The 143,583-nt window shown below is 40.7% G+C and overlaps 7 protein-coding genes across 12 annotated transcripts in view; 5 read left to right on the top strand and 2 right to left on the bottom strand.

The window, feature by feature from the left end:
• The window catches only part of LOC116780110 (transmembrane emp24 domain-containing protein 7), a 7,763-nt gene extending 5,170 nt beyond the window's left edge, over window positions 1-2,593 (top strand). Inside the window, exon 3 of the mRNA XM_032674581.1 lies at window positions 1-2,593. This exon is cut by the window's left edge and continues 309 nt beyond it. The gene's annotated coding sequence lies outside the window, so the exon portion shown is untranslated.
• Window positions 2,594-6,620: 4,027 nt separating this feature from the next.
• LSM5 (LSM5 homolog, U6 small nuclear RNA and mRNA degradation associated) lies at window positions 6,621-11,285 on the top strand. The gene is made up of 5 exons (XM_032676240.1): window positions 6,621-6,728; window positions 7,141-7,236; window positions 7,469-7,496; window positions 8,082-8,154; window positions 9,898-11,285. The coding sequence occupies exons 1-5, from the start codon at window positions 6,683-6,685 to the stop codon at window positions 9,928-9,930; spliced, it is 276 nt and encodes a 91-aa protein (XP_032532131.1). The 5' UTR covers window positions 6,621-6,682; the 3' UTR covers window positions 9,931-11,285.
• Window positions 11,286-12,249: 964 nt separating this feature from the next.
• On the bottom strand, window positions 12,250-17,909 carry LOC116780877 (AT-rich interactive domain-containing protein 4B-like). The gene is made up of 7 exons (XM_032676239.1): window positions 17,738-17,909; window positions 17,304-17,595; window positions 16,083-16,193; window positions 15,247-15,336; window positions 14,634-14,774; window positions 13,154-13,205; window positions 12,250-12,443 (listed from the first exon to the last, which is right to left on the bottom strand). Exons 1-7 carry the CDS (start codon window positions 17,750-17,752, stop codon window positions 12,434-12,436), a joined length of 711 nt encoding a protein of 236 aa, XP_032532130.1. The 5' UTR covers window positions 17,753-17,909; the 3' UTR covers window positions 12,250-12,433.
• A 1,979-nt stretch (window positions 17,910-19,888) lies between these two features.
• LOC116780605 (E3 ubiquitin-protein ligase Topors-like) lies at window positions 19,889-22,920 on the top strand. Its single transcript, XM_032675806.1, has 2 exons — window positions 19,889-21,049; window positions 22,359-22,920. Exons 1-2 carry the CDS (start codon window positions 20,347-20,349, stop codon window positions 22,388-22,390), a joined length of 735 nt encoding a protein of 244 aa, XP_032531697.1. The 5' UTR covers window positions 19,889-20,346; the 3' UTR covers window positions 22,391-22,920.
• Window positions 22,921-28,687: 5,767 nt separating this feature from the next.
• LOC116780585 (E3 ubiquitin-protein ligase Topors-like) lies at window positions 28,688-30,476 on the top strand. 4 transcript variants are annotated; one of them, XM_032675779.1, is made up of 3 exons: window positions 28,688-28,912; window positions 29,018-29,939; window positions 29,985-30,476. In XM_032675779.1, the coding sequence occupies exons 2-3, from the start codon at window positions 29,052-29,054 to the stop codon at window positions 30,429-30,431; spliced, it is 1,335 nt and encodes a 444-aa protein (XP_032531670.1). In that variant the 5' UTR covers window positions 28,688-28,912; window positions 29,018-29,051; the 3' UTR covers window positions 30,432-30,476. The 4 variants fall into 4 exon arrangements, with proteins under 4 accessions (XP_032531670.1, XP_032531672.1, XP_032531669.1 ...); XM_032675781.1 differs by having other exon boundaries at window positions 28,688-29,360; window positions 29,652-29,939; XM_032675780.1 differs by having other exon boundaries at window positions 28,700-28,751.
• An 8,322-nt stretch (window positions 30,477-38,798) lies between these two features.
• FAM189A2 (family with sequence similarity 189 member A2) lies at window positions 38,799-55,994 on the top strand. Its single transcript, XM_032676701.1, has 6 exons — window positions 38,799-38,820; window positions 39,679-39,752; window positions 39,862-39,950; window positions 47,681-47,801; window positions 48,398-48,470; window positions 55,421-55,994. The coding sequence occupies exons 1-6, from the start codon at window positions 38,799-38,801 to the stop codon at window positions 55,504-55,506; spliced, it is 465 nt and encodes a 154-aa protein (XP_032532592.1). The 3' UTR covers window positions 55,507-55,994.
• A 2,045-nt stretch (window positions 55,995-58,039) lies between these two features.
• APBA1 (amyloid beta precursor protein binding family A member 1) lies at window positions 58,040-137,641 on the bottom strand. 3 transcript variants are annotated; one of them, XM_032675170.1, is made up of 14 exons: window positions 137,484-137,586; window positions 131,944-131,999; window positions 95,570-96,774; window positions 86,803-86,904; window positions 83,410-83,449; window positions 81,716-81,861; window positions 77,007-77,039; window positions 75,793-75,879; window positions 75,004-75,189; window positions 71,757-71,936; window positions 70,743-70,955; window positions 63,667-63,786; window positions 62,935-63,075; window positions 58,040-61,572 (listed from the first exon to the last, which is right to left on the bottom strand). In XM_032675170.1, the coding sequence occupies exons 3-14, from the start codon at window positions 96,719-96,721 to the stop codon at window positions 61,501-61,503; spliced, it is 2,472 nt and encodes an 823-aa protein (XP_032531061.1). In that variant the 5' UTR covers window positions 96,722-96,774; window positions 131,944-131,999; window positions 137,484-137,586; the 3' UTR covers window positions 58,040-61,500. The 3 variants fall into 3 exon arrangements, with proteins under 3 accessions (XP_032531061.1, XP_032531060.1, XP_032531062.1); XM_032675169.1 differs by lacking the exon at window positions 131,944-131,999 and having other exon boundaries at window positions 137,484-137,641; XM_032675171.1 differs by lacking the exons at window positions 77,007-77,039; window positions 131,944-131,999 and having other exon boundaries at window positions 137,484-137,594.
• Between the last annotated feature and the right edge of the window lie 5,942 nt (window positions 137,642-143,583).

Raw genomic sequence — 143,583 nt, 5'->3', positions numbered from 1 at the left:
ATCTGAATATATGCAACATTCAAATGTGTATACCCCTCATCTCTTAAAAATCACAAACAGCCCCAAAAAGTTATGAAAGGGACACAAGATTTGAAATATTTTTAAAGATACTTTGGAACTTCAGTGTTTTTTGATTCCTATACTAAAATATCTGGCAATGTTCAGCTTCTCTTTATTTCTACTGATATTAATCCAGACCAAGTTTGATTTTTACCAGTAAGATTAACCATCAGCAGTATAACATTTATAAGTAACCCAACAGTCTAGTGTCTGAGAGATGATACATGTGAAAATTTGATTTGATTTTAATTTTCAGGATGAATGTCTTGGATTTTAAAGAAGAAAATATGATGAACTGTAGTGCACTGTTCTGATTTGCTGTTAAAAAAATAATGCAGTGGTACCCCTTGCTTTTTTGTAAAATTGTCAAAAGATTGGCACTGCATTGTGATGCAAATTCTTCATCAGCCTGGAAAGTCTCCATCTTCAGAATTTGCTCCATGTTATACTTGATTATGATTGCTTAAACGTACATTCTTCTGTAATAAAATAAATGCATTTTCTCTTTTACAGTGTTTTACTGAAGAAATTTTAAGCTGAGACTACTCAGGAAATCAGTTCTGTATACAAAAAAAAAATCCAAATTTCCAAGTTTATCTAAACAACATGCAATAGAGTAGGGAGTCTTGTAACTTTGTCACTGAAACTGTACAGTTTCTGTACTCAAATATACGGCTGCTGCTTTTCAGATTAAAGACCAGTAGTAGTTTAGTCTGTTAAGCAGCACAGCATGAGCACTGGATGAGGCTGTATTCTGTTAGGCACATAAAAAGCTTTTTACTAAATTTTTTTCCTGTTAAGAGGGCAATTTGATATTGATTCTGCATAGTGCAAGTGCTGTAAATTTTCCTCTGTGTAGTGTACAGAGACATGATAGTCTCATGTGTCTAATTGCCACTCCTTTTTGCTAATGGTCAGGAAATATTCTAAATATTTCAGGTGATTTGTAGAGTTAGAGTTACATTGTTTCCACTGCTCATGTCTTCAGTATCTTAGGTACTGTAAAGTCCTGTTTTATTTGGTCGTGGAAGGTAGTAAATGTATGTTTGTATTCATAGTTTAAATTGAGCTGGTCATAGTAAGGCTAAACTCCTTCAAATGGTTCTGGAGGAATAAGTAGACCAATCAATTCTTAAATGCACACAAACTAAACTAAAGTAAAAAATCTGTCATAAATTACTAGCTAAATCAAAAGATGCTTCTTGAACAAGTTCTCAGCAAGCAGAGAAAGAGTGCTAAACCCTTATTAGTTACCTGTATTATTGCTAGCAGAAATTTGAAATAACATATTCAGGTAACACTTGAACAGTCTGAAAAAATGATCTAAGATGACTTGATTTTAAAATCTTGTCATGGCTGAAGAAAATAAAAGTGGCCGTACTCTGTTATGAACTGAATGACTGCTCTTTTAGAAACAGAAGGAAAACCTCAAACAGCTCAAGAGATATTCAGAAGTTAATGTATGTAAAATTCAGGATTACACGTGAAGTTTTGCTCTCCTGTACTGAATTTTAAATACTGCAGTCCCATTTGGGGATTCAGGTTTCCCAGAAATAGACTCACTAACATGAGAAAACAAGAGTCTGCTCTTGTCTTGTGATACAAGTCTGTGCCTGCACACAACATTCTTGGTTGTACCTGTATGCTTTATTCTTGTGTTTCAGCAGCTGATGTTCAGTACTTCTTGTTTTGCATTGCACACAGTAATGAAGCAAGTGGTACACTCTGGGTGCAAGTGTCAAATGAAAACATGATTTAGTTTTGATGGTGTTCACTGTTATCTTCTGGAGTTTGAATATTAGTTATGTAGCTTTAACCACAACAAAAGCATTTGTATTAAAGCTTGAAACGTGTTGGGTTTTTTTTTCCACTGAGTTGTTCTGTGTGCTGGCAAAATTGGTAAACAATGGTATAGAACTGATGATGGTCAGCCATCGCATACATGTCTTTTTATTCTTTCACAATGTTTGAATGTGTGAAGTGGGACTGTTCAACTCAATATTACTCCCACTGCAGAGGTTTAGTGGACTTGACTTTTGCATTGAAGTTAGGTGTGTGAACCAATGCTCTGGTATCCTGCTGCATGATATGCAGCAATAGCTTAAAAATGCCTTTATTTTTGTGTTGTTAAAAACATGGCACAAATACACATTTAAACATAGCTGTATATAGTTTTTAAAATAACTGACTGAATAGGATATAATAAAACACACATGCTAACACGCAGTGGGTGAGGAAGTGCATTGTGACTTTTGGTTAAAGCTGCACCTTTTTAATATATGAACACTTCGGTTAATGGTGTGATACTCAAGTAAACACCTTGCATTAAAGGGGATATAACTGTGTTTTTAATTGCTAAAGCCTCTGGGTTTCAGCTATGCGTTGGATGTTTTCTGTTTACAAAACTTTTTTTCATGTCCTGAAATGTCAGTTCTTTAGTTTGGGGGTGGGGAAAAAAAGTTTAGTTTGAATAAGAGAAAAAGCAGACCCTGTGAATGTTGTATGGGGAAATAAAAATTAATATATGAATGTGGTCTGATTGTTTTGTTTGCATAGGGGATTGGGCAACATTATTCGTCAAAAAAGCTTTGAATCATGATTTGAGTAGTCAACTTGTATTTTAACCTATTACAGTTAATCTACCACCTGAGACTTGATCATCACTTCTATTGCTGAACATCTCGAAGTGTACAGGTTCACTGTTGTTCATAATCAGCTGTGCTTAGCAAGGTAGTGTGGTTCCTGGCTCTTTGCTTGCCACATTAGTAATGCAGGCAGCAATATTCATAAATTTGTTCCTGTTGAAGCAGAATTCATAGTATTTGCCTACAGATGCCAGGAATTATTTGGGACCTGCTGCATCTTTTCACAATTCTCTGGATACAAAGTTATGGGGTGAGCTAGAAAGGTGCATGCAATTAGTGTTACCCAATGATGGGATATAAAATTCAAATATGTAGTAACTAAATGTGTGATTGAAGGTACTTTATATTGTGTTGCTTAGTTAGGTTTTAAAAAACAGATATGGTAAGCATCACTGCATTGTGTGGGAACCTTCCAAAATGACTCTTTTCTTGCTGTTTATGTTTCTCCTATGTCAGTTGCTGTACAACCAAAAAATTTTAAGACTATTTATACAGTACTTTGATTAAAAAAGGCTTTTGTCTAGAAATATGGGTAAGTTCTCTTTCAGTGATGTGTTATTTTGGTCAAGGAGTTGTCTGGGGCTTTTTTTGGGTGCACAGCACACAGGATTTTAAAGTGGCTTAAGATAAGTTGTAGTCCGCAGTTCTTTTCCTACTGAAAACTAATAATCCTACAAAAAAGAAAAGTAGACGAAGTGAAAAGATTAGTCAGTGGATCAGCTGACACACAGGATGATGATGAAAGCTTTTATCAAGGAGGAAGTAGAAATGTACTCTGGACAGCCGCAAATCTAAACAATTTCCTGGACCACCAGGCTGTGCGAGGGCACAACTGCAGCAGGGACACCACAACCTGGGTTTTGGATGACTTCTGCAACAGCAGCAGTTACCGAAAGCAATTTTTAAAGCCTGACCCTGCAGTTCAGCAGGTTATAACACATTTTTGTGTAGAGAACTGGCATACTGCACCAGCTTGCTCTAGGAGAGGTTCTGTGCTCCATCTGTGAGTGAAGTTCATGATTGAGATGGATCCAGTTTCCTAAGTCTTCACAGCTGATACTCTGCATCTCTAAGGGAAAGCCATCTTACTGCATATTAACAAGAACTCAGATTTACACTGTCTAATGCTATTCTGGAGTCATTGCTAGTGACTTCAGAGGATTTTGTGTGGATTGACTGTCAAGTGCTATCAAAGTGTGTCTCCTAATCCTTATTCTTGATGTGTAAATAATTTGTGCTCTTTTGTTTCTGCCTAACTGGGCTCACCACAGGAATGCTCATACTAAATCCCATACACCAGTAAGGGAAGCATCATCTAATGTCAACGATTATTTTAAACTAAGTCTTAGCAATCCTCATTACCTTAATTGAATTATTTCCCTCAGCCACTGAGGTACGCACTCTGCATTTGCAGCTGATGAGTGCTAATCCTGCTTGACAGTGAGACCATGGAGATGTTTTTTGAAGTGATTGAAATCTTCCAACATCACCTGATTTCTTGCTATTAAAAAAAAAAAAAAGATCAAAGTCCTTTTTCTGAATAGCTCAGTGGAGGAGCCATTCTCCAAGGGTGAGATGAAACCAAGAGTTTAAGATGAGCCCTAAATAAGATGGTTGTAAAGTCTTTCTTTCACATTCCTCCCCTTGACTTCCAGAATCAAGCTCCAGAAAAGCAAGGTTATGCTGTGTGCATACTGAGAGCACTACTGATTTTGACTAAGTGTTGTGAGACAAAGGGAAGTGGTGACTCATCTCAGCTTAGGAAACACTCTAGTTACCCGACAGTAGCAGCGCATAAAAGGTTCATTATTTGTATTAAAAAGTCCATGCTGCACACCAGAGGACAAGATCTTACGGAAGCATAAAGTAGTTTTACTTTGCAACACTCCTAAGCAGATCAATTTGACTCGTGCCTTCTCTCCTACTTGCTTACAAGAACCAGGACATGTGTAAGTGGTCTAGGCAGCATCACTCATAGGCAACACTTGATTTTAAGCAAGTGAACTGCCTTGTGTCAATGTTTTATGTTTCTTATTGCTACAGGCTCTTTTGCTGGTGAACTAACAGGAAAGGGAGAAACACAGAGTATGCTGCAGCTTTGTTGCCAGCCTCCTGTTTTCAGGATAGAGAGTCCTCTGCTGATGAGCCATCTGCACTGTGGTTTTACCAGAGTGCAGAAATAGATCTTGACAGGAACACCACATTCCTTAATTTCAGTGCTGATAATTGTGTGTTGGGTTGTCAGTAGAAGCCACTGAACAGAACTTCCTAAAGATTTCTGTGATCTGAATCTCTCAGTGTGGGTTGCTGTCCAGCTTGGAATGCAGCACATGAAAGGCAGTACAGCAGGATGTATCCCTTCAACACCTTGCATTGTTCAGGCACACATTTCATAGCTGAATCTATTTTGTTGATGTGTTCCTACAAGAAGGATGCCTCCTGCCAGACCGGGCATGATTAGTCATCAGCTGCATATCTGAGAGGTCTCCACTTGATGGGAGTATTCCTGATTTAAGCAGTAACCTTTTTGTTAGGGATAAAATTGGTTCCTATCTGTGTCTTGGACATTCTTTCTGAAATTTATGTACAGGGATTTTCCTGGCACCAAGATTTGTTCAGACCTGCTTGCTGTAAATGAATATTCTTTATAAATTGCCAAAAAGAAAGTATATTGATATATTTGATGTGCAGAATATGAAGAATTGAGAAGCAGCATTCTCTTTCTGGAAGAAATCAAACATGAGGAAGAAAGGTTTGGGAACGTTAATGTATTGGTACGAGACCAGCTTTTTTGACACAGCACTGTTTTTTGCTCTGGTGTTGGAAGAACAAAATACGACTGGATGTTAAAGAATTATCTCAACAGGGACAGAAAAAGGTGGTAAGAGAGACAGAAGAGAAGGGGGAAAGGAGGAAGACTGAGGGAGGAAGAAAGGGAAGGAAGGAAAGGAGAGAACAAAGCGGAGAAAGGAGCCTATATGCTGGGTTTGGGAGGCTTGAGGTGTGCCCAGCTTGCTCCCTCTGACCAAGAGGTGCTCTCTCTCCTGCGATACGGTGGCCTTTGCTCACTGCTACTCCCAGCGAAGGTTCACAGCACAATCTGCAAAGAGCAGCTGTTGATTCACACCAGAATCAGCTCTTTCTAATGCATATTGGCATTCCGGTGTTAGGAATTCAATGAAAAATTCCCCGAGGGAAGTTGGAAGGAACAAGTGTCAAAGGAACATGTGTCAAAGGTACAAACTGGAAGAACAGTCGGCTGCTACAGGAAGGGAATGTGAAGAGTAGAGAAAGGTAACAATCAGGAGGTTCTGTAACCTGTGAAATGCTCTGCCTCCCACAAAACCAGTCAGTGTTACAAACCCTCCTCTCAGACACAGCTGCATGACTCTGCAGCTGTGTCTGAGAGGAGACAGACTCAAGCTGCACCAGGGGAGATTTAGGTGGGACATTAGTAGGAATTTCTTCACAGAAAGGGTGACGAGACATAGGAATGGGCTGCCCAGGGAGGTGGTGGAGTCACCATCCCTGGAAGTGTTTGAGGGAAGACTGGATGTGGCACTTGGTGGTTGACATGGTGATGTTCGGTCACAGGTTGGACTCGATGAACCCAGAGGTCTCTTCCAACCTGACTGATCCCGTGATTCTGTAATAGCTGTGACACACAGCGCACAAAACGCTCCCCGCATTCTGCACAGCCCGCTGTCGCCATAGCTCCCTGGGGACACCCCGGCACCGGCGGGGCCAGCAGGAGGAGAAAGAACGGGGGAAAAGGCGGTTTCCCTCCAAGTCGCTACACAGAGGAACAGCAAGAGCGACCGTCGGGACACGCACGTGTCGCGACTGGCCAGCGGCGGGCGGAGCGGAGCGGGGGGCGGAGCGATCGCTCTGCCATCCGCTCGCCGGGGCTGCTGAGCTGGCGAGCAGCCCGTCACGTGTGTGGGCGGTGGCAGCGATTGGTCAGGCCTGGCTCCGACATGGCGGCGGGCGCGGTGTCTAACCCGTCTCAGCTCCTGCCGCTCGGTACCACGGGGCCCGGCGGGTTCCGCCCGGGGCTAGGGTCCCTCTGCGGGCGGGGACGGGAGGCTGCGGGCCCTCTGCGTGTCCTGAGCGGCGCTGCCGCCTGGCGGGAAGCGGGAGGGCGGGAGCGCGCCCCACGTCGGGCGGCGGGTCCCGCGCGCGCCCCGGCGGCATTTTGGAGGGGTGTGGGAGGGCGGGCGGAGTAGAGAGGGAGCGAGGGTGTTGGGGGGCGTGTTGGGCGTCTGTGAGTGTGGGGCTGAGGGAGGGGGTGTGTGGTGGGCGTGGGTGTGAGGGTGTGGGGGGGCTCACGTGTAGGGGGATGTGTCCGTGTCCGTGTGTCTGTAAATAACCACAAACAAGTTGTAAGCCGCAAGAGGGTGCTTTGTACAACAAACATTTCCCCGTGTGCTTACAGAGCTTGTGGACAAGTGCATAGGGTCACGCATTCACATCGTGATGAAGAGCGACAAAGAAATTGTCGGGACACTTCTAGGATTCGATGACTTCGTCAGTATCCTTCGATGGGAGTTCAAGGCTGCCCACTTCGGTCCTTTGGCTCAATTCGTTTATTGCTTGTGAGAGTTTTGAGTTCACTGGGTAGAACCTTTTTATATGGATCAGTTGTATTATTCCGATATTTTCAACTTTCAGGTAAAATCACAGTATGGTATAAACTGAAAATAGCATTAAATGTTCTTGATATAAAACTTTGAGCCTTGTTTTCCTTGAAACTGGATTTTCAGATATGGTGTTGGAAGATGTTACAGAATTGTAAGTATTCCTCTTTTTGCTATTGTTTGGTTTGCTGAGGCAAAATACAGTATAAGATCTGTAAGCAAAATGTTATATTTTTGGAATACTTGCCAGCTAACCAGTTTTTCCTTGGACTGAAACTAGAGTAGGGTGATCTGTTCAGGACAACCACGTCATAGAGCAGCTATTGCACGGTTTATAGTTGTAATGGGGTTCCTGATTTGTGATCTTAATTTTGATTGTGTTGAACTTTCCATTTCCGTCTCCTTAAGGCCTAGGCAGAGATTAAAAAAAGTAGGAAACTAAAGGATAAGTGTTTATTACTTTGTTATGCCATGCTGATATGTGATATTCAAGAAATTGGCAAGCTTTAGAGGGTGAACACACATCTTCATGTACTGAGTAGAAGAGATCGTTTTTAGATGGCAGGTAGCTTTCTTTACCCAGGCAGTCCATTTATTAAGATCATGCTGCAGTGTGGCTGATTTATATGTTAGTTCCCATAAGGAACTAACACAGAGATTTCTGTCAGTTCTGTGGTCAAAACTGGAGCTGTTGTCCCTGGTTCTGTGTTCTCACTTGCTATTTCTAATCCTCCTTCAGTGAGATTACACCTGAGGGCAGAAGAATCACCAAGCTAGACCAGATTCTGCTAAATGGAAATAACATAACAATGGTAAGTAATCATTGCTCATGTGTTGATTTTCTGTGCCTGTAAATCAGCAGTTGAGTTTCACTACTCTAAACTGAGCTTTCTAGACAGCTCCATTGCATCAGGAATTTTCAAGTACCTTCTGGGGCATCTTTGTTTATGAATTATGTTGGAAAACTGACCTTACTGCCTTACTTGTTACATGCTGTGGTTTACAAAAGAATAATGCAAAGACCATGGCTCTAGTTTTGTTTTTGTGAATGTTTTTCTGGTGTTCATGCAGGGAGTCACTGATTTTATTAGAACTATGGAATTTTTAAGGTTCGAAAAGATCTCCAAGATTGTAAACTCCAACCTTTGACCGAACACCACCATGCCAACTAAAGTGTCATGTCCAGTTGTTTCTTGCACACTTGCAGGGATAGTGTCTCCACCACTTCCCTGGGCAGTACATTCCAATGCCTGACAACCTTTCCAATAAAGAAATTCTTCCTGATATCCATCCCGAGCCTCCTCTGATGCAGCTTGTCCTGTCACTAGTTGCCTAGGAGAAGAGGCTAACCCCCACCTGGCTGCAGCCTCCTTTTAAGTAGTTATAGGCCAGCTCTTCCAGGGGCTTTTAGCTCTGGAGTGTTTGCTTGTGCACATGGGTCAGACGTTCCTGTGTGTACTTGTGTGTTTGCAGCAGTTTGGATGCTGACAAGCTCATTGAGTCATTTGGTGATCATGATACCATGTGGTGCCCTGAGAGCTACACCTTTATGTGCTCTGCCAAAAAATCTGGAGGTGTGTTGGATTATACCAGATCAAAAGCACTAGGATTTTTAGTTTGTCACGTGCTGATGTGTGTAGATTAGTACTGAAACAGCAATTAAGTGTTGTGATTATGTATCCCTGAGTTGAATTCTGCAGCTTCTTAGATGCGCACAAGCAGACCCTAGCAGCTCTTTTGCTTGTCTGCATAGATGGCCACAAAGCCCAGACTTTGGACACGAGTGTATTCCTAATTTCGTAGGAAGAGGAAGGCTCACTTGAGTCTAAGTTGGTTCTGTAGGAGTGAGAAATTATCTCCATTTTATTGTTTTACCTGCCTTGCACCTCTGCACTTTGTATCTGAGCAAATGTCATTCTTGACTTAATTTTGAAGCCTTTTTCTGCTTTGGTTTTTGTTCTGCATCCTTACAGGACAGCACATGTTCTGACTCCTCATATGGGGTGAAATTCCTACCATCCATTTAAGCTGGTGGTGTACTGCCTGTGAAGCAGAAGCTGGTGATTCTTAGAGTGCAACTTTTCAGCAAGACATAGATAAATTTCTGCATTAGATCTTGGGTCTCTTTTGGGGACACATCTTCCCATATCAGAAAGTCTGTGCTTTGGAATCTTTCTTATTTTGGTCCCAAAAACAGTGAAGCTCTTTCTCTTTAGAAATGCTCAGCTGATTATGACGAAGATAAGGAATGGTTATTTTTTTTCCCGTGTTTTTCCTTTTATATTTCTTCTTCTGTTGTTCAGTTCTTTGCTTCTTTCACAAGAAAATGCTCTGCTGACTTACTCCTTGCTACCTTTTTGGTATGTATGTCTCTTGCCATAACTGACTTCCTCTGTTGTGAGAGGAAGGTAATACTGAGTCTAAAAAACACTTTTGTGGTCTGCCATGAAGTCTCCATCTACTGAAATGCTTGTTGTAAAGCAAGAGCTGTCATGTATGGCTTTGTAAAGCTCAACTCTGTGGCACTAATACAAAAATGTCCTGTTCTTTTATAGCTGGTTCCTGGAGGAGAAGGACCTGAAGTATAAAGTGATGCAGTTGTCATCTGTGAAGACATGTTATTCATATATATTTTATATGTGTATGTGTAAAATCTAAATAGAGATTTTGGGATAGAGGTGTGTTTTGGTGTGGATTGTCTGCTGTGTTTATACACTTAACATTTTACAATAGACAAGGATTTTCTCTTCAGGAAAGGTGCTGATGGCAATGTTGACTTTGTAAGTTGAAATCATGACTTTCTTGTAAAGATACATGAACCTCTTTTGAATAAAAGGCTTTCTTTTTGTTAGTTACTGTGTTCTCTTATGTAAGTGCACAAGTTGGATAATTTTATAACTGGTTGATGGAACAGAAAAATTACTGTTAGATTTCAGTTGCCATCAGTCTTCAGTTTTTTTACATCTGTCACATTTGTTTTTGGCCCAAGTCTATATAATACACAAGTCATGAGCCAGAAGTTGCTGTTCTTTGGCACACAGGCAGACACTGAGCTGGATGTTCTGTTTAAAGGCTGCTTTGGGCTATGTCACTGGAAACTATGTGGCAGCTGCTGTAGAATTCTGAAAGCCCTTCAAACAGTGCATCCCTTTGATGCTCACCAGCTGGCCTTGGGGTTCAGCTCTCTTGGACTTCTTTTACTTGGTGGATACACTTCCCTATAGTAAAGGCACTGTAATGGCAGTTGGCAAGTGAGAACAGACAGACCAGACCTAGTTCGTGTTCAGGGGGTAAAAAACCCAAAGGCTGGTGCTAAAACTTCTCATTGATATCAGTGGTGACTCTGATTTCACCACTCACTGATGCCCTGTATACTCAAATTGGGAGCTGCCTGTGCCTGCTTGCATAGTTCAGAGCACTCTTTTTAAAATAAATGGGGTTTTTTGGCTGCATCTGTTCTCCTGTGAGGTAAAAACTTGACAGATATTGTGAGCTACTGTTTTAGGACAATTTCTATAAAGTGAGGAACTGCTGTTTTGTCACAATGCCATGCTGCCACTGCAGCTTATGCTTTCATACTACACCTCTCAACTGGCTTCCATGTGTAAATGTCTTTGGAGAGTAGTCACAGGTCTTACTGTAGACAAGGAGGGGCACTGTGTGGGCTCACACAGACAGGATGTACTTTACTTTCCCATCAGCAGAAGGAAGAAGAGTTGAAGAAGGGGGCTCATGAGCAAGAGACAGCAAGGAAGCTGCTGGAGATCTTTCTGCCTTGCTTCGGCTGACAGAAACGCTGCCTTCTGCTAACTGGGCCTGAGCTCACAAAGCAGTGAGAACTTCTCGCTGTAGCCTGTTAAAGGGGAGAGAGAGTCCCTCCCCTATCCCAGGGAGTGTGTGACTTCTGGCTCACGTGTTCTGAATAAATGATCTGCAATTGCAATGTTTAGATTGTGTGGTGACAATCTCTACCATTTACTCCCTGAACTGTTTTTTCTTTCTGTTGCCATTTCATCCTCCAGCCTTTTTTAAATACATGTATTAAAAAAATGTATATTTTAAACTTACATTTAGTTGAAACATCATCTGCTAGTGTTTGCCTCAAACACTTTCTTTCCTAGAAACAAGTTGAGTCTTCTCATTAGAAAACCGGAAAGATTTCTAGCCAGTGCAGCACTATGGTGTTGGGATTTTGTTGAATAAGATTCTGTGTATGTTCCAGTGTGTGCAGATCTTCGCTGGTTTGCTTGGCATTCATTATTCCTGTAGCCTTTTGCTTTGGAAGTGTGGTAGTAAGCTTGTCAATTCAGTAAGTGAGTGCTGGTGCTTTTTGTTCTTCCTCCGTTAGAAATCAAGTGCTTATTCAAACTGCACTGTCCTATAGAAGTTGTGACACTGGTATTCTCCAGAATGCTATTGAGGGTGCAACTACAAGTAGGTAATTTGAAAGAAGAACCTTAGGCTTTAAAAAGATAGAAAAGTTAATGATGCTTAAAGTTTAGAGCAGGGTAGTCATCAAGTTAAAATAACTTAATGGTTGTCCCACACATGGTGCTGTTTTTTTTGGTTTTTGTTTGTTTTGTTTTCTGTTTTTCTTTAGGATGGCACTGGCTGCAGTGGTCTTTAGTTCTACTACCTGGCTATCTGTCTCAGTAGGCAGAAGGTTCCTTTCTGCCTACTGTTTCAGTTTACTTGCTGTTCAGTCTGGGTGTAAATATCCTCTCTTTTTCCTGTAACCTCACTGAAATTATTAAAACGGCTCCCACCAGCCCTGGATCACTGGTATTTCTTAACACAGTCAGCACTTCCAAAGCTTATCATCATTTGTGATTTACCAGTCTCATCAGTAATGTGTCATTTTTCAGGTATAACAGTATTTTGGTTAAGAACTACAGTCAGACACGATGTAGGCAGAGAACACAAGTTTTATTCCAGTTTCAGTTGCACTGAATCTGAACTTGAGGCAGTTGATGTAAGGAGTCAGTGAATATCTTCAGGAGCTTGCTTTGAAATTTTCAAACTACCATAAGGAAAAAGAATCAAAATTCAGCTTTGTTTTGACTGGTGCTACATTAATGATGGTCTACATTTTTACTTCTTGCTGAAAGAGAGAATGGGTTTGAATTAATCACTTACCAACCGATTCTGCAGCTTGATGTCATTTTCATGAGGATACTACTGTTGCTTAATCAAACTGTTAAAGTCAGGGATTCACAAACTGTGACATTTTGGTTTAGAGGCCTTGGCTTACATTTGTACAATATGTTGCATAACACCATTTTCTGCAGAACCTAATATATATTTTAGAGCTTTTTTCTATAAGCTTTTATGAGCTCACACCTCTCTCTTGAAGCCTTCTCCTTGAAACTCATCATAAAGTAAGCATTACAAATGAAGTATTTGTTGCTTTAACAGGAAGAGAAACAGTTACAAGAAAACACAAAAATATACCTGTTTAGTCCATTATGAAGAAATACACATTTTAATCAGGCTGAATGCAATCCTCATATGTTAAAACTTAATAGTTTCTTAGCCATTTTCTTTATTTTTTTAATCATGTCATTTATAAAAATTAGAAAGACCCCTGTTTTATTGAAAAATGGCAAAGTATTGTAGTTTCATTCCAATTAATGGATTCTTAAAACCCAGAGTATCCTTTTTAAATCTAATTCAAATTCATAAACATTAGTATTTGTTTGTTTGTTTGTTTGCTTGATTTTTTTAATGAATATTTGGTTTTCAGGACGGATTAAAAAGAGTGGCCCTCAGCAGCCATTGAGTGTGAAGTGCTTTGTCAAGTCCTGCTGTCACCTGCATTCCCCTGACATTCCATCTGGTGAGGAACTTGACGTGGCAGCAGCCCCTGCAAACGAAGAAGAAAACGCAGGTTATAAGCATTTATAAATAAGCAATTAGAATCTTTTCCTATTCAACAAGCATTGGTATATTTTTATGGTGTAGGAAAGGTACTCCCCATTTCGGTGCCCCCACTAAGATTCTCCCAAACCATGGAACACTCTCTCACGCTCCCCCTCCTTCTCCCTGCTGCAGCAGATTGGAGAGGAGAATTGGAGGCAAAAAAATCAAGGATCACGGGTTGAGATAAGAAAAAATTACTGGAAACAGCAATAAGATAAGAAAACGAATGGTAATAGCAACAATACTAGTGACAGAGGGTATAAGAAAATAAACGACTCACATGGGAAAAAAACTCAATAATATGCAATCCTAGACAGCTCCCTTTGCTGCGTTTTCTTAAGTGGACTGAACCACTTCTCCCTGGAAGAGAAACCCTTTCCCTCCCCCAGCAATGACATGAGGTGGTATAGCATAACCCGGCCATGCCCCCTCCTGGCTACTGCAAAAATTAACGCTGTCCTGGTAGAACCAGGGCATATATACTGACTCCAGCATCTAACGCCTAGTGATGGAAAAGCAAAAAGTCTTTTTTCCCTAATTTTGCTGTCGATTGCCCTTGCAGCCCTGGTTCATCAGCCATGCAGATGAAGGGCCCAGCCAGATGACAGCAGAGCTTATTCCTGGCCCACCAGCATGTCAGCTGTTCTTTTTCTTTCCTCAGGGAGTCGGCATAGGTCGGGCCTTGTCTCAGCATTGAATCTGCACATACACAGTACTCTGGCAAGCAAGCAGCAACTGCAGTTCCTGTGTGATGGTTGCAGCCATAAAATCTTACTACACATGGCATTTCAGTCCTTCTTCCTATTCTCAGTGAACTCTTAAAACACACATGTGAACAAGACATGGAGAAAATTATCCTTTTAGCACTCCTAGCAGTAGGTACACTAGAACATTCCCTACAGCAATAGGTGTGGCAGCTTCAGAGAAATGAGACATTTAATTTATTGTCTCCCTTAAACTCATGAAATAAATCCCTTATCCTAGGGGGAAAGCACTAACTAAGCACACAGGCAATACTACAGTAAACTAATCTGTAACTTGAAGAAAATTTAGAAGTTATTAATAATGTTAGTTACTTTGTTCACTGCTTAGAAAAGTTTATTTCCTGTATATTGTTTCCTATATAAAGTAGCTCTGCCTTAACAGTACTAACTAGATTGACTGCTTTTAAATGTTTTTCTCCTTACATTATCACTGAGTATCTGACCCAGACTTTCTAAAGGTCATAAAATGACTGTATACAGTGTTTTCAGAAAAAAAACAAACATAAATACACTCATCTCCCAAAAGATTATACAACCCTTGTTAACACCTTAATAACATGACTTGCAATTTAGCCCTCTAAAAGTAAATTTTAGTTCCCAGTACTTACTTTCCTGCTGTTTCTTTAGGCGCTTTCTCCGGTCAATGGCAGCCACCTCAGCTTTCAACAACAGGTAACGTTTCCGAATTTCCTGCATTTTTGCTTGGAGAAGTGCTATGCGCTCATCACTGGTCAAATTTTCCAAGTCATCTGAAAGTTAAACAGTCTCTGTTAATTATTGCATTGCAGCATTTCTCAAACCTTCTGAATTTTGGTGAAATGGGAAGTACTCAAATCCTAGTGATCTGCTTTCAGGTAGCAGGCAGCAAAGCTGAGAAACACAGCAACAGCTACTGTTTTTTATCACAAGCTTGTGTACCCGTAGCTGACTGACACAAACACACTGAAAGTTCTTCTTACGAGAAGGAGGAAACATGTCCAAGTTCACTAAGGCAAAATGGAAAGGGAAAAAGTTACAAATCAATCAGCTAAGAGTCTAAACAAGAACTAGAGAAGGAGAAGTAAAGCAGCAAGAAAACCACCCAGGATTTATCACAGAACTAAGCAAACTGAGGATGGAATAATTTTAGTGGGAAAAAAAAACCCAAACAAGAAAATTCAAAAAGCCTTGTTATGTTATGTCACAAGGCCACACTAGCCATGTTTTGAAAATGATACTTACACAGTTGAAAACTCCATTTGCAAACTTTGGGCAAACAATTATCCTGTTCTTTAAGATCAGACTCCCTCTCTCTATTTTGTCCACATTTGCCTGTGGGAAGATAGATCGTTACAAAAACAAAGCAACTTTCCCACCCAACCCAAAGCTTACCAGGAGCTGTCTCACTCTAAAATGACAGAATCCATCCTGGTCTGGCAGCTTGGCACACAGCTCTCTGCACCACTGGTGCCCAAGTACAGCACCACAAACCAGGTCTGTGATGGGGCCCCTCTAATTCTGGAATGCTGGGAAAGGGAAACCTTTCACTGGAAGTACTGCCTGGTTAGTTGCTGTGCAGGTAGACTCAGAGCTGTTCTGTGAATCTATGGGAACCAAAATCCTACAGAGCTAGAGAGTGGATGAAAGTACCTGACTGTGTCTCCACAATCCATCCTGAAAACTGTATATTGCTGAAAGCATGTGTGCAAGAACATAAGGACATGGGGTAAGGACACACTTCTTGGAAGGAGACTCTTGAATACAATCCAACTGCTCAAGGTTCATATAGACAGAGTGCACTCTACTCTCCAAATGTATCATGGCAGAAGCACACTTTCTGCCTTAGAACCACTGCTATAAATAAATTGCCTGCATCAGAAAAAGCAAAGACACAGTGCAATGTGTTCCATGTGGGTGCCAAATTTATCCACATCTTCTTGCTTATGGGGCTATACTTTTATAAAAGGCTTTGAACAACTGATTACTACATCCTCTGATTCACTTTTTTTACTATTAATTTCAAAGAAATGGCACAGTACTTTTACACATTTCATTTCACACTGAGCTGCTGTACTTACTACTTTTACTCTTCTTTTGGTTGCTCACAGATGTTTTGAGGCTTGTTTTCTGCTTTTTTGAGGAGCTGTCTCTTTCCTGAGCATCTTGAAGGATTTTTTGGTCTCTAAACACTATAATGATGGGCAAAAAAAACCCACAAAAACCCCACAAAAAGTAGAAAGAAACAGAAATAATAAAAAAAATGCTTGCAGTTCTGTGTGTTTTTCTCCAAGTCTATACATCTATAATTAACAAAACAATAGAGATATATTTATTGAGGGCTACCTACTGACCTCTTTTAAACTCTTGCCTTTGTTTAAGGAAATGCATTTTGTTGCATTTTTTCAAAAGAATGGTTCCAACAGAATGACGAAGATAACACACCTTAAGAGCATTTTGAGAAAATTCAGTTAATGTTAACTGAAATTTGTTGCAATGAAGAAACCACTTCTGTCATCTCAGGATTATAGTCAGACATGTACTTTTTTCCTTAGTATTAATAAATTTTTAGGCACTACAACACAGTGAAAGTAGCTGTACTTTTGATGGTACTGCAAAAGAGCCAGTCACTTTCACAAAGAAAAGTTTTGTATCCAACCTTGCCAACAGTTAAAAAGCAGGCAACAGTACACTGACATCATGTGCACAACTGTTGGCTGTATTTATTATCCCCTGTTCTCTAGTTGTCTCAGGATCGATCTGAAAAATCACATCTGATTGTGAAACCCAGTTAGGGTCAAGGCTTGATATCAGGTTGGTTTTTTTCTTCTATGGATTTTTGTATGTATTTATGTATTTTTTTAGAACATTAACTTCAGAAGGTGCAAGTTTGAAATGATTGCCCAAGCATGCAATAACTGGCACTTTCTCTCTTCCAAATAAACAGCTTACAGAGAATCAAGGAACAGCATCTTCTACTTGTAAGGAGGGTACTCAAAATGTTTCTGTCTTGCTACAATGTATTACAGCTTGTTAGGTCCAGTATAAGTGTCATTCTTACACAGTTCTTTTCCTCATTGAAACCATCACGTTTCCTAACAAAAGGCCAAGAAACTTCCTGGCGGTATTTTATTTTCTAGATGACTATGCCATTTCCACACATTTGAAGTAGACAACAGGCTACTACTTCCTCCAAAAATTCACTTCCCAGCAGTGTGACCATAACAGAATGAAGATACATCAGCAGTGCTAAAATGAGAGTTGGTTAGTTTGAAGACAGCTCTGTTTACCCTTTAATTTACCGTTTTCAGCGTGCTCTGGCTCTGGTTGCTTACTACTACTGGAGCTGATACTGACATTGAAATCTGTTGTACAACTATTTCCCTCACACTGGAGATCTTGCAGCCCTGCTACAACACTGTGTGCCTTTACTGTGCCATCCGTTTCACTTCTGATGCTTTGTATCTCTTCTTGATTTGGTGGAAGACTCCCAGAGATGGTGACACTGGACTGGCTACTGGACTCCACTACAGTTACAGACAAAGGAGTATTTAGCACTGAATACTCCTCCTCCTTCTCTCTGTCAGTTTTATTCTAGGTGAAAGAACAGATTAAGAACTCTTCTCATTCAAGCAATTGTAAAATTGTATCCTACAGTTAATCACCTCTTACAGTTATTGTAAACATCCAACCTGCAAAGGAAAGCTCTCATCTTTGTTTAAAAGATTACAAGTACCTTCCTACAGTCCATGCTGAGACCTTTCAGCTGAAGACAGGGACTTTGTCAACGCTGAAACAAACTGGAAAACAAAAACAGCCAACCAAGTGCTGTAGGAGCAGTGGCAGTGCAGGATGCCAGGCTCAGTGGCCGTTGGGCAGTTGGGCAGCTCTGGGCCGTTGGGCAGTTTTGGGCTGTTGGGCAGTTGGGCAGTGTCCTGGCACATGGGTTCCAGAGGTTCCATGATGCTGCAAGGGGAGTGGGCAAGAGGGTGGGGCGGGAGGAGTGCTGACACCTGTGGCAGGAGGAAAAGCTTCCTTGCAGCCCACTGCCCAAGGAACCTAACTTAGGCCTAAGTATCAGTTTTAAAAGAATGAATTTTGAAAGAAATGCTCAGAAATAAAATGATAGGGACGCACGTATGGACTAGTCATAGGTTTGCTCTCCAGAGTCATCAGAAGGAGCTCTTGAATTTCACACATACACATACCCTCTGGAGCTGGCTCCCAGCATTGATGATAAAATGGATCCTTCTAACTTGTTTTCTATAAATTCATATGTAAATTTCATTAAAAAAAAAAAAAAAAAAACACAAAAAAACCCCCAACACCCCCCCTCCAAAAAAAAAAGAAAAGAAAAACTGAAAGAAGGAAAGAGAAGATTCCCCTCCCCACTCCAAAGAGAAAAAGCAAAATCTCGATAAGAAAAGTTTTTGTCTTTATAAGGCTGGGAAGCCACTTTTCCTGTCAAGTATTCATAACCCCTCCTGGCTGCCAGGGCACTGCTGACTCATATTCAACTTGCCATGAACCAGGACCCATAGGTCCCTTTCCACGGCACTGCTTTCCAGCCTCTCATTTCCCAGTCTGTACAAACATCGAGGGTTGTCTTGTCCCAGGTGGGGGGAGGTCTCTCTGCAGGGCCTCCCTGCCTTCAAAGGAGTCAACAACTCCTCCCAGTTTTGTGTCATCTGCAAACTTGCTCAGCATCCCTTTCAGCTGCATCCAAGCAATTTACAAAGATGTTGAAGAGCACTGGGCCGGGGATGGAGCTCTGCAGAACCCCACAAGTGACCAGTTGCCAGATGTCACCCCCTTCACTATTACCCTCTGTGATTGACCTGAGAGCCAATTGCTCACCCACCCCATGATGTGTTTATCCAGCTGTGTGCTGGACATTTTGTCCAGAAGGACACTACAAGTGACGATATCTGAAAACCAAAAATATTACATCTACTGGCTTCCCTTGATAAACTAGATGGGTTACTTTGTCATAAAAGGAAATCAGATTTCATTTGGGGGAAGTCCAAAAAGACAATGGCTGCTGCTCTGGATTCTTCCCCCTGCTCTCAAAGCTCCTGTATTTCCTGTATTTCTGGAAACATCTTCACAGTTAAGGCATTCAAGCCCAGTTTATCTGAACTGTCTTAGAATGAGAGCTTCTAGGGTTCCTTCAAGGTCAATAAAGAAATTCAGGCTTGATACGTGAGAAGATGAGAAGACAAAACCACTTTGTTCTCATGGATCCTGGGCTCTCCGGAATTGTGAGCAGGGTGCCTGTGGCCCTTACACACTACTCCAGGGAGGGCAGCAACTCCAGCTCCTTTCTGTGGATGTGGGGTCAGGATCCATCGCTGGTGCTTTTGAGGAGCATCAACACACTGGCCTACAGAAGCATGGAGACTTGGCAAGCAGAGAAGGACCTGGCACTGTGGGAAAGTGCCAGTGGGAGTGGATGAGGTTGAACGAAAACACCCCTTTCTGCTTCTCCCTGCATCAGGAACAAGATGCACAGGGGTGGGAGACTCTCACCCGGGGCTGGCCACCTACCACCCAGGTGTTCCAAATCCTGGCTTTGCACAGGGAAAGGCAATGAGGAGAGGAGGCAATATCCAGCCGCAGGCAGTCCATGCTGACTGGTGCCACCATGATCCTGCTCATAGGAGACCTTAGCAAGGTGACCAAGGCCACATGATGCAGACAGCTGAGGGAGAGCAACACAGAAATCAAGAAGCTGAAAACAAGAAATGGTATTTCCCTTTTTTTATTTCTGGCACTGTGCACCTGCAGAGTGGAATACTCCATGGTGACATCATTCAGTGGTGGAGGGTGACCTACTAAGCAGCAGATTGTGACATCACTAGGGGATGGATTGTAACATCACATCTCTCTCTGATTATATCTGGGCTCTGGCAGAGCCTGAGCCAATCTGGTTCTAGCCTTGACTCCTGCTGAGCGAGAGTGCGAGGTCTGGAGCATCTAGTCAGACTTCTTCAAGTGCTGGGTGGTGTGTTGGGAGCTGCCTTTGGCAGCTGCCATTGCAGAGCCATCAGTAGTGTTTTCCCAGCCCTGCTAGGTTCAGGCACCCTGGCGCTATAGGTAACAGGGAAGGTCGGCTACCTTCAGTAGCTGTAAAGGGAAAACACCCCCCTGGGGTGGGGCAGGTGATTGGGTTCAGGGAACCAGGAGGGTGTCCTTCTTGAGAGAGCTGGGCATTTCTTTTTCCCCTTGCTGGGATAGTCAGGAGGGCTGTCACACAGTCACACAGTTCTCTCCTGCTCTGTGACGCCAACAACAGGGAGCATCTCCTGGTCCTCAGCTCTCCCCAGTGTGCTGCAGAGCACAAAAATGGCCATGGAGACAGCCTGGAGGTGCCCCATCTGCCAGGACACTCGGAGGAGCAGGGCTTCTGTTCTGCCCTGTCGCCACCAGTTCTGCCTGAGCTGCATCCTGCAGTGGGCACAGAGAAATCCATCATGCCCACTCTGCAGAACACCGATAGATGCTGTCAGGTTTTCTGAGCAGGGCAGATGGGACTCTCTTCTGTTTGTCATCACGCATCCTGGAGAGTCACCACAGGCCAGCAGCCAGGCAAGACGAGCTTCTGGAGAGTCACCAGAGACTCCCACAGAGGGGAAAAGTGGTCCCCAATACCCTGGGGCATCCCCTTCATCTTCTCCGCAGGGGACAGTGTCCCCACCTGAGCAGGGGGCTGCAGGGCCAGAGCCCATGGGTGGCATTCTGCCCGAAGTGTGGGCAGAACTCTTCCAACGACAACAGCATCTCCTGGACCCTGTGCTGCCCTGGCTATGCCAGAGGCTTGAGGAAATTTACTGCAACTGGTGGTTGCCAGTACAGGTTGCTGAGAGCAGAATCCTGTCTGATCTCTGTGTCTATGGCCTACATGAGGAGACCTTGATCCTTAGGCTGCAGAACCACCTCAGAGGACATGCAGCACCACTGGTTCGTGAGCTTATCAATGTTATTGTGAGCCGGTGCAGCGAGGAGGCTCAGAGGCTCCTGCACTCCCACACTGATGGAGAGGAAACAGGTAGGCCTGAGGCCAGTACCAGCTCCAGCAGCTCCAGCTCCAGGTCCAACAGCTTCCATGAAGGGATTTCTGCCAGTGGCACCACAGGCTCTAATGTGGAAAAGGAAGCTTAGTATATCAGAGGCTGCCCTCCATGAGAGTCACAGCTTGTCCCCATCTATACCTGCTCCTGCAGAGCAGGACTAGCCCCAGGAGGAGCCAGGGCAGGCAGAGGCAGTGGCAGGTCCTTCTTCCCAGGGCTGCAGCCTCAGTCCCCCACTCCCAGCCAGGGCAGGGCCGGCGTGGCCACAGGGCCCTGGGCATACCTGAAAGAGGAGGGCCTCTGGCTCCCAGGGTCCTCAGGATCCTCCCCAGCCCAAGAGGCCAAGGCAGGGACCTGCCTGAGCCCTGCAGACCTGAGGGACTCTTGTCATCACTTCAGATGAAGTGGTGAAACCTGGGGCCAATGTCCATGGCACCTTCCAGAAGCTGCCTCAATTTCCCAGGTCTGGCTTCCAGAAGGTGCCTGGTGAGGTCCCCACTGGGAGAGTGCCTCAGCACTGGGGGTCTGAGAAAATGTATAAATGTCCAAGTCTCTCAGATACTGGGAGAGTTTGATATACTGAAACACAAGCCGATTTGAAAATTTAGTCCCAAATGCAACCTAGCTTGTTAAAAGGTAGTTTGGACCAAGAACCAAAAAGCTGTATGAAGAAAACAGGGTTTGGATACAGTTCTCAGTTCTTGCAACTTTAATTACTAATTAGAAATGTCACATACTGTGTGCTTGGATAGAATCTGCTTCAAACAATATATTAATAATATTTTAATATATACAACTAGTAAATATTCTAATTAATTAGTTAGTTAAATAAATTAAATATTTATTTCTCAAACTAGCTATGCTTCATTATATATAATTTGTATACATAAATTATATCATTATAAATTTATAATTTTCATTATAAATTGAAAATATATTATAATTATGATAATAAAATTACTTTAACAAATATTTGATTAATTAATTAAATATAATTAATTAATCTATTATAATATAGTATTTGTATATTAATATATAATAATATACTCCTGTATTAGTAACAAGTGACAATGTGCCCCATACTCAGTCTAATACAGTGGCTGATCATTTTGTTATATTACACTAATTATTGATCAGCAAGGAGTCCACTGAGGTGGAAGAATGGGCAAGGATGAATAGTTTTTGAATGATGTTTCCCTCCTCTCAGAGTGTTCATGCACATTTTCTCCCCTTCTCCTCCTCTGTGAACTGCACAGCTATGGAAGATTTTTTTTTATTTTGAAACAGGTGGGAGCTGTGTTTCAAAGTGTGACTTTTGATCATGATCACTCTGGAGTCAGACTCCAGAGTCCCCTGGACACCTGATCTTAATTTTGAGGAATCCATCCACCGCATGAATCTATCCTGGAGCTGTTGGTCCCAGAAGTATGTCATACCTTGGAGTGGTGTTTCAGAAGTCAAGCGTCCCAGAGTCTCAGTTTAGCCATCTATCAGCCTCTGATGACCTAAAGGTCTCAAGGGGAACTGGCTCTGCTTTCCTAATTTTTTGCTGCACAATGGAGTTCTGGAAAATCTCATGAACTTCAGTTCTTGCCGGAATTTCTTGTAAAGAAAGATCGAGTTTCTCAAGGGCTCACTCAACAAAGATGGAGCCACTCCAGACCTTCTTAAAAGGAAACTGGCCATGAGAGTACTGCATGTGTACGTGGAAAATCCATTTTCCTAAGTGATTACTTTCCTTGTCTAGTCTTACAGTAAAATTAGCCTGCTGAGAAACAATTGCTGTAACTGAATTGAAAGCCTGCTAGACAACACTCATTCTGAAATATAGATTTAATAAAGTCATATATGAAACCAAACATGAATACTGTCAGAGAGTCTTTATAATACTATTATATGTATTTTCTATTGGTAGGAGAAGTTTCCGTGGTCTTTTTTCAATCCCCCAGTTACAAAGAAAGCAAAGTACAACTGAATGCTTTCAGCTCGTGCAGAGAAACCCAGAGTGCCTGCTCTGCAGAAGACCAATAGAGACTTTCAGGTTTTCTCAGCAGGGTAAACGGGCCTATGTACAGTTTGCCATCAGCTTTCCCAGAGAGTTGCCAGAGACCACTCAGGCAGGGAGAACTCTTTCCTGCCTGGGTGAGAACTGCCCCTATCACCCTGTGGTGTTCCTTCCATCTTCTCCACAGGGGACAGAGCCCATGGGTGTCCCCCTGCCTGAGGTCTGGGCAGCACTTTTCCAACAACAGCAGCAGCTCCTGGACCCTGTGCAGCCTTGACTGTGCCAGAGGCTGGAGGGAATGTACCAGGACCGATGGTGGCTGGTAGAGGCAGTAGAGAGCAGTATATGGCATGATCTCTGCATCTGTGGTCTGGATGAGGACAGCTTAGTCCTGAGGCAGTAATAGCTTTGGCTACAGCCACTATTAAATCTTGAAAAAACTTTATGAAGTAAGACTCTTCATTTCCTATTAATATAAAGGCTGAAATTGACGTATTTTAGGGGATTTCCTGAAATTATATGTCAAGTAGATGCACTATCCTAGGAGAGTAGAATAAAAAAGACTTGTTGCAAAAAAAAAAAACAAAACAACTAAACCCTAATACAATAATGCTGAATGAGAATCATATATTTGAAAGGGGTACAAAATTAGTGATGGTCCAGGGGTTTAATAGCAGAGGTATTTCTTTTGGTGTTCAGTTTATAAAAGAACAAATTTTAGAAACCACATGGCCTTGTAACAAGAGATAAGAAAACCACCTTTTCAGGAAGGATGAAAAATAGTTATTTAAAAAATCATATTCTTTTAAAATATTTTAAAAAATAAAAGCCAAAGAGGAGCAACCATTTTGATTTGGTAAAGAAAAATCCACCAGCAGGATGGATAATCAACAACTTTGTTTTCAAACACTGCAAAAAAAAATTTGTTTTTGCAAAAATTGAAACAGTTATTTGTCAGGCACTATTTACCATAAACTCTGCTGTGCTGATCAAAGGGCTGGAAGTGTGCAATCCTGCATAGGAGGTATATAAGAGGCTGGAATTTCACCTGAGACATCGTTCCAGTGTTTTTGAATCAAGAGTCTAAGCAAACTTTGCAGCGTTTCATGTTTCCTTAATTTTCAGTATCAACTTTTTTATTTTCTCTTGCTGATTGGAAACCAGAGCTGTTTCAAACCTGAATTCAGTGGATCTCCATAAAGATTTCACATTGGGTGAAGTCTTTTTAGAGCCAAAACCTAATGCTTATGCTGGAAACTGTATGTACTGTATTCTGTGCACAGAATAAGAAGGACTTCAAGAACAACATAGGGAAAATTCAGGGAATTTGGGATAACTATGCCACGAGGTGGAGGTCTGACATCATTGAATCACATGGAACACAGACAAGAAAACTGAGATGATATTTAGGGCTACTTGTCCTCTTACAGTAATTGTGAAATCAGATTGAACAAGCAGGGAGACAATGCTAGTTCTAGGCCAGCTGGTAGTAGTTGTCCTACCTTTATTACATTTGCTAGCAGCTAGGGGGCTCTCAGGGTGCAAGTAATTGTAGGCCACATGCTGGTGGAAGCATTTGATGGGCTTACTCTTAGTTATTGCTGGCAAAGGATAGTAACCGTGAAGAAGCAAACCAAGAAAAGATTATTTCTTTCCCCTTTTGTGTAAGGTTTTAAGGATTCTTATCTTACCTGGCTCCATCCTGAGTTTATAAATGACGGTCGCAATTTCAGGGGGAAAAGGTAGGAAGAAGATAGAAGGAGAGATTGCAGCACTGTCTGCACTGTGTGGTTTGGAATGTCCCTGTCTAAGGTGTGCTGGGAAGTTTGGTGTTGGGTTGATGGCTAAGTAGTGTGACAAGACATCATGGGTGATGCAGTCTTGTCCACTGCAGGCTGGGCCATGGTTTGCAGTCCTGCTGCTGCAGAGGGGCAGCCCTTCCTCCTACCTGCAGCAGTATGTCATCAGCCTGTTCTTGCAGCAGCACTGCTCTGGGGCAGAGCTCTGACCCAACCACTCCTGTTGAAAGGCAGCTCCTCAAACAACTCACTGCCCCCCTGCATCTCCTGCAGAAGCTTGCTGGCTGTCCTGCACCAGCCAGGACTGACCACAGAGGGCATATTCCAGAAAGCTGGCAGTGATAGAGCCCTTCAGAAGCTGCAGGAGGCCCTGGACCACAGCACAGATGTCGATATGGGAAGCCAGCCTGCACTGCTGTTAGCTGTCGTCCTCAAGGTGAGTGATTCTGATCTGCAGCTGGAGGAGTTCCTGGCTAGGCTGGAATCTTCAAAGGCTCACAATGATACCCTGGCATTGCAGGGCTTCCTCTGAAGCACTCCCTAGAAGCTCCTTATCAGGGGCCTCTGTGAGGACTGGATGGTAGCAATGCAGACAGCCAGCAGGGAGGAAGAGATCTGTGACCTGCTAGTGGGAGCATGGGCAGCAGCTTGCCTCTTATGCAGGGACTGGGAGAAGCCTGGAACTTGCCTGAAAGGGGGTGGTCTCCTTAAAACACTGTGGTTTTGGCCAGCTTGCTGTTGCAGGTTTGAGGTCAGATTTTGGGGGAATGGACAGGGAGCCTTTGTGTGGGCTTGTGTGATATCAGGAAATGGGAGGCAATGACATGCTTCCTTCCTCAAGCACAGGAGCCCTGACTGCTGGCTGCAAGCACTTGGAAAACTGCACAACGCAGCTGCTGGCTGTCCCTTCCCCTGTGCCAGTTTTGGGGGTGGCTGTAGGCAACACTTGCTTGATGAACGTTGCCTTGCTGTCCCCTCAGAGTGGACAAGAAGTTGCCTGCAGAAAACTTCCTCCTCCTCAAGCAGTTGCTTGCAGTGCTCCAACATATTGGCCAGCACGTGTCCACCAGCAGAATGACCTCCAGCAGCCTGGCCGTCTGCCTGGGGCCAAACTTGTTGAGACCACTCAAGGAGGACCTGCTCAAGGCCATGCTAATGGTGACTGAGAAGGTAAAGCTGCCTTGAGCAGCCAGGTGCAGCCTCCCCAGCCCACCCGAGCTGGCCGCCTAGAGGGCCTTGGCAGCCCCCTCTATCCAACAAATGCTGGTGGAGTAGCTGCCTGGAAGAGCTGCCCCACAGCCACAGCCTTCTATGCAGAGGCAAGGCTCAGGAGTCATGCATGACATGCTTTCAGGCACCTGGGCTGAGACCAAGACTTTGATGTATGCAGTGAAGTGCTGGAGAAGTTCATGATGGAAGACTTTGATGAGATCTTTGGGGAGGAGTTGGCTGGCCTGAAGGAGTCACCAGAACCCACAGACAGATCCACAGGTATAAGCAGGAAAAAGGTTGTCACAGCCTGGGACTGAGGTGCACAAGTGTCTTCAGCCACCAGGGTCACATCCAGGGAAAACAGCCTGTCTTACTGACCAGGCCCCTAAAGGGAGAACAGAAAAGCAGGGATGCAGCTGGGATGCTCCCCAGCCCAGGGGAGCAGCTGCTCAAACACAGCCCACCATGACTGTCTGTGTTGATGGGCTTGTGGGGCTGGTTGGGGCACACAGGAGTCAACCTGAATTCATGAAATAGAGCTGTCAGGAGCCTCAGTGCCAGTGGGTCCAAGAGCTGGTACTGGAAGTCACTGATCTAGGACATGGAAAGTTTTAGCCACTGTGGCTCTCCTGGAACAGACTGTGCCACATGCATCATCCATTTCTCTTAACAACCGTCTCCTAGAAAAAGAGGGTTGAGAGGGAGGAAAACTTCACATAGCACAGGGAAACAGCTGTACGACAAAGTTCTTATTTTAATCTTCCTTTGTGTAATTTTTTTAATTAAGGGGATGGAGAGAGGGGCATGTTTCCCAAACCATGGGTTGGGGCCATGATGTTCATTGTAAATTCTCATCAGCCTGAACAAAGTCACAAGATCACAGGTCAGGGTGTAGTTGCCTTAACTCTGACGAGCAGCCCACTGTTTAGACTCAAAACAGGTTGATTAAGAACTCTCTCATTCCCCTCTCCCACTTCTTCTGGATGTGGCACTTGGAGATATGGTTTAGGGGTGATTATAAAGGTGCTACGTTGACAGATGAGCTAGATGATCTTGACATTCTCTTCCAACCTTGATGGTTCTGTGTGATTCTGTGTGATTTATGAGAAAACTACATTTTCCATCAATAAGAGCACTAGTGAAAAATACTTAATCTGCTCCAGCATGACTGAGCTTCTCAAATGGAACATTGGTACTGGATTTTGAGCTAAGCATGACAGCCTTTGCACTCAAAGATGCTGTTTCTTAGAGGGCTAGCAGGGAGCACGAGGTCAGTTGGCATCACTACATAGCTGGGCTTTGGGGGTGGCCTCTCTCCCTCTTTTCCTGCACCTTGCTTTCCCTGGGGGGATAATGAGACCTTCTGAACTGTATGCTTGCTCCCATTTTGCATCCTGCCTCTGTAATGTTGGCTAGGTGTGCTCACTTCCCTCCTCTGGGAATATGTTCTCATCACCCAGGGCTTGTGGGCTGAGTAACATCACTGTAGAAGGCTCAGATGTCTCTAGCAGAGTGACCTCAGGGGATCACAGCAGCCCACCTGATCAGTGAAGCCAGTAGAGGGTCGATGGCCAGGAGGATACAGCACACAGTAACTGCCTGTTTAGTGATGGTGTTTGCTGCTTGCTAAAAAAGGTTGCAAAGCTACAACTTTTCCAGTGTATCCCATACACTAACATTGCCTGTGTTTAGAGTTACCCGTGCTATTTATTTTGAAGAAACACCAGAAACAAAAAGATGAGATGCTAAATGTTACGACTTTTCCTTCTTCAACTGCCTTTATTCATTTTTTTCTCTTCTCCAACAAAAGGATCACCCAATATACAAACTGAATGTGTCTGAAAACAGTTTCCTAAGTTTTAAAAATGACTGCGTAATATTTTTCCTGTGCTTTGGGTTTTTCATTTTGGTTGATTGGCTTTGATTTAGGTTTCACTTTGGTTTGGTTTTGTTGTTTATTCATTTATTTGAAACATACCTGTATTGTTCATGGGAACTATGCATCTGGTATTACATACTCTTTCTGTCCAAAATTTGCTCTGTGTTTCCATTTCTTCGTTCTCTCCTTTTATAATCCTCGTTTTTACCTTAATGCATAGGTCCTTTCCCCCTCACTCCCCTTTCTGATTAAACTGAACTCTAATTCTGTCAAGGAAACTTTCCTGTCTGACCATTCAGAGGCCACCCTGGCAGTCACGCTCCTACCGCCAGAGACTTTAACACTAGGACCAAAGTCCCTTTGCTGTTAAGCAGAAATTGTAGAGAACCAATCTTCCATTTGTGACTCCTCTAAAAGCATCACTGGGGTGCTTTTTCAGAACCTTTTTCAGGGTCCTGGCTACATCCTGCGTGAAAAGGCACTGCTATAATGACCCAGATGCGATGGCCTCTTGCAGTGCTGGGGAAAGTCCAGGGGCTGAGGACCTCTCTGGGTGATACTGGGACCCCTGTGGAGAGCAACCTCTGACATGCTGTGTTGGTCTGAGTACCATAGGGGTGGACATCTTATTGTGACTCACAAGGTGGTGGAGGCTGATGTCACTGGCAGTGGACTGTGACATCACCAGATTAGATTGTCACTATGTGTCCCTTACTGCTGAAATTAGGGTGCTGGCAGAGCCTGGCCTGCTCTGGCTTATGCCTGGACTCCTGTTGAACATGTCCATGAGGTCTGGAGTGTTGAGTCAGGCTTTTCCCATAGCTGGGTGCTGCCACTGGCAGTTCTCAGTGCCCATCCTGGAACCACTAGTAGTGTTGAGTTGCTTGGCTCAGGCAACCAAGCACCTTGATAAGTGAGCTGTGCATGGAAACATACCCTTGGACAGGTGCTAAGGCCTTGAGAACTGGAAGGGTGTCCTTCTCGAGGGGCCTGGGCATTTCTTCCTACGCTCCCCAGGACAGCCCGTGACCACAGCATCTCCATTTTGCAGTGTGTGACACCTTTTGGTAATACCAGAACCAGTCATGGGGAGCATCTTCTCATTCTTATCTGACCCCAAACTTCAGGAAGGCACAGACAAGGCCACAGAAACAGAGTGGAACTGCCCCATCTGCCGTGATACTCGAGATGACCTCGCTTATGTAATGCCCTGTCTCCACCAGTTCTGCCTGGGCTGCATTATGCGTTGGGCAGAGATGCAAATAGTGTGCCCACTCTGCAGAGAACTGATAGAGTCTGTCAGGTTTTCTGTGCAGACAGATAGCTATATAGACTGTGTCTTCACAGCCCCTGAAGATGCCAGCAGCTGGGCAGGAACAACTCTTGGACAGCTGGTTAGAAACAACCCCTATCACTTTGCAGCATCTCCTTCACGTTCTCCACGGGGGATATTGCCAGCAGCTGAGCCAGGGGGTGCAGGAACAGAGCCTGTGGGTGGCCTCCTGCCTAGGGTGTGGGCAGAACTTTTCCGAAGAGACGAGCATCTCCTTGATCCTGTGGTGCCCTGGCTGCGGCAGGAGCTGGAGGCAATATATGGGACCAGGTGGTGGATGGCGAGGATTGCAGAGAGCATCATCCTGCATGCTGTGTCCATCTGTGGTCCTGTTGCGAATGTCTTGGTCCAGGTGCTGCAGGACTTCCTCGAGGAACATACAGAACCTCTGATCCATGGCACCATCAGCATCATTGTCGACGAGTGCAGTGAGGAGGCTCACAGGCTGCTGCACTCCCCCGCTGTCCCAGAGGAGGACAGCAGCTCTGTGGCCACCGTCAGCAGCACCCAGCGCGGTACTCCCGCCCCCCATTCAACCCCTGCCAGAAGCTCTACAAGCTCCAGCACAACGCAAGCTGCCCTCGGCAGCCACCATCCGTCCGCTTCCGTCCCTGCAGACCAGGAAGAGCTGCAGCAGGAGGCGATGGTAGAAGAGGAGGAGCTGGAGGAGGAGCTGGAGGAGGAGGCGATAGCAGAGGAGGACGAGTTGGGGGAGGGAGAGGAGCTGTGGGAGCAGGAGGAGCTCGGGGAAGAGGCGGGGGAACCTGGCAGAGTGGAGGAAAATAACCTTGAGGGCATCCCCGGCATCCATCAGGGGAGTATTCCCGCCCTCCACCCAGCCCCTGGCAGCAGCCCTGTAGGCTCCTACGTGGAGGACCGACTCAGCACATCGGAAGCTGTGCTTCACAGCCCCCACCCCCCTGTTCCCGTTCCTGCAGAGCAGGAGGAGTTGGAGCAGGCAGCAGCGGCAGGTCCCTCTACCCAAGGCGGCAGCCACAGCCCCTCCAGTCCCAGCCGGGGCCGGGACGGGGACCCTTTCCGCAGGAGGCCTCGGCGTGCCCCAAGGAGGAGAGCTGCCAGTTTCTCGGACTCTCCCCAGCCCTCCAAGAGGCCACCCCATCCGCAGCACTAGCAGGGCTTCATTCAAGAGAAAGGAAATAAATTGCTATTTCCCTTACGAAGTCTCTAGGTGCTGCTTTCTCTACCTTCTCCTGGTATCTTTCCCTGACCCTTCACCCCACCATGAGCCAAGCCCACCTGGAGCCCCGGGACGCTATTGCCAGTGCTCCTCCCACGGGAATTCCTGCTGCAAGCGCAACAACGGAGGAGTTTCTGGGAGAACCTGAAAGGGGAGGATTGCATTTGCAAAGGAGAACGTGCCAAATCGAGGCTGCTGGTGCCTGTGCCCAGATGGAATTACTGTGTTGCTCCCTGCATTGCCATTGTCTGCTGCCAAAGGGACAGGAGGGGCCTAGCAGCCCCCTGGTCAGAAGGGTTTCTGGGAAAACAGGCTGACGGGGGACTGGTCCTGCCAGCCAGTCATGACATGCCATGGGACTGAAAGAGTAGTGTCCTTTCCAGAGTACATGGCACTGGGGCTTCAGAGCACAAGTTCTCTGCATCCAAACACCACTTTGTAGGGATAACCAGAGCTCTGTGGCTGACCACAGCACTCTCTCAGAGCACGGCTCTGATGGGCGTGATGCTCCGTGAAGAGCTACAGTCTCATGAAGGGATGTGCTTCATTGAAGACCCTCCTCAGTTGAGCCCTTGACTGATCCTTAGGAACTGTCCAGTGGCCTTCTTGGTAGACAGGTTATACATTTAGGAAAGAGAGAAACTTTTGAAAGTGAAAAAGCAGGGGTTTTGCAAGGTAAACTACATGAAGAAGACAGCCACAATCAGAAAGGGTAAAGGAGCACTAGTAGAAGCGTATGCAACTAAGGCAGTCATGTATAGCATGTCAACTTACTACTGCCTCCAAAAAAACCCAACAGTACCTCTAATCTTTTGTATGCAAGCAGTGAAGAACTAGAATACGCAGTCTCAGATATTGGAATACTAGCAGCCCTTCAGAGCAGACTAGATTTCAGAGAAACCACAGGGGGTTAAGTGAAATTCATCTATCAAAACAGGAAAAGGAAAATAAATATTAATTTCCACATATCTTAATTAAGCCCTGCACCATTGTCTTTAGATGCTTTCATTATTCTTCATAGCGATCAAGAGACCGTGCCAGCCCAAAATTCTGTCTTTTCCATCATGATGAATGAGTCATACATGTATCCCTTAATGAGTGTCTTCAGCATTATGGTTGTTTCTCATACTCTTTTGAATTTGTTTGTTCAATGTCTTCTCAGAGTTGTATGTAGCCAACAGGGGAGAGCAGCGATTTGTTCTCTAGGTGTAGAAGAGCCATATGGATTATATGATGCTGGCTGAAACACAGCTTCCAGCATGACAAGGCCATGGCCTCTGCTCACCATGAACACAAGAGGGTGCTCATTACTTTGTGGAAAAATTTGCTTTTGGAAATACTGTGTTCCTGTTTTGGAATGGGAGGTCTAGAGCGAAGTCTTCTGTCCTAATAAACTATGAGCTGAAAACTGAAGAAGCATGATGAAGCTAAACATGTTGCCTGAAACCTCTGACAGTACTAATCAAATAAGCTTCCTTAACAGTTGAAGTTGAAGGTACAGATAGATATTATGCTTTACTGTTTGCATCCCTTTACCTTCTTTCTTCACCTTCTTTAAGGAGAGTAGCATTAAAAAATTATGCACTATGATTGTGCTGTTGTAGCATCACTGTGGCAGGAACTAGACATTTGGATGAAGTTGCTGCAGATTTCTCCTGGGTGATACTTCTGCAAAGCCATTGCAGCTCAAAAATAATGCTGGGGACCCTTCATGCCCCTAGAACTGTCAATGAGATTTTCTACTCCCTCTTGAACCCAGTTAGTTACCTCATTATGACATTATGCTCACCCAGGCACAGCTGATGGATCTGCTGATGAGTTCTTGCCTCCTGTTTTAAAAATACACAAGAAGCATGAAACAATGGAGTGTGCCTGGTGTGTCTGTGTTTGTTGGGGATTGTTGTGGTTTAACCCAAGCCAGTAACCAAGAACCATCCAACCGCTTGCTCACTCTCCCCCAGCAGGATGAAGGAGAGAATTGAAAGGGTAAAAGCTCAAAAATCCATGAGTTGAGATAAAGACAGTTTAACAGGGAAAGCAAAAGCTGTGCACACAAACAAAGCAAAATAAGGAATTCATTCACCACTACCCATCAGCAGACAGATATTCAGCCAACTCCAGGAAAGCAGGGTAACAGTGACTTGGGAAGACAAATGCCATCACTCCAAACTTTCTCCCCTTCCTTCTTCTCCCTACTTCATACACCAACCATGATGTCATATGGTGTAGAATATACATTTGGTCAGCAGGGGTGAGCTTTCCCAGCTGTGTCCCTGTAATATGCTCTCTGCAGAAACTGACTAAGAAGAAAGTTGTTTGCCAATGGACAAAGCAGCAAAAAGAATGGCAGCAACCTTTGATGCCTGCAAAAATGCTTTGATTGAACATGCCCAACTGCACACTCCTAAGCAAGGATATTGTTTTGAAACAGAAGTAATAATTCTAGATGATGTAGTCTCATGGGATTGTGACACACAACTGGGCCAAAAAATCAGAAAGAACCTGTAGGATTTTGATCTAAAGCATTACAAGGCTCTGCTACACATTATACCTGGATTGAAAACAAATTCTAGATGTAGTTTGATCAGAAGAGACAGAGGGGTGTCACTGTATGTAATAGCAGGGTTAGAATGTATGGAGCCCACAGTTGGCAGTGTCACAGTTGGGAGCCTCTGGGTAAGAATCAAGGAGCAAACAAATAATGCAGCTATATTGTGGGAGTCTGCTATAGACCTCTCAGCCAGGATGATGATAGACAGAATTATTCTTTGGGGAACTAAGGGACACTTCCAAATCAACTGCCCATGTCCTCATGGGGGACTTCAACTTTCCAGAAATTAATGGAGAGCATCACACAGCTGATACAACCCGGGCCAGAAGATTCCTAAAAAATCTAGATGACAGCTTTATGGAATAGGTCCTAAAGGACCCAGCTTGGAAAGATGCCCTCCTTGATCTGCTGCTTGTCAACAGAGGGGATCTTGTGAGAGAAGTGGAGACTGGTGGCCGTCTTGGCCACAGCAACCATGAACTGATCGAGTTTAAATTTTCTGTTGACAGGAGGAAAAGTGCCAGCAAAACTTCAACTCTGGACATGAGGAGAGCAGAATTCAGGCTGCTCGGGGAATTAGTAAGTAAGGTCCCCTGGAAAAATGTTTTTGCAGCTCCATCAGTGCTGGTCACTTTTCAAACAACTCCAAAGGGCACAGGAGCAGGCAATTCCCAAATGTTGGAAATCAAGCACGTGAGGCAGAATACCAGCTTGGCTGAGCAGAGATCTTCTCTTGGAAATAAGGCAAAAAAGGAAGGCGTATGCCCACTGCAAACAAGGTGAAGAGACATGAGAAGAACACAGAGATGCTACTTGCTGCTGTAGGGAGAAAATTCATGCAGCTGGATTTGCAGCTGGCCAGAAATGTGGGGAACAATAAAAAGAGTTTTTTTCAAATATAGTAGTGGCAATAGAAATATTGTTGTCCCATTACAAGATGAGGATGATCACCTCCCAAACAGGGACAGAGACAAGGCAGAGGTGTTTAACACTTTCTTTGCCTCTGTCTTCAACACAGATGACAGACCAAGGGGGTCTCAGTGCCCTAAGCTGAGGGACCATGACTGCAAGAATGATCAACTCCCAATCAACCCTGAAATTGTGCAGTGACCTGGTATTAGTGAGCTTTCAGCATTTTTACAGTGTCTGCAAATCTGTTTTCATTTAACAGAATAAAAGACAAAATCATAGAAATTCTCATGTAAGGTAGCATGTATATGGTTAAAACCATATATATATATGGTTAAAATTACATGTTTACTAATAAATGGCTGATTTGAAGACTGGGAAGGGCATAAAAGCAAATGTAAGGGCCACTCTCTTATGCAGTCTTGAGTGTTAAAATCTATTACTTCAAACCCTGGTCCATAAACCCTGGCATTAATGTTGATTTGTGAGGGCTTGATTGCAAGACAGTGGTCCAGAGTGGTAGGTGATTTCTTTCTTGGTAAGGGGTGCTTTAAATCCTGAATCTTTTGGTTTATATATATATATATATATATATGTTTATCTCAACAGAGATGTATCAAGGATGTAACTCCAAAAATGGCCTCTCCAATGTCAAATATTTTTCTTTCTTTGTGTAAGGCCTTATGTGTTATTGTAACGGATTTTGAAAATCTTTTCACAAGTGCTGAATCTGCACCTTTTTCAGCAGACAAGTGAGGGCTATCATCTGAGCCAATAACATTTTTTAAACTGTCTTATTTTCCTGAAGTAGTAAAAACTATATTTTTTTATAGCTGAGACCATTTTTAGAAGTCATGTCCAGACAAGCCCAACAGGTATAAAATTTCTTTGGCTGAGCTGGAGAGCAGAACACACAGTTGAAGTAAATTCCTGAGCCTCCTTCCTTCGAGAGCATCAATCGAAGAAGGACAGACCATGGTCATGGCAAGATTTTCCCAGGGAAAACACGGGCATCCAGACTGAGGGATTGCGGGGAGAAAAAAAATGTAACTCCGCCGGGTACAGACTTCTCTGCCTTTATCTTGTCCCAGGCACATGGCATCGGCAAGCACCCAGGCACACTCGCGCACATGCGAGACACACGTCGTGCTGTTTGGCAAACCTCGTCGGGAAGGGCGCCAGCGACGCGAAATGCAATCCAGTGGCTTCCCCCTCACCTCCTCCTCCCAAGAAGAGTTATTTTAAAACTTCGGGCATAGTTCTCGGTAGTAACAGTGACCAGGGATAAAAGGGGAAGGGAGGAAGTGCGGCAGGGAGCGTGGTAAGAAGGGAAGTGTTAAAACCCTCCGAGGCTGTTGATGAGTGGCTGCAGCAGCAGCAGCAGCAGCAGCAGGGTGAGCCGGGACGGGAGGGCAGCGATGGCTACGGGGCCGGGACAATCGGGGGAGCGGCGGCGGAGCTGCGGAGAGGCACCTTTCGGGGGTGGTCCCGGCTCCGCCCGGCGGTGAGGGCACGGCCGGGGCTGGCGCTACCCGAGCGAAGTGGAGCCGCACGAAGCGGGCGTCCGAGGGGGCTGGCACGGCCCCGCCCGGCCCAGACCGAGCCCGCAGCAGCCACCTGGGAAGAGCGGCGACAGCCCACCATAAGGGCGGGGATGCCCCCGCTGCCGGCGGGGATGCCGGAGTCCCGCGGCGCCCCGCACAGCTTCGCCCCGCTACCCCGGCCAGCTCAGGGCTCGGTGTCCGCCGGGGCCGCCGCTCTCCCGCCACCGCCGCCGCTCCGCCCAGACGAGCTGCGGCGTGGCCGCCCATGCCCATGCCCATTCCCATGCCCATTCCCATTCCCATTCCCATGCCCATGCCCATGCCCATGCCCATGCCCATTCCCATGCCCATGCCCATTCCCATGCCCATGCCCATGCCCATTCCCATGCCCATGCCCATGCCCATGCCCATACCCATGCCCATTCCCATGCCCATGCCCATTCCCATGCCCATGCCCATGCCCCCCGGGCGCGCTGCCCGCGGTCTCCCTGCTCGGGCTGGCGCTGTTGCAGGTCGGCCTGGGCAACGCCCTGGTGGCGCTGAGCGCGGTGCTGTGGCTCAGCAGAGCCACGCGTGCTCCACCTGGGCCGGCTCCTTGGTAAGTAGCAGCCGCAGGTCCGGCGGGGCGTGCGGGGCACCTGCGGAGCACCTGCGGGGCAGAGCAGCCGCCGGTCCCGCTCCTCAGCACCCACTTGGAAATAGGGTGCAGGTAATGCTCTCGCTGACACTTTAGCCAGGGTGTCAGCTTGACCCCAGATAGGGGATTTATTTCCTGACGTGCATTTTTGCCCCCCCTCCCAAGTGATTTTACGCAATTAGAAACAGGATTTTCGAAAGTCACTGTGTAATGTAGATGTTATATATTGCTTTATTGCATTGTGTTGCGTATTGATTTTATGCGTTGCACCTTTCCTCTTGTGACAGAGAAAACAGCAATATTCCGGGGGGAAAAAAATGGGTGGGGTTGAGACAGTTTTGTAAAGAGTCCTGAGAGAAGTTATTCCATCTCGTGTTGAACTCTGCTTTAAACCATAGCTTTATAAATACAGAATATATATAATAGTTTGTGTTGCAGAAGCTCGGCAGTGGTAAGCAGAAGTCAACAAGAGTAGAAGGGTCAGGGTGACTGGTCACAGTTTCTGGGCCCTCCAGCAATGAGCAAGTTGTGTTCTGTGGCTGGGACGCTCAGCTCCGGCTTCTAGTGTGAAGAGCATCAGCCTTTCCCTCAGCTCAGACATTTAAATTACATTGCCAGTGTTGTTCACCACCTGTGAAAACATGCTCCATGATCTGTGGTTTGGGGATCACACAGTCCTTGGGCAGCAGGGGGAAATCCAGGCCATCCAAATGGGTATTTTAGGTATCTCTCTTGTGATCTTTCATCTTTTTTTTTCTTTACTCTAGGTTAAAAGAAGTTTAAGTATATGTATAAGTTTAAGTATATAAGCTCTGGACTTTCTTTGAACTCTGCACACAGAACCATGCTTACGCTTTTAAAATGTTTTAAAATTGCACATGGAAAATAGAAGTGTCAGTATCTTTAATAATGAAGAAGGGTGTTGGTTTTGTTTGGCATTTTTTAGTGCTGTCTCTGAAACAATAGTACACTCAGAAAAGTTACTGAAAATACCTTGTGGGTGTAACAACACGAGTGAAAATTTTAGCCAAGAAGCAACCTGGAAAAGTAGTGGTCCTTAAAAGCTGGAATTGATGGTATCTGTTTGAGTGGGGTTTTGGCTTGGTTTTTTTCATTTGTTGTTTGTTTTTGTTTTTTTTTTTCATTATGAATGTGACATGATGACTTGTTAAGTGCAAGCTAGGAAAGCTTTGAGAAAGACTTTTCTTATCTTAAAGCTTTAACAAATGTAATGAATTAAATTTTGTTTTCCTTAACGCAAAAAAGCAATTCACATCAGTGTTGGTGTGCTTTGTTATAAAATCGTGTGATCACTTTGCAGTCAGAGAATTCAAAAAATACTTTGATATGAAACTGCAGAGTGTATGTGGTTTTGCAACACCAGTGATGATATCAGTAGGTGTTTTCATCGTCATATATCCACATTATGCTAGATCAGATTGATCATGTCAAGTGAATGAAGTTGCAGAAGGAACTTAATAAAAATGTTAGTGGATGACTTCCTGCTTGTTCTAGTCTTCTTGTTTCTTTTTAGTGTAGGAGCTTGATGTCTATTGGCTTAGTCACAAAGTCTCATGAGTTAAAAGTATACCTGTTGATTTGCAGGACATGCTGAAAAACTGATTTGCCTTTCTCTATAGTATTCCCATTGTTCTGCGAGAGAGTATTTGGATATGCTGTTTGTTTCAGTTCTACAGCAATTCTTTCTCCTTCCTTTGTTGTTTTGCCCTCTAAGATAAAGAAAGTCGTGGGGTTCAGTTCTGTGATTCAGCAAGTTTGGTCTAACGAGTGCTGTTGCAGAAGGGTGTGCTTTTACTTCTATTCTTTCCTCATGCTGATACTGGCATTAATCTGATTAAACAGCAAGTCATTTCAGGGAGATAGTGCTGCTGCTCTTCGCTGGTTTTGGTAGGGTTCATGCTCTGGGTTTTAATTCACCAAAATGGTCAGAAGAGGGCCAGATCAGCCCAAGGGAAGAAAGAGGCAGGCACTTCTGGAGTGGCGACACAAGGTGGAGACACAGAGCCAGTTTTTGGATTTGCTTGACCATGCTGCAGAGAACAAGTGCTCAACTGGCTGAATATATATTTTAGGCAATTGTGGAGGTCAGAGTTGCTGACATACTACTTGTCCCCATTGATGTTTTCTGGGAGGAAAAAAAGTAAGAAAAGAATAGTTTTAAATTTGGTTGTGTTATTTCACAGGATGTTTTTAGGAATGAAGAACCTCATAAGCACAGGTTGTTATTCTCTGCTTTAAAGTGCGTCTTCATATCTTCCCAATGTTATTGTAGTGTTCCAAAGTACCATTCATCAGAACAGTAATAAAAAAAACAAGTAAATGGCATTTTATGAACAGTTTTTCACTTCTTGATGTTTTTGATGTTGTAGGCACTGTTATGTGGAATCTTAGGGTTGACAACATGGAAGACATCAGTGATGATTTTGGTAAGTATGGATTAAAATTTTGTAAGGAAATTATCAAAACATTATTCTGATTTAATAGTCATTGGTAAAAAGAGAAATCTCTTCTTTCTCCTCGAAAAAAAAAAAAAACAACAACCTGTATGGTTGAATCTCTCTTTTTAAATTGTAGAATCATAATTATTGAAAGAGGAGACCAAGACTCCTGCATGGCTGGAGTCCCCAGTAAGGGCAAGAATGGACCATGTGTGGAAGAATTGTTAGTGTTGTTTACAGAACACATTTTGTGGTTTTGTATGTATAAGGAAGTGCTGGCTTAGAATAAATAATTTAGCTCTCTGAGGCAGTGCTGCTTAAACTTAAATGGAGGAGATGGCTTTAAAGCTTAGCTCAGTTGTAGTGTTTTTTGATAGCGGCTTTGAGTGCAAGCCGAAGTCTTGCCAGCTTACAGTACCAGTAATGGTATCCAGTGTTACCAGTGTTACCATTTCAGATACAGTTGGCATTGCAATGCTGTGAGGGAAGTAAATTGATGTGTTAGCTGTTTCCAATTGTAAGTGAAATCTGAAGCTGTGTGGCTCCTAATGTCTCAGAGTTGGGATTTGAAAAAGTGTTTTGGAGTTGCTTTTGTTTGTGGGTTTGGGGAGTTTTTTGGTGGGTCGGTTGGTTTGGGGGTTTTTTGTTTGTTTGTTTAGTTTTTTTTGCCTTACTGTCACTTCTGAAGACTTCTTCTAGGCCAAAGCAGTTGTTTCATTTTTGTGCAGGACTTCTTTGGGATCCACGTAGACATTGATGAGGAGTACCAACTATCAGACATGTGAGCTAGATATAGAATCAGAGAGTCATAGAATAATCAAGGTTGGAAGAGACCTTTAAGATCATCCAGTCCAACCATCAACCCAGCACTACCACTGTAACCCCTAAACCACTAAAGCACATCACCTAGTGCCAGATCCAGACGCTTCTTAAACACCTCTGGGGTCGTGCCTCCACCACCACCCTCGACAACCTAATCCAATACCTGACCACACTAACAGTGAAAATATTTTTCCTAATATCTAATCTGAATCTCCCCAGTCTCAGCTTAAGGCTATTTCCTTTTGTTCTCTCACTGCAGGCACAGTAGAAGAGATCAGCCCTCACCTCACTACAACCTCCTTTCAGGTAGTTGTAGAGAGCGATGAGATCCCCGTGAGCCTCCTCAAGACTAGACAAACCCAGCTCCCTCAGCTGTTCTCCATAAGACATGTTTTCTAGACCCTTCTCTAGACACACTCCAGGACCAAAATGTCATTTTTAGAGTGAGGGCACCGGAACTGAACACAGCAATCGAGGTTTGGCCTCACCAGTGCCTAGTACAGTGGATGATCACTGCCGTAGACCTGCTAGGTATGCTATTCTTCGTAAAGACCAAGATGCCATTGGCCTTCCTGGCCACCTGGGCACACTGCTGGCTCATATTGGACCAGCTGTCAACCAGCGTCCCCAAAATGCATTGCTGTTTCTCAGTGTACGTTGGGCGACACAGGCAGAGCAAGGCAAGTTTTTTATGAGTTCTGTGGCTATAGAGAGGAGCTTCGTGTTGAGGCCTCCAAATCTGGAAGGACCATGTTTTCATCAAAAGAAGTGTAAATGCCATCTGTCTCAAAATACCTGAGGCTTGCACAGTGCTCCCTGTTCCTGTATTGCCTGTGTTCTGTACTGTTTCTACAGTATATTGGTGCTGTAGTTTCCTTTTGTCTGTTGTTACTCTTTCACTCTTTTACATTCTCCTATGTATAAACATTATGGGACTTTCCTAATTTTGCTTAAATATGAAAGCACCAAGCTCTTCCTGGTCCTTTCTTTTATATCAAATGATCTTTAGGATGGTCATGCCCTGGGATTGCCCTGGGATGTTGTGCAGGAGATGGGAAAGTTTCTGACATAAGACTGATTAAAGCCTTGAGCAGCCTGCTGTGATCTCATAGCTGACCCTGCTTTTGAGCAGGAGAATACACAAGAGTCTTCTCGAGCTCTCTTGCAGCCACAGTTATTCACTGATTATATGATTCTGTGAAACCATTCAGGGTTTTTTATACGTGTATTTTATAGAGGTCTGATTTTTGATAGCCAGATTAGATCAGCCTTGACATTGGGAAGCATTTTTTTACTGAAAGAGCTGTCAAACCCTGGAACAGGCAAAGCGGTCAAAGCCTGGAACTGGTTTCATAGGGAAGTGGTTGATGCCTTAAGCCTGTCAGTGTTTAAGAGGCATTTGGACAACACTCTTTAGTGCTGGACTTTGACTTTCGGTCAGACTGAAATGGTCAGGGAGTTGAACTAGATGATCATTGTAGGTCCCTTCCAATTGAAATACTCTATTCTGCGTAAAAAAAAAAAAAAGGAAATTAGCATTAAACACTTCATGAGGCTAAGGAAATCATGCCTTGAATTAGCTACAGTATTTCAAGTTCAGATTGTTAGTTTCTGTGAGCATATTTAGTCTTGTGCTAAATATCTAATATATCTACCCTCTAGTAATTTGAACATTTTCTCCAGGAAGTTATGAGGAGTTATGTGAATTGTAAAAGCAAACTTCCTACATATGTCAGCAATGAGACTAATTTTGTAGTCATGACTTAGAATTATGACATTCATAAGCAAAACTATAAAATACATTCAGAACTAAAGCATATAATTTTTTCAGCTGTGATTGTGCTCCCCTTTTTCCTCCTTATGTAAGTCTTAGCACTAGTTTCTTGTAAATACACTTCTAATGGATTTATCTTTTCCAGCTTTTACACTGAATTCCTTTTCTCTTTGCCTATACAGAGCCTGTACAAAGCTGTGAAGGCAGGAGAGATTGTACAGTAGTGTCCCTGACAGCCCTTAACTTAAGCAGGTGCCAGGTGTAGAAATGCCTTTATGCAGCAAGTGAGCTTTGTGGAAAGAAGTGGTTGCACTTGCAGGTGGCTTTATAAGATTGTTATGGAACCCAGATATTTAACATGTTGGGTACCCATGCTAGGGCCATGCCAGAAATCTGAGGAGTTATATCAATTACCATGTTTTATGTTGTAGCAACTTATATCAGCATTTAGTAGTCTTTATGCAGAAACTTTGGACTGTGCTCAACAGTTAAAGTTTCTGCTATTAAGTGGTGGTTATCCTTTTTCCCTATATAGTTATGTCTTAATTTACAAATGCCTAAGAAGGGGCTTCTGCTTCTCTTTTTATGTGTTTGAGCTGTTTTCAACACTCAGTTTCACACTTTCTTCAGATAGTGCGAATACCAGCCCCTAAATTCTTCATATACTCCCAAAGCCCCCAAAATAGCTTTGTTTTCAGCTCAGATTGAATAATTATATCTAGATTTTAATTTTACATGGTGTGTGCTATAAGCCCTCAGATGTAACAGTTGGGCTGTAATTAGGGGTAGATGGTTAAGCTCCGTCATCTAACTTCTCTGCTTCCCACAGCTGAGTCATGAGCAAAATTACAGTGACTGGTGAGTGCCACAGAATTTGTCCATAAGGAGGTGCTGATCCTCTGAGCAGATTCTGGTATGCTCAAGAACATGGTGATGCTGTTTCTTATGTGTTTCTGTATTATCTAATTTTTGAGTTTGATTGTCAGTTTGTGGACTTAGGAAATTCTATGATGCAATTGACATTTATCTCTGCTCCCTTTAAAAATACTAATTCTTTCTAAAAGAAATCTATTTGCTGTTCTGATTCAGGATTTCAGGATTCAGGATTTTCATCTCTGAAACCTGCTAGGGTACACATATTTGCCTGCAGCTCCTTTGCATGGCATCAGTCTAGCTCCTCCAATAAAAGGCTGGTGTCTTGGCTCACAAAATGTTTCTCTCCATCTTCCCATCGTTAGGTGATGGTTTTTCACTGTCTGCATTTGTTTCTTTGTGAAGGTCCAGTCTGTTCTGTGGTTGCCACTTCAATCCAAAGTCTTGGTTGTGGAGAAAAACAACCAAATTTTGGTTTTTTTCTATGACAGCAAGGCTCTGGTGCTGCAGATCCTTGGAGAAAGCACAGGGCTGCAATGCTGTAAGAGGAGCTGGGGATGGTCTATGGTGTTTCAGTGGCTCATATTTTGTCCTTGGAAGGGAGAAAGGAAGGAGAACACATTAGTTAGAACTGTAGTGGACCTTTAGTAGCACCCTCTGTGAGAGTAAATCAGTCTTGAAGAGGGATGGCTGTGATAAGACTTGTTAATAAATAAAATTGAGAGCCATATTTGGGTTTTACCATCCACACTGTCTTACAGCTGTATTACACTATGGGAAGATACTAGATAAATAATGTATCTGAGACACAGGGTACTGCAAGGCAAAATCAAATTATAATCATATCTTCTGTAGGACATTTTTGCAAGGAAGGCTTGGCCTTCAGCACTGCAGCCACTGAGAATCCTTGGCTCTGAAATCCTACCTTGGATTTAGGTGTTTGAGGCTTTTCTGTTCTGGATATCAGTTAATCAGTTTTGGAAGTCAGCTTGTAACACGTCCTGAGGCTGATTTTATTTTGAGGCACTGCCGTGTTAACACTGGACTTGATGACCTTGGAGACCTTAATGATTCTATGTTTGTTCCTCTGCAGGCCTGTCCCAATGTATTTAATGGGGAAAGAGAAACTTCCTACTTCCCGCTCCAAGTTGTTTGGGTATTGACTCTGAACTATTCTGGAGTCAATGTTACCCTCCATGCATAGAATCTGGTTCCTTCCTGTCTGGTCCTAAACTCCTTCCTTTCATACAGCTTTAAATCTTATTTTTAACTGAAGGAACTGATTTTTTTTCAGAAAGAACATAAAATCTCCATTGTTAGTTTGTGTGTACTTGAGGGCGACTCACATCTTCAACAGGTCATGCTTGCTATAATAGCATCTGTCCTTACTGATATGCCAGTTTGAACTAGTCAATGCACTTTGAGTTTGTGTTGTATTCCTCGTTGTTGCCTGGAGCTGTACATGCTTTACTGAATACAGAAGCCTTTTGCTAGTGAAGTATCTTTTCCTTTCAGTCATGTACAAATTAGTTGCAATCCTGCAGAGTGTTCTTTTAGGTGACTCTGGTTGTGTTTGTTTCTGGTTTTTTTGTTGTTTTTTTTTTAACCAACTGAAACAAAGACTTAAAGTTAAGCATCTGTCTGGTGGCTGTTTGGTGCTTGGGTTCTGCTGCTAAAGAGAAGACTTAGCTGTGATCAAATGAAAGTGCCAGTGTCCAGCGAGACACCAATTTATTATGCTGAGTAGAGTTTAGCTGCTGCAGCTGCAAGCACTTGGGAGCAGTTCAGTATCTGCAAATGCTTGGATCAAGAAATTAACAGAGCACGTGCAGACTGGTTCAATGCAGCTCTGGCTTTCAGCTACCTCAAGTGCTTTATGCTTCTGTTGTTAGCTAGCATGACAGCTTTTGTGTTCATACATGCCATCAGTTTTCATGTAAACCTTTGTGGGGTTTGACAGAAAAGTCAAAGTCTTGTGTTCAGCATGTGTCATTCAATCTGGATTATTCTCGTGTTTTACAGTATTGTAACAAGGATTTGAAATTTTTATTAGAAAGATTTTTTCATAGTTCAAAAATGTTAGTATTTTTGGTTTATGACAAAAATTTACAACTCTTCCTTTGCAAACAGAAAAGTTTATGAAATTCAAGCATTTATTTATAACCTTGAAAATTTCTGAAGAATTTTTTTGTAGTAAACCTTGTATGTAATTGAAAACTTTTATCAGAAACAAAATACATCCCAGCAGCCTTAAAATAAAGATTTTTTTTTTTAGGGCTGACTACTGCTATGATATCTGCACTTTGACTGATTTGCATAAATTTAAAAAAATTTAATGTTTAGACCAAGATGCTTAGTTCTGATGATGTTTTTAAATTTTAGCCCTGCTAGTAACAGTATAAGGCACTGTAAACAGAAGCTGCATATCATGCCCCTACACCTCAAAAACAATCTCTCCCTATTCATGTGCTTTACGATAAGCGAAGTCATTGTACTTTGATGAGAGTTACTGTAGTAGTACCTTTTTTTCTTGATTTTAGAAGTAAAATAGCTCAATGTTAACATCTTTGCTCGTGTTCAGAACTCCAGCATTAGGTCACTAAGTGGTAATTATACAAAGGTTTTACAGTCAGTACAAGCAAATAAAAAGAAATAATACTTTTAAGTGTGAGACTATGAAAAGCCATAAGAGGCTTTTAGCCATTTTATGCTGCAAAAGCTTTTCTCTCATATGTATATATAGGGTGTTTTAGTGCTTCATTTGAAATCTGTGATTTTTTTATTAAATTAATTAATTTGACTCTTACTTCTGTGGTTTTTTTTTTTTTGGTGACAGTTGTGTTATGAGTCTCCATGCTGTCACAACTGACAGAACTTTAGTAAAGTCTCAAAATGTTTAATTATTGCTATCATTGCTGTGCATATGTACAATTAATAAATTAAATTGCCTTTTCCTACAGGATGTTTATAAAGTATATATGTAGGCTGTAAGTGGATATAAGAGTTGGTGATTGTGGAATGAAAGTTTTTCTTTCATTGCAGTGTCTGGTTAGGCATCAGTCCTGTGTGCACATATTAAAGTGAAAGCAATTCCTCTCTGGCGTTAGGTATTCCCTTCAATGGCAGCAGCAGCAGGACAACAAGCAGTCTCCCCATGCAGAATGAAAAAGGGCTTTATTATGCAAATTTCTGCTTCCTTGGAATCCTCAAAGTGCATGATGACATTTTTAGCTGGAAGAGATAATCCATTCAAGACAGTAGCGAATACTGTGTCTAACATTAAAATACACTTTGCTTTCATATATTTTACTTCATATAAATGTTCCTCACAACTTTCTGCAGCTGTTCACAGTCCTTGTGTATCTAATACTCGGAAGATGAAGGCTGTGAGCCAAACTAAAGCCTCAATTTGAGTAGTTTCCATTTTTATCTGCAGTTAAGACCAGTTACCTCTGTTGTGACTTTTAAAATACGATATTTGCCTTTGTCTGTTTTTTCTAAGTTGAGAAGTACTTCTCTTTTCTGGGTGGGTTCTTCTGTCACTGGGATAAAGTGGAATACCTGTTTTTATTTATAGGTGAGTAGTGATGGAGAAGAAGTTTAAACTTGCACCTGCAGAAGAATATAACTGATAAAATAACCTAACAGAATACATGTTAGATTGAACAGTGAGGTGGATTGAAAACAAAGTGACTGGGCCCAGAGTTGTGATCAGTGGCACAAAGCCAAGCCAGCCAGAGGACAGTCAGCAGAGTTGAGCCCAAGGGTTACAAACTGGGGCCAGTACTACTTTAGTGAGTGGTCTCTAGAGTGGGACAGAATACACTCTCAGCAAGTTCACAGGTGATGCAAAACTGTGAGGAATGGCTGATATGCTAAAAGTTGCCATTTGGAAGGACCTGGACAGGCTGGAGAAATGGGCTGAGAGAAATCTCCTGAAGTTCAACAAGGGGGAATGCAAAGTCCTGCCTGTGCAGGGAAGTGACCCCAGTACACCCTGGGGAACACCTTGCTGGAAAGCAGCTCTGCAGAAAAAAACCTGGGGATGCTGGTGGACAACAAGCTGTCCATGAGACAGCAAAGTGGCAAAGAAGGCTGACTGTGTCCTGGGCTGGATTAGGTGGAGATTTGCCAGCAGGTGAAGGGATATGATCTTCCTGTACCTGGAGAGGTGTGAGAGCTGGGACTGTTCAACCTGGAGAAGAGTTGGCTTCTGGGGGGATCTTCTGCATCTGTGTAAATAGCTGATCTGAGGGAATAAAGAATAGAGAGCTAGACCTTTCTCACCGGTGCTCACTGACAGGACGAGAGGCTATGGGCAGAACTGAAAAAAACAGGGAATTCCATTGAAACAAAAAAGATTACTTTTTTACTGTTATGGTGGTCAAAAACTGGTGTGGGTTACCCAGAGAGGTTGTGAAGTATCTGTCTGTTCAGACAGTCAAAACCCGCCAGACGTTGTCTTTGGCAGCCTGCTGTAGACCATTGAGTTCCAAGGCCCCTGTCACGAGCAGGGACACCATGAACCTGCTTGTGCAGGAGATTGCACTAGACAGTCTCAAGAGGTCCCTTCCAATCTCGGTGATTCAGTGAAAATGCTGAGCAGCGATGGAGCAGAAAGAAAAAGGGTTTTTTCTCTTGATATTCAAGTACCATGTATTGTCTTGTCCAATGTCAGATATGTAGCAGTGAATATTACGGTTATGGTTCAGATCAGGGTAGTGTTTTAGATTGTATGTTGAGGAATTTTCTTATCTGCTTCTTTGTCAGGATTGTCTGAATATTGGATTATGCATCAAAAATAGACTATACGTGTAATAAAAAACAGATCAAGATTACACTTATGTGTGGTAGGATTTACTAGAACATAAATGCAGAAATTGTCATCCTTGTTTTGCATATCTGTAATAATGTTCCTTCTCTTCCTTGTTTTTCTTTGATTTTTACCAGGTTTCTTTAGGAAAATCTCCATAATTTTTATTCAAAATTTTGAATTAGGAGTCTTGACTGTAACTTTTTATGTAGCTGTACATGGAATTGTTTCTATTGCAGCTTCTGTACCAAAGGAGAAACTTTAAATGTGAATTTGCTTATTTTTTTGCTTGAATCTTTCTTTACTTTGGCCACATAAGTTCTTTGCTCCATTTCCTCATCATTTGAAAGAAGACAAATATACCTCTTCTTTTTCTTAATAGCATATCATGATATTTTTACTATAAAGATGTTTTATGTTGAAACAGATTCTATTTCACTTTAAAAAATGGCTAATTCCTAGTTGTCAATGCCCTGTGTTGAATGTACTTCTTTATATGAAATGCCTGTGTCAAATGATTTTCTCAAAGTAGTTTTTATCAAAAGGATAACTGAGATAATCTAGATAAAAGCATAAGAAATGGTATCAATTCATTTGAGTGGTATGCAAGGAGTTAATTTTTAAAAAATCATTAGATTCTGTGTTTGTACAGAAAAACAAATGTCACTCAGAGTGCTTACTAGAACTAAAATCCTCTTATCTGTGTTTTCATGATTAGTAGAAAACTAGGGGAAAATACTCTTCCTCTTAATATGGCTGGAAAGCCATACTGACAGATTTGCTCTGTGCTGTTTGTTGCAGGACACTTGGGCTTTCATTGCCCCATGCTTATGCAACGCGAATCAATGGTGCTGAAGTGTTCTTTCATCTGGAACCACCTCCTCCTTATGAAGATGTGCAGAGCTCGAACACCTCTGAGCAGGTATGGGCCACAGGATCTTGAACTGTCACTTGTTCCTTCTGCAGTAAGGGTAAGGTTGCCCTGAGGCGTGGTAAATATGAGCCAGGAGGACACATTTGATCACAGATGTGGCTTGCTGTAATTCACCAAAGATTTTAATTAATCACTTACCTCTAGAGTTGAGAAGTTTTCCCTGGTTGGAAAGCTCTGCCTGGGCATGGGAGAAGGAGCAAAAAGCACCGTAGAGCACACCTGTTGCTGGTTATTCTAGACCTCCTTGATTTATTTCCCTCATGGACCTGCACTAGTGGGATGAGGGACTAGATCAGGGTTTTGCCATTTTGCCATGACTGGTGATCTCTTTTCACTGGTGTTTTCAGAACACAGGTGCTTTTCCTGAGAAATACTCAAGAGGACAAAATTGGCTGACGAGGATGGTGAGCATTAATATTAGACATTCACTAGCCTTGATTTTGCAGTGGAATTAGACACATATCACATAGTCACTGTGCAGTTATGCGAAAGTGTTCCCTTTCTAAGATGGATGTTGCAGTTCTTAGAAAATGCCAGAGAAAGGTGGTGACTTGTAATTTTTCAACTTTTGTATTTTATTCCAGGGAGGTGCACTAAAAGTAAACGTCATGAACTGTGTTGATTCAGCAGAAGTGAGTGAAGGGCAGGACTCTCAAGGTAAAAAGTACATTTTAAAATTTATTCTAGAACTGTTCTACCCAACACAGATAACTTAATGTAGCAGCAACACTATTAGTTCTTTGAAAGACATCATACTGTAAGCCAAAGATACAGAATCATTATTGTTTTGGGCAGTGGGAGCAAGGATTAACATTTAAAATGCATAAAAAGTTGTTTGCACTTAAGATATAAAAAGAAAGATGCATTTCCTTTTTAGTAACCTACAAGTTAGTTGTTGACGCTACATCCACATGTTGCAACAAATGATGTCCAGCTCCAGTACTTCCTTTTGTTTAGTATATGTGATGGGGCCTGTTAATGTTTTGTTGCTGATGACAATAGGAAAAGGATAGAATAATGCTGTACTGTGTGGATCTAAATTAGGAACTACTCTATTATAGACCCTGAACTGGAAGAGTTACTAAATTGTTTCTGCATACTGGTACAGGACATATTTAGATTGCTCTTACAGACCACATCAAGCTTTGCTCAGCACTGTTTAGAAAACCATGCCAATGGTTCCAATTAATTTTCAGCCTAATCTTTGTTGCGGTGTATGCTTCTGGTTAAATATTATTGGCTTCCAGGTAAGTTAAAGGCAGCTTTTTCGGTACACCCTCTGAAAATCTGTTCCAATTTTCATTTGAACTTGCCACTATGACAAGATTGTCATTTGTGCAATGAATGGCTTTTTGCCTGTCTGCACAATATTCCCACCCCAAAAGAGTAAAGACACTGGGGCAGGGGAGAAACCCCAGATCTTTCATTTGACTGTGGCCTGTCTTCTGCCAACCTATTTCTCAAACTGTAAAAAACCTTTGATTTGAAGTGCATCAGTTGAAATTGTTCCTATTAAGTCGTGTCAGGGGAAAAAAAAGAAGTAGAAAAAGAAAGTCGTACTTTAACCAAATGTCAACTCTGTCAAAATTCCCTTAAACTGATAGTCTATCTGAAACCTCTGAAAACAAGCACTTGGATGCTTCTGGTGTCTTGTCAGCTGTGATAACCAGAAAGAAATCCAGAAGAGCTGTAGCAAAAAGTTTCATTCTCAAGGCCTGCTTACTGATAAAACTCCTGTTACTTTCTTGGAGCTCTTTGAGCACAAACAAAAATAGGATAGCAAACACAAGGCTACATGGTGGCTTCTTAAAGTTATGAGAAGGGGAAACAGGAAAAGAATACTATAGAAAATGCAACTGCTGTGAAGGACAGCCAAAAAAGTTTGCTTTGTTTTTAAAAAGGCTATGATGAGGCAGTGTTAGAGGCATTTGTATTTGAAAACTTCCATTGCAAGAAGCAAAGGTAAGTCTCTACCCGAGAACATATGACAAAGTGTACCCTCCACTTCATCATTTTAACTGGTTTGTCCAATATTTTTGTTTAATAAAGAGGTCTGTAGAGGGACATTTAAATATCAGCCTGGCTGTTAAATTCAGATAAAAAAGAAAGTGAGCATCTTAACAAAGAAAATTAACATTGCTTCTTCTAGATGCCAAGACTTCCCAGGGGCAATGAATTCAAGAAAAAGAAATAGCTGAGCAGTATCTCTTCCTTTATTTATATTTAGGGAGGTGTAGTGCATCTGGCTGGCTGGAGTTGATTTTCTTCGTAGCAAACCATGATGCTGTTTTGGATTTGTGACCAAAACAGTGTTCATAACACACAAATGTTTTAGCTCCTTAGGCAGCATTGAGGCTTACTCCATCTTACTCTGCTGTCCTCCCTGCAGCATGTAAGCTGGGGAGGGGACACAGCTGGGACTTATGACTCTGACCAAAGGCATGTCTCATGTCATACATCATCATACTCAACAACAAAGACCTGGGGGGAGTTTTCTAGGGTTGCCATTTTTCAGGAACTGTACAGGCAACAGTTATCTGTTGATGAGAAATTGCTTTTTCATCACTTGTTTTTCTTTAAGTTTGTTGTTTTTTTTTATTTCCCCCCCTCCTCACCTCTTCTCATCTGTCCTTATCTCAGCCCAGAAGTTCTGCCTCTTCTGCCCTTCCAGTTCTCCTCCCCATTTCGCTGGGGGAGAGTGAGTGAGTGATTGAGTGAGTGACTGACTGACTGTGGGTGACTGAGCCACCTGCTGATGTTAAACCACAACAGGAGTGAAATATAAAATGGGGGCATATGTTGGAATTGTGGCAGAGTAAGTCTATGGGCTGTCTCAGCTGATGCACTCTAACAGTCTATAAATAAAACCTGAACTTCTAGTTTATGTTGGCAGCCTGTCATGCAGGGCATTTGTGTATGATGCCGTGATTCCCTAGGCTTCATTAGGGCCGATCAACTAATTTCACTCCCAATGGAAGTTAAAGCTATGCGCTGCTCTCTGCCAGCAGAACTAGGGGAATCCTCACTGCCGGCTGCAGGACGAGCTCTAAGCTTCTCTATGCCGGCTAAAATGATTTTACTAACTTCAAAAGCACTCCTGTCAAGCAGAATGGGACTTTCCCTGCTGACTGTAGTAGGAAGGCATGCAACCTTCCACTGGTGGGAGGAGGTGCTTGGTAGCTGCTCTGTATCATCACATATTAGGCATTTCCAGCACACATCGCCTTAAGCCAATTATCGCTCTGATGTCCAAAACATTAATATTATGAAGAATTATCATAAAATCATAAAGTTGGTTCATCAATCTGTCATAATCCCCATTCCCTTCACCACTAGAGAGGAGAAGATAGAGTCTGGGAAGGAAGGAGGGTGGGAGGAAGGTGTTTTTAAGCTTTGTTTTACTTCTCATTATCCTGCTTTTACTTTGATTGGTAATAAATTTGACTCCCTCAGGGTGAGTCTGCTTTCCCTGTGATGGTAATTGATGAGTGATATCTCCCTGTCCATATTTCAAGTCATGAGCCTTTCATTATATTTTTTCTCCCCTGTGCAGTTGTGGAGGGGAGGGATAGAGTGGCTTTGGTGGGTACCTGGCATCCAGCCAGGGTCAACCCACCATATTTTTTTTAACTCTTGCATGAGCAAGAATATGGTTTTCTGTAATATGCCAGATGCCATCAGATAGAGGTACAGAACTAGGCTTAGCGAGAAACAGACATAGTTTCATCCTGTCCTGTTCACTAAATGGCAGTTATGGGAATTGCAGCATATAACTTCACCCTAAGGAAAAGGAGGATTGTTGATTAGTTGGAAGGATGAAACGTATCACAAGAATTCAGGAAAATCTTTATTTTAATAAAGAAGCTCATGAAATAAGATTTTTAATTCCTTTATAGGGACTGATTTTTTACAAGCTACCTCACTGCAAAAGGTGACTGACCTCTCTAGCCATACGCTGTCATAACTTGGTACAATTGCTTATCTGCAGGATGATTTTGGGCTCTGTGAGATTCAGCTTTCTCTCCAAGAAAACTGTAGCTCCCTTCTCTGTGATCAGGTAGTTTAAGGTGATTTTTGTACTAGGCAACACTGTACTCTTCTGTTGCTCCAGTTGCACAAGACTGAACAGGTTTCTGCAAATGTTTAAAGAGTCTTTAGACCACTGATACTGTTGAGTAACTGTGGGTCTTTGCACACATACATGCACTTCTAGGCTTTTGTGTCCATGGAGGGAAAAAATCAGCAACAATCTCTATTAATGGTTTCTAAAGACTTGCTTTATTCTGACTACTTTTCCTTTACTGTTCCTGATTACTCATACTCAGCTGAAGAAATCTGCGAGTCTCCCAGCAGAGCAAGCCTTTCTCCTTCAAATGCGAGCTGCAGGTCTGAAAGAGTGAACAGGAGAGCCCTCAGTTCCTTGCAGAAATAATCTAAAAGTGACTTTGTGCTACTGCACTGCCACTCGCCCCAAGGTGACTTGATTTTCTTTACCTGTGGTTATGTAATGGTTCCTTAAAAGAACATTTTTTTGAAGGTTGGTACTTTGAACCTCATACCTGCAGAAATCAGCTAGTGTCTCTGAACAGAGTACCTTACCTTACAGCAGTGTGTGTGTGCTTTGCTAAACCTCCACCCACTCCCTTAGCCTTGCTGTTCTTTCAGCTTTCACACCTAGAAACCGGGTTTGTAGCAGGCATTGCTAGTCTGGGTAGGAAGGAGAGATGGTGGAAGATGGGGGGGGGGCACACAGGATTTCCCAGTGCACTGACATCTAAAATCTCGCAAGGGCAGTTGTCAATATGAGCAATTTAAAGCACACTCAGCTTTTGTTTTTGTGCTAGCCTATAAATTTACTCCCCTTTTCTTGATCCTTATAGCATCAAAAATCAAAAAAACCCCAAAAGTCAACACAACCCATGGTGGAGAGCAGATGAAGCTACTTTGATGTCAGTGATCCAATTCAGTTGCTGTGGGGAAACTGCTAGTGTGACTACAGAATCCTTGATTCTGCTGACAGTCCTAAAAAATGCACTGGTCAAGAGTCTTGCAATTTTTACTAGAGGATATTGGAATCTCCATAGTAGCTGCTGATACATATTAGCACTCAAAATGTAAATGCAGATGGGACGTTTTAGTAAGAGCCATTTATTTTGTATATTGGGAGCATGTCTATCTGGATTACACTTGCTGTTTTGAGGAATGTTTTCATGCCTCTGCTGTTTCATGTGTTTTCCCTTTTCCTCCTATCAACTTCCATCGCAGCACCCCATATAATCTGCTGCTGAAGAAACAGTTACATGACACAGAGCCTGTTCATAGCTGTGAGAGCAGCCGTTTCTGCTGTAGAGAGACTCCATGTCAGAAGCATTTGGAAGCTTTAGACCCAGATCTGAAAGTTAGTCACGAGTGCTGCAGAAAGGGAACTCACTGGAATGGAACAATGGATATTGCTTCAAGTTAGTGCCTTCTTGCTAGGAATTTTTGCATCTCCTCCTGGCATTGTGTTTGGTATAAAGCCAATGATAAAGTCCTTCTTGAACAACCTGTAGGCACTCTTATTTTTATTTTTTTAATAGGGTCAAAATCTGATTATTGTTCACAAAAAAGGCAGTGGATTTTTATTTGGACTGAAGGCAGTGAAACTGATTCCTTCTTGCCCCTGTTTTAGTCCTTGTAAGGTAATTTTGAATGTTTGAGTGTGTTTTCTTCCCATTGAATTTCCACTTTGTACTATTACTAGCTACCAGCTTGACAAGCAGTTATTTTCAGATATTTTGTAACTAGTCCTTTTCACTGGTAATAACTAAAAGTTACAAAGAGTTGAAGAGGGATCATAAAAGGCTTCTAGCTTTGCTTAACCTGTTTTGTATAACTGTACGTTAACATTAACACTCAAGGAGCATTTCAGGTCTCTTCAGAAACAAAAGAGAAAAGAACCAATGTACACAAAAGGAGAAATAGCTTTCTCAAGGGCCCTTGATGTGATAGGCACTCAACCATAGCTATGGAGGATTCTATTTTACAGGCATTTTGTCTAGTGTAAATCCAATAGAACGAGTCTTTTATGTGGTTAAAGTGTGCACTGCATCCTCACTGCTGAATCAGGAGTGAAATCACAGGGGGATGCCATGAACCACATGGAGTGTTTTCTTTGCTTCATCTTTGTCTTCAGGGACAGTGCTCAAATGTGAAACTGCAACACACAGCAATGTAAAACAACTCCATGCTGTCATCTAGCAGAAGAGTTTAAGAGCAAGAGATTTGAGGGGAAGACCCCAATATCTGCTAGACTGTAAGTCTTACACAGACATTAAATAGCTTGTGGCATGGGTCATAGAACAGTCTTCCTGCAGCATGAGCCCTGACATACATGAGTTGGTGGAAAATACCAAGTGTGTTTTAAAATCAGATGGGAAAAATACGGCAGAAGCTATCACCAATGCCACTTTGCTTGAGCAGGTAGTTTTATTACTTGTATTTATCAGGTGATGTGGAAACCCGCAGCCTTCATTTGGAAGTATGTGCTTATGTTCACCACTCTGCATGTCAAAGTTTTTGCACTACATTAGCTTCCTTCAGTACTTTAGTTTCATGTAGAGACTATGCAAAAGGCTGCACAGCTGCAAGGTCTCTATCTCTATCAACCACACAGAGAGGAAGGTTATCAGAAGACTGAACATCTGTGTATTCAAAAACTGAACAAGTCAGTCTTCTGTGGTGGAATCATGAACTGTGAATAACGTGACAGTGTTTTATGCTGGGCATGCAATGGGAGAGGGAGGAGATGTTAAATAAGCATTTGCTATAACAAACAGGAAGGAATGGAGGCTGACAAGGAAAGTTTTATGTAAACCCACTAGAAGCAACTTCTTTGTGATTGGCTCCCAAGATAAAAATAAGATCTTGTGCTAAAGAAAGAAAAGCAGAAAATAGAAAACATGTGCTTACATTATTGGAATGAATATTCAGAAGTTTCAGACATTTCAGACTTCATCAAATGTATGTTTGGGTAGCTTACAAACCGTTTGGATAGATGAATTGATTCATGCATGGTACTGGTGATTTGCTGATTAGTTTTGATTTTGGTTCTCATGCAAAACACATCAGTGTGTCATTTAGGCTCTGCAGAAAAAGTGAGATTTCTGACTGCAGCCTTCAGGCAACAAAAGCCTCAACAAATTTGACAGAAACAGCTAGGGAAAAAAAATTCCTTATGAGAACTTAATTTATCACACTGACCTGAAGGTTATTACAGTTCAATGGCTTCTGCAGGAAGCAACATTCAGATTCCTTTTAACCAATATAGGATATGCCATAGGTTGGGGTGAGGTAATTCCTGTGCACCTTTAAGGGGGAAAACAGAAACCAAACCAAACAAACAAAAACCCCACAAACAACAACATGAAAAATTACCCCACTACTTTTCCAAATTGAGATTGCTTTTGCCATGCCTCCTTGGCAAGTACCTGGGATTTTACAGCTTTTTTAATTATTCTTTAAACAGACAGCACTACAACTAGCTTCTTCCTAGTTGGGTAAGAAACTATTATAATGGAACAAGAACCTGAAACCAAAACTGATTTACCTTTTTTTTCCTTTTAAAGGTGATGGCACTTGCCCAGGAGGCCATGCCATTGAGAGTCCATGTGTTACCTTTCAACTGGCATCCTGGAGAGCTGTGAGGATCTGACTACTTTCACCACAGATGAAGATCAGCTAGCAGAGAGGAGGATCTAAGGAGCAGAACATGAATGGCCTCACTGGGAAACTGTACCTAAAGTACTGTTTAAAACTGGTTTCTGGTTATTCCTGAGCAGAGCACTTCTGTCAGACATATACATACTGCACAGGAAAATCATGTCTGACAAGGGGTGGAAAAGTGTGTCAATAATCTTACTTACTTTTTTAATACTCTGATACACAGACAAAGCGTATTAAGCAGATTGCAAGCTGACCTTTACTAGGCTCTCAGTTGCATAGTGTGATACGCTGCTGTCCTGTTGCATCTCTTTGAAGTTTGGTAACATGCAGTTTTGAGGTATACATCATTCTTGTGGAAGGAGTTGTCAAAAGCAGTATCAAAGAACTTTGCTTATTATCAGTACTTTTGTTTTTATTAAAAACTCCAGTGACAAAAGTAGACCTCAAGATACTATGTAAGTTAGTAAAAAAAATTGTGTTCAGAATTTTAAAATTATTCTTTATAAAAGATGGTGTTGGTTTGCAAACTGAAAATATAAAGAAGTGCTCTTCAGTGAACTTCTCACTTAATGGCAGAATATTATTCTTGTCTTAGTGACACAACAAAAACCAAAATCAAACCTCCAAAGCCACAGGTGTTTTTCAACACGAGGTGCTGGCTTGTTGCCATCCCAGTAAGAAAGGCGCTCTCTGTATAGTCTCATTTAAGATGCTGTTTATTAGAGCAGATACTATGAAGAAAGAAGGTAGTATAGATAATTTTATATCCCTTCAGATGCTGGGAATCCCAAATTGTGCAGCATCAAACAGGGAGTAACAAGTTGTAAAGATCCCATCCATTTTACCCCATATTGATCATTGGAGGTATTTCAAGGTTTTTCTAGCAGAAAACAATTCCATTCATCATTTCTACTGTCAAATTGAAGGACGTTCATATAAACGTTAAATAAAAAGGATGTTCACATGGGACTTTACTGCTGCACTTCTAGACAAAGGTATGGACACGTACTACTGAGTTATTTGCCATTTTGAGTACCACTGGAGCTGCTTTCAGGCTCCTTTCTTACAATCAACCAGCTAAATTTATCCTGTGGCAAAGGAATATCCCTGAAGGTCCAGCTGCAGAAGCCGCACAGAGCAGCACAGCACAGGCCTAGCCCTACTCAGGTTAATGGACACATGGATCACCAACTCTTCCATGTACTGTGTTCTTCAGGTCAGGATTGCTGCCATATGCTTCTGAACTGAACACTTATTTGAACTGCAGTCCCAGCCCTGTTCTCAAACACTGTCAGTCCCCACAGGGCACCAGCATCACCTCTTCAGCCTGCAAGCTATGGGTGCTGGAACTGTGGTAGGGCCCGCTTGTGCGCTGTGTGGATCAGTAAAACACTGAAGGGGAGAGCAAGAAAAATGTCCCCTGTGAATAAGGCAAATCTGTGAAATTTGTACCTGTACTGCCGAAGTAAAGACTTATGTTTATCTACTGAAATGCAGAAAAGTTTGTAATACAGAAATTGGTATGTAAACCTCTAACAAGAATGATAATAAACAGAAGGATGGAGGGTGGCACTCAGGGAAACACAGAAAGCAAGCTCAGCCTGTCTGCTGCACCCTTTACCAGAGACTTCACAATTTCTCCAATCTATCACTTAAGCAAATGAGGTGAAATTCTTCAGTATCTGATGTTGACAACATTTGTATTTCATATTATGAAAAGTCACTGAGTGGCTGAAGGCCCATGTGTAGTTATCTTCTGAATCAGCTGTGGTGTGTATTTTCATTTCTGTAGTTTCAAAGTACTCATGACAAACCTATGAGTCACAGAAAATCTTATGAGGCCTCACCAGACAAAATGCTTCTTTAGTGACTTTTTTCAGTTGATTTTCAAATACCATCATGTTTTTCATAATCAATCCCGTATTATACAAATATTTTTAACCTTAGCAGAGGCCATTCCAGGATTAAATCTAAGGAAAGACATATTACAATTCTACTTTTTATTTATTCAAATGGTATTAGGTCTTTAATAATAAACCATGCCGATGACATCTGAAGAAAAACAGTGGTTTCAGAAGACACTAAGCATGAAGAATTTTTATCAAAGCTCCATTTATGAAAAAAAGTGTATTTAAAGTTATTCAGTCAATGAAACAGTATTTCTGTCACATAAAAGGCATCTTGAAAAAAACATATTTTTTTAAGATGCAAATACAGTGACATTTCACACAGTGAAAACTGGGATGCCATTTTAGCTTAGGAACTGGCTTCATTCAGGAGCATCAGTGTCATGTATTACCTGGAAAGAATGCTGTTTTAAAGTTAAAAGTTAACAGCAGTGATTCACACCTGCAGAAACATATACAGAACTACTCCAGACTAACAAAAGAGAAGTTTGTTAGTCTGGAGTAGTTAGAAGGTTAGTTAGAAGGTTAGTTAGAAGACTAACCTTCCAGTCATGTGTGCATTCAGCATTGGCAAGCCAGCCCCTAGGTCAGTATGAGCAAATTCTCAGCCTTGTCTAAGGTATTTTTGTTTTGTCGTTTATTGTTGCAAATCTTACAGACATTAGCGCTCTGTTAAATAAAGGAATGTAGCACAGTAAATACATCACAACAAAATAACTGGCCAGAAACCCCCCACCCTGTCCCATCCAAAGCAAAAAGCCCACTCTTTTCACTCCTGCCTCCCCCAAATCAAACCACCACAGCTTCATTACAGAGGTCAGAGACCTGTGGCAGAAAACATCAGAGTAATTACATTCAGTAGATGTGCAGTATCAACATTCCAGGCTCACATATATTTATATATATATTTATATTTATATAGAGAGATCATTAAATGTTTACAAAGAACAATATTGTTACAAATACAATACTATGCTTTTCCCAACGCTTTACAATAATTTCTATTCACCCTCTTTACAGAACAATAGTACAACTTCATAGTCTAGGTACTGCGTGAAATATATACAAGAGATCTCAACCACATTGCTGTCTTCAGAAGTACAATTCATTTAGAAAACAAGGAAAGCTAGCAAACTCGGAAATCCCAACTGAGACTCAAATTCAAACAAGATTCAACACAAACACATACTTGTCAAAAATAAAAAATATAAGGGAGGTTTCATCCTTAATGTAAACACTGAAGAGTTAATTAGACTGTATGAAGCAGCAAGGATAAAAGAAAAAGAATTCACGTCTGTCACTGAAGAAGGAATGTAAACCTTTGAAGGAATGTTCCTTTGAATCTGTTAAAAATCCCCATAATCTAATCTATCAAACCGCTGCACCAGTCTAGAGAACAGTCAGATTTCCCCTTAGAGTTCCATTTTCTTGAAACTCTTTCTGTTTACGGAGTAAAATGGGATTGTTTACAAGACTGTTCTCAGACGTGTGCACATTCTATGGACCTTCCAGTTTAGAAATCTTACACACACAATTAGAAAAACAGATTTTTTTGCTAAACTCTGATCCTGCAAGCATTCACTTGCTTAACGTTAAGCACCTATTTAGCATGAACTGTTCAAGCACTCAAATGCCAGTAACTTCACAGACTTCTGGCTGCAAGATTTTCAAAGAAACAGTTGTTTCATCTCTAAATACATTTGCACGTTCAGGTCTTCATCGTTTCCAGTGCACTGAGTTAAAGTCTTCACCACATGAGCTAGACAGAACCACAGAAACAAGTGAAGTGGAGGGCATAAACATAGCAGGAATCAGAATCATGATGACTGTCTCTTCAAGAGCTCACTAAGTTTCCTCAGGCAACTTATGGAAGGGCTGCACTGTATATAATCTTCTAAGTTGTACATGGTTATATATCATATTTACATATATTACTATATATATGGAAAGTTCTGGAAAGAAAGTTCAAATGATCATAAGCCAGATGTTTACAGTTAAACAATATACTCACAAGTCATTAATTATTTTGTTGCATCAGTCAGGTAGCAGAGTTAAGTACTAACTGGAATACTAACAACATTCTTTTGCGCAATCTGATATTCTGGAGCCTTGGATTAAATTATGTAACAACAAGAAATGCAGTAAAAGCAAGTCATCATACATTAATCTCAACAGAAAAACATATTCACTTACTACAGTAGTTTATGTGCCTCATCTTTATCTCCCTTAGACATCTGCTTCCCACTGAAATACTATGTTTATCCTCTAACTTTGATCAGCCCATGGTTATCCATGATTTGAGAAAAACAAAAAATGGACCTCTGGCAAGATTGCTCACTGGCTCTTGGCATTGTTTGCACCAAATGTGCACACGCACACATCCACTTCTGTGAATCTGCATAGTCATGTCTAGGATCATCACTGGACTGCAAACAACACTCATATTGCACAGCTCACCTCACAATATCTGAGAAACAAGGGACTATGACCAGCACCACCAGTGCAAAGCAGAAGTGGGGTATGGCTATGTGTTGCCTGCCCTTGTTTTCATCTCACTGAGCCTTTCTATCACAGCAAAACACAGTACAAACTGTTTCTTTAAAAGAAATCAACATACTAACCTGGACTAAAAGCATGGTTAGGCTTCAGTATAAACACCAGTATATAGTCCTGAAAAAACAGTAACTACAGAGAATGTAGAATTCTCCTCTCACTAGGAAAAAAAAAGCCACTACTTCATTTTTATTTTTCCCCATCTTAAAAAAACAAAGAACCCAACCCAGCCCTTTTCCCCTTTTGTCTCTAGCATGCAACTTAGAGGCCAATCAAATATTAGATTTCATACATCCCTACAGTTTATCATCTTCATACAAGTGCATATAGTACACACATATCTCCTTTAAGTGCCATACATATGGAAAAAAATCACAAGTTAAATTATATACCAAAATAAATAAGTTTATTCCCACCTCATCCTTTTCACTGTTATCTATATCTTGAACTAAAGAGGAAGTCAATAAAATCAGACAGTCTTTGGACAAAAATATTTGTTAAAACTGGCTCAGAGAACAAAATTACTTAGAATAGTCTGCAGATCTCTTATATTCAAACTTCATAAATAGCAAGCACAATTTTAAAAATGTCTATATACAGTGGCACACGTGGCTATGTGCACCAAATTCGGAATTAAGAGCCTAGAAAAAGTGTAGCTATTCAGGAAATCCCCTTACTATTTCTGTTGTGGATATTTAATGATCCTCCCCTCCACTTTAACCTCTAAAATGGGCAGGGACTATAAAAGACACGTTGCATTTAAAAACAAAGCAGAAGAAAACAGGGAGTTAGAAATCTGGGGGCAGAGAGCGGGAGACTGCTGTAAAAAATGCCTCCCAAATTTCTCAGTGTAAGTAACAGAAGTATAACATGTTTCAGTAATTCATAGAGTACTTTTTAGGGTCCTACTATCATGAAGAATTGATGACAGAGGGGAATTCAAAGGTGTGTATTAGGACAATTGATTTTACAACAGCAGCATTTACTGAGTCTTCATAAGCAGGCAATTCTTCCTGAGGGCAAAACTATACTTTTGGTATTCCACTTTCCCTATAGACATAAACCTTTAGTACTGAGCTCAGTGCCTGTGGGAAAATAGGACAAGAAAAGCAAAGTCACATGCAGGATGTCCAAGAGAATGCTTTGTACCCTATACTTTTATCTGTTACTCAAATTATAGCCACAAAATTACGTTAGCATGAAACAGAGCCATTTGTGAATACTCTGTACACAATGCAGCTGTTATTTTCCTGTTTTGCATGTGGAGCTACATGAAGTTTCACTTGTAAAAAGATGCAACCAAAATTATTCCATAGATGTATTTTGCCCCTTCCCAAAATACAGGAAAGTGGTGGGGAGAAGAGGAAAAAAGGATAGAGGAGAGAGTGACAGTGTATTTGTTGTCTGTGAATGGGGGAGAGAGAAAGAAATGTCTCTGCAGACACACAAATGCAGCACTAGAGAGACAAGCACTAATGGGGAAAAACATCTTCCATGCACATTGTGACGGTGAGGTGTCGGCTTTAGATGTAAACTGGTTGCTCTTGCGCAGTCAACAGTCTGTACATGGCAGCTGGCATAGTCTTCATATGAATCTAGGGGAAATAAGCCAAGTTAATTATGTTCCTAAACATACCTCATGTGAGAGAACTAGCTAAAGTCATACAAGGTAGAAAAGAAAGGTAAAACTTGAGAGTTTTCATATCCTTATTAAAGTATTGAAGGTGATGGCTTCATGAAACAGTATGTTTAGTATCAATGAACCATCTAAAATTGTGGATACTTCATATTTTCAGATTAGGGTTCTTCTAAAACATAGCAGAACCATGGGCAAATAATGAAAGACATAGTGTGCAGGCTTGCTCTCACTTCTGCTTTTTGGATTTGATAGTAACCGGCTAACAGAGGTAGAGTCACAGAATTAGGGAACCGTTTGAATTGGAAGGGACCTTGGAAGATCATCTAGTCCAAACTGCGCTGTTGCAAGCATGGACATTTTTCACTAGACCTGGTTGCTCAGAGCCCCATCCAACCTGGCCTTGAACACTTCCAGGGATGAGGTATCCACAGCTTCTCTGGGCAACCTGTTCCAGTCCCTCACCATCACTATAGCGAAGGATTTCTTCCTCATGTCCGATCTAAATCTACCCTGTTTCAGTTCAAACCATTGCCCATTGTTCTGTCACTGGAGATCCTGGTAAAAAGTTTATCTCAATTTTTCTTAGAAGCCCCTTTTATACACTGAAAGGTTGATGTCAGGTGGCTCCCTGGAGCCTTCTCTTCTCCAAGTTGAACATTCCAAACTCTCAGCCTTTTTTCATAGGAAAGGTGCTTCAGCCCTCTGATGCTTTTTGTGGCCTTCCTCTGGACCTGCTCAAGCAGGTTCACATCTTTTTTGTGCTCGGGACTGCAGAACTAGAATCAGTACTCCAGGTGGGGCCTCACAAGAGCAGAGTAGAGAGGGAGTATCACTTCCCTTGACCTACTGGCTGCGCTGCTTTTGATACAGCCCAGGAAACAGTTGGCTTTCTGGGCTGCAAGTGCCCATTGCTGCCTCTTGTCCAGTTTTTCATCCATGAGTATTTCCATATTCTTCTCTGCAGGGTTGCTCTCAATCCCTTCACCCCCAGTGTCTACTGATGTTGGAGGCTGCCCAGACACAGATGCAGGACCTTGCAGCACTTGGTCTTGTTGAACCTCACAAGTGTTACATGGGCCACTTTTCTAGCCTGTTCAGGTCCTTCTAATGGCATCCCTTTCCTTAAGCACCACTGAGCTTGGTGTCACTTTCAAGCTTGCTGAGGGTGCTATGTCTATGTTACTGATGAAGACATTACAAAATATTGTCCCAGCATGGTCCCTTGAAACACACCACTTGCTACACTGGTTTCCACTGGTTGCTACTGGTACCAGCAACGAACCATTCTATACTGCCAAGAGACATTGCCAGTTCTTACCTCACCAACAGCATTTGAGAGGATGTGAACAATTTTCTCATGGGGTGTTGCTACAACACTCTGTCCATTGATTTCAATAATCCGATGGCCGACACGCACACCTCCTCGCTCTGCTATACCCCCTCTCATAAGGCTACAGATCTGGAAGGGAAAGGACAAATTTATCACGGGCTGGATAAGGAACAGAAGCTTTTTATTACCCATTTTTGCCTACAAGCTATAAATCAACATTTAAACACAGGGACTCGCAACAAATTCTAAAATGTTATCAATCACTGACTCAAAGCAAAATTTGTTAGTGACACGTAACTAATGGATATTCTCTTCCAAGAGCAGAATAAACTGTCAGAAAAGGCTATGTTGTACATTACATGTCTTGTGGATAGGAAATTTATGAGTGTATGAAGGACCTCAGTTTAACAATGTTTATGATGCCTTACGAAAAAAGAGGATCAAGAACAGGCTTTTTCTTTTGAGGTCATGAAATAGCTTGGTTAGAGACATGAATGATGCATGATGAAAGCAGACTCTGTTACACATTTTTGGTTTTTTTACAGTAAAACAACATTTCTGTTCCTCTGGCTGACTCTAAAGTTGTGAAGTAAGGAGAGTCAAAAAAAAAAATAATTCTTATTAAACCAACTTTTATATAGGAGATTTAATATATGCAAAATCCTGCTTGCTATGAGAGAGAAAATAGCGGCTTGACCAGAGAGTGTGGAAGCTACTTACAATGCCATTCTGCACACTGAAGCCCAATTGATATCTGAGGTCTGGTCTTCTGATCAAGACTGTGGTTACTGGAGGACACCTAACGATGTTCAGTTTAACTCGGGCCTGATTTTTCAAACCCTGTAAAAAAAACCCAAACCATGAAGGATGCTGGCAAAGAAAAAGTTAAACATTTAACATAAGCACTGTAGGGAAAAAAAAAAAAGAGTTAAAACACAGACATGGGAACAGCCCTGAATAAATACATCTTTGTGTGCATTGTAACAGAATCTGATCACTGAATGCCAGAAACAAGCAACAGAATATTCAATGAAATAAGTGATAAAATATTAAATTTTTCTTGCCAAGAAGCAGACACAGTTGTTTTAGGAAAACCAGATTCCTGCTGGCAATTTCTTCATTTGATAACAGAAATCATGCATGAAAGGAATATTAAACAGGTCTATGCAACTCACCAAAAAAATCCAATGACTTTTCAATAAGTAGCTAAGATAGTTGCAAAAAAGTTGCTTCCCTAATGAAATAAAGTCAGTTCTGTCAAGCAAAGAGCAGGTCCTGCTCATATCATCCTTATATAAGCAGTGCTGCTCCTAATTTCCATTATTCACACAATCACAGAATGGGTAAGGTTGAAAGGGACCACAGTGGGTTATCTTATCCTTGCTCAAGAAGGGTCATCCCAGAGCACATGGCACAGGATTGCATCCAGAGTGTTCTTGAGTATCCTCAGTGAGACTCCACAACTTCTCTAGGCAACCTGTTCCACTGCGCGGTTACCTACACAAGTTCTTCCTCATGTTCACATGGAACCTCCTGTGTCTTAATTTCTGCCTGTTGCCTCTTGTCCTATTGCTCAGCACCACCAAGAAAAGCCTGAGATTAGCTCAGTCGGTTAAAACTTGGTGCTAATAATACCAAGATCATGTGCTCAATCTCCTGTATGGGCCATTCACTTAAGAGTTGGACTCAATGATCCTTGTGGGTCCCTTCCAACTCAGAATATTCTGTGATGCTGTGACTCCATCCTCTTGACATCCTCCCTTCAGGTGCTTACGGACATTGATGAGGTCCCCTCACATTTGCCTCTTCTTGAGGCTGAACGAGCTCAACTCTCAGCCTTTTCTCCTAAGAGAGATGCTCCTGTCCCTTAACCATCTTCATGGCCCTCTCTTGGACTCAATCCCTGTCTCTCTTGTACTGAGGAGCCCAGAACTAGACACAGCACTCCAGATGTGACCTCAGCAGGGCTGAGCAGAGGGCAGGATCACCTCCCTCAGTCTACTGGAAATCCTCTTCCTAATGCATCCCAGGATATCTTTGGCCTGCTTGGCCACAAGGACACACTGTTGGCTCACGGACAGCTGCTTGTCCACCAGGACCCCCAGGTCCTTCTCTGCAGAGCTGATTTCCAGCAAGTCAGCTGCCAGCCTGTGCTGGTGCCTGGGATTATTCTTCCCCATGTGCAGGACCTTGCATTTGCCCTTGTTGAATTTCAGAAAGTTCCCCTCTGCTCATTTGTCCAGCCTGTCAAGGTCCTTCTAAAGGGCTGCACAGCACCTGGGGGTATTGGCTGCTCCTCCCAGCTTTGTGTCATCAGAGAACTTGCTGAGTAGGCATCTGCCCCTTCATCTAAGCCATTGATTAATAAGCTAAACAATACGGGGCCCAGTATTGAACCCCGGAGGACACCACTAGTGACAGGCCTCCAACTAACCCTCTGCCTCTGATTATGACCTGCCAGGATCTGCCATTCAGCTAGTTCTCAATACATCTCACCATCCACTCACTCATCCAGTCCACATTTTGAGATAGCCTATGAGGATGTTGTGAGAGACAGAGTTGAAAGCCTTGCTGAAGTCAGTATCCACTGCTCTCCTCTCATCCATCCAGGCAGTTTCACTGTAGAAGACAATCAGCTTGGTCAAGCATGATTTACCTTTAGTGAATCCATGCTGACTACTCCTGATCACCTCCTTGTCATTAATGTAGATAGAAATGGCCTCCAGAATGAGGCACTCTATCACCTTTCCAGAGATGGAGATGAGGCTGGCTGGCCAGTAGTTCTCTGGGTCTCCTTCTCACCATTTTTGAAGACTACAGTGACACTAGCTTTCTTCTAGTCCTCAGGCACCCCTCCTGACTGTCATGCCCTTCCAAAGATGATGGTGAGTGGCCTTGCTATGGTATCTGCCATCTCTCTCAGCACTTGTGTCCATAGGCTCAGGGCCTATGGACTTGTGGGTGTTGAGTTTGCCTAGGTGTTCTCTAACCCAATCTTCTTGGACCAAGGGGAAGTCTTCCTTCCAACATTCCTTTACCCTAGTCTCCTGGGTCAGAAGTTCCTGAGGGCTAGTCTTGACAGTCTACACCAATCCAAAGAAACTGTTCAGTAACTCTGCCTTCTCTATGTCCTCTGTTACCCCCTCCATCAGTGAGAGGCCCACATCATCCTTCATTTTCCTTTTGTTACTGATGTATGTGAAGAAGTCCTTCTTATTGTCCTTGACATCCTTCACCAGACTTAATTCCAGATGGGCCTGTGCCTTCCCTGTTTCATTTCCAATTGCTCTGACAACCTCTCTATATTCATTCCAAGTGGTCTGACCTTGCTTCCATCTCCTTTGTATCTCCTGCTTATGCTTGAGTAATGACAGGAGTTCTTCATTCATCCATGTAGGTCTCTTGTCCCCTTTGCCTGATTTCTTGCTCAATGGGATGCATCATTCTTGAGCTTGGAGGAAGTGATCCCTGAATATCAACCAACTCTTTTGGACCCCTCTTCTCTGCAGGACCTCTTCCCATGGGATTCTTCCAAGAAGATCTCTAGAGAGGCTAAAGTTATCTCTCCTGAAGTCTATGATTACAGTCTTACATGCTCGTGGTCACTACAGCCACAGCTGCCCTGAGTCTTCACATCTCCAACAAGGCCTTTCCTGTTTGCTAGTATAATGTTGAGCAGCACACCATTCCTGGTGGGATTCTCCACTACCTGTGACAGGAATTTGTTATCAATGCTTTCCAGGACCTCCTGGATTGCTTGTGCTTCACCCTGTAGCTTCTCCAACAGATGTCATGCTAGTTAAAGTCCCCAATGAGAACCAGGGCCTGTGACCTTGGGGCTGCTTCCAGCTGCCTGTAGAAGGCCTCATCCACTGCCTCCTCCCAATCATGGGGCCTGTAGCAAACACTCACAACAGTGTCACCCCTACTCGTCTGCCCTTTCATCCTAGCCCATAAGCTCTCTGCTTGCTTATCATCCATGCCAAGACAGAGTTCGATATATTCCAAGTACTCTTCCTCCATCTGAAATGAGTTATATCACATTTATCATAGACTCCTTGCTACCAGAAGAAAATTGAAGGAAAAAATTTATTTTTACTGACAGGGTGGTAAAACACCAGAACAGATTACCCAGAGAGGTTGTGAAACATCCACTTTTGGAGTTGTTTAAATCGTAGTGGGCATAGCCCTAAGAAGCAAGCTCTACTTTGAATAAAAATGTTGGTCTAGACCAGCTACAGGGATGACTGCCAGCCTCAGAGACTCTGTGTTCACATGGCTCCACGAAAACACAAACATAATAAAACACAGATAAGCGCAATGTGCAACTTCATATATTTAGAGCTCTTGGAGGTTGTTAAGAGGGTTTTCTGAAATGCTTCATTCACAGAAAGTATTAGCCATAAATCCATACATAAATACCATCCACATCAAGAATGAAATGTTTTACAAAAAATACAGCAACTTTCACCTCACTTAATTCACAATCTGTCATTTTCAGTACTTGCTTAGGCTCAGCCCATCCTGATGGGTGGTAGGCCTGCTGGTGCACCAATTTACCAAAGGCCTGCACACATATAGCTAACCACCATGCTGTGATCTCCCCTGTGTTTTTCATGATCTCTGACCTTTGATCTCTCTCTCAAGACATTGAGCTCAACCATATACACAAGAGTGCCTCCAAGTCTCTGTAAACACCTATGGTATCTCTACACAGAGATTCTACTTCTCAAAACAGACAGGATAAACAGCAGTAGGCATAATAGATGGGGTTTCCCACACTGTTATTTTCCAGACCTCAGCATTCCGAGCTGCAAGGTCACTTGAGCAAATCTACCATCCTCCTTGCCATTCTTCTGTTTTTAATTCTTCCCTCCCAACACATGCCCTCAACAGTTTGATATCATTGTGCTTTTACTTCCCTGACGAATATGCATGTTATTTATCTATATTATTTGGCAAAAAAAAAGTAATGTGGTCCCTAACAAAATTTTTTCTAATTTTACAGAAAGCACATATATTTCAGAAGTGGCTAATTTTCAGTATAATGAAGACTGGTAATATAAACTGATCAGGATCAAAACAATTGCATATTTTGACCAACTTTATTTGTTTATCTAGTTCTTGAGTATGCTTCTGATAGTAGCCAGCATCAGATGCTTTTGAAAAAGATAAACCTATTAGAGAATAGCTACAACGCATGGAAAGCTTCTCCCAAGCTCTGTCAGTCTGCAATTGGTTTATGGTAAATTAGTAGCAGAGCTTAGATCCATAATACCGAAATCATCTTGTCTGAAGTGCTTATGAGATATGTTTATCCACATAATATTATCATCTTTTCATAGGAGTCCTTACAGCATGCTAAAGAAATCTGAAAATTTTCTGCCACATTTAAGTGTGTACTTAGATTATTCATATATATACTTGTTCCTCTGAAGCTAGCATATAATATGATTTTTTTTTCTTCCTTCCTTTGCAAATGTAAGACAGGTTTTGACACATTTTTAGTATGACACACTTCCAGGCTATCATTTCTACTCACTGAATCTGAAGTGGCTGGTTCAGTGACTTATGCATTTATTACTCATCACAACTCAGTATTAACATTTTGGGAAACCAGAATGTGAAATCTTTATAGTAAACATCTTAGTTCAAGTAGTATTAAGAGATAATCCATGGAGGAAAAAAAATGAGAATTTACTTCATACATTTTTTTTTCACTTGGCAAACTGTCCTTGTAAATGGAAAATTTATTTTACAATTTTTAAAAAATACAATATATAAAAAAAGGTACATAATATAACTTGTTACCAAAAAGTTGCCTGGATTAATAAGTGTAACAGATATGTTCATAAAAATCAGAGAAGGTTGTCTGTATAGCACAAAACCAGCATTACATGACATGTCCACATGTGATGATCTGCAGAGCCCTGAGGGACTATTTCAATAAATAATTTCATAAAGCTTTATCTCAAACACTCCACAGAGATGCACCTTTCCCATTCTTTAAACTCTGATGTTCAAATACTTATTCCCTTGTATGCTACAGCTACCCCAGACATAGTTCAGTTCCAGATGACCTGCATGCTCTTTGAACTCACATAATTTTCTGACAACTAGGAGAAAGTTCTTCTAATTAAAGTATCCCATTTAGTTGAGTGAAGAGAAGCGCCACACTTTCAAACAACTTGGGCAAAGATTCCCCAAAGGGTATGTCTCTGTTTCAAAGTTTTAAAGTTTCAAAAGTAGGTATACAAGAACAAAAAAGGATTGACTCTATTTCAACCAGATACTGAGGCATTTAACAGCTAATATGGCCTAGGACAACATTAACCACCTGTGCCTCCATTTGTCACATAAAATTTCAAATGCATATCTGGTAGTATTTTCTTTCCGAACAAAACGTTGTAAAGTTATGCACAGAGCCCTTCTGGGATAGTATTAGACTTCCTCAAGACTTCTGATGCTGTCGCATGATATCCTCATAGCCAAGCTCAGCAATTGAGAACTGGATGAGTGGGTGGTGAGATGGATTGAGAACTGGCTGAATGGCAGAACTCAGAGGGTTGGGATCAGTGACACAGGTCAGTTGGAGACTGGTAGCTAGCAGTGTCCCTGAAGGTTCAACTCTAGTCCCAGTATTATTTAACTTATCAGGGATGGAGTGCCTACTCAGCAAGTTCTCTGATGACACAAAGCTGGGAGGAGCAGCCAATACCCCCAGGTGCTGTGCAGCCCTTCAGAAGGACCTTGACAGGCTGGACAAATGAGCAGAGGGGAACTTTCTGAAATTCAACAAGGGCAAATGCAAGGTCCTGCACATGGGGAGGAATAATCCCAAGCACCAGCACAGGCTGGCAGCTGACTTGCTGGAAATCAGCTCTGCAGAGAAGGACCTGGGGGTCCTGGTGGACAAGCAGCTGTCCGTGAGCCAGCAGTGTGTCCTTGTGGCCAAGCAAGCCAAAGATATCCTGGGATGCATTAGGAAGAGGATTTCCAGTAGACTGAGGGAGGTGATCCTGCCCCTCTGCTCAGCCCTGCTGAGGTTACATCTGGAGTGCTGTGTCTAGTTCTGGGCTCCTCAGTATAAGAGAGACATGGAGCTCCTGGAACGAGTCCAATGGAAGGCAACAAAGATAGTTATGGGACTGTGAGCTCCTCACTTATGAGGAAACTGTTAACAATTGGACTTGATGATCTAAGAGGTCTTTTCCAACCTAAACAATTCTATGATTCTGTGAAAGCCTGAGGGAGCTGGGCTTGTTCAGCCTCGAGAAGAGATAACTGAGAGAGAATGCCATCAATGTCTATAAGTGTCTGAAGAGAGGGCGTCAGGAGAATGCAGTCAGGCTCTTCTTGGTGGTGCAGAGGAATAGGATGCAAAGGGTAGAAACTGGAACACAGGAAGTTCCACCTAAACATGAGGAAGGATTTCTTTACTGTGAGGGTGACTGAGCATTGGAACAGATTTCCAGAGAGACTTTGGACTGTTTTTCTCTGGAGATATTCAAAAACCATCAATACACAGTCCTGAGTAACGTGTTCTAGGGAACCCTGCTGGAGCAGGAATGTTGGACTACATGACTTCCAGTGCTCCCTTGCCACCCTACCCATTCTACGGTTCTGTGTGGAGTCGGAAAATTGGTGTAACTTAATTCACACTGTATTTTAAAGATCATGAAATGGAAAGTTCTATGCAAACATTTCGTAAGAACTTATTCAAGAGTTCTATACTTTCTGCTCTCCTGTTATGTAACCCTTCTAAAACATGTAGCTTCCAGAAACATTTCCCCTACCTTTATGATGCTCTGACATGTTGAGAGTGGTAAACCAACTAAACTGGTCCCATTGATTGACATGATCTGGTCTCCTATGTTCAGCTTCCCAGACTTCTCTGCCGGTCCTCCATGCATCATGTTGGCTATTATAACTGTAGGCAAAATGGAACCCCAGCCAGACTCCACAATCACCACACCTAGGATTTCTCCCTTTTGCTTTTCAATGTAAACCTGTATAATAAGAAAAAGTGTTTAAAAAAATACTTTTTTTCACATCCATGGAACTTACATCACCCCCCTCCCAACATCTATATAACCAACAAACATACCCTTCTTTGTTTGCAACCTGTCTTCCTAATTCAAAGCAAAATCAAAATAGGGTACACATTTTACATATTTCATTTGTATTCAAACATTAAATGATCAGCACGACATAATAAAGATTTTACTTAGTGTAAAAACACCTATCACGAGTAATTTCTGTGTATGAGCAGAGGAAATGGGAGTGGAAGAAATCCTAGTGCCATTGTTTTTGGTGGACAATCCTAAACAGGAAGAGATTGCAAGAGTTTACAACTGTGGATTAGAAAATCATTACCTGTGTGTTCCAGTGGTGTATTGGTTCACTTTTATTAAGCAAGCTGCAAAGCCTTCTGGCACACACAATTATTTAAAAACTGGAATCAGCCACTTTCATAAACACCCAGGCCTCTATAAATTTTATATTATTTACTGTAATCTTTCAAATTGTATTAATCTGTTAATCTGTTTCAAGTTCACTTTCAAATGTCTCAAAATTGTTTGGTAAAAAGAATGACAACAGATGGTAAATCATTTCAATGCTGATAACTTTTGGGTTCACTGTTTGCCTTTGACACAGAACTGACAACAGGGTGTCCTATTAAGGAGGATATTCTAGACTAACTGAGCTAATTTATAGGAAGTATTAAAGGTTTTTTGATTTCTGCCAACAAGGGCCTACAACTGATACAGAGCAGCTTAATACTGTTACAGAAAAAAAAAGATACATACATCTTTGCAATTTTCAGACTTCGAGAAGTGAATCAGGTCATCATTGTACATATCCTGGGTATTGAGCAAGTCGCTATATTCCTTCTGGCTAAGGTCTTCTGGGTTGATTCCATTTGCCCTCAGAAATTCTTGGTAGGCCACACTAAATGCTTGACCTATGGACTGTGCAATCAGCTGCGCCTGTAGCAGTTCCCAGAGAAGAGAAGAGAAAAGAAAAATGTGAAACATTCTGATGGTTGTGTGCATTGACACTTTCTCTGCTACAATCACACTGAAAAATGGATCATCAAGTTGATAAACCTGCAATTTACTGCCATCCAGTCTAAAACATATTTGTGCATGACTAATTTAAAAGACCCATAAAATGTCAACACATTCACCTCTGCTGTGAATCCAGCTTGGTAAGCAATAATAAATATCAGAAATGAAGCCATCCTTTCACAGGTAAGAACTGCTAATATAAGCGTAAAGGTATAGCCACTGCAGTCACTGTGGGTTGCACCTATAATTCTTCCTACCCATGCAGGTCCCAGATGGCTCTCTCTCCCAGCCAGGACAATGCAATTCTCTGACAAGCCAGCAACGAAAACAAAAATGTCTACCAGAAAACACACAGACACATTTAAGAAGGTATTTCCAACTTTTCTTACCATCCTTTAGGACCATTGCGTTCATATTGACTGCTCCTATCTCAGTCTCAGACAAAATAGGAAAAGGGCAGCAATTAGTGACCAAATCAAGGCCTTGAAGTGACTAGAAATGGTCAGATGCATTTCCTTCTTCAACCTCCTACCTCCTTCAGACTCTCTCCCCTATATTTCTTGTTTCACCCCCTCCAAATCCCATGATTCTGCCAGTTCTCTGCCTCTTTCCTTCTCGTCCTGTCCTTTGTAGGCACCCTCTTGCACCTGCAGCTGTGCTGGCTGTGGCAAAGAGAGGGAAGAGAAGAGGAGAGCTCCACAGCTGACACGGCTGGCCTGGCAGAGTGCTGGCGATGAATGAATGCTGCTCAGGTGTATTTTTATAGAGCCTACTTGGCTATATTTAAAGTCCAGTTTGCTCCCTAATAAAGGAAAGGTTCCCAACCTAAATTAAAAATTTGATTGTATCTTAAACAACTCAAACTAGCACTAAATCTGCTGATGAGAACAGCATGATTGCTGGTGCTGAAAAGATCAATACGTAGACTGCCAGTATACTACCAAAGCTCAGATCCACTTGATTTTGACAGCAAGGACAAGACAGCAAGGAGAAAACTACAATTCCATAGCTTCATAACTTAAGTCATGAGATAAATGCAGACTTTACATTCATACATATGTATCTTCACTTCAGGAAGAGTCCAGCTCCCAGCATTTGGACACATCACTGGGGTTCGGCTCATTTGAAGATATAGCTCTAAATAGAGTTGAAAATCTGGTGTTGTCCTCTTTAGACAAGGACTTGTCCAAGCAGAGACATATTCTGGACAACACCCACTTGCAGGCTTACAGCTTTTGTCTCACTCTGTAACTTCTACTCACCGTGTAACTTCTTCCAAATACCCAGCTGTCCCAGAAGAAGAAAAGACAAGTTTTATAATATAAACAGGCTGCATTACTTCATTAGACATACAAGATTTTTGAAGAAGCCATTTCCTTCCTGCTAATAAGGTGCTACAATGCTTCCATTCTGTTAGTCACTCTGAGATACATTTTGCAGGCTATCTGTGAACTACATACCCTGACTAAGGAGAGCTGATAAAATCTGCCATTTCTCAGCATATTTTCACATGAATGAGTAATGCTTTTGCTGGATCTACAAGCATGTACTTTCCAAGCCAATGTCTAGTGGCACAGAGGGGATCACATCTGAAACAAATATGGGCTGATCCAAAGAAACCATAAATTGAGAAGCATAGATCCCAGCTAGGCAAATGTCCCAGTGAGCAGCCTGGGAAACAGATCCAGGAAGTCTGGATCATCCAAGAGTCAGAACACCACATGCTGAAGTAAAATAAGCCCCAGCCTCTGACATCTGACAGTTTCATTTTTGCTTTTTCAACTGGCCAGTAAGAGAGCAAGCAGTGTCAAAATTTGTGACTAGAAATACAGGAACAGTAGCCTCAAAACAGGCAGCCTATCAAACGATATTAAGCGAAAAATATGTTGGCTACTCTTTATTTCACACCAGATTCTTGAAAAGCTTTGCAAAACTGGTTTACATGTTATTTTGTGGGACAAACCCCACATTTTTTATATTCTCTGTCATAATTTTGGTACAGGATTACTTTGGATCAGTGCTCTCGTCCTTATTTTTAATTTCAGCATTGGGTCATGTATACACATTTATCTGCAACCAGATGATTTATTCAGACGTGGGTTTAGAACAGATTCATCACTACATAAAATCAGCTGTTTATTCAAAAAAATCTTCCTATATCCAAGTCCTTGGTGATATACTGTAGATTGGAAGATATGTGAGTATTTTATAAGAAACTGATGTTTTCACCTTACTTATGTAACACTCTGCTATTTGGATGATTTAGAATTGAGATTTTTTTTATTTTCCCAAGTTACTAGGCATAACATGATTATGATCCTGACAACTAAATATCTAGCCACTTCAACCTGATATGTCTGATTTTACCATTCAGTTACTGAGCTTTAAAAAGTGCATAAAATCAGCAGGTTCTGCACATTGATTGTGAAGATAGGATATCAAGTCCTACATAAGCTAATTTAGTAACCTGCACTATAGACTAAAATCTGTTCTCTCTTCAGAGACACACTTTGGAATTCTTGAAATTACCAACTTTATTTGCTGGCTTTTTGATATGGTATCAGCAACTGACCCCCCAACACAAGCCTCCTGAAAAATAAAAGATCACTTTTCAAGTATGTATCAGTGCTTGATCCTTGACTCAAGTCTTGGGATTAAAATTTTCCTAGGAAAATAAGCATATCTGATAGACTTTCACTCTCTTGTGCAGAATCTGAGCTGGTATTTGTAAACTGTGGCAACTGGACCCTTGTCTCACTGTTACTGGAAGGCAATCAAGGAGATTAAAAATAGGAAGCACTACTATGAACACCAGTTTCTTGAGTAAAATGTTGGGGTCCAAACATATAAAGTAAGTTCCTCTGCTTAGATGAAATAGTGGTTGCAGTTTAAAAGCAAGCAGGGCCACTAACAGTGAACACCAGACCTACTGAAATGTGCTTATTTTTCCATCCCTAAAAAATTATAAGACAAAGTAGTTGCTTACATCCTCAGACTCAAAGACATGGCAAATCATTTTGTACTGTCTCTTTCCGTCTTGGGAAGGGTGAGATGCTTCCACATTATCCTGGGAGTTAGACCGTGGCATTCGCCTACGAGCCATCAAAACAACTATATTTCCTATATCAGCAATGTAAGAAATGGTCCGCAGGGGATGATCCATCATGGTTTCCTGGGGAATAAGAAAACCAATATAAGCAGCTGCTTCAACCAAGTTCTTATTGCACACCTAGGAAGAAAACACACAAACAGCAATAAGACCTTTGCTAAGTGAAGTCTGTAATACCTGCAAGAAGGGAGATGCCAACAGGAAACAAGAGCTTCAATTTTCAAAAGTAAAACAAAGTTTTACAAATTAAAGGGTTTTTTTTCTGTGTAAAACCACATAAAGACCTCAATATGCTAAGTATATTAAGTATATATTAAGTATATAAAGATCTGTGTATGCTGAGCATGTACGTGTAGAGGACTATGAACAAATTATTACAACTAAACATTCTGGACTACTCTGAGCACAATCAATACTTCATGCATCAGAGTTCATGAGAAATGAGATGACTGCAACTACTTTACCCACAAATTCTAACCATTTCTAGAGTCACACACCAGAGTAATTGCCTGTATGATACGGTTGTTGACCACAGATTTCTTACCATGAAATCCTGGGGGAAATACAAGAGCCAGCACATTTTGAAGGACAAATTTTGGCACGTAGGTGAAAGTCTATTTCAGTAGACTACTCGCACAAAACTGACAAAAGTGTTTATGTCTGTACCTGTGTGTCTGCATTCAGTACTTTTATTCTCTGTGTAGAAATGAAGAGGTCTACTTCAGTCATGGGTTGAGATTCACCTTCTGGAGCCTGCAAATAAATGGATTAGAGTCAAACAAACCCATTAGGTAACATACTTACTAATGATGTTAGTTCACAAACAAGGATGCACTAAGACACAGTCATCAGAACAGCAATGCAGGATAGAGTATTAGACTGCAGAAGCAAAAGATAAACACAAAGATGTGGAAACTATATCATATATGTGAAAGTGAATTGGGTATTGTTCGAAAAAAAAAGTCAACCTCATAAAAGCTTCCCTGATATTTTTCCCAATTCAGTAAAATTATAACTGACTGCAGTATGAACCAGATAAAGATTTCATGAAAATCAAAATAATTCTACCATTTTCTGCACACTATGAATCCCACTTTAAGTAAGGGTTTCACACAAGCCATAGAAAGGCCCAACAGTATCTCTTGCCCAAGGAATCTCTATGGGCTAACAGTGGCTGCCAAGACCAATGGAAAAACCTGTACCACGGGTGGGTAGTATTTAAGCAATTCATAATGCAGTTCTGCTAAGAAGACCTTCACAGTCAGACAACATACTATTCAAGCAGTTCAACCCACCTTTAGAAGTCATATTTTGTTAATAGAAAGCAAAACATTCATAATTTTTTTAAATTACATTTGTTAAAAGGTACTTAAAAGCTCCACAAACAAAACTTATTACAAAGACGAGCCAATCTCAGTATATTACTGTGTGTATAGACAAACTTTTTTCTTTTTTGCATCCAGCAATTTGACATCTCTGTGAACCAAACAATGCAGCCTTACAGAAAGATTAAAAAAAAAAAGGCTAAAAGAAAAAAAAACCCCACACCTCATTTTAATCTATCATTTTACAGAGTTAAAACCTTTGCCTGTTTCAGTACTGATTCTTCAGTATACATTTTGGGTACTGCCTGTAACTATTTGATAAATCCAATCTTTATTCTATTTCTAACATGAAATGGCTAATGATAAGCAACAAAAAATGGCCAATCAGGCAACTGATTTCTGACACATGTCAGCTTGTATGGTGGCTCAGAAATAAATCTGAAAAAACCTTGCTGGATGCAGAAAATAAAACCACAAAATAAAAAGAAAGGAAAAAACCCTCCCAGAAAACAAAAGAACAAGCATAACATCAAGCTGATGGAGTTTGTACTGCACCTTCTTCCTGCTTTTGGCTAATTTCTGGGCCATCTGCTTAGCATGGAACAAACAGAGACAGGAGAACAGTTAGAGAAGAACTTACATAGACTCCAAGTCAAGCAGGAATCTGCATGCTAATGTCAGGGCTCATAAACTACTAGCTGATCTAAATTAGTCCCTGCTTAGATTAATTTCCTCCTTTTCTTTTTGGCTTAAAAAAATAATTTTATGTTTAGCACAATTACTTTCAGAAATGAAAAGAAACAGCACCAAAAGAGTCAGGAAGAACACAAAAGGATTTTTTTTCACTTAATATGTTACTTGCAATAAACAAGGTTATTTTGTGTGTACTTGGGTGGTTTTTTTGGTTTTGGTTTTGTTTTTTTAAGAAACAAAACAGAGCTTTCCATCACTTCCAGCAGTATAAACCATGATGTTACTTCTTTTGAAGGTACATCAATGTAAGAGGTGAGAGAAGAATTCTAAGCCTTGTTATTCCAGCTTTTTTGGATCTCATACTTTAACAGACTTCAAAAAAATAACTTCCTTAAAATTATGCTAATGTTTCCTGGAAAAATAAAATGACAGAAGGTAACTGTCCCCTTCATTTTCTTCTCCTTCTGAGCAAACAAACCCATATTATACTAATAAACCCATGTTCACATTGGACATGTTCTCTGGACAACAGATTTTCCTGTGACACCTACACAAAGGTAAGTCCATACTACCACATCTTTTCAAGGAAGCAGTGGAGCAAGTACTTCAGTTCCACAAACACCTTAAAACAGGTTTCCATTAACAATGTAAATAAATATAATTTTTACAGTCCTGCAATCATTAATTCAAATCAAGATGAACTGAACTTCTGGACCTCCTTAGTGAAGAAATGTAATACTCACCAGGCTGGCAGTAACCCTTTTACTTCCAACACTAACAGTCTCTTTGCTGATTAAATTAACAGGTGTTCTTGTGATGGGAAGGAGGCTTACTGCTACAGACTCGATACAGATTCAGCCCTAACTACTTTTATGAAGAACAAAGAGGAGGCCTGAATCACAAGACACATCAAATGTTTTATACTGATGCTCACAACTTAAAGCTATTAGGTTTTGTCTAAACAAATCTGAAAGCAGCTACCCAAAGTTTAGACCATGCTGCTTATTTTCAAATAGAAACATTCTCATACTAGCTTTTAGTCATCTCTTTCAAATTAAAAAGTATTTGATAGCCTGGTGATTGCAAACTATTAGAACTGCCTCACATAGCAGGCTCTTCATTACATGACTATTAATTTAAATTAATAGTAAGAAATAATATACTTATTTTGAATAACAGCTGCCTGCCATACACTGGGTAAGGGGGAGATACTCCTCAGGTAGAGCATTTAAATTGCTTTCTAAAATCAAGCTCCCCTTCTGACACTTTGTCCTCCACCCCAAACTTTACAGTGACAGACCTCCCAAATGAAGAAAAGCGCAGCCCAAAAAGAAGAAATGAGAGGAAAAAAACCCTGAGTTATTAAAATACACTATCATTGAATTTATTGAAAATTCTGTTCTTCAAATGGAAGCATTTTGAAGAACAAATTTCAAATATTTCTTAAAAGTAAGGTAATGATATGGAACAAGCACTTCTAAATCTAATAAGTGATTTAACAATGCACAGAAATGTCACAAAAAAAGGTTACAGTGCATGAACAAAAAAATTAGGATAATTCTATGCAGGACACTTTATTATACAAATTCTTTTTGTCACCATGTTATTTTGCTAATTCAAATCAGAAGAGTATTTCAAAAAACCCCAGAAACTATCTAATCTACATAAAATATTATTTTTTTAAAATGTACAGAATTTGTGATTTTCACTTAAGGTAAATGAAATGTCATTATTTATATATTATATTTTTAATTTCCAAAATTACAAAATATTAAAAACTAGTAAGCTTCCACTTTTGCTACAGGCGTGTCTTAAGTTTACTCAACCCATTTAGCCTCTCTGGAAAATATCCTGCAACTCTGCAAGCATTGAGATGACACTGAGTAAAGAAAATGTGCAGAATATTAAACTACTTCCACTCAGAAATTGAACCAGGTATTATCTAAAAATGCTCAAACCTGCCACAGAGCAAACTAAGAGTGCCTCCTAGTGAAGTATTCATAACTACATTTGATGAATACCTTCAAAGCACTGTTTCTGTTTTAACTTTGTTGGACTTCACAGAGATGAATGGCCAAGCAAGAAAACATCCAACTCTTGTACTTATAACTGAAGAAATACCTTTTTAAAGAAGTAACATGGAAAATTGTTTTCAAAATCTGTTCATATTCTAAATGAATCAATATGTGGCCTAAAGGCTCTGCTAAAAGGAAGCATTATAGGGATTATTAAATTCAAAAGGAACACATTGTGATGTGTACATCACAGGGCTTAAACAAAACTCTTCACCCCCCTTTTTAATGCTCTTAACTTCAAGCCTGCATACTTTATACGTACGGGATAAAGCTATCTGATGCAGTGATGAATTTGGCAGCAGCAACTCCTTCTATCACACTGAATTTTTCACTAAAACCGTTCAGCTTAAATGGCAATCAGTGACAAAACCAGTCAAAGCCCACCCTAACAAACAAACCAAAGACCCTAAGGTGAAGGGAGGTTGCCTGAGCTTCACTTAGAAGCAAAATGCAGTCACTGTCAAAGAAGTGTACCATGGTATTGTGTGCCATGCAGTAAGCCAATAATTTTCTGAAATAAACTGAGTTTCAGAAAATTAGTCACAACAGCTAGGGTTTTACCAGGTCAACAGTGCAACTATTTGGACCTCAGTCCTGAGACAAGTACACTACAACAAAAAATATGCATGCCCACCAATTTATATGGATGTATAAATTATGGGAGATATGAATGAAATGAGTTAAATAGATTTCTTTCTGTTTTGAAGCACAGAAGTGCTGAAACATAACAGAATATTTTAATGAATTTCTAAGAAATACATTTAGTATTAAAGAAAGATTCCATACTCTTACATCTCATAGGCCCAATTTGACTAAATTCTGTTTCATTTTCTCTACCACATCCCTTCAATTTTTTTCGACTATATATTCCCACAGAAGCTTTACCTTCTAGGTAAAAACTTCCTGCCCAGCCCCAGGCTCAAGTGTCACTCCTGACACCATTTTCCTATGACAGCTGATGCCAAACTTTCCTTTCAACCTCCAGTGATGTGTCACTCCTAGATCCAGCCTCACCAAAGCCCTTATTTCTCTCCCTTATCTTTCTTACCTTTGGTTTCCCATCCATTCAAATCAGACAAATTTTCTACCAGATGGCCAAGTACCAGGAAAGAATACACAGGGACTACCAAGCAGAGGGGCAAAGCCTTACTCGCACCCAGAGCAGAAATAAAGCAGACTCAATAAGGGAAAACACTGCAGCTTTAGGAAGAACCCACCAAGACCTGCCAGGGTTGAGAAAGCTGAGTGAAACATTTTTAAAGAATGTTACTGAATACAGAGTCTGCAATGAACAAAGATAAATCATTCTTTTGCAAAAGGCTCAGTAGTTTAAGTTTGTGAAAACTTCTACAGAGATGTCAGAGGATGATCTGTCTTTAACAGGAAGGCTACATCCCAGCCTCTTCTAAAATGCTAGAGTGTTAATGATTTTCAGAGACAAGGTTACAAGAACTTACGCATTAGAACATCATCAAAATTGCAATTTATGGCAGTCTCTCAATGGTTCTAGTTGGAGCTTCTGCGTTAAATTTACATACTGAACTGAACACCTGTCATGGAAAACACTGGAAGGAATTATAATAGTAGGAAGCATCAGCCGACCTTAACAGACAATACTACTGGCTTTGCTGATAACCTTCTCTCCTCTTCCTCTCTCTTTTATACAATCACACACCAAATCTGAGCTGGAACCCAAAATAAACTACAAAAGAAGAACACACAAATATTAAACTAATTAAAATTCCCAGAGGAGATTGTGTTGGTTAGCTGAATCAGGAGAAGATGAAGCTGCGTGCCTACCATCCAGTCATGTATGGGTAGTGGGAATATTGCAGCATCTTGTACAACCGTGCAATATTTCATTCACACGTATAATTTCAGTTGACAGTGTCATAACTGCAACTTCAAATACAGCAGCATGCCCACTGCTTGTCCTGGCCTGTACAGAAATTGGCTGGCATTTCTTTTTTCCAAACAAACAAAGCATATTCTAGGACAAGTTATTTTTATTTCATACATCTGTACACTACCATAGATGTTTCCTTTTTAAATCAGCACCTAGCTGCTATGTGTGGAGAAACAAGTATCCACACCAGGGTCAAAAATAACTGCAATCATTACCACAGTAGCAATTGCATCAAGTGCCGAGGGTGAAGCAGCTGCAACACTTACTAGTTGTGTTTTATATTCTAAACCTGTTTTCCCTCAACACCCAGATAATATATAACTTTGACCACCACTCACTTCAGATTCTGGCTTAGTGTACATGGCACAAGTATTATTACAGGGAATTAAAATGACCTGGTAACTCCCCCTTATCAGTCTTTTCCAAAAGCAGCATTAAACATATAATTTTTTTTGCAGAAAGAAAGGTGAGGCACTTTACCTTTCTGAAACCATAGATAACCTCACATGAAAAATTTACTGCATAAGTGAGAAGGTCATATCCACAACCACAAGACACCCGTACAAGAGGCAGCAGGAATCATTCCACACCTTGATTCTGCTGACAGCTTCCTGAGCTTGCATCATTCTCACATTCTTGGAGGGAGTTTTATCAGAAAGCAGTTGAGTTGAACCAAGGTAATTGGCAGCAAAAATGATTCCATCAATTAAGTCTTCAGGATCACAAGGTCCAGGAACTGTAACACAGGAAAGAATCACTGAAACAATCATGCTGAACCACAGCAAAACAGCAGCACTTTGACAACTTGAGCTTGCACCGGATGGCTGCAAATCCTCTGAAATACTTCAGTTTACTATGATGATATGGCAACCAGTACTTTTGAAGTACAACACAAAATATTAAGCAAATGCTCTCAACATCCGTGGTGAGTTGACCCTGCCCACTAAAGCAGTTCTATCACTCCCCTCCTCATCTGGGCAGGGGAGAGAAAATATAACAAAAGGCTCATGGGGAAAGACAGGGACAGGGAGAGATACTCACTAATTATTGTCGTGGGCAAGACAAACTTGAATTGGAAAAATTAATTTATTTTATTACCAATCAAATCAGAGTAGAATAATGAGAAATAAGAAAAAATGCTCCAACACCTTCTCCCCACCCTGGCAAGCTTTTTCATAGACTGCTGCACATTTGTATTTTTAAGGAATTTTGCACTGGACCAAGATCTAAGAAAATTTTAGTTTACTTTTTTTTTTTTTTTTTTTTCTTTTAGGAGAAGAGGATTATTTTAAATAGCCCTTGGTAGAGAGGACTACCAATAGGAAATGAATTTAAATTCTAGAGAGACCTTACATTGCTGCAAAATTCCAATGCTCAGCTATGGACTAACTGACAATCTGGCCAGAGACTCCAAAACATGCAGCTTATACACTGAAGACTAAACCAATGATCAGTTTGCAGTCTAAAGAAAACAATCAATTAAGCACAGCACACTGTAAAACAACTGAAGGAGCTACAAGGCAGTCCAAAAAAAGTATCACATCAGCCGTATTTCTGACATTTCATCAAGTATACAGAACAACCACTGGGGGGGGGGAAAGAAACTTCTATTTTCTGCTTCTGTCATGCTCTCACAACAAAATAACTGGGTGTTACAAGATGCATTCTTCCTACAGTATTACAGGATGCACTCACACAAAAGCTAACAGCAGTTCACGTAGGAGGTAACTTGCTTTTACACATTGTTCTGAATAAATTCAGCACTAGTGCAACCTTAACTCCAAGACAGGAAGCATTATTTAATTAGAGGACAAGCAGCTGTAAAGCAGAGCAGATTTCCTCTGGCAGGCCTGCCAATTAATCCAATTCTGCTAATTAATCCAACAGAGATTGGATTAAGCCTGCCAATTAAAATCAACACTGGACAGAGCACCACAGTGTTAGCCTATTTTCCTTGTCCACAGAAATTCATACATGTTGTGTAAATACCATAAAAATGTAGTATTTTAAGTGATATTGAGAAAAAACCCCAGTAGAACAGACACAGAAACTATAAATTAAATACTATAAAAATAAAAGCTCCATGTTTATGAAGTTCTGAAAGACTACAGTAGGATTTAGCTTAGGATCACGTTCCAGATTGGACATAATTTAATCTAAATCAGCATACCCAACCCTAGTAGCTTTTCTATTCAGCAAATAAAATAGTTTTTTATTTTATAAACCCATGCCAGTGGGTTTTTGATACCAAAAAAACCATTTAGAAATTGTAGAATTATCTTACCTTCAACATACGTCGGAAATGAAGCCAAGCTTCTTCTGGACTGTAATTAAGACAAAAAGGATTTCAAACAGAACATAACATGCACAAATACGCATTAAAAATTTTTACACACACACACAAAAAATATTAAATGAGTCACAGTCATTAGCAAAGGAAGATCACCAAATATTAATATTTATTATTATATTTAGTATTTTCAAAATCTAAGCACCTACTAGAGTAAAATTCAATGTATTTCATTTCCATCTATCCACCAGGCAATATGCTAGGCACAGACTTCAGTTCTTATTGGTGTTCACTAGTGCATTAATTTAATTGTCTACCAATAGGTGCTATATTAATAAGAAATATGCAAGAAAGTATATAATATCTCAAAGACATTGGATCTGCCAACAAATAAATACAGGCAGAAATATAAAAATTGCACTATACTGTTATTATTCATTACTGAAACCATCATTAACAAAATGCTGTTATTCGTTAGGACTGTTCTTAGATGTATCCCTCATTAACACAGTCTACAAAAGGCTTTAGAAATTTTATCAGGTTATGTATTCCACGGGATAACTGAATTCACTATGGCCTCACCACCAACTGTGCTTACATTGTATGAGGCACAAAACCACATTTGGTAGCTTCAATTACATAAAGAGTAAAGAAATAGAATACTGAGTTCCATATGTAAATAAACAGACTAAAGGAAGACCTTACTTCCAACTGGTATGTTATATGAAAGACTTCATGACTAGCACTTCAAACATCTGAAGGCTACAAATTTCAGTGAGTAAACCATAGTATATATAACATATTGTGTTATAAACAATAACATAAACTACATATGAAAATTTATCAAATAAAATTCTGTGTGGCAATATATAGATGGTAATGGGTATATTGAAATACCTGCTGCTATCATATGCTGATAGGACTTCTGGATAGTTCAAGGATTACAAAACTTTAATGAATCTACAACTGACTGTACCAGCAGTAACTCCTCCAATAACTGCTTGATATAATTTTATTAAAAGAAAATCCATACCTATGAGCAGAATAATGCATAATATCTTCAACAATTTTCAGTATATTTCCAGATGATATAAAGGGAAATATATGACAAATTATTTTTCTTTATGACAAGCAACTGGGTATTAGTGGAAAAAACAGGTAACAGCAAGGTAACAGTTATGTGACAGGTCAATTGACTAATCCCAAGGAGTCTTTTTCCTTTGTAAGAAATGGAAAAGGATGTAACAAATAATATTTTTTAATCAATGATGCTTGTCTTGCTATAAAATGAAATTTGCAAAACAAAACCAAAAGCTTGTGGCACAGACAGCAGAGCCTGCACAGCCTTTGAGTTCTTGCCACTCCCTGACTGAGCTGCAAAACTAAGAAATCTGTCCATCAGATAGTGTACCAGCATCAGTAAAGGTGTCAATAATGAATCCACTGCCAAGGCATTTAAGATGGTGTGAGGACACTGGCATGCCTTTTCAGATCTGTGGCTCTTTCATCTCCTCAGATGAATGTTCCCACCAAACCACCTATCCACAAACTTCAACAATTGTTTGTAATAGTTGCTGGTGTAGTGCTAAAGAGGAGATTCAGACACTGGGCTCTGACAGGCTTAGAGAACAAATCCCCTACACAGCAGAGGCAGTTCATGCATATAAATGATCTTTACTTTTTTTAAACAGAGTGGACAAAGGCTGTGATACAGATTTAGCAACTATTCAGCAAACCAACTAGCAACCTATTTTTAGGATAGAGTGGTGTAAACCATCATCATATATATCTTTATTGCAAAAACTCACACACAAATTTAATGTCCCTTGTTCATAACCCAGGTTCAAATACATTCTACTAAGACCACAGGAACAGTAAAGTAACAGGCAAAGTTACCAATAGGTGGAAACCTACACCTTTTAATTTTACATAACCATGAATAATGAAATACCAAGATCATTAATATTTCATTACTCTTGATAATGTCATTGCCATTTAGTATTATAAAATTTATTTTTAAGAAAAAGTTTTCCTAAGCCCTAAAATTCAATCCCAAAAATTATGAGGCTGTTTTATCACTTTATTCTTGTCTTAGAATACTAAGGCAGGAAATATTCCCCATCTGAGAGAAACTAGCAGCTGACACATCCTGCTGTGAAACCCAGTTTACCATCTCTGTAACAAAGCGTAAGCACATCCTAAAACCTGAAACGAGCAGTGTCTTGTTTGTTTTCTTCCTTTGGGTACATTTACTGATATCTAAAAATTGCTAAAATATAGAATATATATGAAGAAAGCTGAAGGCTTTATTAAGCTAACAGTACAGCAGATGAAAACTTAATGGCATGATCTACTGTTGAAAACTTTGGCATGTGAAAAATTATGGGTTTCTCCAGTCTTTTGAAACTTTTCATTATCTTCTAAATGCAAGTAGAGACTGGTACAACTACATACATGTTGAAAGCTTTCTTATCCCTTGATAATTACAAAAGAAAAATAGAAAGAATGGATTACTAATTAGTGTTTCAACTGTAATCAGTATTTCCTCTTGTAGTGGATCAGGTTTTTAATACAGGAAGATAATTCATGAATTGCTATTGGTAGCAATACAGCATTTGTTACTCTACAGTTTCTACATGGTTTATGAGTCTAAAAATTAAGAAGCAAATAAACCAAACATTTGCAGATTCTTCTGCTTACAGAGCCTGCCATTCTATATTAACTCAAATACTTGTTATGTCAAAGCATTTTATTTTCACACTGCAAGAGGTTCTACTCACACTTTTCATTTTGTGCTGGTGGAATTACTGCACTGTAAAGCACTGCTAGGTGAGGGGAAAAAAAAAAGAAAGCAAGTATGCAGCTTTGTTTTGAGGAGCCTGGAGTCAGGAACTGAATTCTGACTATGAATCACCGGCAGGACAGTTTCTACAATGACAAAATATTAAACAGCATAATTTACTACCTAATTGATTTAATTTAAGGACTTTTGTATCTGGCTGAGAAATATTTTCTTTGTGGAATAATAATCTGCATGGAAAAAAGGAAAGGGCTTCTTTGTTTTGCCTCTACTACAGAGGAGATGTTGGCTGTTGGGTAAATCAATACTTCCCAGCCTGTTAAATAAATTTAGTGGCAGCTGAACACAGAGTCAGAAATGCCACGATTAAGAGTCTTAAGTATGTTAGAAATTCAGTCAGACAGCCAGGCAAGCATAAGGGAAAGGAGCATAAGGGAAAAGCATAAAGGAAATCAGCTTTTCAAGTTTATTACAATTTTGAAAGAAGAAAAGGGATTGTGCGGGTGCAAGGGGGCAAGGAAAATTAAAACATGCATAAGCATAAGCAGCATGAACAAGACTGTGGTTTTTAAAAGATTTCACTCTACCTCTTTATTAGTGGAGGCCTCTGCTGTACTGCAGACATCCTGGTGATGTTGCCTACTTGATGATTCAGCACCCCGAGGTGAAGAGGAATCTGGAGATGGAGACTAGACATGGCAGGAAAATGAAATAATATTATGAGTGTCCAATGTAGAAATTCTTCTTTCATATTTTCCTCTAACTTGACAATCTCTAATCAAAGTAGAGATGAGGGAAAAAAAAAGACAAAACAAGACAAACACTTAAAATGCTGTAACCCTTGCTTTTTATGATAATGATCACATTTCAATATCTCAGTGAACTTATTTTGAACAGCTAAAAGACACTTGTGTTTATTTGTCAGTAATGTATGAAATTAAGCAGTTGTGAAAATTGAAAGCTGTACTTGGTGGTAGGCAACACTCAGTCAAAAAGGGAGTCAAGTATTTTTGCCAGGTGAATGGAGGACCATCTGGCATTGGGATAACTATTTACTCTTACTGTCACCATTCAACTAAGCTGCAGTTACAGGACTTTCAGCTGCAGGAGTACATGATTGTGGCCTGCAGAAAAATGACTGAGCTTACTGAAGGCTTAAGGGTAACAATTAATTTTTTAAACCAGATATCTGGCATTAAGAAACTTTGCACCATTCAAAATGTACTAACAGTTACTCCAGTAGCACTACAAATACTTTTACTCTGCTATTTTCATTTACAAAGTATCAGAACTAAGCAACCATCAAAATTATCACAGGCTTTCTGTAGGCTCTGTTTCAATGTCTGCTCAAATACTTCTGGGGGGAAAAAAAGAAAACCAAAACGAAACCAAACCAAACAAACAAAAAAACCCCCTCAAAACAAACAAAAAAACCCCAAATCAAAACCAACCAACCAACCAGTACTCACCAAACTACAAAACTGAAATATCAAACATCCTACAAAGTTTGCTACATGACATGAGAGCTATCATGTCCAAAAACATTTGTAGAAAAAAGTTAAGACTTGGAAGAACAAACACTCATTTTCAACATCAAAATGCATTTTTAAAGGTACCATATATACCATACAAAGAAAGAATGCAGTCACAGCAATAACAAGTAATATTTTGATAGATTGTAGTGGATAGACAACTTGCATAGCTGCTATAAATAAAGTATAAAATAAAAACTTAGTGACTGCTCTGTTGTCATTAACAAAACAAGTTTTTGAAGCCTAACAAAAATGTCAGAACAAACACAGTAAGCTCACATGAAGCATGCTGTTATTGGGTACAGAAGTCCATCAATGGAATTAGAATGTTTTTTTTTCTTAAGTGCATCAGTAAAAAAGTGCTAGTTACCGCATTCTTCCTCTCCAGTATCTACTTACATTTTTCTTATGATATTCAATCTGGTACATCCAAAAATTCTCCATCTCAATTTTGGTGTTGTTTGACTCTAACTAATGTGCAAGCCACTCCACCCGAGAAACCTTCCTTGCTACTGTGCAGAGAGATTTAGTAACAGAACTTGTAAAAGGGGAGGATTGTGTTACATCTAGCTTATCCAGGTCAATTCAGCTGTTTACTGCATAGCTCATGAACACATATGTAACTGACACTGAAGCATCTCTAAATACAAGCACTTGCTCTTGCTTTATAAAAGCAGTGTTGTTTTACATGCTTTTAGCAGCAGATCACCTGAAAACAGTATAACTTTTGGGTCACATAATCACACACAAGGCTGGGACAGAGGGGATGAAATCACAGAATCATAGAGTCATAGAATATTTTCTCTTGGAAGGGACCTTAAGATCATCTAGGTTCTACTGCCCCTAGATCAGCTTGCTCAAAGCCCTATCCAACGCTTGAACACTTCCAGGGATGCAGCATCCACAGCTGCTCTGGGCAAACTGTGCCAGTGCCTCATCACTCTCACAGTAAATAACTTTTTCCTTATATTTAATCTAAATCTACTCTCTGACAAGTTGAAGCCATTCTCCTTGTCTATCACTGCACGCCCCTGTAAAACATCCCTCTCCCAGCCCTCAGTACTCTTTAGGTACTGGGAAGCTGCAGTAAGGTCTCCTCAGAGTCTTCTCTTCTCCACTCCAACTCTCTCAGGCTGTGTTCATGGAAGTGCTCCAGCCCTCTAATCATCTCCATGGCCCCCCTCTAAACTCACTCCAGCAGGTCCACATCCTCCTTATGTCAGGGTTCCCAGAACTGGAATCAGTACTCCAGGTGGGGTCTCATAAGAGCAGAACAGAGAGGCAAAATCACTTCCCTCGACCTGCTGGCCACACTGCTTTTGATGCAGCCCAGGATATCGTTGGCTTTCTCGGCTTCAAACACAGCTTATGTTCAATCTTTCACCCCCCAGTATCCTCAAGTCCTTTTCTGCAGGGCAGCCCTCAATGAGTTTTTTCTCCCAGTTTGTATTTGTGTTTGGGATTGCCCCAACCCAGGTGTAGGACCTTGAATCTGGCTTTATTGAACTTCATGAGGTTCTCACAGATCCCCTTCTCAGGCTTGTTCAGGTCCCTCTGGATGGCATCCCTTCTCTTTCTTCAGCAAAATTCACTGAAGGTACAAAATCAGAGATTTTCATCTAAGCAGTGACTCTGTACCTCTGTCAAAGTCTTTCAAGAAAAATTCCTACCTGTTACTGTTATATTACTGTCGCAAATACAAAATAAAAATACAGCTAGGAAACATAGAAGTTTAGATCTGACACAGAAAAGTTCAAGGGAGCAAGCTATAAATATAACCAACAATAAATGTAACTGAGCCTGTTAGGGCAAGATAGCCCTTTATTTTGCCCATTTCAAAGAGTCTCTTGGCCACATGAGTCAGTAGCAGTAACCATGCAGTACCCCAGTCACACTTTTTGAGCTGGTAACTTCTCTTTGAATAAAATCTTAGGCTGTATGGACTCTGATTGTCCATCAGGTCACATATACACGCTTTGTAGGTAAGGTCTGTCAAGCACCATGCATGCTGGATGGAAGACTGGCAGCACAGCAGTGCTCCTGGCAGATGGTTGAGCACTGGATGCTTCTCTTCTCTCGAGTATGGACTTCCTTAGCTGTACTTCCACTTGAACTTCCAGTAACAATGCAGTTTCATGCGTGAGTCTGAAAAAAATCAGTGTAGATCTCTCCTGTGTTTTCAAAAGTGTGGTTCTAGTTTTCAACAGCACAGAAAAATCCCTTGAAATTACTTTCATCTTTCAATAATTAAAAAAAAATATCTAAAAACCAAAAAAATATTCAAGAGGTTATGTATCCAGTGCTCAATGTAATTTAAAAGCCTGTAACTCATCTGGGAGTGTTTGTCCTCAAGCAGACTAATTGATAAACTTAAGCTTTCTTCTGTGTGACTGATGAATAAAACTCTTTTTGTATTGGTTTGGTTTTTTAATGACTTTTGGTTTCAGGCTTTTGAAACTTTTTTCCGTGTAAACTTAAATTTGTGGTCTCATGTAGATGACAGAAAGGTGACCTGTAGTCTGTGTGCTCAATCAACAGTTTCAAAAGGTCTGCTCAGAAAAAACCCCAAACAATATACTATCACTATAAGCTCATCTTTACTTCAATTCTTTCCTTTCTCTTTTTCCCTTCTCTTAGTTCATCTATTACTGAAGCGTGCTTAATTATTTAGAAATCTTCTCTATAGCCTTTTTAATAATACATTACTCCTGCTGTGGAAAAAGTGAAGCAAATTCATCTCCATGCAAACACTTCACTAGTCATAAGAACTGAGAAAATCCAGCAATTGAGAACTCAAAGGTTGAAATAAAACATATGTAACCAAAAACAACATAGAAGCAAAACAATGCAGCTCAGTTCTGTTCTATCTGGAAGGCTTGTTTTTAGCTCTAAATTTCTACTTCACAAATCTAAACCACCCATGTATGTGGTTTTACTTTATATTAGGGTTTATTCTTTATATTAGGGTTTATTCTATCATCATACCACCTCCAGTGCCTGCAAAGAAACAGAGACTGTGAACACCAGTGACCAGGGCTTTGCAAAACCGAAGTCTTGGCATGCAGAACAAACCATGCCTTGCAGGTCAGCAAAACTCGGCTTTCAGATCTACAGCCCCACGGATAACTGAACAGACCTCAGAAAAAGGTCATGGTGTCTAGTTCTTAAATGCCCTCCAAACCACTGTTTCCTCCTGATTATGGTAGAAGTGAAGAAGGCAGTCTGCTTCTATTCTCTTTAAATCACAGCCCAAAAAATTCTACTCGAGTTTTAGTGCCTTTCAGTGCTTTTCTTATCAGGTCTCTGTACTTCCGTGACTAAGCAAGTCACTCTTCTCAAAGCCCTACAACATTTGAAAGTCCCTTCTTAAGACCTGCCATGCAGTTTAAACACCAGAATTTCATTGCATTTTGAATTATCTGCTATGCAAAACTACACTCTTCTCCACTTACAAATGTTTCATCCTCAAGTCCAGATCACGCATTGCATGTCTTCTATTTAGACCTTTAAACACCACAATTTCTGTGCTTGGCTAGGTGCCTTCACTGCAAGTTTCCAGTGGAGAATCTGACAGGTAAGAATGATGAGCAAGAGCTGCCTAAATGAGATATGGGCCTTCCCTTCCAATGAGGTAACTGTGTGCATCTAGAAGAACTTATTTTCCTGAAGGGTCTCCTGCTTCACTGCTCTTGGGCACATGCATACCACAAACTCCATGCTTGAAACTTTTCATAGCTCCAGCTACAAACTTTATTCACTGTGGTGGAAAAGCTAAGAGAATTGGGATTGTTTAGCCTGGAAAAGAGAAGGCTTCAGGGTGACCTAATTGCAGCTTTCCAGTACCTGAAGGGAACCTAAAAAAAAACCTGCAGAGGCGTACAAGAGCAAGTAGCGACAGGAAAAGGGGGAATTGCTTGAAACTGAAAGAGGTCATGTATTAGGAAGAAATTATTTCCTGTGAGGGTGGTGAGACACTGAAACAGGTTGGCCAGAGAAGCTGTGAATACCCCATCCCCAGAAGTGTTCAAGGTCAGGCTGGATGTGGCTCTCAGCAACCTAGTCTAGTGGAAGGTGTCCCTGCCCATAGCAGGAGGCTTGGAACAAAATCTTTAAGGTCCCTTCCAACCCAAGCCATTCCATGATTCCATGATTCTATGCATGAACAAAATCTCCCCCATTTCACACTCAGAAAACACAACCTAACTGCACTTCCATGGTCTTTTCCATCACAGGTCAGTTTTCTGATGTCACACTTCTTGCAGCCCTAACTGCCATTGTATTTGAAAAAGAGATCCTTGTGAGGCCATATCCAAGTGATGGTCTGCTTTGGTTTAAAAAGTTTCTGATAAACAGACTTGAGAAGGATATGTCAGTTGTACACATCTCATATGTGTGGCAAAAATTAAAAAACCCTCTTACTGCCTTTATTCAAAAGACACTGAGGATTTTTCAGCTTTTATCAAATACACAACTCCCTTCCCACAAGCTAGATGTCCAGATCATCTCTTATTCAAGAGAAAGCACACACCACTAAACCAGGGTGCACAAGGTACATGGCAGCTAATACTCTAGATTGTTAAATATTAAACAGGTAGCTCTGTACACTATTTATTTATTCACAGAAGCCAGCTACCTGTCTCCTGCATCACAGGACTACCAGAGTTTATTACAACAGAATAATCCATGGGCTGTGAGAAATTTTCTTCTTCATGTATCTACCAAGCATTTCTTTTGAGGAGAAATACATAGGAATGACTCATATTCCTGGTAGGTTACCTGTGAATAAACCTGAAATCAGGACATCTTAAGTGCAAATGGATGGAGTGATCCGTATCTTTCTTACCATCACAGTTACTGCATGTCTTTCCTAACAGTCCCAAACTATACCCAGCTGCATGTTAGCAGAATATTTCTGGGTTGTTAGCTTCTCAAAATAGTCTCTGGACACTTCCATTTGGTATTCTACCAAGCATTCTGCTGTGAATGTATCACTCAAATGCTCAGCACTGGGGAGTAAAAGTCACTTTCTTGCAAAAAAAGGCAAAAGTAGTTGTATCTAATGAGTCTCAACTGAAATTTTCTGACTCCCTGGCTTCATTGGTCTCCAGTGGAGAGCTCCTAGCTAAATAAAAAGTGACTGCTATTTGGATCTAAAGAGGTCTTATCAGTTTCAATATCATATGATTAAGAATACAAAAGTATTACAAATATTTTCAAGTAAGTTCTATCTCTAAAAGGAAAATAGTTTGGCTAAAAAATATAAAGACAATTTTCAAAGTAGACCTGCAAAATAACTGAAGGTAATAAAAGCATCCAATTTGCATTATTTATCTGCAGCTCCTTTCCAAGGTAAGAAAATAGTGTCTGCCTAAAGATAAAAACAGTCTTACTTCAAGGTCAGTGTTACAAATCAGAAAGAAAAACATCTTTGGCATATCTGGTTGGCATAAACTAATTGGCCTCAGCTCCTGTCCTCTTTTTTCTCAAGAGAGACAGAAATAAAATTTATGATTAGATGAGTGGGCTTCACTATATTTTTATTACAATTGACCACTCATGGTCACTTAGTCAAGACAACCAGTTTTTGCCCAATTTACAGCTACGCAATTCTACAAATGCTTTGTTAAAGAAAGCAGACTGTTCCTGAGTTGCCAACTGAATTAAAGAATCCAGTAAAGCAAATACATACCTCATCTTCAGCGAAAACTAAAATTCCTACACAGACCCAAGTCCCTTCAACAACGTCTTTCCCTCAATCTGCCACAGATCTTCTAAACTATTTGCCTAATTCACTTCCTCGCTCCAAGAACACAGATTGTCTGTACATCTACAACCATCATTTATCTTTTCAGTGAGCTATACCATCATTACAGATCACTGTTCTGATTGCAGCCAGCCTTGAAAATCTAAGTAAGGTTCTTATCTGACTTGCTGTGGGAAACATCAAACAAGAAATTAACTTTTGGTGCAAAATGGGAACCTCTGTGTACTTCAATATCTAATCTATGCAGAGACCAACAGAAACACCTGTTTTGTCACTGTATCAGCATACCAGGCTGAGTCGCATCAGCATATCTTAGAACAGGTAAATTCTGCAAAATGCAGATAGATTTTGTAGAGCAGCTGAAGCACCTTCAGGAAGGACTTGGTGCTCTCAGGATCCTCAGCCTAATGTCACAGAGACCATCACTGTACTTGGTGTTACAACCGATCCGGAAGCAATAGGAAGTTCTTCGATCCTCCAAGCAAAGACAACACTTACAATCATAGACAATATGGTAAACAAAATGTGTAGCAAAAAGTAATGTGATCGATTTGAAAAAGGGGAGAAAAATAATTACAGCTTTTGGAATTTTTTTAATAAGTCAAAAATAATTGTGTCCCATAAAGAATAATCTGAGAAGATTTCTTTAGCCCTCATATGACTGCTAATCAACTCTGTAACAGATGTAATTTTTAAAATATTAGTAGAAATAACTTTCGCAATATAGGTTTGGTTTTGTAGGGTTTTTTGGTTCGTTTTGTTTTTTTTTTTTAATGTTCAGTAAAACTATTAAGAATCAGGAAAACAATTCAAACATACTTATCACTGTGTTTCCAAAAAAAATTAAATCTAGATGCTATGTCTCAATCAGTTTGCATGTTTTTTCAGCAACTCAAACACCGCGCTCCAAAAATCTCTTCCCATTTGTAGAATACTAGTCTTCATAATTTTGAAGGCAGATAAAGAAACCAGAAGCCTGTCATAGAAATATCTGGTATGTGATATTTTTTCACCATCTGAATTCCCTTTGCAATGGCTGAGGTGTTTTAAATAGTTCTGATGCATTCTTAAAGTTACAATAATTCAGTTTAAAACACCAAACAACACATAAAAAGTTCTATTTTTGGTGTTCTTCTCAAAAAAAAACAAGGTCAAAAAAACATTCCACAGCAGTAAAGAGGATAGAGCAAATGTTTGCAGTGCATTTACCCCTTAAGTAATAGCCTAGGAATACATAATAGACTATTTTAAGTCAGTAAATTTAGCCTACCAGCTCTTTTCATATTAGGCATAAATTTAATGAAGTTAGCAGTTGGTTTTGAGTTTATTTTATTAAAAATGCAGAAAATTCATAAAACTTGGAGTACATATTTTCTTACAGATAGCTGGAACCACAATTTAGGAAACAATTCTGATCCAAGTTAATCCTCATGCCAAAAGTACAGGATTTCAGAAGTGCTGATGCTATAAATCAAAATGATGGCCTTTGATGCTCAGGTTGCTGGAGAGTGAATACATTTTACAGTGATAATGTAATATATTGAGGTTCATAACCTATTTCTAGAGCCTGCAAGTGGACATGCAACTTTTCTGGAATATAAATCTGAGCTACAATACCACCATACAGAATATTAATAAATTTCTGACAGAATTGTAGGGATTACGTGACAGAAGATGAAACATAAAAACCTAGAATTAACAAAAACACACAAGGATAGATAACAGAAAAGAAAGTGTTTGGTAGCTATTCTAAAATACCCTATGTCAGCAAAAAATGTAACAGCACTTGTTTCAGAAAATACAAGTAAAGAGCTCCATGTAACAAATCCAGTATACCTGGGGTCAGCAGTGTTTAATAAAGAAAGGTTTGGCTACCAGATAATGAATGTGGTTATTTCTCTCGTGCTCTCTAGAGTAGAAATTTAAAACAAAGCACCACATACTTTTCTCAAGAATGAGACACAGAACAACACATGCACCCTTCTTCACTGTCGTGCATGTCACAATTAAAGGAATGAGACATACACAATCTGAGAGCCAAAAGCTTTGTATACTCACATCTCCATCTAGTGGTCTCTGGTCGTCAGAATCCCTGGATGGACTGATGTCCTGCCGCATCACCCAGATAGGTTCCTTAGGTTCATCAGGGGTATAAGGAGAACGGATGGTCCTTGTCTTCACTTCCTCAATAGCCTCTTTAATATCCTTGATGGCCAGTGAAATTGCATCTCTCTTTTCCTTGCTGTACCTCTGTACAGATTCTCCTGAGCTGGGTGTAACTCGAGAACCAGATGTGAGCTGGCCATTACTTTCATGCCCACCACTGACAAGAGCCTGACCATGCTCCAAACTCTGCTCTGACTCTGGCATGTCTTCAGCTGCCTTGTCTAAGCTCTGGGAGCTCATGCTCTGCTTCACCTCTGCTACAATCTGATCAATGTCCTCCTCCTGTTCATAGCTATCCATTCTTGGGTAGGGTGCAAATTCTGCTTCCTTTTCAGGGCTGTCAGACTCTCCATCCGACCGCTCATCGTAGTGGTGAAGGCGGGCACCAAGTGCCTCCTTACGGTAATTGTCGGCTTCCTCCCTTTCCCGCTCATACTGTTGGATCCCCTCCCTAACATCGAGGTCTGGTGTATCTCCTATTTCCTCATATACATGCTCCTGCAGTCCGTAGTCAGCGTAAGCCTCAGCATACTGCTCATCCTCTCCTCGGTGGAAGAGACGATGTGTGTAGACATAACCTGAGTAGGCCGCATTCATGGCTTCCTCGTGCTCAATGGAATGGAAGTGTAAGTGATTGGGCAATGTTCGGTTATGAATGGCCTCGCCATGCTCAGCCTCAGCGTTCTCCGTGTACTCCTCAGACTCCGGCCTGTACTGCACCGCATACGCGCTCTCATCCTCATTCTCCTGCACCCTCTCTGTGTCGTAACTGTCCTCCACTGTGGCTATCACATCCCCTTCTGCAGTATCCGTGTGATTGTGGAAACCACTCTCCGTGCTGGCTGACCGAGCTAACATCCCTTCCTCCTCCTGCCCAGACAGGCTCGCTTGGATGCTGTTTGTATGCCTTGGGTAGTGAGTCACATACCTCTGCTCCTCTTCCACTTCTGAGTGCTCCAAATCAGCCTCCACTGACTCATTCACTGCTCCGTTCGCTGGCTCTTCGCTGATCTCCCCCTCAGGTGGTCCAACCAAATGGTTCATGGCAAGTTCTGTAGGGTAGGTCACTTATTCTACTGACATTTTGTCTATCACAGCTGGAAAGAAACAAACAAAAAATACCTCTGACATTACTCTTAAAAAAAAATTGGAATCAATAAGCAGAAGCAACAAAGGCACCCTTCCTTCCCCAAAAGACAAACATTTGACTTGGTCAGCTCTGCAGTAAGACAACAGCCAGCACAACAGTATTATCTCCCATGCAAATACCTCCAACAGCAGCAACCAGAAACAATACTCCTAAGGACTGAACTTCTCAATGCTGTGGACAAATTCCTGGTGGAAGAATCATTTCCAAGCAACTCTTGGCAGTGGCATTTCAATGATGCAGGAAGACGTATATTAGAAAAGCTAACTTTTGCCAGGAGCTCCACCATGGCAGAGATACAACAGAAGTATTTCACCTTTGCTCCAGCACTCTCCCTGTAGCTCACTAACTCAGAGCAAAGGAAAGAGGTTGTAATGTAAAATAACAGATTTAGTCCTGTCACAGGAGCCTGCAATTGCTCAGATACAGGACAGCTATGCATTCGACAATTCTTCAGTGTCTTGGCATCTTAGCTAAGATACCTGAGCTAATCACCCTATGCACTTTTGAAAAATCAATAGAAATAAAAATGCACTCTCAGGTTATCTGAAGCACCTGTTTCTTCTCGCAAGAGAAGCACATGACAACTAGATAGAACACAGCTATCTTTGTGGAATCTATACATAATCAGTTAAAATGGCTTTTTTCCTAAAACATGGAGAACACTTTACTAATATTCATAACCATGACACATTGAGACTAGTGAGGCATCTTAGCTTTGCTGACTTCAAGTAAAAAAGATTTCAAGATACAAAATTACCAGAGAGGTCTGCCAATAAGAATAAATATGCAAGGCACAGAAACAGGTTAACTGTAAGAATACAAATTAGCTTCTACAAGTTTCACAGGGCAAGCAGGATGATCTAGCTCTTAAAGTTTCACTTTTATGTAACATCTTCAGCTATTTTGAACCTTGCCCTATGTTTTTAAAATGCAATGTCATGAAAAGGACACACTATATGCTTTTAAAACCACATATCCATAAGTAAAATACAGCTCTGGCCTGTGACTTATTGCTAAGTACTAAAGAAAAGGTACCTATTGGAAGACTTCTAACTTGAAGGATCCATAAAAGCATGTGTCAATTACCAACTAAAAAAATTAATGTGAATGTGAAATAGAACTTGAATCAAATCTAGTAAACAGAGGCAGGGAGGCTCAGGTGGCACTTTGCTGACTAAATGAGCTCTGTGCAGAAGAGCTAGTGGGAATAACTTCCTGTGATGAGAAAGCAAAAGTAATTTCAGTTGCCCTCTATTAGAAAAGTTGAGAGGTATGCAAGGCTAGGTGTGAGCCACTTGAACTACACTTCCATGGGAAATCCAAAGGGTACAACTTCCAGCTCAGTGAACACTTGTTGTCTTTGTTACACCTAATGTTTTAGCCTTATAAACTTAGGAGTTCTAAAAAAACCCCAAAGAACCAAAACCAAAAGAAAGAAACAAACAAACCAAAAGCAAATCCAAACCAAACCAAACCAAACAACAACAACAAAACACAAAAACTACAAAACAAACACACACCCCAAACAAACAAACAAACCACAACAAACCTAAAATGCATCTTGGCCCTGATTCCAGACAGACTTTTTCATTTTCAGAAACCGCTGATACACAGCTTTCACAAACCTAGTGTGCTGTGTTTAACCTCTAAGACTTGTCTTTCCCATTCTCATCACAATGAAGAAAATATAGTATATAAAAAATGCACTTGTAAAATAATAGCTAATCAATCCCATAGCTAAGCAGATAAGGATGTTCTACACAACCTAATTGTTTTTCAAAATAACTAAAAAAAACCTCAGTTTGCTTTTTCCAGCTAAGGAAGATGTGTTAGTAAAAAGGCTTCCATGACAAGATAAGGTCTTGTCCAAGTAAGACTTTTAAGTTAAAGAGAATGGACATAATAGAAGTGTGTATGCAGGTGTGCACCAGAACTAACAAACCAAACACTCTCCTCCCTGCAGCATATGATATGCTATTTAAGTAAGCAAGAACACTAATACTGGACAAATTTATATTTTTAGCACACAAAAAAAAGAGTGAAGATGCCAAGGCATAACAGCCCTTTGAAAAGTCCTTCCCAAGGAGGATTACTATTGAGGAATACATTTGGTGTAGGCAGCTCTGTTTTCAGCTTGCAGTATGAGATGTAGGTGGAGCTCTGGGTGGCAGGAGCCACAGGCAAGAGCCACGAATTGCTGAGCCTTTGCATAGAAAAGAGCACCAGTAGCACCAGCCAGGCGGATGGACACCGGGAGACACAGCAGGAACTAAAGACTCAGGAGCCAGAGTGAGACTTCCATGCACTTGGACTGTCAGGAGATAAAAGCCCAGGGGTTTCTTTGTTAGGGGTCCCTCCTTGGAGGCCCCAGGTCCGACTGTTTGTGTATTACTGTACCATGAATAAGTGGCTCCATGGAATGAGACATCTGAGTCTCTGCTGTGGGAAACCTGCGGTCGAACCAGTAAGGAAATGTGGTCCAATTAAGTAAGAATGGGTGGGGAGTCAAGTGGGGACCTGTCAGGTCACTGGAGCCGCCCACTGCAAAGGGGCTTTGGTGCCAGCAGTGAAAGTCTCTGGTGGTGGGAGTGTGACAGCCAGAGAGCCTCATGAATGGTCAGACTGGGAAGTTTTATTAACACTGCCTGCTTTCAACTAAGTCAGTAATAAAATTTCCACTCTTTTGCGCAGAGACAGAATTAGGCTAAAGTAGAGGACTATTTAAAAAATCTGCCTTAAATTTGTTGCATTCAAAGTAGCCCTAACTCACATCTAAGTGTCACTGGTCACCCACAGAAAAAGGGTAGTGCTAGTTGAAAGAAATGAAGTCACACGTAAACACAAGATGACGATCAATTTTTTGAAATCTTATCACATGTATCCTCACACATCTTTAGCTGAGTTATGTTTTTAGAAAAGAAGGCAAAAAATCAACCACATGAAGATATCTCAAGTCAAAAAAGTCAAGTTACTCAAGTATCAAATGCCACAATGCTTAAGACAATAAAAGTTCTGATAATAGCTCAAAACTTGTCATCCCAATTTAGAATTCTTACTACAAGATTGCAACATCATGCATTCTATGGACAGGCAGCACCACTGACAAGTCTAGCTGTGAGAAACAAACTACAAACCATACAAAAATATTGCTAAGTACCATCTAAGAGACCCAGTATTTTCCTTTTGCAAAGTGCAAGTCCAAATTCCCACTTGTAAAATTGTCCTTGGTCGAAGAATTCTCTCAGTTTAATTTCAAATATTGATATCCTAAAATTTTCAAAGCTGTGTCTTTTGAAGGGAGGAGGAGAAAACGCTATGCTTTACTTAAAACTTTTTACTGAAAAAGGTTCTCTTCTGTTTGCCTTTCCTCCTATAAATTAAACTAAATTTTTAATTTTGCAAACAATAAAATATTATTTTTAAATCTAAAAAAAAATTAATCATTAGAAAATAAGTTTACTTAGAAAATTGTAGATCTGAATAAATGTCCTTAAGTCACCCACGCCCCTGTAACCTTCAATGAAAAGTTCTGGATCCCTTTCCCCACCCACGATGGGGGGCGGCCCAGTTCTAGTTCCATTTCCATCTGAAGAACCATTCCGACGTCTTGAAGGATAGGGAAAGGGAACTCCAGAGGTTTTCTCAGGGTTTTCTTCTGTCCCTGAGGCTGGAGGGGAGAGGTGCCCTCCCCTCCCCCCACGCACGTGGTCCCATGGCAGGCACAGAGACAGCACACCAGCGTGGAGAGGAGGCAAGAGAGAGTTTATTGTTGGGGATGTTACATTTATAGGGTTTAGGAGGATTCACAGGGTAACCAATTAGAAGTCTCAAGGGGCTTACAGGAACACCCAATCACAGGAAGGGGTTAACAAAGGCCAATGGGAAACACCTCAGGACACCTTCCCAGGACATTCCTGCATGGATAAGGTTACCGTGGGGGGTGTTGGGAAGAAGAAGCATGTGTTTGCAAAGACCACCAAAAGCCATTTTAAGACACATTTAAACAACAGATTTCCCATATAATGCAGATTTACTGCCACAAAAAGTAAGCTTCTAAATCAAGAACATTTATTTTACTGTTTAACAATCAGTCTTTAGGACAGTAATTTAAAGAACACCTATTAAGATTGAGAGTTAGAAGTACTAAATCTCTTTTCATACACAGTAGCTGGAAGACTACTAAAATCCACACCTTTTATTCTCAGCAGCATTTCCCTCAAGCAAATACAAGGTCTGCCTGATTTTTCTCACCAGACCTTCAAAAAGCACTTTATTTCCTGCAAGCAAAAAAAAAATCAATAACCCACATAAAATGCCACAGACAGAAGAGAATATAAGCAAGAGAGGTCATCCAACCTTGGAAATATAGACACAGCACCTATCTGAACAATATTATAGTCTCATATTAATTACCCAGAACAGCAGCTGTGCTCCAGTAATCAAACATATATGAGAAAGTGCTCTGTAAGCACTCTTTCACACAGGACTTGATAGATGACTCTGACTTCACAATAGAGAAATCAGAGTTTGATTACTACTGCAACTAACTCTTTGCTGAAGGTTAAACGACCTTCCTGCCTGTAAAGAAGAAAAAATAAATATATCCATATATTTCTCATGCAACATGAAGAAAAAGTTGGAAGTTTAAGAATTTTTCTCTACTACTTCATATTAAAAAAGAAGCATTTAAAGCACCACCAAAGGGCAGACCAACATCTTAGAGCAAGACCACAACATGCATGCCCAGTGCTACTCAGGAAAAGATACACAGTAAGAAAAGGTGAAAGTGTGAGTGATCAGATTCCAACTTGATTTGTTACTTCTTACCCAAGTCCAGATGCATAATTGTTTGGTTTCCGGTATACACAAGTAGAAATGAAATTATTATTATTACTACTATTACTATTATTATTCCAAATAGGACTTTAAAGTTTATTTTATAAGAGCATCATGCATCATATTTCCACAGTTCAATCCTGACTTGAATAAAAGCTCATACTCTTGATATGTCTATATATTATAGTTACTGTCTCAAAACAAAGCTGTGTGCCACGTGGAACCAAGACTATAGACACACACACTTTTTTTCCGTCATATACAGGATAACAGGATAACTCAAGTTAGGAAGGCACCACAGGACGTATCCAGTCCAAACCCTGGCCAAAACACAGCCAGCTTTGAACTCAGATCAGATTGCTCAGGGCTTTATCCAGTTGGGGCTTGATAACCTCCAAGGCTGGTTATGGCACAGCCTGTATAGGCCCCAACTCCAGTGCTGGACTGTCCTTGTGAGGAAAACATTTCTTCCTTACAGTTAGTTTCAATTTCCCCTGTTTCAGCATGTCCCAGTTGTCTCCAACACTCCCTCCCACCACAGAAAACTGTGAAGAGTCCACTGCATCCCCTCCATACCCTGAGCTGTTGTTGGGTGACCCCGAAGCCATCCCTCCTCCCAGCTGAACCAGCCCTGGTCCTGCAGCCTCTCCTTGCAGGGCAAGGGCTCCAGACCCACTGTCTCAGTGGCTTCCCATCATCTCCCTGCAGTGTCATTCCTCTATCAGGGACCCAAGGCAGAGGCGGTACCCAGGTGGGGTCTGGCAGGTGCTGAGCAGAGGGGACGGTCCTCACCCTACCCTAGTTCTCAGGATTGTGTCTGTCCCACACTGCCCCAGGTGCTGCTGACCCTTATTTTGCTGTGTGGGCCATGTCCCAGAACTGCTACTTGGCTCCACCAGCCCCAGCCTGTATCCTTGCGAGCGGTATTTACTACTTTTTTTATTTTCATTAATTATTTCACTTATAAGAAGCATAACTATTTCCTCTTATTTTGCAGAACTTTCACAAGAGAAAATTTAATATGGCAGGTGAGTGTGTGAACAAAGAGTTTTGTCTTCCCTAAACAACTTCAGCCATATTTACCCATGTCTTCCATGAAAAAATAGCTATTCTTTGAACATATTTACCCATAACTCCAAATCACACTAGAAGCACAGAGATCTCTGACTGGATTTTCAAAGGCATCTCACCTCAAGTGCAAGTTTCCTTGGCACACTCTCTGAAGACTTTCACAAAAAACCTCTGTTTTTCCAGACTTCAGCAATGCACCAATGTTTCACTTCTACAGATCTTAACAAGACATATGAACACAAGCTACCTCTCAAAAATCCAACATATATGTCTTTGAGACACATCTTCAATCTTTTTTTTTTCTTTAAAAAGCCTCTATGGTATGAAATTGCTGAGAATTTAACAGCATATGCAATGCCCACTTAGAGTTCTCCATTTCTCCTGTGTTAGATACCTCTCAAAACACATTTAACTTTTCTCCCCTTCCAATTCACATCTTTTCAGCAAATATGGAGCTTTCAGGAAAACCAAGTTAAACAAGACAATGAAGTCCAGCTAGTTAAGTCTGTTAGTTTCATCAGCTTCTTTCAGCTGAGACAAGTGAGTCAAAGAATACTGTTTCAACTCAATGAAATGGCACAGAGATAGTCCTGAAAGCCCCACAACTTCCTAGATTCTGTCACACAATCAGTAAACATATTCTGAGGCACTCCTTATTACCTGAGAGCTTCAAGCTAAGGATAATCCCTCATGAAAAGCAATTATGGTTCAGACAACACAGAATTAAAAGACCGGATTCTCCTTTATTTCCTTTTATTTCACAAGTTTCAAAGTAGCTATACCTGAGTCAAGCTGAAAAACTGGGACAGATGGCATACAGAACTTGCTTGCCTTTCATAGTGTAACATATATTTAAAAATGTACCACTGGCTGGCAACTGTAACACCCAGCTACTGAAAACACCAGAATATACAATTCCCCCAACCCTCCACCCTATTTTTATACTAGAAAAAAAGGAAACCCTCAAACCAGACAACTCTTATTTCAATTTTTATTTTTATTAGACTTACACTTTACTACATGGTTTTTGACAAATGACTTTTCCAAGCCTTTCTAGAAGAAAGTCATTGTTAAAGACAACAAGGAAGATGTGGAGGTATTATTCAGAGTGGGGAAGAATGAGCCAGACTGAGAGATGAGGTAGCTAAAATTCCCAAATACTTGATCACAGTAAGCATATCAGCTCTTCTTCATCCACTTCCCACCATTCAAAACAACTGAATTAACACTTTCTAACTACCATAAAATAAGCTCCTTTTCAAGGACCTGATGTATGCCTGGACTACGTGACTGAGAAGAAGGTTTTAAGTATTAGCTAGTTTGTATCTTATTTCAGAGTGACAGCAAGATATCAGGGCCTGTATCTGCTTCCATTCACAGAATTTAGTAAGAGCGTGTAAGGGCGGCAGGTTAGCAAAAAACTCATGAAGGAACAGTGAAATCCCACAAGCAAAGATATTTGATTTAAAGTCACATTTGTAGTCACAAGAAAAGTTATGGGGGGGGGAAAGAAAAAAAAAAGAAAACCTTAATGGTTTCAACCTGCAACATTCCTGGTTAAATGCTACTTCAGTAGATTCAATCTTGCAGGCACATAACAAGGGGGAAAAAACTTCACAAAAACCAAGAACTATGGCACAAAATAACAGATGCGAAGGAGGAGGAGGTAGGAATGCATAGATGTAGTTTACAGTAGATTAAAATTAACTTTTTTTCTCCTCCTTACATGGACAGATTTCTATTCTATTTTCTGTTACCATTTTAGCCTACAAAATAAGCCCAATCTCATCTCCAACCATCAACTTCTACTAACACTCACAGATCATTTTACTACTTCTATTTCAAGGACAAGCTGCAGATTTAGTCCACATTAAAAACAAAACAATACAAAACAAAACAAACCAAAATCTAAGCTGCATGGTCCAGCTTATGAGTTTCCAAAGGCTTGAAGGAAAACTAATCTGTCACTTGCATTTTCTCACAAACTGGCAGCTGTATTACAGTGTCCTACTGTAAACACAGCCCCACAGTCCTCTTCAAAACCACATGGAAGGATGTGACACATTTACTTCCAAGCACAATTCTGAGTGATTAGGTAAAAAATTCTCAAAGACATCTTCCACCGTTATGACCTTTCTGAAATATTGTGACCACTTGTCAGCACTACAGCAGATGCAGCACTAGGCACTACACACCAGACTTTCATTTGCAGGAGGCCTGTCTGGCTAGACCAGCACCTACAAGCACCTGACTGGCCCGACCAGACATGTCTGCCTGGTTCAGGGTCCCCAACAGAATTTTTTTTCTAGCTCAAAACATTAACAATTTCTGCACCTTCAGTGACTTTGGAAGCAAGCAAGATACAGCCTGTGCTACTCCCCAGAGCTGAGGAGAAAAGGGTTAGGGAGGACCCTAACCTCACTTCTCTCTGCACTGAGGAAGATCTTGACTGAGACCATTTTTCAGCACAAGCACATTCCTGTTAGTGGAACTAGCAGCTCCAAGGTGACTACACATGAAATCTGTTCCCCAGCCACAATTAAACCCTAATGAAGGCTGGCATTCCTCCACATCTGCAGCTTGGAACATAACTTGAAGAGTATTAGTAATTGCACTGTACCCAGTTCAGGGTGCTCACATGTCTCTCAAATGGCAGCTTGCTCAGAAATCACAGCCTGAGCAGGGAAATGGGAGCAATGCCTGTCTGCAGCCACTGGAGTCCCATCAGGGTAAGGAAAAAAAACCATCTGCTGACGGTAATTAAGATCACACACTACTGCCAGATTATAAAAATCAAAAGCAGATGCATTCTATCAAAGCCACAAAGCTTTCCATACACTTGCCAGTCTCTATGCACTAGGAAAACAAACTGACCAGAACAGAGCTACATAGGAGAGAGTTCAAAATAAAACAAAGAAAATTAAGGGGAGTCACCCAAACACACTTTTCACATCCCTATGCAACATTTACATCCACACAGACCAGTCCCAGCCAAGTAAATTATACAGACAATAGGTAAAAAGGGTATAGTGTAACAGCATTTAAAGATGCAACGGTAAGGAAAACTTAAATAAATTTAAAATTTTCTAAACACATGTAAGGTGGCAGAGTACCTCCCCTGCAGTGCTTTTGTCTCCCTTCCAAATAGAACTGACATGTAAAAAACTTCAGACAGCTCACATTTCTGTAAAAGTAGGTAATTTTGTCTTCTCTCTTTATATAGCAATACTTAGATTCTAGTAGAAGAGTATATTCCATTTAAAATATTTTATTATGCATTCTTAACCTTATAAAATCATTTTATATTATTAACACATCCAAATGGTGGAATTAGAGTAAAGTGGCAGCTAAAAAGGGTGATTGTAAGGTAAAACACATTTCACATGGGGAAGAACTTACAAGAACAGTACAATCCTGAAGCGTTTCAAATAATTAAAACATATAGGTATAAATCTGTTAACATTTTTCACCTTTTTGCTTGCAGACAGTCTGACTGTCAATGGCTCCTTTCACTTATTTTCAGAAGTTATTATTAAGGCAACGTATTTCAAAGACATTGATAACTCTTTCTCTCCAGGAAACAGATGCCCTAATTATTTTGCTTTATTATGTTTTATAAAGAGAAGATAAGAAGTCTCTTAAATGTTCCATGAAACCTAGATAAGGGGGATTCTATATTCTGGAGATTATATATTCTGAAATTACTCTGGTTTATTCTTTTATTCTTTTTCAAGGAAGGACCACTCCTCCTACAACAGAATGTCTTTTTCTTCTGATACCCAAGCTTAAGTGTGGTATTTAACTCAAATTAAATACCATGCTGTTCTCATCTCCACTATCCATCAGGCAAAGAAACAGTTTGGACCTCTCTTCAAATATCTGAGCTTTGTATACGTGACCTAACAAGAATGCACGTGCTTATTTTGCCAATTTCCATTTTCTTTGCTCTATGAGAGCATCCTTTTGGCTTTAATTTCTTAAATTCAGGGAAAATAATACTGAGGCCGTGATCTGTCTCATAAAAATATGCTTTAAAATGAAGGTAGGAAGTCAATGAATTTACTGTAAACATGGAAGTGGATTTAAAAAGCAATTAAAATAATAAAGAACTATATATTTTTCATGGCTTTGGAGGCTGCTAAAGGATTATGTTAGGATTACCACTGTACTACAGAATTCAATACTGTTTCAACTCAGTCAGGCAGATGGCTTCTGTTGGTATTAATTTTCATGGACTTCTCTGGACAAGTAGTTTTTTAGGTCTAGAAAAGTTGTAAAGCCCATGCTGATCAGTAGATCCAACCTCCTGAAAAGCATAAACCATTATGATCCCTTAAACTCTTGCTTGCTTGAACTGCAGCATAAACCACTGAGACAGACCTGCAATTTTTAAAAAATTTGTCAATCCACAATATTCTTTCCATTATCCTACGTGAGACTTATGTTAAGCTACAACGCTACAAGTATCCAGACATTCACTTTACCTTTTAAAATATTAGCACAACATACACTTCCTTAGTCTTCTGGGACTCTGGTATAAGAGTAACTAAAAAGTAAGAGTCCAAAATGCTCTTCTGGCACATCCTGCTAAGGATGTGAAATTAGTCACCTGAATAGAAAACCTTTTACGTACAAATGCAGCCGGTCAACAGTAGAAATTTCACATAACCAAGTCTCAAGACTTTTAAAAAGGCCACTTTTCTACAGACAGTTACTTGTGCAGATCATGAGCTCAAATACATACCATCCAAGCTCTGGAATCAGAAGTGACTCACTGCAAGCTGATGTTTCAAAATTTTGATTAAAGCCTACATGATTAAAAAAATCACCATCAGTTCTGGGAAAATACTGATGGCTCTTTCAGGTCAGGGTTTTGGCTTTTCTGGAAGTCTCTGAATTCCTACCTTCCAATTCTCATCAATTCTAGGGGAAAAAAAAGGCAAAAAAGGGAACAGAGAGTAAAGGGAAGAGCACAGAAAAAAAAAAAATCTGTAGTTTGTAAGAGTGAATAGATGGTCATCTACACTTGCCAGAGACAGTTTCTCAGAGTGGGTCTATTTGCGTTTCAGTTTGGATCTGAAGTACACTTCTGAAGGGCAACTTCTGATGGTCCCAACACACTGCACTTCAGTACACATTGTGGAGCAGGTTTGGAGGTCACATAATGGATGTCTTTCAAACAATCATCAACTGCCAGAAAAGAGGTTTTGAGCTAAGAAAAGCAGATGGATAGCTGCAAAATAGATAAACATAACTAACAGCAAAAACCTAACAGACAAAAAAAAAGATCACTGTAGCGACAGAAAAACTGATACATTACAAAAAAAAGAACACAGAAAACCCCTTTCCTTCCTGAAGGCTGAAACAAACTAAAAACCGAACCCGCAAACCATCATCCAAATAAGTCTTTGTACTATGATGTATAATTCTGCTTGGTTTAGGAATAATAAAAGTAATCATAGTTCAGGTAACCAAGCATGTTGAGAAGCCAAAATACAGATTTATTTTACAGCTTATAGAAAATAACAACATGCAGACAAATATTTAAAGGGCTCATCCAGGAAACCTGAACATTACAATGAAAAAAAAAATCAACAAGTTAAGGCCCAAAAAAGAAGAATCAACAAGCTCAAGATCAATAATCCATACCTACTGCAAAGAACTAAGCCACTGAAAAACAGTAAAGGAGAATAAGCAAGAGGGAGTTTGTTGGGACCACAAAGGGAACAACAGCACTTGAGTGACTATAAAACATCAGCCAAAGGCTGCTAAGCAGCAACAATATGGACAACTCCCTTGGCTCGCAGCTATATCAAGTTCAGCCAAGCCAAGCCCCATCTCCACATATTCCCCATGTCCCAGAGGGGCTGGCTTTGCCGGTATCAGGCTCTGTAGCATCATGGTCCACGTCTTCCTCACCTCAGCCCTGTTTCTGCATATTAGAAAATGCAGCTGTGGCTCTAACTCTTTGCTACCTGCTTTGCCCAGAGGAATCTGAACTCCTGAAAATAACAGTATTAAAGAAATATGGAGACAAGCTGCTTCTGTTCTCACCCTTCATCCCTCCAAATAATTATTTTGTCCATATGCCAGAAGATTCTTCCTGTGCATGTACACGTATGGGGAAAGACTGGTCCCTTCTGCAAGAGCTCAGCCCGGCACCAGGGACAGCACAAATCCACATCCAGATCAAGGCCTGCAGCACCAGCTGGTGCTGGGGCACTGCCAACCACAAATCCAAGCACTCTGATGACGGTATCGAAGGACCATCTGCCAGCACATTAGCTTCCCCAGGTTTCCTACCAAGGTGGGGGGGGTTGTGGTATTTTCTTCAATAAATCATACTTCTTAGCCTTTTTGTCCCAAGGCCTGCATTTCTCCTCTCACCTCACAAAAAGACCCTGCCCAGAGTCACAGGCAATTGCACTGGTGTCTTCTGGCAAATCCCAAAACTACCCATCCTCCATCCCCTAAGTGAACCCAAGGCTACTAGAGCTCTTCAGCTGCACACTGCCACAACTGGTTGTAGGCTCCAAGCTTCCCAGTAGAAACACTAGCAAATCTGAGTCATAATTTCAGAAGAAACTACCTTGCTTTACCCTCCTGAGGTAACTACTGTAGCTGTTCTGTCTGGCATGCAGTGCCAAGGTGTGGTGCAGTGCCCCTCCCCAGGGGAGAAGAGGTAGAAGAGTCAGAAAAGAAGGAGTGAAGTTGAGCATGGGAAAAAGTGAGGGAGGAGGGTAAGGAGAGTGTGTTTAGTTTTTGTTCTTGTTTATCACCATGCAGCCCTATTTTAATTGGCAATAAATTAATTTGCCCTAAATCAAGTCTGTTTTGCCCATGACAGCAACTGACAATTCATTTCTTTATCTCAACTTACAAACTTCTCCATCTTATTTTCTCCCCAGTGTCCTGCTGAGGAAAGGGAGTACGAGAGAGGCAGGGGAGGTGGGGGGTGGCAGCTAGCCAAGGTCAATCCACCACATGCTCACTGAAAAGAAAGAATGATTACAAAAGAAATATGAACATATATTCAGCTCTAATTAATTCAACACACATATGGGGAGAACCAACTTCACGTCAGTAGGTAACCAGATTCTTCTCTGCAGTCTTCTCAAGTCCAAGCCTTCAAAACTGTTCAATTCAGAAGAAAAAGTACATATTGGTTAGAGATTGCTAACAGGTACACGCCTTAAAATCATAGGAGAGGGTGGGGAAAATACAAATTTCTTTTTTTTCTTCTAAGTTTCTTCAGTACTAGTAAACACAGGTGGTATTCATAAAAATGCTACAAAAATGTCAATAAAATTGAGACTGACAGGCATGTTGTTAGTCTTTTTACAATCCTCCAATTGTCTTGACACTGAAAAGCTCATTTTAGAGACCAATCTGCAGCAATAAATTAAAAAAACCCTCTGAAATCACTTTACCTAGCTCATTATACAGCAACATCAGTGATTTAAATCCTCAAAATTCTTATCTACACTTTCATGTATTTTTCTAAGGGCCAAGTGTTGTCTTCAATAAAATCTAACTGGAGAACACTTTACTTACACTTTTGTATACTTCGTTTGACAACTTTCTATCCAGTGTAGGACTATGAAATAGGCAAAATCATTGTGCCTTTAATAAACAACAATTCAAAAGCAGCACAGAATAGCTGCCATAACTCTTGCAAGTTTTGTGAATGTTCTCTCTTCCACACCATTTTATCATAACTAGGTAAAAATACTTCTTTGCTGTTTTTAACAGGAAGTTTTTCTAGATTTTCTGATGCAGCAAAACACAAATATCATGATCTTTAGTACTCTCAAAATCTTTTGGGGCTGCTCTATGAAACTTGTTACCTTCAGCTGCCTCAGATGGCAACATACGGTATTACCTTAATAGAATTAGAAAAAGAATTAGAAAGTTAAATAACTCTCAGAATTCAAAATCAAGTAATTTTAAGCCCAGATTTACCCTTTCCTTTTATGAGATTTCCAATGCTTTATATCAGTTAAGTAAACTGCTGAATGGCAGGCATCATACACTGTGCTAAAAACAGACATCATTAGCAATATAGACACTTATTAATTTCTTACTGACAGGATTTTTTAAAAATAGACTGCATTACTGGGAATACCTGACTTCATCACTAAAAATAATACAGACGTTATTTCTGTCCTAAGAAGTTAATACTGATAAAACTAACAAATTGCATTGAAGTTAACTTGCTGACTACTGAGTTAAAGTTTTTTGACATCTCTAGAGCTACACATAGAATTCCATATAAGTCCAAAATCCTGAATTCAGTTCAGTTTTTCTTGTAAGGAATATCAGATTATATGAAGTGCCAAGTTGATGTCCAAATCTGATGAACTATTCGACAATGCTCTAGTTAAGCTAAATGATGTATTATATCTGACTTTTGATGTAAAAATATCTTTTTTTGTAAACCAATGTGAAGTTTGAAAAGGGCAATGAGTTTAATAAGAATTATTTTCATTTAATTTGTTAGGTTATGTTTGAAGTGTCTCTTCTAACAGGATAAAGAATCACTGGTGCATCTTGCAAATCACTGAAATATTCATGCAACTGAATCAAACAGTCTCCTTGACTAAAACCCACATGCTTGTCCTTATTCCAATATGTGGTATATGGTGCACTGAGGTTAAGTCAGTATATAAAATTCTCAGAAATAAGTGCTACCCAGTTTGCAAGAGGTAATCAGTTTTTCCTTCGAATGCATTCCTAAAGAGTTCTCTGCATTTATTTAAACAAGAGGGAATTATTCTGTGACTGTGAATTATTTTGGTAAGAGGAAAAGCAAATAACAAAAACAACCAAACAAAGCACTTCCTAAAAGCTTCAGTTGGTAAAATATGGCTTCTCATACACCTCAGAGTAATATGATAGTAACTCTTGCACCAAATAGACTGACAGATACTGGCATATGATTCTGCCTTCAAATATCTCAGTGCAGAAATTTGTTTCAGGTCTCTGCAATCCAAGCAGGTGAACAAAAAAAAAGAAACCACAACAACCACCCAATTAAATCCACGTCTTGCAAAACTTTTTGGCCCTATACGTGCACATTAGTGATTTGCAGATTTCACAGTAGAAAGCTTTTCCTGCTTATTAAAACAATTCTAGGCATCTTTACAGCAAGAAAACCAAAAGATTCAGCTCTACGTCTTTCACCAAGACCCTACATTATTTCCTAGCAAATTAAACAGAAAGATTTCAGTAAGAAATGGATTGCATGCAAAGGCAATTGTGAACAAGAAGTCAATGTGGAGCACACAGCCTCACAATAGCTAAGGCCCTAGTAAGGAACTGTGACACCCCACAGCAAAAATGTGAAAAACAGGTTACCCTGCTGCTCTGGCACATGCCCCAGCACAGATGGTAAGAACCTCGTCATGATGAATTGGATCTAGGCAGAGATCGAAAGGAGAATAATTACATCCAGTAATTGAAAAACTTAAACCAAATCCAAGAAATCTAAGCTGGTAATAATACATGAATTTTGGGCTGTGAAGCCACCCACACGGAAATAATCCTGTTGATAATACTGCATAAGGCTTATGTTGCCCAGAGAACAACAGGAATCGTGAAATCTGAGTACGTATGTAGCAAAACTGGGACCAATTTAAGAAAAGTAACTATGAGAGAGGGCTGTTTCCTTGTGAAAAGTTTTGACAGAGACAAGGAGGTGCAAGGCTTTTGAAAAGCTCAGTCCAAACTCAGAGAAAAAAAAGACTAAAGTAGCAAATGGAAAATAAAATGCCAAATCAAGTGGAGAAAGGAAGGTGGGTCTTCCAATAGTAGTTGTGTGGATAACTATAGGTGGTAGTCATGCTGACATGTGGATTCAAGTCCACAAGAAGGCTGGAAGAAAATCCTTTGGAAGACATGCTGGACTCTGAACTATGTTTTTGTTCTTAAGATTTTTATTCTTTTTTTGTGGTTGGGGGGGAGGCAGGCATGTGTGTAGGCAGGAAATTGATTTCCACCTCAGTACTTAGAAAACTGTAATTTAATAATAACCACATGTGATTCCTTACATTCTGCACTCTGTATCATTACAGAATTGTAAAAGGGTATATTTTACTGCATGGAGTAGAGATTATTTTGCACAGACTATTTTGCTGCTCTATTTCCTCTTTGAGTGTTCATTAATCAATAAACATCTTAATAGTTCACATCTAAGTCTCAAATCTCCATTCTAAATGCAGGCGTGTCAAACCTTGGCAGTAACAGAAATGTATCCACATAGCAATTATTTCTGAAGATCTTACAGGATGTATGAGTGAGGTTGTGTGAAAAAATCTGGGGGGCATGGAGCAGCAGCAGCTTCACCTTTCTCAAACTGCCAGATCCAGCATGATCTGTTTTCCCCTAACAGTGTAGTATTAAACCAAATACAGAAAAGACTGTACCTGCTCTACAAACCTGATATGCAAACACTGTGCTTCACTCCTACCAAGCTAAACCAAAATCATATTGACTTATAACAGGTTAAAATATTATTAAATAAAAATATATTAACAAATATGGAGTAATGTAAGAGTACAATTTTCGCCATTAAGATTAATAAAGCTGCAATGCTTAAGCAATTGCTATGAGAAACTTTGTGCCATTGCTTTAACTTTGTAGTATTTTGATTATTTTTGTACTGAGGCAGAAACAGATGCTTCAGGAACACAGCTAGCAGACAGAAATTCTGGATTTCTATCTAATTGCTTCCTGAAAGTCACAGAAAAATCTCTCCTTTAGTGCACATAGCATGACATAAAAACTCATCAAGCTACTAGACTGCAGTGAAAATTAATCAGTACTTATTTGTAGTGAATTCTGAAAGTGAAGAGGACAATTTGCATCAGCAAGGAGCCCTAAAACAACACAGTAATAGCAACAGGAAATACAGTGGGTAGAGACAATTTTTGTGAAGTACAATTTCTATAAGCATAGGGAACAGTTATGCCCTATTTCCTTCATCTATTTTATTTTTGTAGCAGGGACAAAAATAGAGCTTAAAACAAGGCCAGTCTTCTTAAAACATTCAGTTTATAAATACAGAAACGATGTCATCGTGAACCAAATCTCCTGAAGATAATCATCTGGGAAAATTTATGAACAATGTGTACTTGGTACAAAAACACATGCAACATCACTAATTAAATCAAACACATCTCTCAAGCCTGTTAGTTATATGTGATGTGGGGTTTTCATTTCAAGTTAAATCAGGCATTGTGCAGCAGACTGAGATTTAAGTAGGTATAAACATGGATTATGAATTTAACTATAAAACGTATTACCGAATTCTCTCCACAACCTGATAGAAATACAGGAAGCTAGGAATAGAATTAATCTACTGTCTTTAAATTAAACTGGATAGCACTTGCAATCAGGTATGTTTATAAGATACTGAAGAGCTGTCACAAACAGAGTAAATTGAGTAACTCTTTGTGATGCAAGATCATAATGTCCTCTAAGTATTAAATAGTTGGTGGCAAGCTGAACAGTACATCTCTTTGCTTGAAATTGATGCTAAATTTTTCAGCTGAAGTATTTCAGAAAAAACTCTCATATGTTTAGGACTACTTGTGTAGTCTTGCTGAACCGAATGGGCATCAGGAAGAGGTCAGATTCCTTGTAAATGTTTCTACACATTAGAGGAAGTACTTCTAAGAGCAGAGAGCAATCCAGCAGTTTCACAGCACAGCAGTTCCGCTCCCACTGCAGAGCAGACTCAGATTCTTTTCAGAAGGCTCACAGACCAAAACATAGACTGATCCCCTTAATCCATATATGTTGCCTATTATTCTTGAAACCACTTTGCAAGGAAAACAAGTAGTGGTTTCAGTGAGAACTTCAGGAATGGCCACAGGCTTTGTCATCTGCTACAAAATATTTAACATACCAGTTCTTTTTCCTTCAAAAAATTGCTTGAAAAAGTAACTTGAAAATGGCAAACCCTCCTTCTCTCAGAATTCAATAATGGCATTTTATTAAGTCCACTCAACTCATAAACAATGCCACCTTACAACTCATTAAAAAAGACTGCATACTTTTTGAGATAATTAAAAAAACCCTATCATCTCACAGGCACTGGCCTCAAAATAATGGCTAAATTCAATTTTGTTGAACTTTATTAGGGATTAAAGTTACCTGCTGTAAGCAATTTATTTTCTAATTCCACAGACAGTCAAGGAGGCAAGCTTCTAGGAGGGTTTGCTCCTGGGAAAAAGGATCAGATCTTTCCCTTCAAACAGTAATAGCAGGTATCAGTCCTAGCTTCTCAGCTAGCCATGTAATCCCAAGGGATTGGACTTCAGTTGAACTGTAACGTGCAGCATCCAAGTTGGCTTCCTGAAATATAAAGTGCTATTTCATAAGGCAAAATCGTGTACCAGCCTCAGTGACTACTCAAGGTACAAACCAAAGGCTTTGTGCAAACATTTGCTCTCTCAGCACACAGCTCCAGATCTGAATGCACATGGAGATATGAAAAGCAATTATATATTAACTATTTAGGATGAAAAGTTGCTAGTGCAAGGGAGCATGACCACAGTGTACAGACAACCATGCTGCATGGAAAAACTTAAAATCCATTTCACATTTCTCAAACGCAGATTAGTGACAAAATAACCTCTATCTGCAAACTCCCCAATGACATCAGCCACGCAAGTGGACCCTGCAGCCCATGCTACAAACAAGCAAATCTCCATGTATGCACAGAAGGATCTGCTCTTGTAGTCCTCCCTTTGATCCAGGAGTCCAACAAGCCATGAACCTTACATTGCACATCACCTAGCTCTACACAAGACAAACGCCCTGGCAAAAACAAATTCTGGGGGTTTTTCAGCTAATTTTAAGCAAACCCCGCACCATACTTTTCAGAGGTGTCCTGGGAAGACCGAAAAGGTATTTTAATATCAAAGGTTTAATCTGAAATATTTTTAATGTGAAGCAGATTGAATACAGCACTGTAATACAAGCTGTCAAAGTTCCTTGTTTTCTCTTCTATGGTTCTCATTTCAGAAATAATACACTGAGGACTGTTTTTCTGAATGCAAGTGTGGTTTTGCCATTCTGTTCTAAATTTTACGTACAAATTCAGCATTGAAAAAAAACTACCAAGGGATCAAAGCTGAAATTTCATAAAGGTTACTAGGCACAAAGAGAAGTACAGAATTTGCAGAAGAATTAATGAAATGTGAAAACCTATAAGGGAAAGATAATCAAGGTAAAGATACAACTTAGAGGAATGAAATACCTAATTGCATTGATTTTATTATTTAGATTGCTCATTTTCTGCATATTGTAAAATACTTCTGACACTTTCTAGACTAGAGCATCTTGAAATTTACTGCTCAAGAACTAGGCATCAGTTTTAAACGCTGTAAACACATCTTCATGAGCCAAAAGGGCACTAAATGCACCCCACTACATTTTAGTCAAAGGGAAATAGATACATTCAATACTGAAGGCTCTACCACTCTGTGTGGCCCAATATTGCTTCTGTTAGGAGCTTCCAGGAACCAAGATCGGAATTCAAGCCGCAAACCAAAGACACAACCAAAAGGCCTCATTCAGACCTCAGCTGGAATCTCAGAGCCAAAACCACTGAGGCTCAAAGTCAATGCACAAGGATGCATCTAGGACAAGCTTTCTATATCCATACCAGAAGAGTCTAGGAGAGCCTAACGTGATCTTAAAATACAAACCTCAGAAACTGGAATGTAAAAAAACCCAACCTTCTTAAATCAAAGGATGATGCTGGTAAAAGAACAAATAGGTATAACTAAAATCTAGACAAGAAATAACAAGTAGGTTCTGCAGCAGCTTTCAAATAGAAAATGGAAGCAACAAAAAACCTTCAACACTAGTTGTTCTTAAAACAATCTAAGGATTACCTGAGACATCAGAAACTGGTGAAAATACATCAAACTGCTGTAGTATGGTATGTTTTGAAAGGGTGCTTCTGACTGACAAAGTTCTTGAAATGCTATGAGGTTGAGAAAGCATCATAACACACTCACTCCGATTTTACACTTCTTTCTAAGCCTTCATGCCTAGAAAGAGGACACTTGGATAATGGACTTTACTATGACTGCAAAATACTCATGGAGGCTTTTTAAAATCAATGTGTTTTTGTTAAGATTTCTGCAGAAATGCTACAGTAATGCAGTGTAGCTGTACATACCTTACACTTAAAAGATCAGCATTTAGCTGATCAATGTTTTCACAACACGCAACCTAGTCCTCCATTAATAAAAGGCATATCACAAATCTGCTTTTCAGACATTGCATCACACAACAGCTATGCACTGCTGCAGTCAAAACAGTCTTGACTCAGGGAACTCATGAACTAAGGGAACTAATGAATTTCATTAATTCATTTCACTTATTGCCAGTTATCACGATCTTAGGATTACTGATTTAGGTATTGAGAAAAAAACAATTAAACACTTAAGGAAACACTTTTTCTTCCCTTTCCCAGTCCCAACTTCACTTGTTTTTATCACTTTACACTTAGCCCCTCCCAGTTCCTACAGTCAAGCAACAGGCAATGCAGGAGGTTGGAGCCAGTGTTGTATGGTTTCTTTCTGCTGCTCCTTGTTTCCTACTTGTCTTGCAATACTGCTGCTTGATTCTAATTCATTTCCTCCACTCCAGCTTGAATCCCTCCATTAGCTGTAGCCTATCAAGGGCGTCTCTGTCCTGGTGCGGATCCTCCAAAACCTGTGGTCTCTTAGAGCAACCTGCCCCATCCTGGGTTTGCTGGGAGTTGCAGTCCCTTGGGATTGACACTGGTACAGTGTGGGTCATGTTCATCCAACACTTCATCTCCAGCCATGTCTCTTCCCTCCCAGCAGCCACTCTAGCAAGTCTGAGCAGAAATGCCATGTGCTTCCTTGACTAGCTGAGGTTTTGGTGCACAAGAAGTTGGTTTTAGGAGTTTTGGACCTGTCTGAAAGTGGTTGCAATGGGTTTACATGGCAATGTTTTGGGGTAGCAGGGAGGCTGCAGTGTTAGCTTCCATGAGAAAAGACCAAGGACTGTTCCATGCAACGTAACAGAGCAATTCATGACGGACTGTCTCCCATGGGAGACACCCTACGCTGGAAGAACAGTGTGAGGAAGAGGCAGCAGCAGACAGGAAATATTACAGATTGACCACAACATCCCCAGCCCCCCACCCTGTTCCCCATCCTCCTGCACTGCACAGCATGGGCAGAAGACAGAGGAGTCATAAATGAAGGTACGAAGTTGAGCCTGGGAAGAAGAGGATAGGGAAAAAGTGGTCTAATTTTGTTTCTGTGTCTTGCCATCCTATTCTATTTTACATTGGTAATAAACTGAATTAATTTTCCCCAGGTCAAGTCCGTTTTGCTCATGACAGTATTTGGTAAGTTATTTTCCTATTCTTTATCTCAACTCATGAGCTTTTTCATCTTATTCTCTCCCCCTGTCCCACTGAGGCAAGGAAATGCACCAGCAGCTGGATGGGCAGCTGGTAGCGAGCCACAGTCAAACCCACCACACTTGCACAGAGTAGTTATGGTCTCTGCAGAGCTGCTTTCCACCTCCTTTTGTCCAATCTTGTATGATTGCCAGGAGTTTAACAGTCTCTGCCACCCCTGGAATGGGGCATAGCCTTTGTCCTTTCAAAATTTCATCAGGTCCCTAATTGTTCATTCCTCTGAACAGCAGCGCTGCCCTCTAACGTTTACTGGTTGTCCCAGTGTGGTGTCATTCTCCAAAATTTATGAGAGTGCCTTTTGCCTCTCCTCTGGGTCACTGAGAGAGATGCTGAACACAACATGATCTACCCCTGGTCAATCCATGCTGACTGCTCCTGATGACTGACTCCCTACCTCACATGTCCAAAAATGTGTTCCAACAGGACTCACTCCAACATTTTTCCTGGGACAGAAGTGAGGCTAAACAGAATGTATTTTCCATTACTGACTTTTTCTTTTGAAGACGGGTGGAACATTTGCCTTTCTTTAGCTGAGGGGGACTTTTCCCAACTGATGTGATCTTTAAGAGATGAGAGAACAGCCATGCAAATCTTTCCAGATTAGAACTTCATTTCTGGAATGCAGGCAGTATAAATTACTTCTCTGTATTCGCTAACCTCCCAAAATTAAAAAAAAAAAATGGAAAACAGTTGTACTTGAACAAGAATAATTCCTGGTTGTTTATTTCTAGCACTCATTTACTTTGTGTTGATTTAACATATTATTGTTTTGCTTTTGCACTGTAAAAGAAACTTAATTCCAATTTGAAACACTCTCATACATTTAACTATATCCTTTCATCTGAAAGCCCTAGAAACATCATACCACACCAGACAGCAAGGTGTGCCAAGGTACATTCTGGATGGAAATTCAACATACGGAAATGCTGAGATAAACTAATCACATTACCTATTCATTTATACCAAGACCCTCGGTAATACTACAGTGTAAGAATCTGAGCAGAATGGATTTGTGTACCCAACATATTGCAGTTCAGTCCCCCTTTCTGTATAAGCAATTTCCATTTTTGCTCTCTCAGGTACACTGTTCTATTTGTGACATGAATCATATTATATTGCTGTTCTCAATTACTTAGAGATGGGACAGTATTTTGCACCAAACCAATCTCCTTCAAATTTCTTCATTTCCTCTGGGAACTATGTTGGACATTATCCCCAGTGAAGAACCACTCAGTAAGCAGAAAGAGTGAGCAGAGTCTATTTTAGAGACAAACACCCAGGAAAACTGAGCAACAGCAACATCAGCCTGCAGAGCTGATTACTGCAGGCTTCAGTTGTGGCTTTGACATTACTGATTTGCAAACATCTACTCCCCCTTTAAATTGCACCACAGAACTTGCATTCAAAGGAAACAAGTAAACTGGCAGGAAAGAATCCATAATCTGAGCTCATAGCGTAAACGTGTTCTAATCCAATTCATGCTCCACCATAAGCCAAAGCTTAGACTACCAGCCACACAGGATACGTGTCAGGTGAAAACACTTAACATGTATAGGCAAGTGCAGAGGCTTCAGCTTCTGACAGAGAGAGGATAAGCCAATCTGAGCTTTATGGGATTTCACATCTACTTGAAAAGCAAGAAAGCCAGACTTCTTCCACTCCACCTACATTATTTGTGTAAAAAGGGTGCTCAGACACGTTATAATTTCTAACTAACATGCAAGACAGTTAGCATTCAATATAGAATACAAATGGACAGGTTTAAACCATCAGAAAACAAGTAGTGATTCCACTGTGTTTACAGCTCTCACTTAAAATCATGAACTGTAAACAGTCCCCCCTTTATAGATGCCTCCTGGGTATGTCATAAGATTTCAGCTCAGCATCTAAATTACATATTGGAAATCACTGGTTACAATTTTGACAAAGTCATTGGTATTTTTCCAAAGTCCAACATGGTTCTTATTTTGTCTGCTACAGATTACATACCAAATCTAATCAGTAAAAAGAGAAAAATAATGGATGGAGTTAAAAACTATAAAGGTAGTCATAAAACTACATATATATTTATATATATATATATATATATACACACACATACATAATGTTGGAGGCACTTTTTCTGTGAACATTTGGGATTACTGCTTCATAAATTATAACAATTCTGTTGCTCAGACAACTCAAAAGAAGCTCAAATCCCTGTGGCTTTCTATTCTCTGTCTTTTAAACCATCTTCTACTACAACCGAATTAATTCTAACACCTGAAGAAATCCGGATCAGATAAGAAATACAATCATATATTCATACAATATGGTGAGTTGGGAGGGACCCATTAGGATCACTGAGTCCAACCGCTGGCCCTGTGCAGGACATATGCCTGAGAGCATCTTGAGCTCTGTCAGACTTGGTGCTGTGACCACTTCTCTGGGGCCCCTTGTTCCACTGCCCAACCACCCTCAAAGTGACAAATCTTTTCCTGACATTTAACCAAACCTCCCCTGACTCAGCTTCATGCCATTTCCTCAAGTTCTGTCCCTGGTCATCACACGGAAGACATCAAAGTCAGCCCCTCCTCCTCCCCTCATGAGGAAGCTGTAACCACAATGAGGTCTCCCCTCAGTCTCCTCTTCTCCAGAGTGAACACACCAAGTGACCTCAGACACTCCTCAAAAGGCTTCCCCTCCAGACCCTTCGTCATCCCTACAGCCCTGCTTTGGATGCTCTCTAATGGCTTGATGGGGTTTTTTATATTGCAATGCCCAAAACTGCCACAATATTCAAGGTGAGGTCATACCAGTGCAGAGCAGAGTGGGACAATCACATCCCTTGACTGGCTGGTGATGCTGTGCCCGATTCTCGCCAGGACACAGTTGGCCCTCATAATCTACACTGAGTCCAGAGCTACATAAGCAGTGGTTGTCCAATATACACAACTGCCCTGCCAACTGGTGACTACTGAGTTCAGTTTGTCTTCTTTTCAGAGAAGAAAGTCAAGGCACTTCCCCATTATCTGATCAGCAGTTTCATTAAAAATGAATTGTTTTATTTATTTGTGAGGTCTCTTTTTCCACATTTGTCTAGAACTAATAAGCAAGGGTATTGCTGTGAGAAAAAAAGGAAAATAGCAGCTTTATAATATCAAGTTGTGGGGGAGGGAAAAAGAGGTGGCTCCTTCTAGTGGCTTAATTTTACCTGTATCTACAAAACCGATCAAACTGCAGTTCTTTGACAGCATCCCAAAAATTCTGCAATCACTAAGTCATATCTTGAGATGCCATCTGACACAAACATATCAATGTCCCTGTTCCTGAAGTCAGCATCAGTGACACTGATGACATTTCTGATATGTGTACTTATCCATTCTCAAAGGCCTCCAAGTATCCATGGTTACTTGGTCAGATCTGACTGTTTCAATATTCTTACGGTTGGTAAAGTTTTCCCAGTATCCCTGATTATCACACAGTTCTTTACCTCTTCTAAAGCAATGGAAACTACTCTCTTGAAGAGCTCACTCATTTGTAAAAAAAAATTGTTTGTGCAAATAAAACTATTACTATTAGCAGCATGACCTTTTATGAACGATCACTGCAACTGCAAAATGACAAGTGCTGAAACTAAAAACAGCCAGGTAAGGATTCTAATAATCTCCTTCAATAATATTTTATTCAATTAATTATAACTCAAGTCTCAGTGAGAAAGAAAAAAGTAGAAAAGGAGAAAGAAGTTGTCATGGTATGACATTTAGAGTACTGGGAATTATAAAGAAAAAAATTTTAAATCAAAACATTTAAAATCTATTTTTAGATGCACTAATACAAATTCTATACTTCATACAGCATCAACTCTTTAAAGACTCAGGCAGAACCCAAACTAATACAAGTGTTCACCAGAGCCACAAGCAAGAACAAACTTATAAAATATAAACTATAAAACAATTATCTGTATATGAGCAGTTTTGTGGAAAGGCAATAACATATGTGAAGTATACCTCATGTTTTTATACAAGTTGATATTACTCAAGCAAAAATGCACACATAATTAAAGCTTCATAAAAGATTTAAGATATTCTGTTGCTAATTGTCAACTGCTGTTTATCAAAAAGAAAACAAAGAGCCACTCAAGCTTGTAAGACTTATAACCTATGAATAACATTACGCTGGAAAAAAAACACACTATGATTAAACAGCCTGGAAGGTAGGCTCTTTTGATCGGCTGATAATCCAAAACCAACTTCATTTCTCATCCTTAACTTTCTTAGCCACTCGCCAATTTTAAATTTATTTTGTAAGAGTCCCAAAGATAATGGACTTTCTTAAATCTTCACTGGTAGTCCCAGTTGATCAACCCAATGGGGAAGGGTAAGAAGTCCAGCAACAGCTGGCAGCCCAATCCACATGGATGCCCAGGCCAGCAGCTCAGCAGCTCTTTAGCATGATGCTCTCCTCACCCTCTTCTGTTGCTTGACCAGCTTCCTGGCTTTCTTGGAAGATGCGTAGTAAGGATACAGGGAGTGGGACAAGAAAGCAATAGTGCAGTATAAGAACAGCAGACTTAAGAAATCCTTATGAATCTTATGAAAATCAGGTTCCATATGTCTTTGTGTAATTCCTCATGAGTTTTCTTCTCCAAAGCCCTGGGGGAATCACAGTCCCATGGCTGTCTTTAATGCATTACACAGATCTCCAATGCCAGACTCTTCATTTCACCAGTCCTGGCTTTGGACCAGATACATCTTCCAGATCCTCTCATGGAAAATCTTAGTGCAGCAGCACTTTCAAGTCTCTACTTCATTACTGGTTTTTGTATTAACCTATACATTCTGTCACTATGGACAAACCACTGAAGAATTCTAAACAAGGTAGTGTCAGGACACAGTTATTAATGCCAAAACCACTGTCTGAATCCTGTGGAAACTTAGAAATAAACAATCAAAACAGTAATTAAAAGCTTTAGAAAGTGCCCATGCATCACATAAAGAAATACATCCTTATTGTTGAAGGCAGACAACTTAAAACACCTCAGTTGTTTATGTGGAGACTATTATATAACTATTGATTTAGAATCTTTTTTCAACCTATCTACATTACCATAAACATGATGGGTAAGGGACTTTTTTTTTTTAAATTCCCTCAAGCTTCATAAACCTTTACATTAGAGGAAAACAACTTTTAGATGCTCACAATAAAAAATACTGTATTAACATAAAAATTGCCTTGAAACAGCTGCCCAGAGTCCATATTGACTAGTTTCTAGGCTTGGAAGGGGGTGTTCTGTTGGTTGGGAGGCTTTTTGTTTGTTTGGTTTTACTATATTGCCCAATAGACCTCTTTACAATTAAAAATAAACAAACAAAACCAAATTAAACCCAACTAAGCAAATTCTTTCAAGAAGAATTCTTTCAAGAATCAAAACTACCAACAAGAGGAAAAGAGACATTTTCCCTAAAAAAAAAGATTTGCATTAGAGCGCTATTTAGGAAACAGTGTACTTTTTCAGCATGTCTTTTGCCTTACAGATTTCTTTGGGTGTATTTTTTCCCCATCTACAAACAAGTGTACGAAATGTTATAAAGGTATTTTTATTTTTGAGCTCATCAAGAAGTTGAAAAAGTCAAAAATCAACCAAGCCATTCTGATTTTAGAACAGCGTGTGTGACAAGAGTATGGTATATATACAGCTCACAAGGGGGGAAAAAAGTTACTTAAACAGATTTTTTTTTTTTTTTTGAGAGCAGTACAAAAAAAATACAAAGGGCAAAAATGTGGAAGCTTACATAGCAAAACTGTTTCCAAATAGAATATGGGCATACCCTGCAGAGGTGTCCACAATGCCTCGGTGCCACCTCAGCTCAGTTCTCAAGTAAGTTTTCCGTTACTGGTAGGATTAGAGCATAGCCAGAGATTTAAATCAGATGCCTATAGATTGTTTTTTCCTCATTAAAACATTGCTTCTTCTACATTCCTGAAAATCATTGTTTGGGACATGACTAGTTTTGCTAGCAGACCAGTGAGACCTGCTATATCAAAAAAAAAATCTTTGAGACTTTCAGACAGTTGTATTTTCTACTTTTTCAATATCTAAGGATTTGCAATCCTGGGATACCCAGGAAGAAAATCCCACTTAGGTAAGATATAGTTAAGCTCAGAAAGCTCGCTGTTGATAATACCTTTCACTCTTACTAATTTCCACTTCAGAGATTTTGTATGTTGAGGCTCAAAAGCATAGCCTCAGTTGTTATCCAAGATTTCCACAACGCCACACTCAGCTAGCCTATTCATTGCTCAGAAAATATCTTTACAGGGCTTTACCAGAAGCTATTCTAGAGTAAGCAGTTAGTAAACAGAAGGATGCAATTTAATAACTACTATCAAAATAAACTAAGTGCTACTTTAAATAGAAAAGGTCATCTCCCACACAGAGAGGATTATCAATTCATTACATCTACCCTTCCTCCCTCAACACTGAAGCAGCAATGTACCTCCACTGATTTCTTTGTTGCTCTACATAGAAGGAAACAAAGAAAAGGTATTTTTCAGGTATTTGTAGCACTTCTTATATAATACACATTCAAGCCAAACCTTTGCACAAGCTTCAGTGAATTTAATATAAAGTCATGGAAGACTGCAAAATGCCTTAATAATAGACCCAAGGCATCAGGCGGTAGTTGTTTAATTACATGTTTTGTATTTATTGAAAAGACAAAGCTAATGTTAATAGCACATTCCCTGAAGTCACACACTCTGCACCTGACCTACCCTACCATTCTAGCACTCTTACAGTGACTTCTGATCTGGGATGCATACAGCAACTTATTACCAGATTTAGAACCAAAACCAGAAGTTGACTGTTATCTGGCAGATTTTCTGGTGTGCCTTCAAACTCCTCAAACCACTCACACAGCACAGGAAAAGTACAGCAGCCATAAGGCACAACTGACAGGCACGACACCAGTAGAGCAGGTGATTTCTCTGTTTCACTGATCAGGCTTCAAGACCAGAAGCCACGGCTGCACACTCTGTTGGGTCACCTCACCAGAGTGAGCAACTCACATGCAGCACATGGCTACGGGAACCACAGTATCTTCTTCATGCTATTTCACCATTGTTCCAGTTTTAAAGATCTGGAAAGGTCTATCAAATTAATGGATTTCATACAGCTTTCAAAAGCATGAATATCCTCAGGGATGCAGTGGTACTGTTGGAACCTCCTGTGGAGAAGAAAGGAGAAATGTTCTGAAATAGCTCAAGGCATCTTGCAATCATAATATCCACTTCAACATTTCATAAAAAAAGGTTTGTGTACAAACACACAGCACCTTCTTTTGGTAGGCAGCTGGGGCAGTTAAAGACACCTGAGCTAGAAATGACACTTTCTGAAAGGAAAATCTAACAATCAGGACCTGAAAGAGTTTTTGTTGATCTATATTTACTACCAAATCCCATTAATAACTTTCCAAACATATTCCCTAGCAGTGTTTCTGCTAATCCAGCATTACTATTACGGTTTCTCCCAACAATTATAATTATTTTTTTCAATACCTTTAACTCTGAAACATCCATCTCTGTTCTACCACTTTCAAAAAAGTAACTAACCCCCTTTAACTAACCCCCCATTGTTTCATTGAGAGTACTTGCACAATTTTACTATTTTTGTCTTTATCTCTTTTTACCCAGCATCTGATTGCACTCCCTCTGCCACTCACTGTGCATCTATCTGATCCTTATAAGTGAAAGTTGATCTTTCTAAAGGTTTTACTTTTCGTGTATTTTTGACGTAAGAAGGGCAAGTAGCACACACTGTAGTAGGTAATGTTTGGAACTATATCAAAGATAGACCTGTTGCTACAGGGTGCACTTTTAGAAGCATTCTGATCAATTACAAAGGAATAAAAAAAGTTGCTACGAAGCATGACCATATGCAATTACACTATGATCACCTGATTCTCCTTTGCAAGATCAAACACATAACATACATTCTCAGCCTTTACCATATTCTGCTCAACCTGAAGTGTTAACCTAAAGAAGCTGACCACTGAAAGAGTCACGGAATGCTGCTTCAAGGGCAAAACTAAAGAGCAAAATGATTTACCACACCACCAAATTGTTGTTCTCATGGGAAAAAACCAACATCGGAAAACTACATCTGGTGACAAGCAAAAGAAGAAGAGAAAAGCTGCTTAAATCAGTTTCAAGGATGAATTCATCCTGGATTGTGAAAAGCAAAGTTATGTCAAAATCCCTCTGAAAGAGATTGTTCAAGGTGAGGATTGCTCCCTACAGTATTGTTGAAGCTCTTGCATCACTGAGTGTTCACTTCTCCAAAATTGTATCTTCCCTCACTCCCTCGGAGACTATTTCACATTCTGGTAGACATCAGTATGGAGATGTTTTTTCCAATGTTTAGTTCTTTTTCTATCTCACTGTATCATTCACAGTTAAGTCCTCCTTACCATACATAGCCTTGTTTCCTATTGCTTCTACCAGAGTATTTTTGGTTAGGAGGTAAGATTATTACCCTTTATTAACAAAAGGGAGATAACATTTCAGTCCTGTCCAATTACTAAGAATCTTTCCTACGCTGTTAACATCCGTTATTTGTTTAAGACAAACAACTCAAGCTGTAAGGGACACACAACTAAGGCAGAGATCAAAAGTTTGTAAGTTCTTTCAAAGTAAAGAACTTCAGAAGCAAGTTATGCTCCAACACTGGAAACATGCTATCAAGATTCTAACATTACCTTTAACTAAGTTCCTGTACTCCTTGCTATTTCTCTTCAACAGGTAAAAAGTTTGGAGAGTGAAATCTTTTCCTCACAAGAGGAAACCACTGACCTTGGACTCCTGTCATGCCTCAACTCAAAGAGTTGAACCAAAAAAAAAAAAATTCTTTTTTTGACAGCATAAGGTTTACCATGTAAAATGGAGAAAGAAAGAATCCAGGAATGCATTTGTTCCTAATGAATTGATGAAACCATGCAAACACTCACATAAAGCAGTGTACAATCACAGCAGCAGCAACAGCATAACTTCATTTGCTAACTGAAGACTACAGAAGTGCCATGTACTTCATAGGCAGACAATAACAACAGAAACTGTGTAGATGTCTGTCACAACAAGGCCTTCAATTTGTGTAGTTCACTGAGTACCTTTATTGGCATAGCAGAAGAAAATCAGATGCCATCTTATTTATATACATATAGATACCATCCCAACAATATATTCAGCATTAATAAAAAGAAACAAATGTAAGAAGAAACAAATGTAAAATTGAGAAAAAGTTCTTTAACCATAAATTCACAAGGCCACTGAAAATGGGCAAACTTTCCCTGAGTCTGAAGGATCAGAGTTATGCAGAGTAGTCACCACCCACTGCTGAGTCTTCAGCATTAAGAGACAATAATTTATTAATTTATTGGAGCCAGTAGGCCACTGGCTCCAAACTGTAGACTGTGAAGCTGTTTCTGTGTTCACAATGGTCACGTATCTGACAATTTTTAATTTCTAAGGTACTCCCAGTAACTCAGTCTATGACTGTCCAATAATTTTCAAGACTTGAAGCTGGGGATTTTTCTGAAAAATACGTTTTTATATTAAACGTACACCCAGACACAAAGTTATTCAATTCTGTCCCTGTGTGCCTAACACAGGTTCAGCAGATCCTTTGCAAAGGTAGTTTTTCTAACCTTGATCCCCCACCACACAAGGCATTTAAAGGCAACTCAAAGGCATTTAAAATACAAAGTACCCACAAGCAAAACCTTCACATTGATAAACAGATACGCACCAGATACAAAATAAAATGTGTGCATGAGATTACCTTCCACAAGCACCTTGTCATGAGTGCCTGCACACGCAGATGGAGCTGAAGCATGACAATGCTATGCCTTACAAGGAGGAATTCAATTTTTACATGCTACACTTAGAGACAGGAAAAATAAAATTATAACTAGCATACAGGAAGGTTTCCCCTGAGGTACCTGGGCTGAGACTGAAGAATCTGTGATCGTAAAGATAATCCTGGAAACAAAAAGAAAAGCAGTGCTACTGCCCTGAGTCTCCAGACTAAAACTGGCAACAATACCATGCCCATCTCATAAAATGCATATTGAAATTGGTATATTTTCACTCCATGTTTGCTTCTGACACTCAATTGCCTCCTCATAACTGAACGTGTCAAAAATCTCATCAGTTCTGTGTCAGTGCTTACTTATTAAGCCATAAACATCAGCAAGAACAGACTTGGGAGCCACCACAAAAGAATTCAGAAACTACTGCCTATGAGGAAAGCCTATCACAGCTGATGAGCAACAGAACAAAAGACTAAACTTCTGAGGCTTTAGTCTCTCTAGTCAGCAGAAAATAGTTACCAGAATTATATCCCTGTTGATCCACACATTTTCTGTTTAGACAGAACTACAGCCAGAAGATTTGTGCTTTGGATAATCAAAGCACAGTGGAGATTTTTCGGGGAATTTCTTCCCCATGACAAAAAACGTTCTGATTTCATGAATGTTGTTCTTAAACAGTCAGTGGTCATAGGATCACCAAGTGTCTTCAAAAGATTCAGTTAACAAATGTGCAAGAATAAACAGACTTCAGAAATTATAGCAATCTGAATATGTAATTCAAGTAAAAAGGCAGGTGCTTTTTATATTATATGTTATGTCCTTGTTAGATATTGCAAGTAACAACCCACTATCAGGCTGTGTCATCAAAATGTACCAGATGGATGCTCCAGTTACACAAATGTCTTCCCTTCCTCACTACTCTCCTTCAAATAGGATGTAACACTTAAAGACCAATGACAGGCACCAGCATAGAAAGCTTTATGTTGATAATTACTTAAGTGATTATCACTGTACCAATTACTTTAGCCAAAAATAATGTTAAAATCTGGACTTGAACATGAAACCGTTTACAAAGCTGTACTGCCACAGTGCTTGCAAGGCTTCAGGAAGTTTGACCAGGGTGAACACAGTACTATGCACAACTGAAAGTCTCAGGCAAGTTCGATTTTTTTTCTAAATAATCCAGTCCTGCCACCAACCTCACACAAGCTCCCTTGACACTGCCATAAGAGATGACTCATATACCTTTAACCACTTTCAACATCCCAATTTGTCTTCTTAGAGAAAAAAAATCAACTAGACTCCTCTCTTTCCCATACTCTCTGCATTATGCACACACATTTCCCATTGACTGATGTTGCTGGACAGACCAATCCCTTCAGACTGACTTCAGAAGTATTTTAACTGACTGAAAAAATACCATCCTCTTCCTTGCATCACAAGAAGCTCTGAACTAGTCAACCCCACACTCTGAACTCCTTCGCAGTGTTTTCACAATCTGGTTTCAGGTGTAAAATTAGAGTACATATAGCTCAGTGTTTCCAGTGTCCAGTGGCCCTAAAATCACTGTTTTACACACTACCATTTAAAATACAAGGCTACTGGGCTGGCAGCTGCAAAAGTCTTTCTTTCCAAAACAAATGAAGAAGTTCTGCTTTCAAATGAAAAAAGGAACTCTTACCTTACTCTCTGGATAACAGAATAGCACAAACAGCAGTATCTGGTGTACGTATATGAACTTGCACCACAGTGCCTCTGGATACCACTGGTTACAAGATCATAACATAGACTTTAACACTGGAGATCAAAATTGAGTTGTGAACTGCTCAGGTTTCAGTAGTTATATACTGGAAGGAAAAAAAAATAATTTTGAACTTCCAGTCATTAGCTTCATGGACAAAGAGGCTGAAGAAAAAGTATCTTCAATACAATATAAATTTGCACACCAGAAACGTGACATATAAAAACTGCCTTTGCTTTACACACAAAAAGGTTGTTCACTTCCTTTTTAATTCCTATAGAATCACCAGAAGTCAACCAGTTTTTGAGTAGAGAACTTAACAACTTTTTGGTAAACTGACTGTATGAATGTTAACTGTATAAAAGCTACAATTGTGCTTTTAGTGTTTACTTTTCATGCTTTCCTTGATACAAAAATTTTGTTCAAGAGGCTGGGTTATCATGGCTCCTAAAAGAGAAATAACCAATCAGTAGCTAACTAGAAATACTAGTTCTTTTTAATAAAATATTATATTTTAATCCTAAACGTGTTTCAATATATTGTAAAGTATTAGGTATGTGTAACTCCTAAAATATAAATGTTTCATGTAGCCTTTAAATTTGCATTCAAAAGCAGCTTGACCTAAGCTGAAATAACAACATTCAGTCTTTACAGTTTTTGTAGGCAGAGAAATGGAAAAATATGTGAGGGTGTCCTACATCCACAGTCAATTTTAATTGCAGCTAAAATTGCTGATTCCAAAACCAAGTGTGGGCCAAAGGGTGCCACACTTAAAATACAACCCACTAAAACCGCCTGACTTGGATAAGACTTTAAACTAGGGCTAAGCAGTCAGATGTTGAGCATGGATGTCGAAGGTACCGCAGAGCCAATATTATGAAGTATGGTACTGTGGCACTGTCCCCTTGGACCGATGCCTAACCCCTTGCCAAGAAAGCATCAAGCTTGAACATCTCTTCCCATGTGCCTTGCAGCCCTAGTGTGATCCTGCATGAGGAACCTTTTGAGGACTTTGGGATTTTCTCACTGTTATGAAATAAAAATAAAATGTCAAAATCTGAATGATGTTGTGGCAATCTCATAAGTGGATTACACTAATCGTTTATCAGCAAGGGATAATAATTCTTGAGCAAAAGCAGAACCCTGAGTTCATCCTTATTCATCACTCTGAGACCAAAAAAGTCCTGCATGAGGAAGCTTTCGAGGACTCCGGAATTTTCTCATTGTTATGAAATAAAATTAAGATGCCAAAGTCTGAATGAGGTCATGGGAATCTCATAAGTGGATTACATTCATCATTTACCAGCAAAGGATGATAATTCTTGAGTGAAAGCAGAACCGTAAGTTCATTCTTATTTTTCACTCTGAGATAAAAGGAATAATAGCTGTGAATATCAGAAATACACATGAAGGTTTTGGAAAGGTTATGTAAAACGTCCACGGAAAGTGCAACAGAATTACAAAGCTACAGACTGGTTTTGCACTGACTCTTTAACTTAAAACAAATTTCTGTCAGCTCACCGCAGTGATAACTGGGAGAGATTTTCTCATTAAGCTAAAGCTAACTGCACTGCACATAGGAATATAGGAATGTTGCTTAATGATTCTTTCATTTCTTAAAAATAGTGCTCTAATTTTGAAACCATTGCAACATAACTTAACACAAGAAAAAGTTTTTCAATTCCTGGGCAATAATTTCTTCCATCTTGACCACCTTAAAAATCCAATTACCAAAAATTAAAATTATCGGGTCCCTGAATGAGCTAATACAGCAAATACACCTGCATTTTAGTCCTTTCCTGGGGGGAGGGCAATGGTAAGATGGACTTAAAAACCATCAGGAGGAGATCACCATTTCCCTCACACAGTACATGCTCCTCACTCCAACGGTCCTATCACCCCAACGCCAGCAGCAAAGCAAGCAGCTTTCTGCAGCTGGTTTGCCCAGCAGAGGATGAGAAGGGCAGGTCAGAGGAAGGTTTGCCTTCAGCAGCCGTGTCCATCCCACTGGCATGGTAAGCAAAACCTTCTGCGTGCGTTGGTGTTTTACACCCACGAGGGACACAGCATTTCAGATTCAGAGCTTCATGCCTTGGTTCAGCCAAGAGCTACAAACACGGCATAAGCAGCCCTTGTCTTAGTCACCTGATTGGAGTAGAGCTTAGATCAGATGGCAGGGATCCTTTCCAATTCAAGTTACTCTGTCATCATAAAAAAGCTGGTGTGAGAAAGCTGTTAAGAAAAGAGAAGGAAAAACACCTCAGCTCCCCACACACATCATACAAAATGTAACAATTTCCTCTTCCAGCAGTGAAGGCAGTACCCACCCTCTTAATATTTAGCAACATATAAAAAACCTACTGGTTTTGCAGGTTCTTTGGATTTGAAGAATGTTAGTTAAAGCATTCTGCTAATATCAGCCTGGGAAAGTCCTAGAGAAAGAGCTATTACCCTGTGCTTCCTCATCCAGCTTTGGTGGGAGCTTTTTCAGATATTACTCTTGGTTGTCCTTTTAAAACTGTTTTTCCTAATTTAAATTTATTTAGTTTAAGGTTTTATATTTGAGATTTCCAAAGCACCAAGATTTCAAACATGATCAAAGTCCCCTCAGAACAGACACTACATAAATTCATGGTAACAGTAACACTTTTGTCAAGAACTGCAACTCACTTATCAGAATAAATAAAAAATAAATTAAAAATCCACAAATAAAACTTAACCATATGTTAGGAAATTAAAGATATACATATTCATGTATGTTTTAAATCTTCCATTATGTTTTTACTTTTTCCTCCTCCTTTTGTTTAAAAGAACCCTTCTTTTACCCAGACTATAAGTTCTTGCCCTCCCAAATACCCAACAAGTTTTGAGCAAAATATGTTCCTTTTAAAAAAAAAATTCTGAATGACCACCACAAGAGGAATGATCAGAATCTTACGTACAAAAGTGAAAACACTTGCAGAGAAATAAAATTATTTAACAAAATCAATATAGGCACCAAACCTCTATCTCCTAGATACTGAACCCACACCATAACCATATATATATACAGAAAGACAGTTCTTCCCCTGATATACATCCCCAAAAAGGAAAAAATAAAGCAACAGTGAGTTAATGTTATGTAGTTGCTCAAATGATCTTGGCCGAGATGTCTAAGTTTTGTAAACTCCATGGGACTGCTGTGCTGGTGTTTTCCTGACCTGCACTCATCTTTTAGAGTTGAAAGTTTGAAAACTAAATTCAGTAGAGATGCTCCTGATGCACAAAAAGGGTGCCACAGAGGAACAGAAGAGTTTAATTAGTTGAAAAAAGAAATTACCACTAAAAGGATTCAGTCAAAATTCCACAGATGTGCTGCTCAGCTGTCACATTAACTCAGACTTTTAATGAAGTCTCTCACTCCCTACACTCACATTTTTCTTAGATGGGTGACAAGGTGGTCATCTTCTAAAGGAAAGTAATTTTTACAGAAGGGCTCATGAGAAAGAAAGAACTAAATAATGCTTAATTATTGGCTTATGAGTAAGATTTGAGGGAGCCAATAGATAGTCCAAGAACAGGTTTGGTTTTAATTGGCTAAACATCAGAGAACATCTCCTTTCACTAGGCAATGGGAAAAACAGAAGCTCCCAATGTGGTTTACCTCACCTAGGCTATTTATTGTTTTAAATACTACTAATACATTTCCCTTACTAGTTTCCTTCATGATGTACAAAACCCCACTGCTTATCCACAGACAGTTACTTACAGAGGCTTATTGGATGATGGAAACTTCTCCTGAAAAGTATTTGCAGTTAGACAGAAAACACCACAGGAAACACAATGGACCAGGTGAGATGCCACTTGCCTAGCAGCATCTCCATAGAAACAGATCTCCTTAGAAACAGAACTGTACTTCCATTCCTCCTCTCTTGTCAAGATGGACTGTCTCCAGCAGAAGGAGGTCTAATGGACAAACATGCAGTTATGGTCCTAGAGTATCTTCAGCTAAGTCCTCTGTCATCCACATCTGTTGTGTACCCATTATGCTGCTCCTGGATTTATTTCTTCAGAATTAGGACAGGCATTATCATCATGTGCCTGCATACGTGAAAGCATCCAATAAAGATGTTTCCCTAGGCCCCTTCAGTAAAGCAATAAACACAAAGCCCTTTCGGAAGAACACCAATGCATGCAGCGGAAACAGCAAAAATACTATCACACTGCTCTTAGTAGCTGATTTATCAAATCAATCATTACTATGAAGCAAAACCAATCAATCTCTTTTTCAGAAACTTTTAACCTCGATGCAAAATGTATTACAGGCCATCTATCAGAAATATATGAGCCTCAATGGGTTGTGTGCTAGCTCTCTCATTAAGCAGGAATCTTCGCCTTCTAGGAAACCAGAAAAACACATTTAAAAATGCATTACTGGCACATTATGGCTTCACTTAAATCTATGGTAATAGGATCTCGTACAAACTTAAGCTTTAATTAATCAAGCTGCATTGCCTATAGATGACATGTGTTAAACTATCTGAAACAGCTCTAATATCTTTTAATTATCTCTATCTTTGAGCATAAGAGAAAAGGTCTGATTCTCACAATCTCATGTAAATCCGGAGCAGCTATGATCAATAACAGACAACGCGCATGCCAAAGGAAAAAATGCTGAATCTGATCTGAAGTATCTAGGCCATGAGATGCGAGCAAAAAGTTTTAGCCTTCTGCTTGATTTTTCCTTCATTTTGTCTATGTGAATACTATGAAGTTTATAATTTTTTTTTTTAACATGAGCATTAGTTTTGGATATTAACCCTGAACTCACATACATGTTGCAATATCACAGAACCAACATGGTGTGTATTTTCCTAGTCATCTTTTCTGTATTTTGGATTAGTTTTTCCTGATTTTGTTTGCCATAAACAATACCACACACTGACACAACTTAAAGCCAAACAATTTAAAACCACTGCAAGAGACTACCCACACTGGCCTGTTAAAAATATAAAACAAGCAGCTCAACAGGAGAGATTACATTTCTTTGTACCCTCATGACTTCTATGCCAGCTCTAGTGCCATAAAGCACTGCTTATAAAAAGAAATGCTAACTACATTTCAAAGACACACATAATCCTCACATTGAAGGCTTCTTAAGCTAAAGAATGTAGGCATTGCATATGACTGTGGTATAAAAGAAGTCAGAAGCCAACTCCTGGTCCAATTAAAACCCATTCAAATCTCATATGCAAAGAATTCAGGTTTCTGGTTAGGGTTGCTATTTAGATGACACAAACTTTAGCCTTAAAAATTAGTAGTCCCTGAATTCAAAAGATTACAGAGTACTTACATCCATATAGAACAAACAAAATGTTCAGATCACGATGTTCATACCTTCAAAAATCCACCCACTTTCCCTGCCCCAAAAGATGATGGACTACAAGATTTTCACCTTTAGTATCCACCATGGCACCACATCCAGCATGACAAAATCTCTTCTAAAGCATTAGCTCCTATGTTTTAAATACATGAAGGCAGTTCTAACAAGTTATAAAAATGGGAATGCATTTATACTCTTCCAAACATGTAAGGAATTGAAAACTTATCATAAACAAAGGATTGAGAATTAAATTAACAGTTTAAGAAATTGTGAAAAGGATTTTATATTAAGTAACCCAAAAGGGATATACTAAAAAGCTTTGGCATTTCTCCCTCTTCACACACCAAAACTATCTTTTCTGTCTACCTAGATATATCAAATGCCCTTCACAGCATTCTTATATTTTGTAACTAAAGGTCTAATCTGTGATTACCTTTATTTTGATAGCCTTCCAAAAGGCTGGCTTTCCATCTGTTAAAAGACAGCATAGTAGCCAGAAAATTTGCTATTTTAAGTAAGGATAATGCATTAGCATAAGATAAAAGTATCTTTCAAGCTACAATCAGAAATGTCCAAGAAAACTTAGACCAATGAATTACATCATTCATAGTACACAGCCATACTTGAGCCACCATTAATTTTGTAGAAATCTGTTTGGCCTAAAAGCTCATAGATATCTCAATCTCAGAAAGGCAAGATATCTTTCACTCAGGTTTACATTTCACTCATTATACACCCACAACATCCACCAAAGGTACATTAAAACACTAAATGTACTGGTTTTGCAGTTTCCTGTGATATTCCATTATCACTCACTGAGCACTTCATTTTTCAGTACAAATATGCACAAATGCCCATAATTCAGCAATAACTGTTTTCCTTCACTCCTGAACCGCACTTCTGGGCAGTCTTCCCTGCCCCTTCTCCCCACAGCATTAGAGAAAAAGGTAAACATACACCTCACTTTTGGTTTGATAGCACACAGGAGAATAAACACATTCTATTTCACCATCAGTGTTCAGGAAGCACAGGCATCACGTGCTTGTTTCTGACATGGGCTGCAAAGGCAGGTGCAGCTGGTCCAGATTTAACAGCAATGCAGCAGAACCTGGAGTACTGTGAGTGGGATATTTTGCAAGGGCAAGTTGGTCAGGACCCCATGGGCCATGGCTGCAGAACAGACACAAACCTGCAGCCACCTGTGTGTCCTCTTATCAGCTGGTGTAACACAACGGACATCAAAGACAAGAAAAACACTACATGGTTGACCTGCCCTACACCCACATTAGCTCACTCTTAATATATGCAGAGTCAGGCAAACACCTCTGGCTTCTAGTTCCTCAGCAGCTATGAAAACAGCCAGCCGTGCAATGCACTCTCTAAAGCAAACTGCAATTCCACAGCCCAAAAATCTACAATAGGGGAAAGCAAAAGGGATGTTGCAGTTTTCCAGCCTAGGCCCACGGTTCCATCTCTCTTAAAAGGTGGGTTTATGATGGCAATAAAACAAGTCTTGGTAAATTGCTTCTCTTAACACTGATCCTTACAGAAGGCAGATGTAGCACATTCGGCTGCACCGACCACGACTGTGATTCAGGCAATCATTGTTATCAAACTGCTTTTCCGGGAAGAAAAGATCAAGACGCCTTCCCTTTCCTGAAACCAGAACGTGATGGTAGCAGATGTCACCTCCCCCCAGCCCAAGGATGGAGAGCACGCCCCACGGTGAGGATGGGGAGATCCAGGCCCCGCTATGTTCCCTGCTGCAAATCGGGACGAGGCCAATCCCGGCAGCATCCCTCGGCGGAAAGGGATGCTGCGACCGTCCTGCTGCGACGGCGACCATCGATCGGCGGATGCAAAATCCCCACGTTCCCCCCTTCATTTATCCTTTATCTTTTCACCATAGAAAAGGTGCGGGGAGGGGGAGGAGGGGGGGGGGAACAGACTGGGGGGAAAAAAAAAAAAAGCAAACCAGTGCATTGGGCATTGGGGTACGCACATCCCACGTAAAATGATGGAACGGATAAAACGAGGGAGAGTACGCCGGAGACTGGGATGGAGGCGCTCATGGCCGCGCTGGCGCCGCTCCCGCAGCCCGGGGCAGGTGCAGCGCTGCCCCGCTGGCCCAGGGATGCCGCACGCCCAGGCAGAGGACAGGGAACGCCGCAGCCCCGCAACCCCCGCCGCCGAGAGGGGCAGCCAGGCGGACAGGGCTGGGCACCCACCTCCGGGCCCGCTGCCTCCCCGACACCCAGCGCCGCGGGAGAGACACGGCCGGACCCGCTCCCGGACCCCCCTCCCGGCCGCGTCCCCTCCGCACCTGGAGCGGGTCCGCGCCGCCTCCTCAGCAGGCAGGGCGGCTCCGGTGGGGGCGGCCGCGCAGCGCAGGGCGGAAAGCCCGGCAGCCGGCCGCTCCTCCCACGGCCACCATCTTCCTCCTCCTCCTCCTCCTCCTCCGGCCGCCGCCGCCAGCACCGCCCGGGCCGGCCCCTCCCGCCGCACCGCCCCGCCGCACCGCCCTGCCGCGTCAGCGGGCCCGCCCGCGCCGCTCCCGCCTCCCTCCTCCCTCCCTGCGGCCCGGCGGGAGAGGGCGCAGCCTCGGGATTGCCAGGAGGGTTGCGGGAGCCGGTGCAGCCTCTCCTCCCTGCGGGCCCTCATCGTGCACGACCTCCAGGGAGATTTACTGCCGCGCAATAAAAGGCTTACCAGTGCCCTTTTCCCCCACTTACTCCCATATATACAAACACATATTCACATATACAGACACAGCGTTAGACCTTAATTTGCATCTACAGTCCAGGCTGTAACACCTATTGTATCTTGTGTCTTCTCCAGGCTGCTGCTCCCTGTGTGTCACTGCCACAGTGATTCCACACATGCAAACAAAACCCTAAATTCCTCAAGATAGTGTCTTGCATTTTGTGGTATTTAAAACAATATGGCTGGACAGTCAAAACCAAAATAAACTATCAGAAGAAATACACTTTTCTTTTTATCACAGACAGATTGATATCTAATCAGTTTTTCATTAAAAAAAAAGAGCTAGAGGACTTTAAAATGCCTAACAACCAATGCAAAACTGTAGTATTGGCAACCTAAATTGGTACATTTTGACAGTATTGTGAATTTATCTCTTCAGATACCCTGATAAACATCTATGAAGTGTTTAGGCAAACCCCACTGCAAACTATCATAAGTATTCAACATATAAAGGCTTCTAACTAATTACTATGATAACTTGGTGTTAGTTTGGAATATAATTCTGGTTTTTCCTTTCCAGTGGAAAGACACTTTTTAGTTCTTGACTATAGGGTAACACCTATTACCCTATTATTATATGGTTCAGCCACTCTGTGTGCACAGCTGCACCTTTAAATCCTAGCCGAAATGCCACAGTATTGTCCAAATGAAGACTTTGAAAATGAGAGTATGAAAAAAACATTGAAAAGAAGGAAGAACTGAAGAAAGCACAAGTGATTTATTCCTCAGACAGCTGCTACCAAAATCCATTCCTCTGTCATTAATACATTGCAATACTTCGCTTCTTTCCCTCCTGTCCTAATAGTTTCTATCCATCAAAGTTTTTCTATAGTATCCTGGAAAAATCTTCCAACCTGATAACATTTGTAGCAAAAATAAGAAAACCCAGAGGAGATCTCTGTTCTTTTCTGTGGCCTGTGTATATGGCACTGATTTGGCCCTAGGTTACCAGAACTTATGGTGTATAGAACGTGCATAACAGATTTCAAAACTATTGATTCTTGGAGAGTTACATTAGATAAAACACTTTACTTGTAATTAAGTTCCTTCTCCCTGATCTCCCTCTCAAATAATGAAGTTAGGCCTGAATGTGATCTAAATTTACCCTGCATTGAGGGAGGTTTGCCCAGATGACCTCTAGAGGTCCCTCCCGACTTACCTTATTCTGTTACGGTCTTACTATTTCAAAAGACTATCAAAAGCAGTCTCAATGACTCCTAGATTATATCCAAGAAAAGTTCCATGTCCTAATTGCATTTTTCTCCCAGAATTCCACTTTGCCTCATTTGTTTCACAGCTCATGAAGACAGGTCTTCTAGCACATAAGTTGCCTGTGAACCTGAAGAGATGCTGCTGCTAATGCAACGGTATTAATATTGCTAATGCTGCATTAGCATTGACCTTCAGGCTCTTACTTGTTTTCAACCTGATCATCATTACTTAGTCAGTTTTAAATATGTTAAATTAAAATCGACTGAAAAACTAGTATGAGAAGCACCAAGACTAGTCTGTAACATATATAAAATTAAGTACTGCTACAGATGAATTAATACAGTCTGCTGGATATTAAATTATAACCTTGTGAGGGTGGCAGTTTTTTAAGTCGCTGTGGTAATCTGTAACAAACATCTATCAGCCACCTTCTGGCGTATTCAGACACACTTGCTCGATAAAAAGTTCTATTTACACTGAACCAACTTTTTCATTTATATAGGGTTTTTTCCTCCCCCTGTATTTCAATTTAAAGACAAGTATTTGTATCACTCCATGTGCAGCTTTTGAGGCTTGGCACACCCCTGGCAACATACTTACCTCAGAGAAACGTGTAAACAGTCCTTTTATCCCATGGGGGTCATTTGGCACAAGCTGCTGTGTGAGCATCAGCAAAGTATCTCTCTCAGGGAAGGACCTGGCCGGGGTTTCATATGGACATCTCATTAACTGGGCCTGGATGTTTCAAAGGCAAAGAAGTTATACTGAAGCTTTCTCTTTTCGGGAAAAAAAACCACTATGCTCTGCAGAGTACATTAATTGGATTCAGCATGTCTACATTCTGCCTCTATTTATATACCCATCAGCCTAGATAAAAGCCTTGGCCGTGGCAGTTCAGACACTTTTTTTCCTACGGTAGTCTACTAATCTTGTATGTGTTTTCAGGAATTGGACTTGCAATGATCCTAGGTGTGTGTGACTTGTTATTTTCAGCCCTGGGCCAAAGGCAAAACAGCTCTTGCAGGCTGAAAAAAAACAGTTCAATCTTGACATTTTTAAGGTCAGATAGCTCAAGACCCATGAGAGACAGAACTGAATGCTTTTCACAGTCTGAAACCTTGGGATTACAGCCTTCTTATGTCAAAAAGCATTAATCTCTGACTCTAGTGGTGTGTGCATTACCTGTTGCTAGAAGAGAGGCTGTTTCAGATGTGCTTGTTAGTACTGAATTAGGTGGGTTTCAGAAATAGAAATGTTTTCAAATTCTGATACTGGATCACTGAACTAATGGAAGGCAGTTTTATGAATAAAATCTTCCAGACTCAACCATCTTATCAAATTAGAGGACTGGGCAATCACCAACCACAGGAAGTTCAACAAGAGAAACTGTTGATTCTGCACCTGGAATGGGGCAACCCCAGATGTACCTACAGGTGGGGAATGAGATGCTGGAAAGCAGTGCTGGGAAAGGGACCTGGGGGTCCTGCTCAGCGGCAAGTTGAATATGAATCAGCAGTGCCCTGGCAGCCAGGAGGACCAACCTGTCCTGGCGGGCATCAGGCAAAGCTTTGGCTGAGGGAGATGATTGTCCCACTCTGCTCTTCACTGGGGCAGCCTCATCTTGAATATTGTGTGCAGTTTTGGTTGCCACAGTATAAGAAAGATTCTAAGTTCTTAGAGAGTGTCCGAAGGAGGGCAATGAAGATGGTGAAGGGCCTTGAGGGCAAGCTTTATGAGGAGTGGCTGAGGTCACTCTCAGGTGACCAGAACCTGAGAGAATGGCCTGAAGTTGTGTCAGGGGAGGTCTAGGTTGGACTTTTAAGGTTTTTCACTCAGAGGATGGTTGGGCAGTGGAACAGGTTTCCCAGAGAAGTGATCACAGCACCAAGACTGACAGAGTTCAAGAAGCATTTGGACAATATTCTCAGGCACATGGTGTGATTGTTGGGAATGGTCCTGTGCAGGGCTAAGGGTTGGACTCGATGGCCCTTGTGGGTTCCTTCCAATTTGGCATATTCTGTGATCCTGTGATTCTTCTTTACTAGCTTGGTCTGAAACAGCTAAGTCAGAAGCATGGAGTCAGATCTATATTTTTCAAGTGCAAAAGTCACCAGTTTTGTCAATCATTCTGACTTCCCATATAATAAACATATAAAATTTCACTGTGCCTGCATCCAATCTTATGACACACAAGCAAGATAGTTTCTAATGAATTGAAATCCAACACCAATTAAAGTCTTCTTGTACTATTTCAAACATCAGTCATTGCTTCCAGAAAGTTTAATGGAGAGTTCTGCAAATCTTTTTTGATGATTTCCATCACTTCATTGCCAAATTTTGGAGCAGCTATCCCTTAGAATAGAAATCTTCACTTCTGTTGGGTTGCAATTATTGTATCCTGACCACCTACAGCCTGTAAAAACAGATTGTCCCTTTTCTAATCTGAGAGGACAGTGTATCATTAGTTATGCCTTGAAGTGTTTATTTGTCGGGAGGACCATGTACCAAATATTCAACAAATCCTGATTCATCTTCATAGGGGGAAACACGTTAAAAGAGACATACTGGACTGTGTGATTTTGCTTCATCTGCAGTTCATCTTTCCATTATAGAGCAGCTTCAGAGCTGTCTCAGACAGAAGGATGTAGCAAGTTTAAAGCCTGATTTGGAGATGGCAACAGTGGCATGTGGTTTGGAAGACTGAAAGAAGCATAGGATTTGACAAGGTTAGTGCCTGTTCCATCTGTTGGTGAGGTAGGTAATGGCCCTTGTCAAAGATGCTTGCAGGGAGCAGGGACAGTAGGGACTGTAGCTTGCTCTACAGAACGTGAAAAACCCCAAGTAACTCTGTAATTAATGAAGTGACTAGATTTTTTTTCAGAAGGGGATTTTTTGTCATTTCAGCAATAAGCCAAATGGTGCCCTCACTGGTGGGCTTGTTCCTGGAGTTAGGCACTTCTGGAACTGCATGCAGTGCCATAGAAATCAGTCATGGCATCAGACCAACTGCTTGGCAAAACCAAGCTAGAATTAGGCTCAGGTCCAGTTTTTTAATCTATAGTGTTGTGGTTTAGGAATAGTATTCCCCAATTTAGTGTTCCCACTGAAACACTCCAAACTATGCACAGGTCGCTCACTCCACCTCCCCCTCTCCCTGCGGGTGGCTGGAGTGGAGAACTGGAGGCACGAAAGATCACAGGTTGAAATACAATTTACTGGAAACAGCAATGAAACAAACAATAACAGCAACACTATTAATAACAGACTGTGCAAGAGAGGTGAGCGATTCACAGGTGAGTGCTCCCCAGGCCAAACACAACATAGACCCCGGCCCCTCACTTCCTGCCACCCAACTGGAAGGGACCCTTTCCTCCTGCCCCCTGCTTATAGCATGAGGTGGTATAGGATAACCCCTGGGTCCTGGTCATGCCCCTCCTGGCTACTGCAAAAATCAACTCTGTCATGGCCAGAACCAGGACACAGAGCCTCCTGCCTGTAATTTCAGGTTTTAAATTAATGACTTGAAACTACAGTCCATCATGGTTTTGGATTTCAGCAAGTGGAAAGAACCTCAGCTGGGGCACTTCCACTGTTAACCCCAAAGAGTCCAAGACAGAGCAAAAGGAGATATTCCCAGTGAAGGATCCTCACAAGTACACATTCCCTCCCGCTAGCAATCTACTAAATCCAGTAGATCACTTGTACATGGGGATTTTCAGAATGTGCTGCAATTTTTTTTTCCAGGCAAAGCTTGTGACAGATATCAAGTGTGGTCTTTTACTATTTGATCTTTGAAGCACTTAGATGTCACATGGGTAGCTATCCCATGCAAAAAATGTATCATATTATATCACACCTGCTGTTTGAGCACATTCCAACTCTTTAGACCTTGAGCCTCACCACAGCACCTGGTAGGACTGGAAGTGCTCCTTTAAACACTGGTCGAAAGAGAAGTACTAGTGAAACTATTTTTTTTTTTTAATTTTCAAATGTCCACTAATTGCATGTGATCGCTTTTCATGTGTCAGTCTCCTAACTTGTCATACCTTGCTGATGAGAATGCTGGAGAAATGTAATATAAGTCTGAGGGGAGTCAGTGTCTTGTCCAGTGAATATATAAAAAAACAAAGCAAAATCCCAACCCAACCTAATTTACTTCAAATCAGTAAGAAAATCATCCAGGTTGTGGCCTGCATTCAGACCACAGGAGTAAATATAAGAATAAAAAATTCAAGAATTTTTACTGAAATATGAAGCAATTGAAATAAACAAGATTTAGCAAAACCAACACAAGAGCTGCTGCCATAGAAGTCAGGTATATTTCTGGGGTTTAATGATGAATAGAATTGGATAATAAAGCTTCATGAAAAATTGAAATAACCTTCATGTTCTCTGAAAACACAACATGAACAGATGAAATGAAAACAATGGTCAATCTAGACTTTTGT

This window comes from Chiroxiphia lanceolata, chromosome Z, assembly GCF_009829145.1.
Source record: "Chiroxiphia lanceolata isolate bChiLan1 chromosome Z, bChiLan1.pri, whole genome shotgun sequence".
In the NCBI taxonomy this organism is placed as follows: Eukaryota; Metazoa; Chordata; class Aves; order Passeriformes; family Pipridae; genus Chiroxiphia; species Chiroxiphia lanceolata.
This window is presented reverse-complemented; position numbering and strand designations above follow the sequence as displayed.

What these genes read in the sequence shown, in the direction of transcription:
- LSM5 (XM_032676240.1), top strand. Translation starts at nt 6,683, where the DNA reads ATGGCGGCGGGCGCGGTGTCTAACCCGTCTCAGCTCCTGCCGCTCG. An exon ending in GTCTCAGCTCCTGCCGCTCG is followed by an intron (nt 6,729 to 7,140) that starts GTACCACGGGGC and finishes GTGTGCTTACAG; the next exon opens with AGCTTGTGGACAAGTGCATA. An exon ending in ATGGAAATAACATAACAATG is followed by an intron (nt 8,155 to 9,897) that starts GTAAGTAATCAT and finishes GTTCTTTTATAG; the next exon opens with CTGGTTCCTGGAGGAGAAGG.
- LOC116780877 (XM_032676239.1), bottom strand. An exon ending in GCCAGAGCACGCTGAAAACG is followed by an intron (nt 16,194 to 17,303) that starts GTAAATTAAAGG and finishes CCATCATTATAG; the next exon opens with TGTTTAGAGACCAAAAAATC. An exon ending in CAAATGGAGTTTTCAACTGT is followed by an intron (nt 14,775 to 15,246) that starts GTAAGTATCATT and finishes TTTAACTTTCAG; the next exon opens with ATGACTTGGAAAATTTGACC.
- LOC116780605 (XM_032675806.1), top strand. Translation starts at nt 20,347, where the DNA reads ATGGCCATGGAGACAGCCTGGAGGTGCCCCATCTGCCAGGACACTCGG. An exon ending in CACTGATGGAGAGGAAACAG is followed by an intron (nt 21,050 to 22,358) that starts GTAGGCCTGAGG and finishes ATTTTGAAACAG; the next exon opens with GTGGGAGCTGTGTTTCAAAG.
- LOC116780585 (XM_032675779.1), top strand. Translation starts at nt 29,052, where the DNA reads ATGGGGAGCATCTTCTCATTCTTATCTGACCCCAAACTTCAGGAAGGC. An exon ending in AGGAAGAGCTGCAGCAGGAG is followed by an intron (nt 29,940 to 29,984) that starts GCGATGGTAGAA and finishes CTGGAGGAGGAG; the next exon opens with GCGATAGCAGAGGAGGACGA.
- FAM189A2 (XM_032676701.1), top strand. Translation starts at nt 38,799, where the DNA reads ATGGACCATGTGTGGAAGAATT. An exon ending in GGACCATGTGTGGAAGAATT is followed by an intron (nt 38,821 to 39,678) that starts GTTAGTGTTGTT and finishes CTCTCACTGCAG; the next exon opens with GCACAGTAGAAGAGATCAGC. An exon ending in TGAAGGGCAGGACTCTCAAG is followed by an intron (nt 48,471 to 55,420) that starts GTAAAAAGTACA and finishes TTCCTTTTAAAG; the next exon opens with GTGATGGCACTTGCCCAGGA.
- APBA1 (XM_032675169.1), bottom strand. Translation starts at nt 96,721, where the DNA reads ATGAACCATTTGGTTGGACCACCTGAGGGGGAGATCAGCGAAGAGCCA. An exon ending in AGGCCTCCACTAATAAAGAG is followed by an intron (nt 83,450 to 86,802) that starts GTAGAGTGAAAT and finishes TCTTAATTACAG; the next exon opens with TCCAGAAGAAGCTTGGCTTC. An exon ending in TAGCCAAAAGCAGGAAGAAG is followed by an intron (nt 75,880 to 77,006) that starts GTGCAGTACAAA and finishes ATTTATTTGCAG; the next exon opens with GCTCCAGAAGGTGAATCTCA.